Genomic DNA, 117,492 nt, shown 5'->3' on the forward strand with positions numbered 1-117,492 from the left:
GCGAAGACATAAGATATACGTTAGCTGGAAAATCGATTCACAGCGAGATTAGAAAAAGACGGAATGTTATGCGGTCGGTTCTTCAACAGTATAACGGCTAGGTTTCGCGACTAGGTTAATCCACTTGCATATCGGTCATTGCGATCTCGCTCTTGTACATACTTGACTCATCGTCATGAGACTAGCTCCATTGTTCGCGAAGATACTTTTCTCTTGTTCTCTCTTCTGCTACCCTAAGGCGCGCGCGCGCGTGTGTGTGTGTGTGTGTGTGTGTGTGTGTGTGTGTGTGTGTGTGTGTGTGTGTGTGTGTGTGTGTGTCAAATGTTTTACCTATTATTAACAACACATTTTACCTATTATTCAGACACATTACATTTTTATTTTTAAGTAGTAATTTTTTTCTGTGGTATACATATGTATAGCATTAACAAGGTGTACAACTAAAAAGGTTACAGATTATTATTTTAAAAAAACTAAGCAAAATATTAAATTGTTGTTTTCTTTAGAAATAATAGTCCGTAACACCTTTAGCTTCACACCTTGTACATACTGTTTATAAGATTATAAGATATATTGTTTATAAGATTAAGATGCGTAACACTACAAAAAGGCGTGATATCCGTACAAAATTACCTTTTTTATAAAAAAGGTAAAAAAAGGCGCCAAGTACACGCATAGTAGTGTATATGTATTATGTTGTTACCTCGAAAAAAACAAAGTGGTAGTATAATACCTCCAAATAGCTTTACCCTGTACATACTGTTTATAAAATGCGTAATACTACAAAAAGGCGTGATATCCGTACAAAATTACCTTTCTTAAAAAAAAGGTAAAGAAAGGCGCCAAGTACACGTATAGTAGTGTATATGTTGTTACCTCGAAAAAAAAGAAAGTGGTAGTATTATACCTCGAAAAAACCTAAGTAACAAGTGGTAGACGTACTCTTTGTATCTCGAAAAATCTCGAAAAAATCTAAGCAGTAGTATCTTTATTTCCAAAAAATTATAACCCAAGTGATACACATCACAAAATTATGTTACCTTATCAAAGAAGAGTCGTGCTTCAAGTGATCTATTACAATTACAAAAAAGAAATGATATCTCTTTAAATTACAACGCCAATTACAGAGAGAACATATATATTGCCTCAAAAAATAATTGTTGCATTACTTTGAAAAATCTTTACATGGTGTCAATTAGAAAAAGAATGTATGATAACAATTTTATAAGATTAAAAAATTGTATTTAAATTTAACAAGGGAATACAAGATATTTAAATACAAAGTTTACATGTGTATTTTTTAGTGGTCACAAAGAATTACAGAGGAACAGTACAAAATAAAAATATTTTATTAAAATATTTAATCCAACGAGGGAATACAAGGTATTTAAATACAAAGTTTATATATGTATTTTTCAATAGAATAAAAGATTTAATCACAAAGAATTACAGAGATAGTACAAAATAAAAATATTTTATTAAAATACATAAATTTTTTTTGTAAAAAAACTTGGCGCTGCTAGACCTCGAAATTTTAAATAAAAAAGGATAACAATAAATAAAAATAATTCATAGAAGAATGCGACGGGAGTAACAAAATGATTATCAGCGTGGTGTGTATGTGCGAGCGAGTGATATGGGTGTGCGTGACGACGGCGAATAATGCGGCTTATAATTAAGTATAGGATAAGTTTATTTATTTATTTAAAATTTCCAGGTCTAGCAGCGCCAAGTTTTTTTACAAGAAAAATTTAGGTATTTTAATAAAATATTTTTATTTTGTACTATCTCTGTAATTCTTTGTGATTAAATCTTTTATTCTATTGAAAAATACATATATAAACTTTGTATTTAAATACCTTGTATTCCCTCGTTGGATTAAATATTTTAATAAAATATTTTTATTTTGTACTGTTCCTCTGTAATTCTTTGTGACTACTAAGAAATACACATGTAAACTTTGTATTTAAATATCTTGTATTCCCTTGTTAAATTTAAATAAAATTTTTTAATCTTATAAAATTGTTATCATACATTCTTTTTCTAATTGACACCATGTAAAGATTTTTCAAAGTAGTGCAACAATTATTTTTTGAGGCAATATATATGTTCTCTCTGTAATTGGCGTTGTAATTTAAAGAGATATCATTTCTTTTTTGTAATTGTAATTGTCGGGATTTGTGATGTATGTTGCGCTCCTGACCTACGCTATAGACAATCGTCGCCAGATGGTAGCGGCCCGGGAACAGCGGTTGTCTTTTGTCTCGTCGCGAGTCGAGAGTCGCGCCTCGCCTATCCTGTTTAGTTTACGTTCGGCTTCGCATGCGTGCAAGCACGAGTCATTTTTGCTAGATTCAATTAACCACGAATTTCACTTGCGTTACGAATTCTGCCACAGGTTATGGGCCCAGGCCGTTCGTGCGTGATTGTGTCGAGCAAGTCTTAATTTCGTGTGGCGTTCGCGAAGTGTGATCACGCGGTGTTCGCATTACGAAATAGTACGTGACTATTTTTCGTCGTTGTGTCGCGTCGCGAATAGATCGAAATAATGGAAAAGACTGTGCTACCGAAGTTCGGTGGTGATGATTTCGCCGTGTGGCGATGTCAGATCGAAGCGTATCTAGCGTATCACGATCTGGTGGAGATCGTGGACGGAACGTTGAAGTGTCCCGAGGAAGACGCGAAGAAGATCGCCGATTGGACGAAATTGGATCGCAAGGCTCGGCTCTTCATCATCAGTGCTCTTGAAACGAATATTGTTCGTCAAGTCATGAGTTTTAAGACCTCACACGAGGTGTGGTCTCGGTTGTCGGCGCTATACGAGCTCAAGGACGCCACCACGAGGCAGTTAGCGTTACAGCGATTTTTCGACTACAGAATGCCGGAGGGTTTGACCATCGGTCAGCACGTCGCGCGAATCGAAGAAATGGCAAGGCAGCTCAAAGATCTCGGTGAAAAACAGAGCGACGCGTCGTTAGTTACGAAGACGTTGCACAGTCTGCCGCCGCAGTACTTGCACGTCATAGCGGCATGGGACTCGATGGCTGCCGAAAGCCAGACGATGGCAAACCTCATCCCGCGTTTGCTCAAGTTCGAGGCATTGTCGGCTTCAATGTCAGGATTGTCGATCGACAACAATGCGGCGCCGGCGGCGCTGTATCATAAGAAGACCGGAAGTCAGCAAGCGAAGACGACAGCAAAGAAGGGCGACGGGAAGCAGAAGTCGAAGAAACCAAAATTGAAGAACGAGAAGAAGCCGTTTAGTGGCGAGTGCTTCAATTGTGGCAAGACCGGCCATCGCAAGGCCGAGTGTCCAACGCTCAAGTCGGATGGCGCGAGTGCAGAAGCATCGTCGATGGCTTCCACGAGTGGCGACCTGTTGATGGTGTCGCAAGACGACAAAAATTTGGCTAATGTGTGGTTCGCGGATACCGGCGCGTCGCATCACATGACGCCTCGGCGTGAGTTGATCAAAGATTTCGTGGCGATTAACGATGACTCAGTACCAATCACGGTCGGTAACAAAGAGGTAGTGTACGCGCGCGGACGCGGAGTGATCGTCGCTGATTTCGATGTCGGTAACGAGACGATAACACACACACTCGCTAACGTGTTGTACGTCCCTGACCTGGGGAAGAACTTGTTCGGTATCGGCTCGTCGACGGATCGCGGGGCGGTTGCGACATTCGGCAAATTCGAAATGACGCTCAAGAAAGGACATCGGGTTCTCGCAACGGGTCATCGACCGGGAAGTGGCCTTTATCGAATGAGAATGCGAGCGCTCTGGAGTGCGGAAGCCAACATCGCAAGCTCGAAAACGGTTCCGGCCAACGTATGGCACGAGCGGTTCGGGCACACTAATTACCGAATGATAAACAAATTGATTCGAGGTGACGCTGTCACCGGTATGGAAGTTCCGTCGAATTCAAAGAGTGGAAGCGACTCAGTGTGCGAAGGTTGCGTGTTGGGCAAGATGTCGCGGAAGCCATTCAAGGAGTCGACTAACCGAGCGAAGGAACCTGCCGAGCTCATTCATTATGACATCTGCGGCCCAATGTCGGTTGAAGGAATCGACAAGTCGAGGATTATGGCGGTCTTCGTCGACGACTATAGTGGTACTGTTATCGTGTTCCCGATTCGACACAAGTCGGAAATCGTAGAAAAGGTCGAAGAAGTCATCGCGTATGCGAAGTCGCATGGTCACGTGGTAAAACGCCTACGGTCCGACAACGCAAAAGAGTTCCTGTCAGCGGAAATGAAGAAGGTATGCCAGAAGGACCGGATTCACCACGAGCACTCGACAGCGTATTGCCCGGAACAGAACGGTCGCGTGGAACGACAAAATCGAACCATAATCGAGATGGCTCGATCAATGCTTGCAGCGGCGGAAGTGCCGCGTTCTCTGTGGCCGGAAGCTGTACGCACAGCCGCGCATATTCGGAATCGAGTACCGCTCGAGCGTCTAAACGGCAAAACGCCTTATGAGGCCTTTACCGGTAGGAAGCCAGACGTGTCACATCTGCGAATTTTCGGGAGTCAAGCGTTCATGCACATCGACAAGTCACAGCGACAGAAGCTCGACAACAAGAGCCGTGAGGTTGTCTTGGTCGGTTACGCAATTGAGCAGAAGGCCTACCGCGTTTGGGAACGCGGCACGAACAGAGTTCACGTATCAAGAGATGTCATTATCGCCGAGTCGAAGCCTAAACTTATTGAAGCAATTTCGAGTGATATAGAGGAATTGGACGAGGACATCGAGGAGACGCCAACCAAGGTCGACGATAGCAGGAAACCTGCAGCAAGCCCGCGGACAAACGCAGTTCACGACCAGTGGGAGCGCACGAGCGCGTTCAAACTCGACAAATGACGCAAGATTTAGTTGCAAGTCGGACAAGAAGCAAGCTTTCGTTGTGCGCAATGATCGCATCGGCTCAGACAATGATGGTCGAGAAGATACCTGAGACAGTCAACGAGGCAAAGAAGTCGCCTAATGCGGAGCAGTGGAAGATGGCAATGGCCGAAGAGATCGCGTCACTCAAGAAGAATAAAACATGGGAGCTGGTCGAGCTTCCGAGAGATCGACGTGCGATCAGGAACAAATGGATTTTCCGAGTGAAGACGAAGCCGGATGGGAGCGCTGACAGATTCAAGGCGCGCTTAGTCGTAAAAGGCTGCTCGCAGAAACCGGGCATCGACTATGAGGAAACATTCGCGCCTGTCGCACGATTCGAGTCAATTCGGGTTCTGTTCTCGGTGTCAGCGGTGAAGAATTTTATCATCCGTCAGTTCGACGTCAAAACGGCTTTCCTTTATGGAGACCTAGACGAAGTTATTTACATGACGCAGCCAGAGGACTTTGATGACGGAAGTGGTCGCGTGTGTCTTCTATGTAAGAGCCTGTATGGCCTGAAGCAAGCGCCGAGGCAGTGGCATGAGAAGCTCGACGACAGGCTGAAATCTTTCGGTTTGACACCAACGGACTACGACCCTTGTGTGTACACCAACGAAGATGGTTCGCTGCTGCTCGCTCTGTGCGTGGATGATGGCCTGGCGGCCGGTCAGTCCGAGGATGACGTCATGGAATTGCTCGCAAAATTAAAAAGCGAGTTTGAGATAACGGATAGTGAGGCAAGGTGTTATCTAGGATTGGAGATTGAGCGCGATCTAAAATTGAAAACAATCCGCATTCATCAGTCAGCATACGCGCGCAGCGTGTTACGGAAGTTCGGATTGGACGAGTCAAATCCAATCTCGACTCCATCGGACATTCACACCGTCTTGCAGCGAAATGAAGATGAAGATGGAAATTTGCTCGAACCGGCAGATGTACCATACCGTGAGATAATTGGCTCTCTTATGTACTTGGCTGTTGGAACGCGCCCCGATATCGCCTTTGCTGTGAGCAACCTCTCACAGTTCCTGTCGAACCCATCGGAGGCGCACTGGAAAGCAGCAAAGCGCGTGCTTCGCTATCTGCGAGGAACGGTTGAACTCGGAATTGAGTTCGCCGGCGGAGGTTTAAATGCGAATCAGCTGATAGCATACTCAGATGCTGATTTGGCAACATGTATCGACACGCGCAAATCAATTAGCGGTGTCGTGTTGATCCTGAATGGTGGACCTGTGATCTGGATGGCGCGGAAGCAGAGTATTGTGGCTACGTCGACTGCAGAGGCTGAGTACGTGGCTGCTCATGATGCAATGAAGGAGATCGTTTGGATACGCGGATTACTCGAGACGATCGGTGTTAAGCAAGAGTCACCGACGACGCTCTTCTGTGATAATTCGGCGGCTGAAAGACTGATTACAAACCGCGTGTTTCATCGTCGAACGAAACATATAGAAATTAAGTTCCATTATGTTCGGCACGCGTTCGAGAACGGTCAGATCGATATTCGTCATGTCGCGAGCAAAGACCAACTCGCGGACATCTTCACGAAGGCGCTGCCTCGTGAGCGGTTTGTCGCTAATCGGAATGCACTCAGAATAGAGTAGAGGTCACTCGCGAGTGGGAGTGTCGGGATTTTTTATGTATGTTGCGCTCCTGACCTACGCTATAGACAATCGTCGCCAGATGGTAGCGGCCCGGGAACAGCGGTTGTCTTTTGTCTCGTCGCGAGTCGCGAGTCGCGCCTCGCCTACCGTGTTTAGTTTACGTTCGGCTTCGCATGCGTGCAAGCACGAGTCATTTTTGCTAGATTCAATTAACCACGAATTTTACTTGCGTTACGAATTCTGCCACAGTAATAGATCACTTGAAGCACGACTCTTCTTTGATAAGGTAACATAATTTTGTGATGTGTATCACTTGGGTTATAATTTTTTGGAAATAAAGATACTACTGCTTAGATTTTTTCGAGATTTTTCGAGATACAAAGAGTACGTCTACCACTTGTTACTTAGGTTTTTTCGAGGTATAATACTACCACTTTCTTTTTTTTCGAGGTAACAACATATACACTACTATACGTGTACTTGGCGCCTTTCTTTACCTTTTTTTTAAGAAAGGTAATTTTGTACGGTTTATTTAACGTTTATTTGACGTTTATTTAATATTTCTTTTACATTAATAATTTATTTGCAATAATAATTTTAAAAAACATTTGTTTAACATTTATTTGACATTAATTTAATATTTATTTTACATTAATTATTTATTTGCAATAACAATATAAAAAAATATTTATTTAATATTTATTTAATATTTATATTTAATATTTACTTCAAATATTATTTTATATTAATTATTTAATTGTAAGAGATGTTTCAATCAAATTTTTCTGTTGTCGTTTTGCTTTATAAATTATGTGCCGTTCCGTAAAAAATTTCCGCGGCATAGGACCCATAAGATTTTTTAACACTTTAAAGATATGTTGTAGACAATTACAGGTAAGAAGGAAGTGTCAGAGTCAGAGGATCGTCACTTGTCCATTCGATCATCAAAGTCAAGCAACGTGGGCGCGGTACCATACTCGGATGGGTGACCGGTTTGAGAGAGCAGTTTTTTCAGATGGGCGCGCGGTTGTACGCACACCCAATATATAAAAAAACAGTTAAGAAAGCGGTTTTTAGATAAAGAAAAAGAACTTTCTTCAAACGTTTCTTTGTCGAAAAAGTTGTTAAAATAAGCGTTCTTAATAAAAAAATTTTTAATGTTAATAGAACATTTATTTAATGTTAAAAAAACATTTTTTAAGGTTAACAAACGTTTATTTAATATTACAAACACATTTTTTTAATGTTAAAAAAACGTTTTTTACAATATTAAAATAAATATTTTTTTAATAAGAAAAAAAGGATCTATCCCATTAATTTAAACGTTTTTTAAATATTTTTTTTCATTACTAAAAATGTTTTTAAAAACGTTTAAAAAATATTTTTTTGCTACTTGGGTGGGCTCCCTTATTGAGCCACGGGGTCCAATGTGACAGTGCGAGTTTTCTGTATTAACGTTCTGCAAAATAGTGACGTTGGGTATGAAAACTTTCGTTTTCAAAACATATAACTTCCATCAAAAAATTATGCCGAAATAAGCATCCCATACAGCACAAAATGTTTTCAAAAAATATTTTTGAATATTTCTATAAAAATATTGCAAGAAATATTTTAAAATGGTTTTAGGAATATTTTAAAAAAGTTAAAAAACCTTTTGTGATAACATTTTTAAGAATATTTTGAGAATCTTTTAAAAATATTTATAAAAATGTTCTTCTTTATCACCCAGGAAATATTTTCTTAAATATTTGAAATATATTTTTGAAATATTAATTTAAATCAACATATTTATTGTTTTATAATCTTGTTCCAAAATATTTAAAAATATTTTAAATCTATTATTGGTTCTAAAATCTTTTTTCAAATATTTTTGAAATATTATGAAATATTCTTAATTAAAAGATGCATGATAGCGCATCTTTCCGTGCTAGTTTGGAACGACGCTGCTAGGCGGAGCATAATGGTAAGACTTACTCGTAAGTAAATTTCAGTTGAGGGCTAATATAAGCAGAGGTCTCTGGCGAAGCAAAATCATGACATTCACAAGATAGATATGTATATTTTTCAAATATATTAAAAAAAAAATGTACCTATACTTTACAGATATTAAAAAAATCTTTCAAACATGAAACACAATTATTACTTATTGGGTTAAACATATTTTATTTTTTGAAGTAATATTTCTAAAAGATTTTACAAATATTATTAAATATATTTATTTGCAATCTTATAAAAATATTTTTGAAAATATTTTTCTGACATGATCTGGCGGACATAGAAACATTCAAAAAATATTTTTGTGAATTGTTTTAATCTTCCTAAAAAATATTTAAAAAATATTTTAAAAACATTTTGTGCTCTATGGGATATATACTTTAGTTAAAGGCAGATATGTAATTGGAGCCTTGCAAAGTAAATTTTTACTTGTTATAACTTTTTGATATGTATGGATTTCTAGGGATTCTAGAAAAAAAAATTCATAAGACGTTCGTCGGGATCTAGGTTCAATACCAACGTGCGCACAAAAACGTTTAATTGTTCTGTATCTGAAATATTTACGATAAATAATATCGATGTTCAGTGGGGTCCAATGTGACGCAGGTTGATGGGGTCCTCTGTGCCACGCTTACAGAACTATCTAACCTACCTACGTGACAGCGCGAGTTTCCGTAGTGTGTTTCGATCGCGGAATAGTAAATGTTAGTGCCTAAATTTTCCTATAAAATGAAATAATTTCCATCGATAATCATATCCACACCTTCATTTTCTCTTTTTTTCACCCTTTAGTTACAGATCACATGTAATCGAGTCGCTGTGAGGCAATATTCGTTGATCTCTGCTAGGTTACGACAAAAAGTGAGGTTATAGGACTTTGTTTTCAGTTTTCAATTTCTTAGGTCATCTGATGAAACAAATATGACACGATTATTGATAAATTGATTCTCTAGCACAGTCTTGGTTTTTCAATTGACCAAAAATTTGTAATAAACAGGATTTAAACAGATCTCTTCTACGTGTCACAGGGTACCCTACCTTTCACATTACATGTCACAGTGTATCCTACGCTATGGCTCAATCGACCCCACTCGTGGGGTCCACTGTGACAAACGCAGCATTTCGAAATATCATTATTTTTGCAAAATATTTCTGAAAATTTACTTCTTAAATCATTTACAAACAAAGTTTATTATATTAAACATCGAATAGTCTCATTTATATTATAACGAAGTTATTAAAATTTTTAAATTCACATTTTTAATGTAATTTGAAAAAACGTGGTTCAAGGGTGCCGACTCTCCCCTACTGCGCCTGTACCACACGTTAGTATCCCACAATTATTCGATAAGTACTAAAAGAGTACTGGAGGGAGTACTGGAGGGAGTACTGGTGGGAGTACTGGAAGGAGTACTGGGGGAAGTACTGGAGGGAGTACTGGGGGGAGTACTGGGGGGAGTACTGGGGGGAATACTGGAGAAAGTACTGGAGGAAGTACTGAATGAGTATTGGATGAGTACTGGGAAGGAGTACTGACGAAGTCAGTATGGTCGAATTTAGTAGTACTTTGAGTACTTATGTCTCCAGTACTTTCACCAATACTTTTTCCAGTATTAAAACCAGTACTACTTTTTCATAAGGGTTAAGCAGGGTCTCAGCAAACTCTTGTATATTGCATTAAACTTATATAAAATCAAGTTATAATTGATTATTATGTTTAATTATAAGAAAAAAGTGAAAATATTATGTGTATTTAGAAATTTTTCATTTTTCGGTAAATTTTACTGTCAGAACAATATGGCAACGCTGCGCTTTTCAGGGCGCAATCAATTTCATCTTTAGAATCGTTAAACGGAATTTCGTCGAGCATGAAAATGAAAATTGCCAAAAATGGGATTAATTTAAAAATACTGAAAGAGGCGTACATGCAAGGTGGTGACGAAGGAGTACGGTTGTTGCTTGGAGAAGATATACGGGGTAAACCTCGAGTAACAAAAAACATAAAAATTTTGAAATCTACCCATACAGCATGAAATATTCCACGAATGTTCTATAAATATTCTTTAGAATATTCATGAATTTTCTATGAATGATCTATAAATGTGCAAAGAACGTGTAATGTCCCGCTTTGAATGTCCTTAGAAATTTCTGTAAATATTTTCGAATAATCTACAAATGTTTTATAAATATTTCCGCATAATCCATAATTTTTTTATATATGCAAAATATATTTATGGAACATTTATAGATTATTTTAGGAACATTAAAAATGGGGTATCGCATATTTTGTATACATTTATAAAACAATTATAGGATATTTGTGAATATTTGTGAATTTATTAAAACAACTTGGAATACAGACATTTTTCTTAATATATTTGGGAATATTTACAAACATTTGTAGATTATTCGAGAATATTTTTAGAAATATTACTTCAAAAAATAAAATATGTTTAACTCAATCAGCAATAATTATGTGTTTCATGTTTGAAAGATTTTTTTAATATTTGTAAAATAATATAGGTACATCTTGATATTTGAAAAATATACATATCTTGCGAATGTCATACTCTTGCTTCGCCAGAGACCTGCTTATATTAGCCCTCAACTGAAATTTACTTACAAGTTAGTCTTACCATCATGCGCCGCCTAGCGGCGCACAGTGCGGCCGAAGCCCGCATTGTGCGGCCAAAAGTCGAAAAGTTAAAGGAACGATCTACAATTTCGTATTAGGGGGTTTTTGGGGTCGCTGATTACGAATCCGTTATCAGAATTAAAAAATTCAAAATGGCGGATCCAATATGGCGTCGTGTTATACGAAAAAACTTGTCAAAAATGAAAAAAATTTAGCAATTGGTCTAAAACTTATTGTTTTGTGGTTATTAGGGTCTGTGATTACGAGTTTATCAAAAATGAAAAAATTCAAAATGGCGGAATGCAATATGGCGATACAAAAATTTTTATTAAAATTAAACATAGTAATATACAAATTAAGAGTTTTGAACTGTAATGTAATATGCATAAATAAACTTTATATAAGATACACTTAAATTCTACGTTTACAAAATATTCCCTACGCGTAGCTACGTAAAAAAATTTATGGCTCTGAAAAAAATGATATTACAAGAAAAAGTTTTCATTGTCGTAAGAGTCGTAAGCCTCTACATCTGTACCTGACTCAGAGGCCGAGCTACTTTCAACCATTTCTTGTTCATATTCTTCTTGAATATTTACAGATGGAGGTGATAATAAATTAATAGTTTCTGTGGACAAAGATTTGAGCGGTTTAACAGGCAACTTTCGGCAACTGGAAATGTACGGATCAGATGCAACTAAAAATCTTTTCTGATATTGTCCCTTTCTCGTCATCTGATAAAAAGTATTCTGAATCTTGTTTTTCGGACAAAAATTTTTCAGTTCTTGCATAAATATTTGTCATGTCATCTTTTAAAATATTTTTTATGAAATTAAAAAATTGCAGTCTCGTAAAGCCACCTTGAGTCGAAGTACTGAAACCTAAAAAACAAATAGCACTGTTATATGATAGTTATGGGAAATATGTTAATACATCATATAAAATTTGTAACTTAAAAAAATTAAACAACAAATCTCTCTCTTTCTCTCTTCTTTTTGCTTTCTGTATTATATTATACATGTATATTTCTGTCTTTCTTTTTCGATGCTCCTTTTTTTCTTTCTTTTTCTCTTAATTTTTTGATTTGTATGCTTTATTTCTTTCATTTATTATTATAACTCTTGAAACAAATATCCTACTTCATTTTTGAAAAAAATTCATAAAAATTCAATAGGCCGATATAGGCAGCTGAATTTTGTTTTATTCAATAGATAATACTTTTATGTATAACCTCCAAAAAATTTTAAAACAGCATTTTACGGCAATCTATTACTTTTTTATCTAACAATTCAAATTTTCTATTTCTAACAATTTTCTATTTAACAATTAATTCCCAGAAATTTTTTCACATATTTTACTAACCTTCAGATGTTAATTCCATTTTGTTCCGCTTGATTTTCTTTACTTCAAAAACTTTCACACGTTCGTAACGAAAGCGTCCACCGTCCGCTCTGTATCTACAATAGTGTAGCGCTCGACGAAGGCCACATTCCGACTGAGATTGAGGAGAGAATTTAGGGAAAGGGACGTTACTGTGAACGGTTTTCGTTTCTTAGGGGATCCCTTTAACCAACCCAATGATGAAAAAACCCTAACTAGAAACTTTTTTTTTCGACTTTTGGCCGCACAATGCGGGCTTCGGCCGCACTGTGCGGCGTCGTTCCAAACTAGCACGGAAAGATGCGCTACTATGCATCTTTTAATTAAAAATATTTTATAATATTTTAAAAATATTTAAAAAAAGATTATGGAACCAATAATAAATTTAAAATATTTTTAAATATTTTGGAACGAAATTATAAAACAATAAATATGTAGATTTAAATTAATATTTCAAAAATATATTTCAAATATTTAAGAAAATATTGTTTGGGTGATAAAAAAGAACATTTTTATAAATATTTTTAAAAGATTCTTAAAATATTCTTAAAAATGTTATCACAAAAAGTTTTTTAACTTTTTTAAAATATTCCTAAAACCATTTTAAAATATTCTTGCAATATTTTTATAGAAATATTCAAAAATATTTTTAAAAAACATTTTGTGCTGTATGGGTAGGTCCGAAGTTAGAGGGGAGACTGTGGTAAATCGCTTACAGTAATCACGACGATTAACGTAGATACTAAATTTTTATCAAATTTTACGGGAGACCAGTGGCAACTTTCTACCTGTATAGATACATACCTGCTTGTGCAGATACTCCATTGAAATAATTATATTTATTTCAAAAAATTTTTATTAATGTTGATTTCTACGATTGACAGATACTTATCATATTTGTTTTCTTATTATCTCGATCGTTATGGAGGTTCTAGGATTGAATATGCGCAAAACGTTTGCAGAATATTTATAAAATATTCTTGAAATATGCATAACATATTGGCTGTGTTCCGGGTGCGCGCTATTAGCGCTATTGCATCATTCTATCTTTATCGCTCATCAGGTGTAAAACAAGGATAGAATAAGCAAATAGCGCTAATAGCGCGCTCCCCGAATCCAGCCATTGTAGATACTTCAAGAAAATCACGAAATATTCTATAAATATTGCAGAAAAAATTCTAAAAAGTTTTTATTAATGTTTTCCAGAATATTTATATAATGTTCCAAAATATTCTTTAAATATTCCTAGATTAGTTAGAATGTTTTCAATATTTTTCCTAAAATGTTTATAGATTATTTTAAAAATATTCTACTAATATGTAAAAAATATTCTATTAATATTCTGATTATTTCATGTTCATCGCAATGTTTACAGATTATTATCGAAATATTCATAGCAATTCTAGAAAAGTTTCTTAGAATATTCATAGCACATGCTATAAATGTTTAAGAATATTAACAAAATGTTCTGTAAATATTTCAAATATTCTATATTTGTCAAAATATTTATAGAACATTCTATGCATTTTTTAAATGTACTACATTTATTAGAATATTTGTAGAATATTCTATGCATATTCCGAATAGACAAAATTTCATGGAATATTTATAGAACTTCTACAGAATATTCTGAATGACCCGTGGAATATTAAAATATTTATAGATTGTTTATAGCACATTTCTTGCATATTCCATGCTGTATGGGTATCACGCACCAACTTGCAATGTAACAATTCCCGCGGAAAACAGTTAAATATGAACTTTATATGGACCTTAATAAAATCTCCATTTAAATTTTATTTGATTTAAATTAATGCTGAATAACTGCATTAATATGGCTCATATTTGTTCTATATATAAAACTTAATTAAGAATATAAGAAGAAATGCCGATATACATTTCGATTAAAAATCTCGAACATATGAATACATGTCGTATATTCTTAATCGACGTGTATACTCGTACGTATGTTTCGTAGTATACAAAGTATATATACGTACTTCTTACAGTATCATTTCATCATCAAAATATTCGTATTTAATTTGGCTTAATAAGGATTTAATTAGCTAATATATTCAATTTAAATATTAATCTTATTGAAACCATATATGAAATTAATAAGTTGTACATTTTATTCAAATTTCATTAAATTCAAATAAAACTTTTATATGTTCTTAATATGTTGAATTCAAATAAGACCTTTATATGTTCTTAATAAGTTCTAAATCTAATTTAAATTTAATTAAATTCAAATAAGACCTTTATACGTTCTTAATGAGGCTTTTAAGGCACAGCGCGCGCGCACCTGGGGCTGGATCCTTGAATTTATTCGCAAGAAAAACGTATGCGAAAATTCTGCTCTTATAAAAAAATTGCAAGTTGATTAACTAAAAGCCATGCGATCAACTTGCAACTTTTCTGTAAGAGTAGAATTTGCGCATACTTTTCTCTTGCGAATAAATTCAAAAATCCAGCCCCTGTTGTAGCTTGCCGAAATTTTGCAGTTTCAATCAACAGGCAATGTTTTTCAAACGTTTTGTAATATGTGTTTAAAACTGATTTTCAAATATTTTTCAAACGTTTAAAAAACATTGTCTGCTAATTAGGATAATAATGGGATTAGAGAATATGATATCAACAGAGAATGAGTTATAAGATTAAAAAAACGTTTATAAATTACAATTATTGTGTTTATATTGGTTTGCTTTAAATCCAGTGGTACAAAAAGAAGATAAGTAAACTTCTGATAAAATTAACGAAATGCGCAACACTTGCGCAGTAATCGAATACATAAAAACAAATATTAATCGCTAGCAACAAAAAGATTGATGCAGTTGCACAAAATATTAATTACCATAAAAACCAAGAATACAATTTGCTAGCTCAAAAGAATAAAAATAGAGACATTTTTTATATACTTAATCAAACTGAACCCTTATGGAAAAATACACTCAACTTTTGGTGTTAACCGTTAAAAAAACACCATAGAAAAACTCTTAAAGTTGGGTGTGATTTCGGACCAATTGAAGGTTAACCATTATTTGAAGGTTAATCTTCAATTGGCGGTCCGAAATCACACCCAACTTTAAGAGTTTTTCTTCGGATGATGATGGTTAACCTTCAAGTGATAGTTAACCTTCAATTAATGATTAATCCTTAAAAAATGACGGTATAAACCCTAAAAATATGAACCCTCAAATGAAAGTAACAAATATGGCGTCCCAATGAGAATCTCTTAAGGAGGGTGGTTAGTCAAATCAATTTGATAAGAATTAGTTCAATGGAGAATATTCGTCTATGGGAATCTGTCGTCCATATATGCCAAAGTTGAAGATAATCGTCTGCATGGTTGTCGAGTAATTAATTATTGAAGTTATACTCTTGTCTCTCTCTTATACACGGGCGACACAGCAAAAATGTTACCTAACCTGTAATGTAACTCTCGAAAGCATATTAAAAATGATAAGAATTTAGTGAAAATAGGTGCAAATAACTCTTTACATATTTAGGAAAAACTTTCTCGAAGACTGAAATGATTCGTCTTTATAGTTATCAAGAAATTGTAAAAATAAAATAGGATCACATTTATTATTTCCACATTTCAATGTGGATAATAACGTATTTGGGTTTCAATTGTACAAACAACTCTTTTTAAACCTTAAGAAACAGCAATTAAATGCATTCCACATATTTATTTGCTAAAATTCGTTTATTTCACGCGACGAAAATCTAACCTATATGCTTTCCCTCTGCCGCGCCGCCTGCCTCGCACCGAGAACTAACCAACCTCCTTAAGGACTCCGCTCGCTGAACCGGATTCCTCGCCTCGATCCTCCCTCTCGGACGCTAGCTGCCGCAGCTCTCCCTTTCCTGGCGGTGAGCTCTCCCTGGTGATCCGACTCTCGCTCGGTTAGTCTCCAGAACACGCGCCGCAACGATCAATCCGTCAAGAAAGAAATAACGGACTCGACACGTTCGAAGAAACGCAAGCAAGTGCGGCCATGACACCTAACGAGTGAGGAAGGAGGCGGGGGCTCTTTGAGAGTGGCGACTCGCGCGTCGCGCCATCTAATGTGAAACGATCGGGCGTTGTAAAACGCGAAAAGGATTCGAGCGCAATATCTGAACAAATTATTTAATTTTTAATAAGTCCAATTATTAATATTTATTTTCATAATTGAACTTATTTTTTATTTTGATAAATGTAAATACAAATATCTTATTGTATTAATATTTAATATTAATAATTTAATTAGTTGCTTAATTTAACTTCTTGTTTAATAAATGAGCGGATGTAGTACTGAAAATGTACCTATTATATAATATTTTAATTTTCAAAATTGTCAAATTACAAACAGGAATTTTGTTGTGACTTTTACAGTTATAAAGTAACTATTTAATGGAAATTGAAGCCTAAAAAAATTAATATTGTAACGCAATTATTATAATGCTCAAATTATAAAATATTTACATTATCCATGTCTGCCAATACAATATAATTTTTTATTCATATTGCATTCTATATAATGGCAATGTTATTATATATTTGACAGGCAAATCAAAATAGCTTTGAATCGATATCAAAATGATGAAGTATCCATGTCTTAACAGAAAATACATAATTTGCCTGTTTTTCGATACATATATATTTAAAATGATTAAAAACCCACATAGCATGCATATCAAAAAGACGTCCCGAAGATATCCCGAGAAGATATCCTATCTCCTAAATATATCTTCGGGATATCTTCTGGACGTCTTTTTGATATGCATGCTATGTGGGAAGCCAATGACCTACATAACTAAAACTGAAATTATAAAATATATGTACGATGTAGACAGTATAAAATAATTAACATAATTAAACATGCAGATTTGTGGTTGATAATGACAAAATTCAATAATAAACCTATAACCTAACAGACTACAACGCAAGACTAACATAACTCGCAGGTTTATTAAAATCTTATGAATCACAATTTTTGATTAAATATGAATATATGATGGGTCAATGGGAACACTTTCAATTAAATAAAAATTTAATTTGGGTGTTAATTAAAATTTTATTTGTTTCAAATACAAATAAAATTTGAACTCAGGATGGTTAGATGCTTATTAAATATTAATATGATCCATATATGCGCCTGGAAAAGTTAAATCCAATAGCAAGATCTTATTTAAATTTAATTTCGATCCAAATTTGGAACATATTTAAATTTAATTACTTTTATATTCAATATTTGGTTTTTATTTGAGTTTAATTTCGTTCATATAAATGACTAATATAAACCATATTTAAAACATATTTAACTCTTTTCCGCGGGAAATATATACAATATGTATAAGCTCGATAATAATATATGCAGAAAATATAAACTATAACCTGTTATGTAAAATAAATTATTTATGCGTATCTATGTTTTACCTAACTGTTAATTTTTTTTAAATTAAAATTTTGATTTATATTTTTATATTTATCTTTATCTTTATATTTATATTTTTATATTTATATTTATATTTATCTTTCTATATTTTATTTATATTTTTTATGCGATATATATTTTTGGATTATTTTTCTTATTTTAAAACATAATAAATAGCTGATAGTAAACCGTATATACATAAATTTATATATATTAATATTTATATATTTTTATATTTATATTTTTGTTTATATTTATATATTTTATTTATATTTTTTATGCGATATATATTTTTGGATTATTTTTTTTTTAAAACATAATAAATAATTGATAATAAACCGTACGTGATGAACTGAAGTGTGACATGAGCGCACAGCTTGCAGCGTTGCCAAATAATTCCTTGAAAGTCGCCATTAAAAATATTCATCTATAAACCACATTTCAAGTCAACTTTTAACATAAATATTTTGTTTAAATATTCGGTGACTCTGTATTTTTATCGGCACTATCGAAAGTATAGAGTTTAGCGAATATGTAACGTAGTTAAAATTTAATATCTTAAGATATTTGATAAACAAATTATTACATTGAAATGTGGAAAATAGACTTTTTCGATAACGTCACATATAAATATCGAATTTTCAAAGTTCATAATTCTTCATATGTTCGGTAATGTGGTTTAATTTTTTTCTAGCGTAAAGATATGCATTTTAACTTTTTTGTACCAAAAAATCAGTTAATTCTTAAAACTTTGGTGTCATGAAAGGAATACCTTAAGTTATATATAAACAAAAAAACCACGTATTAGAACATTTTGAACACATTGTGTTCGAGAGCACGCGGTAGCGCGAGATAGCGCGAGGTAAAGACAACCACAAGAGAAGACACAGCAAGTACAGAAAAAATAGCGTTTAATGTCAAATATGTACAGTGAACAAAGGTTTCTTTTAGGCAAGTGCCGTGAGCGCGCACAGAGTTTAGCACGGCGAGAGCAGCGAGAAGCAGTTAAGCAAGCGAGTGCGAAACGGCGGCGGTATAGCAAAGCGGTATAGAAAGGCGGTGTACTAGCGGTGATCTGCGAGCGAAATCGATTCCGCGGCGCAGCGGCGATCCCTTTATCACCTCCGAGGCGAAACTCCCTCCAGGCTGGGTACCACCAGTTTCGGGAGGGTGATTGGCCATCGGAGCCCTACGTCATAGAACAGACGTCACCGTTTTCACGTGACGCCGCGGCGGGGTCGTTACATGTTTTCGACTGTTTTGTTTATAGCAGGGATCTTTCTTTTGTGAGAGCGTCGTCGTTCGACTTTGTTTATGCGACCGGTCGACCGTGGCTGTGTTGTTGCTAACAATTAGCGAACTTTCGGAATGCAACGAAAGATCCATGCTATAACGTACCGATAGTTATTCCCTTAAAGCGAAATTATTTAGGCGGTTTTTTAGAAAGCGTGACATGCGCTGACATGCAACCGAATTATCACGATCTCACACATTCCCGCCCGCCTCGTCATATGGTGACGAAACGAGACGGTGCGCTCGTCGAGGCGATCGCAGTCGCGGCACGAAGTATCGATTAGCGATCGATTAGTGATGATCGCATTCCCGGCGCGAGTGCGAGCGGCCATGTTGCGAAGTGCGCGGCTGCGCATTGTCATAACACGCGAGGATCTCGAGCGAGAAACATATTTCGCACGATATGTTTCCATGTATATTTTTCGGTATATACATGGTGCCGTGAAACAGCGAGGTGATGTGACGCGAGTTTGTGTTAAGTTAAGGCGGAAGGCCGAAATCACCGATTAAGTGAAGTGCACGGAGTACATTGGCGGAAGGCCGACAGGGACAATTACGCGAAGTGACAATAATAACCGACGGACATAAGTAGCGCGAAGCGCGAAAACTAACGAAACGGATGGTTTTGTAGCTCACGCATCCGCAACGGTTGTGGTGGAGCCAGCGGCCCCAGGAAGCAGCACAAGTTTGACGAGTGGCCGGACAAATTCGGAGGCGGCCGTGCGGACGGTCACTACGCGGACGACGCCGTCGTCTCCAGGATGCAGCTTGATGATCCTTGCGAGGGGCCATCGATTCGGCGGAGCGATCTCGGACCGCATCAAGCAGAGTGAGCCGACATCCGGGGTGGTCTCAGCAGATAGCCACTTTGGTCTGGAAGCGAGATGCTGGATGCATTCGCGCGACCACCGTTGCCAAAAATGATCGCGCATCTTTTGCACCAGCTGCCATCGAGTTAAGGTGTTGTCCGGCCTCTCTCCCAGTGACGGCTCAGGAGCAGCCAGCAAGGGAGCCCCGATGAGGAAGTGCCCCGGGGTCAGTGCCGTGACGTCGTCTGGGTCATCGGACAGGGCCTGAAGCGGCCGAGAATTCAGACAGGCCTCAACCTGAGCGAGGAAGGTGGCCATTTCCTCGAAGGTGAGGGTCGTTTCGCCGATGACTCGTCTCAGGTGGAACTTGGTGGATTTCACCGCCGCCTCCCAGAGTCCGCCGAAATGCGGTGCGGCTGGGGGATTGAAATGCCACCGGATTCCGTGGGTGGAGACGTCGTGGGCGATGCGCCGGCCGTCGGATGACGACGCGCGTAAGAGGTCCTGCAATGCCCGGTCAGCCCCGATGAAGTTGGTGCCACAGTCGGAATAGATGTCCGTGCAGAGTCCCCGGCGGGCCGTGAAACGACGGAGGGCGGCCAAGAATGCCTCCGTCGTGTAGTCGGAGACTACTTCGAGGTGCACGGCTTTGGAGACGAGGCACACAAAGACGGCGATGAATGCCTTGTGCGCTCGATGTCCTCTCCCTTTAGTCGTGCGTATGAGAATCGGGCCGGCATAATCCACGCCGGTCCGCTGGAAGGGCCGCGACGGGATGACCCGGGCCCGTGGAAGGCTGCCCATCGGTGGTTGCGGAGGCGCGGCTCGCCATCGGGTGCAAATTACGCACCGATGCAACAGCTGTTTCACCACGGCTCTGCCTCGTGGAATCCAGTGGCGGAGGCGGAGGGTGCCGAGCGTGAGTTGCACTCCGCCGTGGAGGGTTCGTCGGTGGCAGGACTCCACGAGCAGACGAGTGAGCCATGAAGACGTGGGAGCGATCAATGGATGTCGCGCGTCATGTGGAAGCAGTGCGTGCTTGAGTCGCCCTCCGACTCGGAGCACGCCGTTGTCGTCGAGGAAGGGACTCAGCTTGGCGAGTGGACTGCGACGCGACACAGTGCGGCCGTCCCTGACGGCCTTGATTTCCTCCGGGTAGTGAAGTGATTGCACCAAGCCATCGGAACAGTGCCGTGTCGAGTTCTTCCGGAGTGAGCGTTCTCGCCCGATCGTCCGGACGGGGATCGTCGGTGCGGGAGGTGGTGCGTCGCCATCGCAGACACCACGCCGTGACGCGTAGAAGCCGGTGTAGCGAAGAGAATCGACGGAGAGTGTCGGGCTCCGTTTCGATCCTCCCGACGGCGGACACGACGGCCTTCCGCTCAGGCATCTCTGCCTCGGGAATCTCGTCGTTCTCGTCGGGCCACTGGGTTCGGTCCTCCCGCAGCCACGCCGGGCCCGTCCACCACAACGGATGGCCGATCAGTTCGCCGGGCGCAATCCCCCGGGAAGCGCAGTCGGCCGGGTTGTCGCGTCCGGGAACGTGCCGCCACCGAGCCTCGGGAAGAGTCCGCTGAATGAGCGATACCCGGTTGGCCACGAACGTCTTCCAACGGGATGCGTGGCCCTTGATCCAGTGAAGTGTTACTCGGGCGTCGGACCAGAGGAAGATCGGTGCTGCGGGCAAGTGTAAAGTGTCGCGAGCGTGTCGCGTTAATTTAGTGAGCAGTGCGGCCGCGGACAATTCGAGTCGAGCGAGGGACACCTGCTGAATCGGGGCAACCTTGCTCTTGGCCAAGAGCAAGTGCAGCGTGGTGGAGCCGCCTCTCGTGACGCGGAGGTAGACGGCAGCGGCGTAACCTCGCTTGGAAGCGTCGGCGAAGCCATGGATCTCGACCTGAGACTCCGTGGCTCCGCAGTTGAGCCAGCGGCTCACGCGAAGGCCCTCGAGAAGCGGGAGCTCCCCCAGGAAGCGCGCCCAAAGCTGAGCGTTCGCCGACGGAAGGGGGGAGTCCCATTCCAGTCGCTTCAACCAAGCGGACTGGATAAAAATCTTGGCTCTGATCACGACGGGGGTGAGCCATCCGAGCGGATCAAACAATCGCGCGGTCTCCGAGAGGACACGCCTCTTCGTGAATTCGGTGATCGCGCGCTTACGAATCGCGAAGGAAAATTCATCGTCTGTTGGGTGCCATCGGAGGCCGAGAGTGGAGTGAGTGTCGTTCTCCCACACGTGCAGTGCGCGTTGAAGGCGATGTTCCCGCGGAATGCCGACGAGAATGTCCTCGGAGTTCGCGGCCCACTTACGTAACGGAAACCCGCCCGCCGTGCAGAGCTCGCGTAGTTCGGTTTGCACCGCGATCGCGTCGTCGATTGTGTCCTCTCCGGTTACGACATCGTCCACGTATTTGTCCTCTTCGAGGGCGATCGCGCCGCGCGGATACCGAGACCTTTCGTCCGCGGCGAGTTGCAAGAGCGTTCGAATCGCGACCCACGGCGAACACTTGAGGCCGTACGTGACCGTCGTCAGGCGGAGAACGCGCACGAGCAAGTCGACGGCACTTCTCCACAGGATCCGTTGGTGGTCGCGATCTTCCGGGTGGACCGAGATCTGACGATACATCTTCTCGATGTCGGTGATCATCACGTAGCGGTGCCGACGCCAACGCAAGAGCACGTCAGCGAGTGCCGGCAAGAGGTTAGCGCCTGCGAAGAGGTGGTCGTTCAGCGATTCGCCGGAGCTGGTGCGTTGTAAGCCGTTGAACACCACTCGAAGTTTGGTGGTGGTGCTGGCCTCCTTCAACACTCCGTGGTGCGGCAGGTAGCACGCTCCGCGAGGTAGGTTCTCGTCAGACGGAGCAACGGCTTCCATGTGCCCGAGGTCCTCGTACTCCCGCATGAACGCGTGATAGAGCTCTCCGAACCGGGGATCTCGGGCGCACTTGCGTTCCATGGCGGTGAGCAGGCGCTCCGCGGGCTTGCGGGTCTCGACGAGATTCTTCGGCGGCGAGGCGAACGGCAGTCGGACGACGTACCGGCCAGAGGGGGTGCGCTCGTGGGTGCGCACAAAGTGTTGCTCGCACTCCTCTTCTTCGGGAGTGAGCGTGACGGAAGCGGGAGGTTCGCTCTCCTGCTCCCAGAAGCGGCGTACCAGCTCGGCCAAGTCATGGTCGGCGGTACCTTGGAATGAGCTGAGGTGACCAACGAGGGAGGTCGCACCGCAGCCTCCTGACAAGATCCATCCCAGGATGGTCTTCTGAGCTATTGGCGTTTGCGGTTCGCCTCGGCGAACCTCCAGGATGGTCGAGCACACTTCAGCGCCCAACAGCAACTCGACGGGGTCGTTGGCGGTGAAGCGCGGATCGGCCAACGGGAGTCCTTGTAGATGAGGCCACGTGGTGCTGCACTTGTTCGTGGAGCCTTGGTAGAGCGAGAGACGCGGAAGCACGAACGCGACGGCGGTGAACGAGTCCCCGGTGGTCCTCGACGTGACGTTCAGTGACACCTTGCCCCGAGTGGACCCCGAGTGTGAGCCGCCGATGCCGAAGATAGACACTCGCGTGCGCGATCGCGGCAGGCGTAGCCGCTGCACCAGGGACTCCGACACGATCGACACTTCGGAGCCCTGGTCTATGAGAGCCCGAACCTCATGGGGATCTCCGTGCCGGTCGGCAATGGTCACGCGCGCGGTCGCGAGGAGAATCGCCTTACGGTCTTCGGCCTTTCCGGCGGCGGAAAGCGTGCTGACTTCCGCGGCAGGTTTCGGCGTGGAAACGTACGCGTCGTGCAACATCGAGTGATGACGCAAGTTGCATGTGAAGCAGTTTCGCGTAGACTGACACTTCACCACCAGATGATTGCCGAGACAGTTGTAGCAGAGTTTATTGGTCTCGACCACAGTCTTCCTCTCACTGGCTGTCTTGGCCTTGAAGTCGGGGCACCCCATGACCGAGTGCTTCCCTTTGCATAGCGGGCACTGAGAAGGCTCGGAACGCTTCGCGACGTGGGTTTTCGCGGACCGTGTCGGTTCACTCGAGGGTTTGGTAGTGTTCTTCGGATTCGCGGCGTTTAACGTGAGAATCCGTTTGGAGATGAAGCTCATCAGCGTATCGTGAGACGGCGGTTCGAAGGAGTCTCCCGAGGAGGATTCCCATTCCAGACGCGTTCGCGAGTCGAACAGTTCTGTTACGTCCAACCCCGGGATTAGGATAAGAAAATCTGGGAAGCGAAGGAAAGGCTAACCAGTGGGGTCGGGGTAAGGAAGGACGTAACTCGAAGCTTAACAATACTGCTCGCAGGTACGCGCTCTGCGGCGCGTGGCGCGAGCCCGAACGCACTTTTATGACTCAGGAAGGGTCAACGTTTGTAGGGACGCTAAGACGCCTTCCGTGAGCGGTGCGATCGTCGGTCCTCTTTCGAGTCAAGGAATTTAATCCCTTTAACTCGGGATCGGACCTCGTGCAATTTCGAGAGGGAGATGAGTAGTGAGTTAGGTCTTAGATTATAAATAAATGGAAATTTGTATTTAACATAAATAAAATATTTATTATAAATTTAAGTTAAGTAATCTGTCGATATTACAATAGGTGAGAACTAGGCAAATTAAACGGTAGATTGAAAGCATTTTACAATGGAAGTGTATGTTTAAGGTACATGTGTGTACTTCTCGCGGGTGTTACATAAGTGCGGGGGTGATCGGGCAGAACCTTTTGAGGGGGAATCTATTTGGAAGTGGAGATCCTGCCCGCTATTATTACATCGAGATCGAGATTGAATAGCATAATGATTTGATTAAGTGTGTGTGTGGTGTATATGAGTACTTGAAATTTAAGTCGACATTAAGAACTAAATATAAAGAAAAGTTTGGGGAGTGAAAACAGAGGGACAAGAATTTTATGGATTAAAAAAAAGAAATGATTGTTAATCTAGGGTGACTATTTCGGGAGGGTTAGGTTCATCGATGTCGATGGTGGAGGCGGTCGAGGGGGTCGGGGATGGTACCCTGTGTTCGACCGGAGGAGGGGGATTGGGTCTAACGGGGAGTATGCGGAAAGGGCGGACGCGGCAAACGGGGCGATAAGGTGCGGGAACGAGGCGAGAGGGTAGGACAACGCGACGGGGTGCGGCAACGGGGCGATTCTCTCGTGATGAACAACAGGGCTCCTCCGTAAACGCTGGTGGAAGCGGTGGAATGGCGAGATGCGGAGGACCGGAGTTATCTTGTTCCTGGGGAAATTCCGATCCTTGGGTTTCGACCTCCTTTCGCGCCCGCTTATGTTGACGACGTCTTTCGTGTCTCGCGGCGTTTCGCGACTTCTCATGGGTGGGACCGGCCGAATCCACTACAAGTTAGCGGATTGTTAATTATTAAAATCCGCCAACTGGGGGGAAGTCACCTCAGGTTTTGGAGATCCAAGGAGTGGCTCGAGTCTACCAACGAGTCAACTAACTCAAACCAATATACCTCGGTCCACCGACGAGTCAGCTAACTCAAAGCAATATACCTCGGTCCACCGACGAGTCAGCTAACTCAAAGCAACATACCTTGGTCCACCAACGGGTCAGCTAACTCAAAGCAACATACCTTGGTCCACCGACGAGTCAGCTAACTTAAAGCAATATACCTCGGTCCACCGACGAGTCAGCTAACTCAAAGCAACATACCTTGGTCCACCGACGGGTCAGCTAACTCAAAGCAATAGAGAAAGACTATGGCGGATCTACCGATAGATCGGCTAATTCGGAAGTAATAGGGTTAAAAATAGTTGAAGGTTTTAACTGAGAGACTTCCCTAACCCGTGAATATATAAACGAAGGGGAGCCGATATATATACGTGTGTGTGTGTACAGGACTTACTTTTTGATGAAACAGGTGTATGGGTATATATGGATCTCTGTCGGGGCTGGTGCTGACCGCAGGTCTCGCCTAGTCGCTAGTGAGGGTGGTTCGTGACACTTAGCGCGCACAGAATTTACTCGCAATTCTTTTAGGATGCCGAACAACAAAATCGTCTTTAATATTTAACGAAAACTGGGATGAGTATATGAACTCAGAAGTGAATTGTCTCGTGCCGGATCGGAAGTGCCAGTAAGTGCTTAAAGTCGCGATTTTTATAGAAAAGTTCCAAGGGTGGAAAGGGTGGATTTCCTTGTGGGAGGTGTCTGGTCTTCGTTTTGGGACTTTTGGTTGGTGGGATTCTTCTAATTTTTATCTAGAGGGTTTTCTATTGGGCGAGACGTTTCTCACCCAAGACCCAGATCTTAAGTTTTCGCCTATCCTAGAAAGCTAGAGACGGTTATCGATTTTTTCGGTTTTCCATTGGTGAGTCCCCTCGTAAGACCTCCACCGTCCTATCGGGGGTGCAACTCATCGCTTCTCCCAGTGTCGCATGACGCATTTGTTTTCGACTATTGCCGATTTTCCTTTTATTAGGGGTCCTTATTTATCTCGCGACCCTGTTCCTATGTTAACAGACGATCCATACCTCTCGATCTTAAGTCCAAACAGAAACTTCCACCATGTGTATTTTAGAACACGTGTTAGGCTTTGTTTCTGTTTGTCGGAAACATCGTACGAACAAACCTCGCTCGATGCAATAAAGATTTTTACCAATTTTATCTGCGACTAAGGCTCTTTTCGCGCGTCATGTCGCCGGGTGGGCCAGACAACTGATAGAATTCGTCTGGGAGGTCGCTTTTAGTTTCTCAAGCAAATAGGCAGTTTGATCGTTAAAAAAAGGAATGCGAGGGGATCAAACCTCGCTTGCCGATCGATAACCGTCCGCGCTTAGTTTACTTATCTTAAAGTCTTAAACCTAGGGCTATCTTAGGTACCTAAGAATTCTCGCGAAAAAGGGGAATCGTGGAGTCTGCAGGACGTAACAGTTCGATGACGAGGTGATTAAAAAGGTCCATGCCGTGCGAAGCTATGGGCCTCCCAATGCTCTCTTGAGCATTCACGGCGGACGTGGCGGCGTTATGGACGCGGCTGAGCTCGTCGGCGGTAGCGGCTTTCATCTTTGCCACGGCGGTAAACGTGGCGAAGTTGGAGCGTATCAGCTCCCTCTTGTTCTCGTAATGCTGGCAGAGTAGCGCCCACGCGCGATCGTAATTTTCGCCCGTAATGGTTAACGATCTTATTAATTTTTCAGCCGGCCCTTTGAGACACGAGCGGAGGTAGTGCAGCCGTTCGACTGGCGGAATCGCCGGCTTGTCGCCGATGACCGACCGAAAGAGATCGCGGAAAGATGGCCAGTCCTCGTAGGCGCCCGAAAATTGCGGCAAGTTGATACGGGGCAGCGAGACGCGAGGCGCGTGTTCGCCCCCCTGCTCTGGCGCCGTGACGGACGCGGAAGCCGACGCGGCTTTGAAGAGCTTCGCCTGTTCGGACAGGATGCTACGCTGGAGCACGTAAGCGCTCTCGGCTTGGTCGAGTAAGTCTAATTTTGCGTACTCACTCTCAGCGTAGCGGTCCTTGTAGCAGGCCCGAACAAGGTCATGCTGGCTCTCGAACTTCGCCCAGTGGTCGTCGAGGAGGCGAATGCGAGTCTCGACGGCAGAGAGGGTGATATTCGCCTGACCCATCTTCTTCAGGTTGTCGACTGCTTTGGAGATGCGTACGAAGAGTTCGTGTTGGCTGTTCAGCATGGCGCTATGGTCAAGACTCATGGTGTCTTCTGTTTTAGGCACTCCCGATCGCGGTTGCCGGCGATGATCCGGCTCGAAGGACCAGAATGTTCGAGAACACGCGGTAGCGCGAGATAGCGCAAGGTAAAGACAACCACAAGAGAAGACACAGCAAGTACAGAAAAAATAGCGTTTAATGTCAAATATGTACAGTGAACAAAGGTTTCTTTTAGGCAAGTGCCGTGAGCGCGCACAGAGTTTAGCACGGCGAGAGCAGCGAGAAGCAGTTAAGCAAGCGAGTGCGAAACGGCGGCGGTATAGCAAAGCGGTATAGAAAGGCGGTGTACTAGCGGTGATCTGCGAGCGAAATCGATTCCGCGGCGCAGCGGCGATCCCTTTATCACCTCCGAGGCGAAACTCCCTCCAGGCTGGGTACCACCAGTTTCGGGAGGGTGATTGACCATCGGAGCCCTACGTCATAGAACAGACGTCACCGTTTTCACGTGACGCCGCGGCGGGGTCGTTACATGTTTTCGACTGTTTTGTTTATAGCAGGGATCTTTCTTTTGTGAGAGCGTCGTCGTTCGACTTTGTTTATGCGACCGGTCGACCGTGGCTGTGTTGTTGCTAACAATTAGCGAACTTTCGGAATGCAACGAAAGATCCATGCTATAACGTGCCGATAGTTATTCCCTTAAAGCGAAATTATTTAGGCGGTTTTTTAGAAAGCGTGACATGCGCTGACATGCAACCGAATTATCACGATCTCACACACATTGCCATATCAAGAAAATCGGTTATAAAAAATTTCAGTACCGGTTTCCAAAAAATCGGTAACGAAAAATTATACACATCATGGCAATCCCCGGGAAATTCTCCTTTCTATATAATTCTTTAAGATTTGGTCCGTCCCTGAAAAATTAGACAAATTTTTGCACCGGTTTCAAGAAAATCGATCCGTTAATGAATAAATACCTCGCTGTCGGACATTAGATACTTATTATTTCCCCAAAAATTACGTATTATTTCTCAAAAAATTAGACAAATTTCGGTACCGGTTTCCAAAAAATCGGAAACGAAAAATTATACACATCATGGCAATCTTCGGAAAATTTTACCCCTGCTTTCTATATAATTCTTTAAAATTTGATCCGTTCCCGAAAAATTCGAAACCGGTTTTCAAAAAATCGATAACGAAAAATTATCCATAAAAAAATTTAGCTTGATATTTCAAAATTTACGGAAATTAAAGCAATCACGTACATTTTTTTAAACAGAAATCGAAAACCCCTTTATTATTAGCAATTTTTCTAATTCTATTACATTCTTTAGTTCTTTCTACCCCTATTTCATATATAATTCTTTAAGATTCGGTTAATTAATTCCCGAAAAATTGGAAAAATTACGCAACCGGTTTAAAAAAAATCAGTAACGAAAAATTAACTCCACCACCGTCATTCCCTAAAATTCTACCCCTGTTTCATATATAATTCTTTAAAATTTGGTCTATTAACGAATGAGTAGTTCGCGGTCAGACAGACAGACAGACAGACATACAGACAGACGTCAAGTTCTTATAATAATTGGCATATCAAGAAAATCGGTTATAAAAACCACCAAAATAAATTGCAGGAACATTTAGCTCACATCGAGAGCTTTCAAAAACACTATCATAAAGTATATTTTCCTTTAATACTTTTCGAGAAATATTAGTGTGGCATGTTTTCGTTGCAAAAAATCATGGAGATTTGTTAAGATAGAAATTGGTAACCCCTTTTGGAGACTTTATAGACTTTAGAGAGAAAATGGGACTATATAAGCTATCGAATGACACCTTATTTATTACTCTACGATTATTAGTTTCGAAGATATAAACGTTCAAAGTGTGACATATTTTCGTTGCAGGCTGTGCCTGGATTTACCCCCCCCCCTTACTGTCGACAAAGACGTAGTTCTACGTCAAAAGTAGCATTTGACGACATCGAAAAAAATCAGGCAAATCAGTTAGGAAAAATGGGCGGTATAATGAACATTCCTAGAGGGCGAAATTAGGAACATCACAAGGAAGAAACATAACCGATTAAAGCATCACAATAATCCCAAGTAGAACAAGTTAATCACAGAAACGTCAAGATGACATTAAAATGATGAATTTTATGTCATCATATGGTCAACGTCAAGAATCAGTTTGAAATGACTGACTTGTGACATGCTGTTTTACGAGACTCGTGATATATGTAACAGTATATATTGTTACAAATTGCATGATTAGTCATAATTTTCTTCAGTTTTCATAACATATTTCGAGTATATTCTTAAATAGAACGAAAAGATCAAATAAAAGTCAAGGAGAAGTAGTAATTAATCAAGATTAAATGCTTCTAATGGGCCATTTTGACGTCATGATGACGCGTAAAAAATGATTACAGAATGATGTCATTTTGATATTTTCATGACTGATTTGTTCTACTTGGGATGGTTAGCAACGAATATCTCTAATTTAGGAATAAAATTAGACATAATATCACATGTTTTCATGACAGAAATTCGTTCTTGGTACATATCTTTTTTGCTGTATTAATAACGGAAGACACCTTTTACGAAATTATGAATTGCCACGCTACTTTTTATATCACAGTTCTGATTAAAATAAAATAAAAGATCGTCCAAAGTAGCGTTGTTCTAAAGCTTTCACTGCTCACTGACAGAATGCAACACGTAACAGTCTCAATATCGTAGGGTGCAGAATTAGGAATAAGGGCGATGTTAGGCATAGCTCCCCTACTTTACATCCTCATTGCATACTCTTTTAGAAATTCTTGACTTTATATTCATATCACTTATGTTAGTAAAGGTATACTCTATATTCAGTACAAGTAACGATTACTTTTTCATTTTGCTTTAAAATAAATATTTAAACTTAAGATCTGATGTTCTCTCAAAATAATTTTTAACAACAATATTTTACCTATATTGCCAGAATTTGGGATCGTATGTCGTCATATTCACATGCGATCTGCGGTAACTATTTCCTTTCACATTTCCAATCCATACAACATATCCTTGATCTGCCAATAAAAATGCTGCAACATAAGATAAGATAATAATAAGCTAATACACTATTAGTAGGATATATAAACTCTACGAAATGTATATGAAAATGTATTTTTTCTAAAATTTAAAATCAGTTTTTCAAAAATATCATTATATTTCGCAATTTTCAAAACTTTAATATTTGATTAAACTTCAAATTCTATTTAATTCCACTTCAAATTGGAGAATAACTAATGTTCCATTGTGTCTTTGTAATCTTCTTTGAAATCTGATTCAAGAAGAATCTATTTATTTTCAGTAACTTTAAACATGATATTAAAATAATATTAAATATTATTGCCTCGACATTTTTGTATATAAAAAAGATTCTACTAAATTTTAAAATAATTAACATATTTACAAAAACATCACAGCATTAATAATATAATTTTCAAGTTATAAGATTTAAAGGTAAAATCTTTTTCACAAAAACACTATACGGTGAAATTTTACACGATGCTTTGAATTGATTCGCATATTACGTTAACAACTACATGTCATCAATAAATACGTACCAAGATCTTTACCAGGACCGTACAGTACCCAGGAATCAGATGAAATCAAAAGACCGTACTGTATAAATACAATTTCCTTCTTTTTCTTGTTATCCAACAATATGGACTTCCAGGTATCCTGTGTATCTTCAAATTGTAACCATCCTCCGTTGTGACGTTATGCTCCTCAGCAGGATAATCATATCGTTCTACCGGGCCAATCTATGTAAAGCATAATATGTAACCAGACCAATCTATGTAAATACCCATACAGCACAAAATGTTTTTTAAATATTTTTAAAATATTTTTTAGGAAGATTAAAATAATTTAAAATAATTTACAAAAATATTTTTAGAATGTTTCTATGTCCGTCAGATCAAGTCAGAAAAATATTTTCAAAAATATTTTTAAAAGATTGCAAATAAATATATTCAATAATATTTGTAAAGTCTTTTAGAAATATTGTTTTAAAAAATAAAATATGTTCATAATAATTTTAAAAATGCTTTAAAAATGACATAAATATGAGTCATTTAAAGGTATGTATATGCCGTTATGCTGTTGTGAATTAAGAATTTTAGAAAAAAAAATACATTTATTATATATATGTCGTGTGTGCATACAGCCGCGCGGTCACCCATCCGAGTCAGTACCGCACCTAACGTCGCTTGACATCGATGATCGAACGGACTAGTGGTGATCCTTTGATTCTGACGCTTCCTTGTTGCTTATACTTCTATATAACATTTCTTTATAGTGTTCAAAAATCGTGTAATGATAATAACCGGTAAATATTAAAAATAATAACGCAATTACAATTAATGTACAATATTAATATGAAATTCGTATATTTAACATAATATAATATTAATATAATAACGTTAACAACATGCATGATAACGCCTAAAGACACTACCTGGCAAAATAAAGAATTTATTTAATGAATTGAATCAAAGTTGAAAAATAATTAGGAATTAAATTTAAAGAAACATAAATCTAAAAAAAATATATTCTTTATGTATGTGTGTGCATATATGTTCACGGAGTAAGTTATAGTACTATATTTTCAATTATTCTTATAATATTTCTGCAATGTTGTTCTAATATTTCAACGAAATGTTGCAATTGTCTTTACAACATTACATTGCAACTTGTAACGTTCCTGCAATGTCTTGCAAGCTTCTATGCTGTATGGGTCTGTTTTAATTAAGAAAAACTCAAAAAATGAAAATAAAATTGTCGTGTACCAAATTTGGTCTTAAAATGACGTCTAATTCATGTCCTTTTCATGACGCCATACTTTCATATCCACAATAGGACGCCAAATACACGTCATATAAAGGACATATGACGTCGTGGACGAAATATGACCTTAAATTGACGTCAATAAGACCATGTGTGCTACCTGGGATATTTACATGGGAAGTATATATATATATATATATATATATATATACACAATTTCTGTAACTTTTAAAGTAAATATCTCAGAAACGGGTCGGACAATCGATCGCAAATTTAACACAGGTTTTTGGGATATATAAGTGCACAATCTCTGTAAATTTCAGCTTTATCTCTTTATTTTGACATAAGCGACATACATATTTAATTAAGAATATTTCATATTTCAAAAATATTTTTGAAAATATTTGAAAAAAGATTATAAAACCAATAAGAAATAAAAATATTTTTTTAATATTTTGAAACAAGATTATGATACAATAAATATGTAGATTCTAATTAATATTTTAAAAATACATTTCAAATATTTAAGAAAATTTTATCTGGGTGATAAAAAAGAACGTTTTTAAAAATATTTTTAAAAGATTCTCAAAATATTCTTAAAAATGTTACCACAAAAGGTTTTTAAACCATTTTAAAATATTCCTAAAACCATTTTAAAATGTTTCTCGCAATATTTTTATAGAAATATTTAGAAATATTTTTTGAAAACATTTTGTGCTGTATGGGTAGCATAATATCCCACATAGCACATAATATTTCAGTAATATTGCAGCAATATTATTTTTCCATTGCAATATTACAATGAAATATAACAGAAATATTGCAGTAATATTACTGAGATATCTCGGTAATATTAAAATGTCCGCGCAAATGAATATCAGTAATATTACTGTAATATATATCAGTAATATTACGGTAATATTACTGTAATATTTGCGTGATATTTATACAATATTGCTAGGAATTAAACCATTTTAATAATTTTTATTAAATTTTATTAAATTATTTTTAATAGTATTGTTACATACAATATTAAAATAATATTGATATTGTTAACGCAATAATATTATTTGTGTAATATTAGACAATATTTATTTATTTTTTTTTTTTTTTTTTGTTTCGGTGGGAGAAGGAAAAATGCCTCGGCGCATCCCTGACCCCGGCTGTCAGGGTATGTGGGGCTTGCACCCACTAAAAAACCTCTCCCAAAACCCAGGACAAAGGACTAGGATTACGACACACGGGACACACGAGGTATTTCATCACATGCCGCAATAGAGCCCCTCGCACGAAGCGACAGAAAGCACCGTAAGCCTCATACAAAGACACACGGAGGTCGAAATGGGGTGCTCATTCCAAGGGGAAAGAGACAGTCCCCCAGCTTAGTATTTGGCAAGCCAAGCTACGCAGCCGTCTTGGAAATCCCCATGATAGTATCTGTCAGACACATCATTTGAGGAGTTCTTCATTGACCGCGGGGACCGCCTCCCCAAGGAATTCACACCCCCAGGAGTCGTACATGGTCCCAGGACTTGCACGGATTTGACAAACAGAGACCTCCTACCCGGGTAGAGAGGTCTCACGCGAAAACAAGACACGGACTCGCTAAGTCAATAGCGAGCCCGTTAACATTCGGGGAAAAAACACACATCCCATCACCAAAGCAAAAAAGGACCCGGCACAACGGATCCAACAGACTCTAGCCGAGGCAGAAGGCACACGGCAGGAGTACAACCGCGCCCTTCCCCCAGACTCCCCCCCGAAGGAGAGAGTCTAGGGGGGAGAGCGCGGAAAACATAAATAGGGAGAAGAGCCGCCAAACCACGGAGATCCGCCAGGGGACGACCCACCGAGGTCCGCCGCCACAAAAGGCTTCCAGCACCCACTGTTTCCAGTGGGGCAAGAGCCCGAAAAAGTAGCGAGCGGCAAGCCACGGCCGGCCAACCCCCGGAGGACCCCGCGGCAGAAAGACGACCGCCTCCCCAATAAACAAAAGGGCAGGAAAGCAAGCACATTGCCAACAAGATAGCGAATAAGTCCCCGACGGCCCCCAAGGAGGAAGAGGGACAGGCACCGACCGCCCCCAAGCCACCACCCCCCAGGGATCCGGGAACGTCGCCAACGTATCCCAGAGCCGGCGCGAAGCGGTGGCGGGACGCACTTCCGCTTCTCCCACGATGCATGGTAGACTCCGACTCCAGTCACGCACACAGCGACGCACCGGACCCCAGGGGAGGAAAGCCCGCGACCGACCAGCGCCCGCCCTCCCCAAGAAGAGGGACATCCAGAACAACCAACCAAAATCGCAGATTCACCATATGGTGACGCACACCGCAACTTAAACTCTACTAAAAGTCGCAGAAGAAGATGTCTAACAGAGAGAAGCCTTAAACGTAAATCCACCATAACGGTGACGCAAACCGCAAATTAAACCTAATCGGAAAATACGCAAATCATCCTCACGCCCCACCCGCGTCCGCACCGCGGTCAGGGACGTCCATCTGCCTCCTCCGTCCGTCCTCCTCTTTCTTTGTCATCACGCGCTCCGCGAAAACAGCGAATGCCTTCCAGGCCTCCTTCGCATCGCAAATCTTGGCTATGACCGCAGATAGGGTCAAATCCGGTCCAAGAGCCGCCACCAGCTCGCCCCTCTCAACACCCCAAAAGGGGCATACCGCGAGCGTGTGTTCAGCAGAATCCTCCGCACAGCAGCAGTACCTACAAGCCGGGCTATCCTCCTTCTCGATACGATAAAGAAAGGTGGAGAAACACCCATGGCCTGTTAGCAGTTGAGTCATTCTGTAAGTTAAGAATCCGGTACGTCTATTGAGCCATCTGCCAAAATTAGGTGCAATGGCGTCCCTCGTTCGCCTTCCCGGTAAACGAGGATCCTGAATATGCTCGGCCCACTGTCTATGCATCTCCAGACGCTCGGTAGCACGCTCCTCCTTCGGGGAATCATCGGTATAGGTGCCCAACTCCTTCATCTCGCAAAGGCGTAGATAGACCCGTCGAAGAAAAGCTGCATATAAGTGTAAGGGCGGAATCCTGGCTAAAAGCGTCGCCGCCTCGTAGGACACTGTACGGTACGACATAACCGTTCTGGAGGCGACGACGCGCAGAACGCGGTGCAGTAATCTCTGTTGTGTATGAGAAGCCTGAAGTTCCTCGCTCCAAACCGGAGCCGCGTACAGCATCACGGAAAGCACGACGGTATAATATAGACGACGCTTACTCTCAATCGGTCCGCGCAGATTGGGAAGGATGCCACATAGCGCTCTACAAATCTTCGTGGCTTTAGCTGCCACGTATCTAAAATGCGCGCAGAAATTAAATCTGCTGTCGATTATGACACCCAGATATTTCATCTGATTGCTGATGTTGATGGTGTTTCCATCAAATTCAAAGTTGGCATTCCTCGGGCGTCCACCGAAGAAAACGGCCTCCGTCTTCCCCCAAGAGATTTCCAGGCCCAGATATTCGATGTTTATGATTAGTCGCTCGAGACACTCGATGGCAAGAGCGCACGCAGAGTCGTAGTCGTCATCTTCCACGATAAGGAGGGTGTCGTCCGCATAACAAATCAGACTACATCCATCAAAAAGCCGGGTTCTTAAAACATAGTCAAATGCCAAATTCCACAACAGGGGGCCCAACACAGAGCCCTGTGGGACACCCCTGTTGACCCTCCTGGTACGACGCGTGCCATCAGGCGCAACGTACCTGATTTTTCGATCTGTAAGGTAAGCCTCAATAATACGGCACAGATACGGAGGAAAACCTTTTACACGAAGGGCACGTCTGATTACCTTAAGCTTAATGGAATTAAATGCGTTCTTGATGTCCAGAGAAATGGCAAGGACCACCCTACCATCGGCGCGAGCCCCCAGTACAGTCCTTTTAAATAACGAAAGGGCGTCGATTGTTGACCTCCTCTTCCTAAAACCAAATTGATTAGGCGACAGATCCGAAGCCGGGTTCTCCTCCATGTATCGCAAGAGACGCTCGGCAATAACCCGCTCGAAAGTCTTGCCGATCTCATTTAGAAGGCAGATGGGACGTGCCTTAGGAGGTTCCCCAGGAACGGTATTCCCCTTGGGGATTAAAACAAGATCGGCAGTCTTCCACGCGGTCGGGAAGATACCATTTTTTAAAAAAAGATCAAAAACCCGCACTAGTCTGTACTGCATCGAGGGAGGAAACCGTTTAATGGTCATCGACTTGAATCCATCCGGACCAGGCGCCGTGCTTGTGTTTTTCTTAGCCTTAATAGCATACATAACTTCTCCAATTGTTACGGGAGTGCGACCGGCTTCGCAGTCCCCCAGATCGACAGGGACCAGGTCCCTACCAGGGGGGAACAGACTGTCGAGAAGTTTTCCTAGTGCATGCGGCTCCAATGACATGCTAAGACTGGGAGCAGGTTTACGCAGTCTTCCCATAACCACCTTATATGGGAGACCCCAGGGATCGTCGTCCAGGGTTTTGACAAGCTCGGACCAGGCTCCAGACTTGGCTCTTCTTATCTCTGACTTTAACTCCCGCTTAGCAAGGAAGTATGCCGATCTTTTACAATCGGAGACCACAAGCGGGTCTCTGCCACGTCCGCGGGTCCAGTCACGCCTGGTTCTTATAGCCGCAGCTCGTAAGGCCGCGATTTGGTCGTTCCACCAGTAGGCATTAGGACCTCGACCGCGTATCCTCGATCGCGGAACAGAAGCCTCACATGCATTCCGCGTGCATTCATGGATCCACCTATCCGGAGGAACCGCAAGCAAGTAGTCATCTTCGTCAGGGGTGACCGCACAGGTCCACTCCACGGCGGCGGTATACAGTTCCCCGTCCATCTTCTTAAAATTCCACCTAGGTGGATTCAAAGGCATCGGAGTGTGATTATCGTAGCCAAACATGTCGAAGGTTATATATAAGTGGTCGGACAGAGACGCAATGTCCTCCCGGACAACCCAATTTCGCATTCTCTTCAAAGTACGCGGAGAGACCCAAGTTAAGTCTATAACAGACTCACCCTGATGACCAACAAAAGTGGGTCTTCTACCAAGATTCAACAATCTCAGGTCCATCTGGGCGGACCATTCTTCCAGCAGATCACCACGTAAGTTGGTGTTTGACCCCCACGCATAGCTATGCGCATTGAAATCTCCGCATACAATAAGGTCCTTGTTACTGGGGATGCCAGAACATAAGGCGGTGAGCTCGTCCAGAAAATCCGAGTATTGGTCAACCCGGCAATTGGGTGAAATATAACACGAAATTATGAACAGATCCTTGATGCTAATCAGTACGGAATTGACACCCCGATGGCACAATTTGACGGGGTGACAGACTATACGATGATTTATGTATATTGCGGCAAGCCCGTTGCGACTACTGAACCAAAGCTGAGTGTCAGGCATGCGTGCAGGTTCAGTCACGAGGCATACCCCGGCCCCCAGCTCCGCGGACTGCTGAATAAGGAGTTCGCCGGCCTCCCTACATTTATTAAGATTCACTTGTACGAATTTAAGCATTTCTTGCTGCAGCTGTTCTAGCTGGTGGTAATTCCCTGGTCAAGCACGACCTAGTAGAGCCGAGGCGATGGTCGCTCGTTCTACCGGCGCCAGCACACACAACGCAGTATGGGTTCGATTTACAATCCCCGATGTGATGATCCTGGGCTCCGCATCTGAAGCAATTTCCCGCTCGATTCTCGGGAAAAGGACAATTGTTGCTCACGTGCCCAAAGCGCCAGCACTTAAAGCACTGTACAGGCTTTGCCGCGAGCATCTCTATTCGGGCCATAGTCCATCCGAGTTTAAGCTTGTTTGATGAGGTAATCCTCCCAGCCGCAGTGAGTGGACATTTCGCCCATACGGAGTTGAGCCCATTATTCATTTTCCTGATGTTACCCAGCTTAATTAAATTTTCGTCACAATCGCCCAGGACGGAGATCTCGCTGACTATCTCCGCAGGAGCAATCGAGTCATCAAAGTTCCAGATGCGGACCTCTCCCATAGTTGTAGGCCTGGTGACCCGAGCCTCGCCCGCACCGAGAACCTCCCTCAACTTACCCGCGAGACTGTCCGCCTTGGTGGCTCCATCCTCACCAGGGATTTCAATGATTATCCCACCACTGACACCCTTCCTGATTTTGGATCTCTCTATTCCGAGCTTATCCAGAGAAATATTTTCCCTAGCCTTCCTCAGCATGTCGGCATAGCTGAGTTTACTAGGGTTCAAGCTAGTAATCGATACGGCAGCCGTCCTAGGAGGTCTACGCGGACGGGTCCTCTCACGCGTATCTCTCCTGTCGGTACTAATTCCAGTATTCCGGTTCAAATCATTTTGGTTTAGACGATCCTCAGATGTAGCAGTAGGTGTAATCGGGACTACAGTCTCCACCTCTGATGCTCCAGAGGGTGCAGAGAAATCACTCCTAGTGGAAGTAAGTCGGGATTTCTTGCCTCCTCTGCGATTAGGAACATCAGGCGGCTCATCTGAGTGAGCCGCAAGCATTTGTTGCAGCTCGTTCATGCGTTGTGTGAGCTGAATCACCTGCTCACTAATTTTCCCGAGGTCCGGGGCGGAGCCTGAACCACCACCGGCATCCTCCGTTCGGACAGGAGCGAATCTAAACACGCTTTTAGGTGAATTTCCTTTCCTATTGGATTCGCTGGTAAGGGCGTTGTCATCTCTTCCAAATCGGAAAACATCCATGGAGTCCTCGACTGCCTTCGTAACTCTGATCGACAATTTTTTAGTGTCCACAATTTGTGGCTTCCGTTTCCTCTGAGGAAGAGGAGAAGGAAGCGTAGGAAATCCCTCCGATCGAATCACCCCAGATGCGACGTCAGGCACCCGAAAGCCAGCCCCCAAATCCATCGCATCCGATTTCGGAGCCACTTCCGCAGCTCCCGAAACGGAAGGAGTGCCACTCCTCGCCGCGTCTCTACGTCTCAACTTATCTTGGAGATTCGCAATCTCCTGCTTCAGATTTTTATTCTCCTCGTTCGCAAGCGAGAGCTCCCGGGAGTTGGTCTCTATTTCTCGTTTCATATTTAGTAGTTTTGCAGTGAGGATTGTGTTCTGGGTCTTAGTAGAAGCAACGTCCCCAGATTCCTGGAGTCTGTCACGTAGGATATTAACTATCCTTTCCATGTTATGAATGCCAACTTTGTAGCGTCCCTTAAGCTTGCCCTGAATACTTGAAGTTTTATTTATAACAAACGTCATCTTATCCAGACATTCCAACGCATAATCGGTCAGCTTGTCTGTGTCGAATTCGGCGAGAGTATTGACTTCCATCAACACTATAGATGTATCATCGGTCGATGAGTCGATCGAGCGGCCTCTCCTCTTACTGATCCTTCTGATTTTCTCAGAATTCCTCATACTAGACTTTTTAATAATCCTTCTATTAGCTGCGAGGTTGTGCGCAACCAAAGAAGATTGTGAGGATTCTCCGGATAGGGATCTATCCGCTCGCCTTTTTCCAGCACTTCTGTTATCCATTTTACTACCTTCCATCTCGAAATTGTCAGAGTCATCGATAACAACAGGATCTTCCAACTGTTCTTCCTGGGTACCCATGTCATCAACAGCGTAGGTAGGTGTTTCGTAGCAACCATAGACCTCTTCGGGTTCTCTTTGTGATTCGACAGGATCCGGGGTAATGGACACCCGTCTGTCCAGACGATCCGAATATAAGATATCTCTCGCGAGCCCTATACCGGCATTAATAGACACATCAGCCTCGGTCATATCAGTTTCAGGTACTCCCCGCGCAGAGGAGTCCGATTTACTGATTGTCCATTCTGGACGCAGACTTGTTGCCTCTGCGACAGTCTCAGATAACAGTTTTTTGTTTACATTATGTCCGTCGCATGGTTCTGGTCCTCCCGGAGGAAGTCCCAACGACCCGGGGAGAGCCGGACAGTGCATTTCTGCACCCTCCCCGTGCCTACCCCTGGAGATCCGAGCATCCTGGGGTGGTAAACTCATTTCTTTATCCGTGTCTTCTGCCATATTTTGGTTTTATTATTTTTCAGGGGGGGGGTCCTTCCCCCTTAGGACGAGTTAGTTCGAGTGCACCCCGCCCATGATGCACCCGAGGACGACTCGCAAGTAGCTGCGCCTTGTCCAAGAGCGCACTGTAGGAAATGTTGGTAAAGTCAATCAATGCGTAAGCGAGAGAAAACGCAGGATTGGCTAATTTGCTTGCGACAGAAGCAAGCCCGAACTCAAGTACCATCAAAGATGGAGATACCGTGTGTTATTATATTTAAAGTTAGTTCAGATTTAATAATAAAGAGGGATTTTAATATATATTTATTTGTTCTCCATCTTTCCTTCATATAAATAACTATAGGAGAGTATCCTAATTGCAAAAATGTCTCGACACAAATAAGAGACTTAGGCTAAAGCTAAAGCTAAAACTAAAACTAAAAATAAAAGGGGGGGGATGAACCGCAGCAATACAGTGCGACAGGAGACAAAGCACGTGCAGCAATAGAAGGTTATTATTATATATATCGTTATTTATCCTTTCTTTATAAATCTATTTAAGTATCTACATAGATTGAACCGAAAAGACCATCAAAAGATGGGGATATCACATATTATTAAGCTTTCCAAAGTTATCCAAAGTTATAGTACGCGTATATACAAAAAAGGGGGGGCATCTCGGAAAATTGTTAATCGACCTGTAAATTGAGCCGAGAGAACCATCAAAGGTAAGAATATCGTATAATATAATATTATGTTTTCCACGATTATATTACGCATATTTAGAAAGAGTATCTTGGAAAATTGTTCCAAATTTAGTAGCAGAATGATACTATATATAATCGACATGTCAATAGCTACATAGATTGAGTCGAAAGAGCCATCAAAAGGTGGGAATATTATGTCATATTATATTTTCCAAGATTATAATACGCATATCTACAAAGGGTATCTTGGAAGATTTGTTCAAATTTTGATAACAATGATAACAATGAAAGTCATTATATATCGGTGTTCATTATTTATCCTTATTTTATATATCTATCTATTTTATTCTTCAAGTGTATCAGGTATATTGCAAAGAAAAACGCATCATCACGTGCGATACTCGTAAATTGTTATGTATAGATGCATAGTGCATCAGTAAGGGTCTATCCAGACATACCCGCACAGGCGCACAACCACATGCACAAAGAAACGGACCGGTCTATTTCTCTATGCACATGCATACGGGCCAATCAATTCCCCCACGCCTACGCCCGTGGGCCCACGCGAGCCTGTGTGGATATAGCTTAAGTATTAATGTATTACACAAGCATCGCTCAAAGTGAACGAAAACTAAAGTCGTTTCCTAAAGGCAGTTCGTACATGCGGATCAACCCTAATGATCTAAATACCCTATATTCAGGCAGGCAAGTTAATTTCTTACTCCCGGTCTGTATATAATTCGTACGTGTCAACAAACCGTAATATAGTTCGATTAATTTACGAAAAGTAAACACTTACAATATTTCGCAATTAGGATTAGGATAGATGTGTGTTACAATATATAATGAGATTCAGAATGTAGCATAATAAACATTAAACATTGACAAAGAGGTCTAGGCATCGTTGCATACAATGTGTTCAAGAATATAGTGATAAACAATAAACAAGGATCAGTTTTATGTATTTTAATTATTTTCATTTTCCTTCCATATCCAGATTCCTGAAATAACCGTAATACACATAAAAAAAAAAAAAAAAAAAAAAGGTATACATCTCAACGCATATAAGCGAACATAACCTAAGATGGCATTGGTCATGATAATCATTTTATGATATTATTGAGTGCCGCAACAACGCTGAGCACATACATCAGACCTCTTCGTGCATACACAAAGACACACATATAAACAATATTCACTGTAAATATTATCATGTTTAATAGTGATGGCAAGAATAGTTTCTACATCATTAGTATTTATTAACTTATATAAATAGTAGCTATTGTTGTAATCGATCAAAATAAAGTAAAGTAGAGAGTTGCTATATTTGCAATGGATACTGCAGACATTTACAAAGACATACATGTAAGTAAAAACATAAGACACACCCAACATACGACCACTTAGGACATAGGGATTATCAATTACAATTGCCGTACAAGATCAAAACGCATGTATGACATCCATACGATGTAAGCTCGCAATATAAACGCGGGTATAATCCATTTAGGCAAAAAAGCGACACGACACGTGTCCTCGCAGATGAAATCTAGGTTGTAGGTTATGTAGATCGCAGTACATAACACACATCATCCTCGCGCTGAAGATAAGCATGAAATGCCCCGAGCGGTATAGTTAGACCATGCATGGCGGTATACATAACCCCCGCGAAAAGCACTTCAGGAAGTCGGTCCGAGGAACCGATCCCCATATGCAAGTCAGCGATCGCGCTAGTCTATAATATCCATCATACGCGCCCCGGGACAACGGCCCGACGGTGCCGATCCCCGAGCTCGAACAAAAAAAAAAAAAAAAAAAAAAAAACCCATCCATGTTAAATACCGATATCAAGTCGGGCACACATATCCACGAAGGCATGACGCCATAGAGCGCAAATCCAGCCACTCGGGGTGAATCCGATGTAGCATCGAGCACGTATAGCCACAATCATCAACGATTATCCACGCGAGGTATCGGCAAACGCGAAAATGGTCGCGCAACGGCACATAGAAAGACGAAGTTATTAACACACTCTTTCGACATTTAACTCACCGAAATATACACTATTATTTAGAGTCATCGATAGAAATAGATAAATAGATGGGTAAATTGGAGCCTGTGGGAGCCACAAGCATCTTAACATCATTAAATCGTCCTCGTTGTCCACTCATCGTCCACCTATAGTTCCTCATCGCGTGCTCCACGCGGCGAAATAAGAAATACAAGTCCCGAGAAAATAGACAGAGTGTAATTTACGTCCTTCCAAAAATATAATTTGGAGCCTGTAGGGGCCAGTAACTCTCCAATCATAGTCATATATAACATCCTTCCATATTCTTTCGCCACGTGCGCAGCATGCGTGGCACAAGATTCTTGCCGATCCTGTCAATAATTATGTAAAATTAATAAAAATATACATATTGCAGTGTGCACATACGCTCCCAGAATCGGTTTGTCATCTAATTCTCTAAGATATGAGAAGGATTAAGAGTATATTGTAGAATGTTGAATGTTTCAACGTGGCACGATCACTCCATGATCACGTGCACGGGCGTGCCCGTACACGACATGAAAATATTAATGTTAATAAAAGTCTTAATTTTAAGTGTATCCAGTCACTAAAGTACATCATCCGGCGTAGATTCACACCGCGAATCACCACATATCGATTATTGTCCAAGAATCACGACTTTAAGACACTTGTGGAAAAATACTTTGCGGAGCACACGCAGGCACGTCCGTCCTGCGTCATGTCTCCTACCGGACTAGACAATATTTATTTAATATTGCTAAAAATTAAACCATTTTAATAAATTTTATTAAATTTTATCAAATTGTTATTTTTAATAATAGTATTATATATAATATTAAGAAAATAATATTGATATTATCTTTCTATCTCTTTCTTCTTCAAAACTGCTCCATGCTCTGCACTGCTCTGCTCTGCACTGTATGAATTTCCACTGATAAAGAGTTACGTAACACTATAACATAATACAATAACTGTAATTATTATTTATATCTGATTATACAAGGTGAGTTTTATTTTGTGTGCCAATTATCTCCTAAAGTATTGGTTTATTGGAAAAATGTTTCAGATAAAAGTTGGAGGGTTCATAGAGGAATAATGGATGATCTTAGATTTTGAGTCTGGAACCCATGTTGAGCCCAGTAGGGTCCAAGTCAAATTTTTTAAATAAAAACTCCCATTTTTTATTACATCATCTTTTTCTACTAATTAATATAAACAACTTTTGTCTGAAACATTTTTTATTTGCCTTATACTTTTTGAGATATTCAAGAAAAATTTGGTAATTTTTTTAATATTTAGCTTATGATATCTTGATAAATGCTTGTCGGAGGGAAAAATGATACAAGACTTTTTGACTTAATATGGTCTCAAGAATATGCTATTGCAATAATACCCCAATTTCTTTAAATATTTGTGTATACATTTCCTTGAAGCTTTCATGTGTACACAATTATTTAAAGAAATTAGAATACTATTGCAACAGTATATTCTTGAAACCAAGTTTTCCTTGAATATCTCAAAAAGTATAAGGCAAATAAAAAAATGTTTCAGACAAAAGTTGTTCATATTAATTAGTAGAAAAAGATGATACAATAAAAAAGGGATTTATATTTAAATAATTTGACTTGGATCCTATTAGGCTTAACACAGGTCCCGGACTCAAAATCTAATAAAATTGTCTATTGGTCCTCCTTGAACCCTCCAACTTTTATCCAAAACATTTTTCCAATAAATCAATACTTTCTGAGATAATTAGAGCGGAGATGATTGGCACACGAAATAAATCACCCTGTTTATTTCATACATAATTACATATTCAAACATAAGAGTACGGGGTTAAGTATGACGTGTTCCAATATTCACTGTCTATACTGAAAATCTATGGTTAATGTTATACATACACTTTAGATTTTCAGTACTGGATATTAAAATATTGGAACGCAGTTTATACCAAGTTTAAATTTTTCTTACTTATGTATCTAATAAATAAAGCTGTCGCTCAGAAGAGTTTGATAGAAATCAAACTGCTTGGTGCTGCTCTGCGTGAACTTCTACTGATGGAAAGCAACGTAACACTGCAACATAATACAAAAACAGTAATTATTATTTACATCTAATTATATATTTTAAACATAAAAGTAGGTTAAGTATGAATCTGTATTCCGATATTCACTATCTATGTATACTGAAAATCTGTAGTTATAAATGTTACACGTATACTTTGGATTTTCAGTATTGACGATTTTAATATTGGAAAGCATGGTTTATATCAAATTTAACTTTTTCTTACTTATGTTACGTCCTGCAGACTCCACGATTTCCCTTTTTCGCGGGAATTCTTGTGCGGCTAAGAGTGGCCCTTAAGATTAGGATACACAAACCGAGCACGGACGGTTGTCGAACGGGGAGTGAGTTTAGATCTCCTCACATTCCTTTTTTTTTATGATCAAATAAAACCAACCCCCCAGATTACGAATTGGTAACAGACGGGGCGTATGGTGACCAGATTCTCAGCAACCTTATCGGGCCCATAACTATAAACCCGGCGACACGACGCGTAAAAGGGGCCTTAATTCCAGACAGGGGTTGATGGGGATCTGTACTGTATCGTGCGACTAGCTCAGATTTTCCGCGCAATGTTCCGACAAACAGAAACGAGATCTAAAACGTGCTTTTGGAAATCTTGTAAGAGCACGTGGCGGAAGTTTCTGTTTGCACTTAGCAATAAAACTGCAATAAAACTGCACTTGAGATTGGAGGCATATGCGTCGTCTGTCGGTAATTCGAGCAGGGTCGCGAGATAAATAAGGGACCCTAATAAAAGAGAAATCGGCGATAGTCGAAAAACAGATGAGTCACTGGAGGAAACGATGGGTTGCACCCCCAGCAAGACAGTGGGGGCCTTACGAGGGGACTCACCAATGAACACCCGGAAAAATCGACAACCGTCTCTAGCTTTCTAGGATAGGCGAAAACTTAAGAATCCAGCTCTTGGGTGAAGACCATCCCACCCAATAAGAAATCCTTCAGACAAAAATTAGAAACATCCCGCCAACCAGAAGTTCCCAAACTGAAAACCTGACACATCCCACACGCAATTCACCCTTCCCATCCTTAGAACTTTCCTATATAAATCGCGACATCGCAGGACTTGCTCTCTTGCGCAGCTCCTCTTCAGCCAGATCATCTCGTCGCCTCCTTTCAATTTACTGCGCCAGATTCAAATCTCATCTTGAGTTCAAGTTAAATTCTGTGCGTGAACTTAAACCCATCGAGTGCCAACTAGAGCCTATCCACAGCACCCAAGGAGAGCCAGCGATTTCAAAGAACCAGCTATTCGATCACCGACAAGTAGTAAGTCCTACACACACCATATATATATATATATATGTGTATGGGTAGGACGGTGTGTAGGAAGGGGAGCATATATATATATATATATGCTCCCCTTCTTCTTCATATATCCACGCGTTAGGGAAGTCTCCCAGTATAGCCCTTCCATCCCTCTTGCTACCCCTGTTCCGAATTAGCCGATTTATCGGTCGATTCCGAACAATCTCCTTTGCTTTGAGTTAACTGGCTCGGTGGACTCGGGGTATGTTGCTTTGAGTTAACTGGCTCGGCGGATCCGAGGTATGTTGCTCTGAGTTAACTGACTCGTCGGTGGACTCGGGGTACACTGCTTTGGGTTAGCTGGGTAAGCGGACTCGGGGTATATTGCTTAGGGTTAGCTGACTCGTTGGTGGACTCGAAGTACTCTTTAGATTTATTCTCCAAAGCATGAGGAGACTTCCCCGCACGTGACGGACTTAAATTTTAACAATCCGCTAATTCGTAGTGGATTCGGCCGGTCCCACCAATAAGAAGTCGCGAAACGCCGCGAAACACGGGAGACGTCGCCACAAACGGGCCCGCAGGGAACCGGAAGAACCTTGTCCCACACAGCCCGGTGCTTCGCGTCTCGCCACTCCACCGCCCCTACCAGCCTTCTCAGAGGAACCCTGTTCCTCACAACAGCGTCGCCCCGTCATACAATCTCGCCCCATTATCCTCCCATCTCGGTTTTCCCCCGCACCTTATCGTCCGGTTTGTCGGGTGGCCCCATTTCGCGTGGTCCCCGTCAACCGCGATCCGGTCGCCCTCCTCGAACCTCCCGACTCCCCCTCCTCTTCCCGAACTCCGTCTCCGGCCCCGTCCACCGCCTCGACTCTCGACCTTGAGCAAGTAGGCGATCCTGAGATCGTAACCTTAGATTGATAGCTATATAATTAGGTTTTACTTATTATAATTTTCATATGCTTTACTTCATCGATTAACATACACACGCACACACACAGTAGATTCATGTAACTTCAATCCTAAAACTAACTGTAATAATAGCGGGCAGGATGTGTATTTCAAGTAGGTATCCCCTTAGAAATCTTGCCCGATCACCCCCGCACTTATGTAACACCCGCGAGAAGTACACACATATACCTTAAACATACACTTCCATTGTAAAATGCTTTCAATCTACCGTTTTTGCCTAGTTCTCATCAATTGTAATTTCGACAGTTACTTAACTTAAATTTATAATAAATGTTTTACTTATATTAAATATAAATTTCCATTTATTTATCACTTAAGACCTCACCCACCACTATCTCCCTCTCGGAAATTGCACGAGGTCCGATCCCGAGTTAAAGGGATTAAATTCCTTGACTCGAAAGAGGACCGACGATCGCACCGCTCACGGAAGGCGTCCTAGCGTCCCTACGAACGTTGACCCTTCCTGAGTCATAAAAGTGTGTTCGGGCTCGCGCCACGCGCCGCAGAGCGCGTACCTGCGAGCAGTATTCTTAAGCTTCGAGTTGCGTCCTTCCTTACCCCGACCCCCCTGGTTAGCTTTTCCTTCGCTTCCCAGATTTTCTTATCCTAATCCCGGGGTTGGACGTAACACTTACGTATCTAATAAATAAATCTTTTGCTCTTCTATCAAACTACTTGATGCTGCTCTGGACTGCATGAACATCCACTGATGGAAAGCAATACTGTAATATATAGTATAAGAACAATAATTATTATAAAATCACGTAAATGGTTAAATAATCATGGTTAAATTACTTAATTAATGATTAAACTGCTTTTTAGAAGATTTGGGATCGGCATATTTCTATCACGTATCTGCAACTGAGGGCTCCAGTTGGATTAAACTGTTAAAAATTTTGAGGTTAAGTTAGCATCAAGATTTAAGAATAAAGCCGTTAATAAATAATTTCATTAGAGACTCGTTCAATAAGGTTACAAAGGCAAATATATGTATTTTAAGATGGTCATTGAAATGATTTTTATGATATAAACGTGGTTTTTGGTTTTTGCAGACCATGCCACGTAATCTCTATTTTTGGATTTAACGACAAATCGCCAAATATATACCATGTACAATGTACATATTAGTAATAATTATACGAAAATACTTTTAAAAATATTTGTGTGAACAATATTTATTAAATAAAGAAAAATTACCTAAAATTAAAACGATTGTTTCTGTGCGGTGTCGTACTACGTGATTGCGTGGTCCCACGGAGCCATGCAAGAGACAGCTTCTTCTTCCTATGTAATGATGGCCTTCAAGCAGTAGTGCTGCTCTAAAAACGGCCAGGGCGAACCACTAGTCTTATAAGCCGCAAGCGGCGTAATTACAAAGGTTGTAGGCCTCGAAAGGCGCCGATACAAGGTACTGATAGTTAAACAATGCAGACAGTAACAGTCGCAATACTTTGAAAAAAATTTGCTTTCGGACAAAACACGTCTGAACACGATCGAGCTCGCCAACCGACTCCTGCAAGAGACAGCGAGAGAAGACCGGGAATGGTGGGGGTCGGTGCTGCGACCAAGCGCATAGCCACACACACTAGCGTTCTTCCCTCCACTTACGCACACAGAAACGTTCTGTTTATCCGTGTGACAAACTCGTAATTTGAAAAGTTTAATATTGATTATATAAGAAATATGAATTTTAAATTTTATCCATTTATTTTATTATCAATTTACTTACTGGCTCTTAATTAAAAATTAATTGTATATATAATTACCTTTTATTATTACAAAACAAATAACAAGTTATAAAATTAAATACCACTTATAAAATTTGTCTTAATCACTTTTATTCCCCGAAAGTACAAGTCAGTCTTTTGATTCCATCACATTTTTTGATTCAGATTTTTCTTTCTTTTAGTCCAAAATTCTTTAACTGGTATATATTATCTGTGCAATACGTACGTATGATTGTGTGATACCTTAATAACGTCTTAATGACGTCAATAAGATGTCATTAAAATGTCATTTGACATTATTTTGCTACTTAAAGTATTATATTTCAACAATATATTGCAGCAATATTACTGTAATATTTCAATATTATTTAAAAACGTATAATACATCAGTAATATTTCTGAAATATTTCATTGTAATACGTAATATTTCTACTATATTGCAATATTACTGCAATATTTCTGTAATATTACGTGCTATGTGGGATATAACATCCACGAGATATCATCGTTCCATCTCTATTTCGATTTCGATTTATTCTAAATGTCACAAAATATTTACACAACACTTCTGACTTAACAAATTAAGACGACGAAATTGTATATGGTATGGTTTAATCTACAGGTTGAGGAAAAAGTATGGAAACTCTGAAAAATTTCGAAAAATGTAAGTTTTACAGAAAATTGTTTCGGATAAAAGTTGTGGAGTTTAAAAAGATTTATTTACTAATCTTATCAGTTTGGGTTTGAATGGCGTCGCCAAGGTCATCCCTAATTTTTTAAATGGCTTTAATTTTTTAAATAGCCCTCTAGATTGTGGTAGGGGAGACCGGGGCTAAAAGGTCAACGGGGTTGAAGCGTCAAATCAAATATCTCGGAACCTGTATATTGTGTGAACTCGCTATTAACATTGTAAACGCTGCTTATGGTACCCATGTGACCAACGGAGTTTCGGCAGGTTACCTGCCGTATTATGATTTTTACGAGGACAAACGTGTTTTCGGAAGGTGAAAGTTACATTTTCTGCGCGTGGAAATTTTGTAATATCTGCAATAATATTTGCTCTCCAAATCTCGAGGTACGTGATTATAAAGAGTAATGCATGCTGAACACGAATCCAGTGTAGTTTTTTCATTATCGTTGATGTCTAATATTTCGTGGGCGATCAAACCTGAAACTTGTGTTTGGGGCTAATCGGTCAGTAAGCAGTCCAGATGCATTTCCAAGGCATTTCCAGGCTCATTGCATATGGAATATGGATGAGACGGGAATTACAACCGTTCAGACACCGAATAGAGTCATCGGACGTCGAGGAGTGAAACAAGTCGGGCGAGTGACTTCTGCGGAAAGAGGAACCCTCGTAACTATTTTTTAATAATGTTTCGCATAAAAATTTTAAATAAATTTTTATATTTTTCTCTTAAAAAACAATTATTAATGTATCCTATCATTTTTCAGGATTAGATGTACGTATATGTATTGAAAATGCAGTGTGACGTTTAAACCCCGGCATTTTTGAGATTTCAATTTTTCCACCGTTGTCGTTTTTGCTCTATACCGGTTAAACAAAGCGACGTAGACAAAAATTTCCTATATAAATTTTGTAGCTAAAGGTTCACTCTTTACAGTGGTATACCACATTTAACTAAAATTATTTATTTTGTTGTTAAAAATCGGCACCGAAAAAAAACTGACCTTTTAGCCCCGGTCTCCCCTATATCGTTTGAAATGGCATGAAATAAGAAAAATTTTGGCGCAAACCAGAAGTCGATATGTTGACCCGTTGGGGAATTATTTAGGATCACAGTTTGAAAAAGCCAATTTTTAACCTAAAATAACTCCCGAACAGGTCAACATATCGCCCTCTGGTTTGCGCCCAAATTTTTCTTATTTTATGTCCTTTCAAACGATATACTACTATTTGGGGGGGGGGTACTTCGAAGTTTTTCAGAGTTTCCATCGAGGTTTCCATACTTTTTCCTGATCCTGTATATTCATAATAGAACTATACAAGAATAAATTGAATTTATTACAAAATACATGTAAATTCAGGACTTAAACTGAAAACAATTTTTACTCACAAAATCCAATATTTTTCCACTATTTATTTCTTCGGCTCGATCCATTCTTTTTACTCTCACTAAACCAGGGTCCTTAGGGAAGAGAATATTTAGAAATTCGTTTTGAAGGAACAATGGTATGCCCTGCAATCTTCCTTCTGAGAACGTCGTAATAATTAAAAATGCAAGAAACATGGATTTCATATCTGACGTATTCATATCAACTTATGACAAAGTAGATTGTAAGAAAAGTCTTATAACTGTGTCGGCACAATGTCACTTAAAATATTTTTCGCATTTTGGGCAAACTCGAGGCAACTTATTCCTGCAATGCGGTCTGCAATGAGAAACAAACGCGAGTGCTGAGTTGACAATAATTTAAAAACGTTATTTTAGTTTAGTTAATATTAAAAATTCCTACAAACAGGTTTTGAAGAATAATGGATTTGAAAATAATAATCTTGGAAATGCATATGCACAAGCACATTTAAACTTTTATAAATTTTCCAATAGGAACTATTAATGTCACATTTTATATAAATATAATTCAAAGTAGAGTCAAGTATATGAAATAAATAAAATATGAGACTCAAAGATTTAATATATAATGTATTATATAATATATGCTTACTAGCGAAAAAGAAAACTAGAATAGAGAGAAGAGTAGATGAGTTGAGTAAACTTCCAAAAACCATTCTTGTCGTATTAAGAGAAATTTTTCATATCCGAGATATTTTATACCAATATATATTTTTACATAGATATTTTATACCAATATCAAGAGACACGGTAGTGTCTCGCGCCAAGTACACGCGGAGCGAGACCGACTTTTTTACGCGACGCGACGGGTTGCGAATACTCGAGATGTTGAGATCTCGATAACGAGTGAACGGATCAAGTTCTAAGTAGGCTTGATCGATAGCTTGGGGTCGAATTGGGGGGGGGGGGTATCTCCTATAATACTTTCCGCTACGTGCCCTACGAGCGGAGATATTGCGACGCAAAGTCCAAATGTGAAAAATTTTATTTAAGATACTCCTCCTAACGCCCCGCGACGTCTTATGACATATATATATCAGAGAAATGTCACTTTCACTTTTTCGACGCTGGCGGCGCTTTCGCGCAGTGCAGATAGTGCGTTCGTGGTTCATCAGTTAATACGTGTATGTACTGCGCGCAGTGCAGATAGTGCGTTTAGCGCGCTATCAGTCAGTTCAATTAACCTAACCTATCGAAAGACATACGGTAGTGTCGGAGCGAGACCGACTGTGAAGGTGCGATTTCACGATGACGCACAGTGCGGCCGAAGCCCGCATTGTGCGGCCAAAAGTCGAAAAAAAAAGTTTCTAGTTAGGGTTTTTTCATCATTGGGTTGGTTAAAGGGATCCCCTAAGAAACGAAAACCGTTCACAGTAACGTCCCTTTCCCTAAATTCTCTCCTCAATCTCAGTCGGAATGTGGCCTTCGTCGAGCGCTACACTATTGTAGATACAGAGCGGACGGTGGACGCTTTCGTTACGAACGTGTGAAAGTTTTTGAAGTAAAGAAAATCAAGCGGAACAAAATGGAATTAACATCTGAAGGTTAGTAAAATATGTGAAAAAATTTCTGGGAATTAATTGTTAAATAGAAAATTGTTAGAAATAGAAAATTTGAATTGTTAGATAAAAAAGTAATAGATTGCCGTAAAATGCTGTTTTAAAATTTTTTGGAGGTTATACATAAAAGTATTATCTATTGAATAAAACAAAATTCAGCTGCCTATATCTGCCTATTGAATTTTTATGAATTTTTTTCAAAAATGAAGTAGGATATTCGTTTCAAGAGTTATAATAATAAATGAAAGAAATAAAGCATACAAATCAAAAAATTAAGAGAAAAAGAAAGAAAAAAAGGAGCATCGAAAAAGAAAGACAGAAATATACATGTATAATATAATACAGAAAGCAAAAAGAAGAGAGAAAGAGAGAGATTTGTTGTTTAATTTTTTTAAGTTACAAATTTTATATGATGTATTAACATATTTCCCATAACTATCATATAACAGTGCTATTTGTTTTTTAGGTTTCAGTACTTCGACTCAAGGTGGCTTTACGAGACTGCAATTTTTTAATTTCATAAAAAATATTTTAAAAGATGACATGACAAATATTTATGCAAGAACTGAAAAATTTTTGTCCGAAAAACAAGATTCAGAATACTTTTTATCAGATGACGAGAAAGGGACAATATCAGAAAAGATTTTTAGTTGCATCTGATCCGTACATTTCCAGTTGCCGAAAGTTGCCTGTTAAACCGCTCAAATCTTTGTCCACAGAAACTATTAATTTATTATCACCTCCATCTGTAAATATTCAAGAAGAATATGAACAAGAAATGGTTGAAAGTAGCTCGGCCTCTGAGTCAGGTACAGATGTAGAGGCTTACGACTCTTACGACAATGAAAACTTTTTCTTGTAATATCATTTTTTTCAGAGCCATAAATTTTTTTACGTAGCTACGCGTAGGGAATATTTTGTAAACGTAGAATTTAAGTGTATCTTATATAAAGTTTATTTATGCATATTACATTACAGTTCAAAACTCTTAATTTGTATATTACTATGTTTAATTTTAATAAAAATTTTTGTATCGCCATATTGCATTCCGCCATTTTGAATTTTTTCATTTTTGATAAATTCGTAATCACAGACCCTAATAACCACAAAACAATAAGTTTTAGACCAATTGCTAAATTTTTTTCATTTTTGACAAGTTTTTTCGTATAACACGACGCCATATTGGATCCGCCATTTTGAATTTTTTAATTCTGATAACGGATTCGTAATCAGCGACCCCAAAAACCCCCTAATACGAAATTGTAGATCGTTCCTTTAACTTTTCGACTTTTGGCCGCACAATGCGGGCTTCGGCCGCACTGTGTGACGCTCGACGCTGGATTCGAGCGTCAAATCTGGTCACGTGATAGATTCAGAGGGACGCGAAATATAACCTAACCACTGGATTGGCTGAATTCGAGCGTCGAGTGTCAAAGCTAAACACAGTTTAGCTTTTTGGCGCTGTTTGACGCTCGAATCCAGCGTCGAGCGTCATCGTGAAATCGCACCTTGACTCTTTACGCGACGCGACGATTAATTCATGGTAATTGTTTTATTTTATAATGTAATTATCCTATATATCTATTTTCTATTCTATATGGTAATTATTCAGTTTACACCCCTCACCTCCGATTTTGATGAACTTAGGCTTAATCGACGTGTTTTTGTACGAAACGAAAGAATCTGGCAGAAAAAAGTGTCGCTCTGCCCCGCGACGCGAGATATTAAACGTTAAAGTTGACAGGAATCAGGTTATGATTCCTGTCATACCGACGCCATGTAGCAACACTGAACATGCCCTGCGGCCACATACGCATGCTCAGTGGCCGCACGCAAAAGTGCGCCAATTTTAAATATGATGACTATTGACTGGTCAATCGTGCGGAATAACCAAGCGTCTTGATTCAAGCAGTTAGGTATCACGCTGGGAGTTTGTTTAGTTTTATTATGCGGGGGAAGAGGTTCCGCCGCAGGCTACTTCTATGTAAAAATCACAACTTCTATAAAGCAGGGCATATACACACGTGTGTGTGTGCCCTGCTTTAACGAAAATCACAATTTCTATAAAGCAGGGCATACACACGTGTGTGTGTGCCCTGCTTTAACGGAAATCACAACTTCTATAAAGCAGGGCATACACACGTGTGTGTGTGCCCTGCTTTAACGAAAATTACAACTTCTATAAAGCAGGGCATACACGTGTGTGTGTGTGTGTGTGCCCAGTACATGCGTGGGCGGGGAAATTTTGCTCCCCTGCACCCCCCCTCTCCATGCATGTACTTTATAATTTCGCTTTACAACTTAGCATGTACTTTAAGTTGTAAAGCGAGTTCCACGCTTTCAACCACGGGGGGGTGCGGGGGGCCGAAGGCCCCCCCTCGCACCGACTCGTCTGTGTGTGTGTGTGTGTGTGTCCACGCGAAACGAGGTGCCACATGGGTTCATGACGCGCTTTACAACTTAAAGTACATGCTAAGTTGTAAAGCGAAATTATAAAGTACATGCATGGAAAGGGGGGTGCAGGGGAGCAAAATCCCTTCGCCCACGCATGTACTTAAACGAGCTTGTAAAGCGCGTCATGAACCCATGTGGCACCTCGTTTCGCGTGGACACACACACACACAGACGAGGCGGTGCGAGGGGGGGCCTTTGGCCCCCCCGCACCACCCCGTGGTTGAAAGCGTGGAACTCGCTTTACAACTTAAAGTACATGCTAAGTTGTAAAGCGAAATATAAAGTACATGCATGGAAAGGGGGGTGCAGGGGAGCAAAATTTCCCCGCCCACGCATGTACTGGGCACACACACACACACACACACACACACACACACACACACACGTGTGTATGCCCTGTTTTATAGAAGTTGTGATTTTCGTTAAAGCAGGGCACACACACGTGTGTATATGCCCTGCTTTATAGAAGTTGTGATTTTTACATAGAAGTAGCCTGCGACGGAACTCCTTCCCCCGCATAATAAAACTAAACAAACTCCCAGCGTGATACCTAACTGCTTGAATTAAGACGCTTGATTATTCCGCATGATTGACCAGTCATCATATTTAAAATTGGCGCAGTTTTGCATGCGCGTGCGGCCACTGAGCATGCGTATGTGGCCGCAGGGCATGTTCAGTGTTGCTACATGGCGTCGGTATGACAGGAATCATAACCTGATTCCTGTCAACTTTAACGTTTAATATCTCGCGTCGCGGGGCAGAGCGACACTTTTTTCTGCCAGATTCTTTCGTTTCGTACAAAAACGCGTCGATTAAGCCTAAGTTTATCAAAATCGGAGGTGAGGGGTGTAAACTGAATTTACTGTTACTTACTATACTATATATACTTATACTTACTATGTTTACGCGAGTGTTTACACAGGTTAACCTAGATTGTGCATAACATGGATAATCCGGATAATCCGGCCTCTCCCCTATTTTCTCAATGTGCATTTCTAACTTTTGGAGGTACGCTGTCAGCCGCAATCTGAAGCGATCTGTATCTCCCTATATATATCAAGATATATTGACGGCAGGGAGCTGATGCCGAAGAGATATTTTCCCGTTTACGCGAAGGAATTATCGTAAGTTATCGTATCGTTTTCGTAAGTAGGTTAGATTACCAGTTTCTTACAAAATTTTGCATAAAACGCGAGATTCATTTATGGGAGCTTTCCAGCAAGCGACACAAGTCGACACAGGTATCGTTTTGTCTTTGTTACTCATTGCCAAAAAAGAAAGATAGAACGACGTTTGTGTCGGCTTGTATCACTTGCTGGAAAGCTCCCTATGTATGCAAGTTTAACGCCTATTGAGTTAATATGAAATAATTTTCCTAAATTTTGGCTATCGTCGGAGTGTTATAATGAAGAAAGGTGAATGTCTCAGTGATTTAGAGAATTTTTAAGTTATTAAAATACTCCAGTGTCACTTTTGGAGTAACATTGGCGTGACATAAATGTTCTACTGCATAAATTAAATTTTCACATACAGGTAATTCTATCTATCAGCTTCTTCAGAGATGTTTAGAAGTTCTGAAGCGTGAATTCAGCGAGCTTAAAACAGTAATGGTAGATCAGTTAATGTATGTCAAGGAGGATCTTTCTTATATTACCGCACCATTATACGTTTTACGATTTTATTGTAACTAAGGTAAAGATACTAAGTGATAAAACTTATGAAGCAATATCACAATGTTGGCATGTTATTTTAATGTATGTAATATTGCGATTAGGCACGAGGAAAAAGCGAACCTCTGTTCACATTTGACGTTCACGATGATATTCGTGTTATGCACGATGCTTCTGTCGAAACCGAGGAATCACATGCCGGAAAAATTTTACTTAGGTATTTATCATTAAAAGAATCATAAAACATTGAAGATGTTTTAAATACTGAAGTATTCAATATCGATAATGGAGAAAACAAAAATCTAACATCACTATCATTTAATGATATAATCAATATAGTTGATAATAAACATTTACATATACCGCCACAATGGACATACATGAAACACTTTAATAATAACATGAAATTATTGATATTTTATTTACCAATGGTTAGTACAATCAAGAATTATGAAGATAAATGCATTATCTATCTGCAAAAAGAAGTTATACTCAAAGAAAATATGCTGTTAGAAATAAACATCTTAAAACAGCCTATTATAGACATTATAGATATTCCATTTGATTTACAAATACATAACATTATTGAAAGTGTGGAACAATTGAAAGAAACATTATTTTCGGTGAATAATCTTAACGTGTGCTTGGGTGCTGTTAATGTATCTAATGAAATTGAAGAAATAGGATATGATCTGGCTTACAAAGACATCTCTGGCATGTGGAGACACAAGAAATGTAGATTAATTATATCATATTTATTAAAGATATGTAAGTTTTGTTCCAATATAAAAAATTCGTTGAGACGAAAGCACCGTCGAACAAAAATGGTCAAGTCACTTAACCCTTAAATGCCACACCTCTCAAGAATCTCGTAAATGACACATGGGGTCTAAAAGACCCCAGCATGAAAAATGTCTCCTTACTTATTGATTTTTTGATATTTAGTTATGAAAATTATTTTCAATGTTGTTCAAGGCTTAGAAAAGAGAATAAAATGCTTATATTGTTAAAATTTCAATTTCAACATAGTATAAAAAATTAAGATCTCCAACAGTTAAAATGTTGGCTCCAAAATCAAAAAAATAAAAAATAATAAATAAATAAATATGAGCTCCATATTTGGCGGGAACATTTGAAAATATATCATTCTAAAGGGTCTGGAGTCCGCTGGACCCCGGGTGGCATTTAAGGGTTAAAAGAATTAGATTGTCAGCGACCTCAGCGACTACTACACAAAATGAAAAGAAATTGTTATTGTTACGGAAGAAATATTACAAGGCAGAAAAAGCGAAGAAAAGAAACAAATATGTAGCAGACAAGTTGAAAAAAGAGCTTATGAATTGTATGATGAAAGTTGGAGAAACATCTGCGAAAACTATAGAAGATCAATTAAAGAATAAAGAAATTCTTAACAATCAACTTATTGTAATACATGAAATAATACAAGCTACAAAATATTCAAATCCAAAATCTCGCAAATATAATGAGGAGTGGATTTTATTATGTACGTTAATGCGTATGAAGTCACCTACTACACATAATTTTTTACGAGATAATCAGATATTACCTCTTCCATGTGTGAGAACTATACAAAGGCAAGTATAAAACACGTTAAAATAGTGTTTTGTAATATAAAATTTTTAGTCAATAAGCTATACAATTGTTTTTAAATACAGTTTTTTATAATTCGTACTCGTGGAAATAAATGCTCATTTAATGTCGTATAATTACTATGTTATCTAATACAAAATATTTATTTTTGGCAATGATTACAATAATTAACAAAAAATATTTACTTTTTATGAATGCAGCAATTGAAACAAATTGAATCAAGTATCATATTAATATACATATACATATTCTATATTTAATAAAAAAATTTTCAGGTACCTTTCTCTAATAGATACTCCGTGTGGTTTTGATAAAAAATTTTTTGAAATGTTCAAATTGGTATTGGAAAAAAAAGAAGATAAGCAAAAACATGGTGTAATATTGCTTGATGAGATACACCTCAGGGAGAGTATTTATGTTAATTCGAGAAAACTTACATACACTGGATTAATTGATTTTGGCATTGATGGACCACAACCATCAAATCTTGATGAAAAAGCTAATCATGGATTAGTGATAATGTTTCACCCAATAGCGGATTTTTACTCTCAACCGATCGCAGTATTGGCCTCTAGAGGACCAGTATCAGGAGTAATGATTGCACAGCTTGTAATTAAAGTATGCGTTTAATCCAACAAAAGTTGTACGGACTACAGTAGGCGTATGCGGTAAAAAAGATAACTTGAAAAATAGTTTTGATCATCCAACAGTTAACGGACGTTTTGTATATGTTTTCTCCAATACGCCACACTTAATTAAGACGATAAGAAATCGTTTACATAAAACACCATTACAGGTAAAATAACTAATTAAATTATTATATATAATTATGTCTGTTACACTGTTTAGATTATAATTTTCAAACTTGAAAAAAAAATTCGAAGAATTGTAATAATTTTGTATAAATTAAGATTATTATTATTAGTGCATTATTTCTATTATTAGCTCAGTCCGGAGGAAAAATTAATAAAATGGGATTATTTCCGAATCTTACATAACAAAGACAGAACATTACCTGCTGAAATGCGAGTATGTCCAAGAATAACAACAAATCATCTAGAACTCAGTAACGTTGCTAAAATGAGAGTGTTACTAGCAGTTCAAGTAAGAATCTCTCTCTCTCTCTCTCTATATATATATATATATATATATATATATATATATATATATATATATATGGGACATTCCATGTCAACCGGAACAGCGCCACGCCCAAAATTTGAGAGGGTTTAAAAATTTGTTTTGGGGTGCAAAATTTATGTAAACATATTAGCTTTCGAATACCAAGTGCGCATTTTAAAAAATTCAAAATGGCGGACTCAGTATGGCGCCTAGAATAAAGAGTCACACAATAAAAAGTTATAACTTGAAAAAAAAATTATAAAACCACAGAGTAAAATTTTGTTTTGCATCTAAATTGTGTGTTCATTCGTGTACTTTACGTTGGGTATATTGGATTTAAAAAAATTCAAAATGGCGGATCCAATATAACGGACGAAAAATCGAAACTTAAAATTTGTAATTGAAAAAAATATGGTCATATTCTGCGTCAAATTTGAAGTATAAATGCCCTCTTGCGATTTTTCGATATAACGCATCCTTTTCGAGATAAAAATTCATTAATATCGAAGTGCTGATTAAACTTGGAAGACACGTAACTTGTGCACGTGATAGTAGGTTTTGGGGTCACTGAAAACAAATCTGATATGATGAATAATATGAAAATTCAAAACGGCGGAGTCAGAATGTGTGTGTGTGTGTGTGTGTGTGTGTGTGTGTGTGTGTGTGTGTGTGTGTGCGTGCGTGCGTGCGTGCGTGCGTGCGTGTGTGTGTGTGTGTGTGTGTGTGTGTGTGTGTGTGTGCGTGTGCGTGTGCGCGTTTACGCACACACAAAAGAGAGGGTTTGGAGTCGCTAAATACCGTGGAAGTGACGAACCATGGGGTCCTGATCTCTGCTGTGACACACACACACACACACACGCACACACGCACACACACACGCACGCGCGCGCGCGCACACACACACACACGCACGCACACACACACACACACACACACACACACGCACGTGAGAGGCAAGGGGATTACTCACTTTAAACCAACACCCCGAAGGGATCAGCTTCCTGCTACGTCCACGTCGTTGATCCTGGGTGATGTCGAGAGCAGGACACGCGCACATGGAAAAGTTATGCTACATGAAAATTTATGATTGATTCAGGGTCTTTTCGATTTGATTCTTTTAGCTGAAGGTTCAAGCTTCAATTTAAGCCTAGTTAGAGACTTCTAGCACCTCAGCTTCACTTTCTACATGTCATCAAAAACGGGCAAAAACAGGGTTTTTTGAGTCTTTGAGTCCGTTTTCCTCAAAATCTAGACGTAATGGGCAATTTTCGAGGCCAGATTCGTGTTCAACGATGAAAAATCTATAAGATAAGCTTATTCCGATGCTTGAATCATTTTGCGTGTCGACTTGTGTTACTTACGCACATAGTACGGATGAGCATGGATAGCGTATATACGGAGGCGTTTGTAATTAATTCTTGAAAATGGTTTATCGTAACATAACTTTATCATATATGGTTGAATTCGTAAAAAAATAACCTCTTATTTGGTGATAAAAAATTTTTAAAATTTTGAAAAAAATGTATTGGTGGCGGGGGTATATTTAAAAATAAAAGAAATAAAAAAATTATTTTGTCATTATTTTAAAGTACTTTTGAAGCCATTTAATTTCCATTTTGGAAAAGTTTTCTATCTCGTATAGTTTCGGAGATATTCGGCCCGAAAGAGAAAAAACGATTTTTTCGAAGGGGTGTTTCACCCCCTAAAGATGAATTAGGGCCCTTATAAAAAAATACGTGTCTGTTGGATTTTTGTGTTTAACAACATAAGTACTTAAAGGAAATTCAAATCGGAGCCGGACAGTTGTGGTAGTTCCCTTGTTAGTACAGTATTTGAATCTAAATGCTGGTTTTGATTATGTTCCGACAGGACGTTTGAATCAGGACTCACTTGAGGTTGGCTAACATTGTACTTAGTAAAGATTACAATTTTTGATAAACGTGTGGAAATAATCTATATTTATTTTTTTAGCATAAAAATTTAAACTCACTATAACTATAATATTTTAAGTCTTTTATTTACAGTATTTACACTGTTTTCTTTACACTATTTTTATATCCATTTTTTCTGCATCTAATATATATTTAGAGATTCTTTGGAACCGTGAGATATACGGCAGGATCGAATGATCATCCAGGCACACCTACTTTCCTTCAAATTTATAAAATTTTAAGTACTTTCAGTATAATCAAACCACCTAAATATGGAAATTGCAGATTTGTGGATACAAAATGTAAACCTCCAATTTCAATTTCAGATATAAAAAATTTATATCGTGATTCTCGTCAAGAAGTATCATCTATAATAAAAGTAAAAGAAAAATTAGACAATGTTATTAATAATAACAAATTTGATCAGAATTTAGACCAGTTTATGGATAATGATTACAGTCAACCAGAGATCATTGACTGCGTTATCTATTACGTAACTGGGTATTTATCGAATCACATACTAAAATCAATAGATTGTGACATATGCAAGAACGCATTTACTAGTTCTGTTACATATTGTCCTTTACCAGCAGCTTTACTAGTTAATATGAAAGAAGAAGGACGGATAATGCATCCTAATTTAAAATTATATAATTTTATCAAATATTTAGAAAATTTATTTGCAAAATACTGTCATCGGTCTGATGTATTTGAATTAATAATTGAAGACATTTATACACCTGCCTTGTCATTTCTTTGTAAAAATCATGGTGATAAAGTACTAGCGCAAATTATTGAATTTTATATAGCTTTGCGTATGCGACAGTATGCAAGTAAAATAAATAACGAAAACAAAAAAGTAAATCAACGAATTAAAAAAAATGCAAATGTTTATCAAACTTAAATAAAGAAAATGTATTATTTATAACATGTGTACTTTATTTTTATTATATTTATGGTATTTATACAATAGTCTATCCTATATTTTCTCCTATTTTATATAAATTTAGTGAAAAATTATATATTACTAGCTGGTTACCCGGGCTTCGCCCGGGAGTCGTTTTTCTTCAAACGACTTTATTTGTGTTTCAATATTATAATCGAAAAAAATTCCTTTATCAGTTCGGATACCGATTCCCAAAAAGATCGGTAACGAAAAACTATACAGTTTATAGCACTCCCCGGGAAATTCTACCCCTGTTTTATATACAATTCTTTAAGATTCGGTCAATTATTTTCCGAAAAATTGGAAAAATTTCGGATACCGGTTCCCAAAAAGATCGGTAGCGAAAAACTATACACTCTATAACACTCCCCGGAAAATTCTACCCCTATTTTATATACTTTTGGTAAAAATTCGGTCGAATAGTTTAAGAGTGTATAAAGAACATACATACATACATACATACATACATACATACATATACAGACATTCTATTTTATATAGATAGATTCTTTGGGATTCGGTCAATTATTTCCCGAAAAATTAGAAGAATTAGAAAAACCGGTTTCCAGAAAATCGGTAACGAAAAATTATACACATCATGGCACTTCCCGGGAAATTCTATCCCTATTTCATATATTTTTGGTAAAAATTCGGTCCACTAACGAATGAGTAATTCACGGACAGACGGACATATGTCTCTGGACATCTCTTTCTAAACGTTGTGTCCTCTCCTCATCAGTTTCTAACATCTTTTGCTATGCATGTCTCTCTGCATCATTTTCTAATCTCTCCCTCCTTTCCTCCGTACTCTCACTTTCTCGCTGTCGTTGTCTTTGCTGTGTATGTCTCTCTGCATCATTTTCTAATCTCTCCCTCCTTTCCTCCGTGCTCTCACTTTCTCGCTGTCGTCGTCTTTGCTGTGTATGTCTCTCTGCATCATTTTCTAATCTCTCCCTCCTTTCCTCCGTACTCTCACTTTCTCGCTGTCGTCGTCTTTGCTGTGTATGTCTCTCTGCATTATTTTCTAATCTCTCCCTCCTTTCCTCCGTACTCTCACTTTCTCGCTGTCGTCGTCTTTGCTGTGTATGTCTCTCTGCATCATTTTCTAATCTCTCCTTTCTTTCCTCCGTACTCTCACTTTCTCGCTGTTGTCGTTTACGCATGCCCTCCGAACTCACTCTAGACAAATTTCCTTTTCTTCTCTTTCTTGGCATTTTTCTCAAATCCACCAAATAACACAATGTATATTAATAATTAAGTTTATCCGTCTTATTAATTATATTTTGGTCTTTTATAATCATTTTACAATTCCTTTCTTACATATGTTTTTTTTTAATGTACACATCCGGATGTCTATACATCTATCCAAATCGATTTATCGATTTCCGACAACTCAGTAAATGAAACACACGATATCGGACGGACGGACGGACAGACAAACAGTCGGGTTTTATATAATAGTATGATATTTTAATAACTTCTCAACATCTATCTTTTTATCTTTTTTTTAAATAATTTTAATTATATTTTGGTCTTTTATAATAATTTTACAATTCCTTTCTTACATATGTTTTTTTTAAATGTACACATCCGGATGTCTATACATCTATCCAAATCGATTTATCAATTTCCGACAACTCGGTAAATGAAACACACGATATATATATATTTTAATAACTTCCCAACGTCTATCTTTTTATCTTTTTTATTTTAATAACTTCCCAACATCTATCTTTTTATCTTTTTTTTAAAATAATATTTTGAATATATTTATTTTATCATTTAATTTAAAATCCTAATTTTTTATTTACCAAATTAATTTTTCGAAAAGATTCCCAAATTTGACAAAATTCCAAAAATGAAAGTAAATTAATTGCTATGAACTTACGTTTTATATTATAGTACGATTAATAAAAAATTGTCTTCTTTTGTGAATAGACTCACCCTATGTTAGAAACTCACTTACCTCACTTGCCTTAGTTATACCATTATTCCGTAAGTTACCTTCTCAAGTCAAGAAAACGGACAAATCTTTTTATTCAGAACAGAATAAAATAATGTTTTATTCTTTCTTATAATGTGCAAATATCTTTCTTTTTCTTAAGAAACAGAAAGACAGAAAGTCAATAAGGTATAATGAAATAAATATACCTTCTTTTTTGTCTCTAAATTCAACTTGATATCTCAAAATTTGCGAAAATTAGGGCAATTACATACATTTTTTTAAACAAAAATCGAAAACTCTCTCTCTCTCTCTCTTCTCTTTCTTATAATGTGTGAATATCCTTCTTTTTCTTAAGATATGTGTTGCAATAAAATTTATAATAGCAATATTTCTAATTCTATTCTCTTTATTTCTTTCTTATAATGTGCGAATATCCTTCTTTTTCATGAGAAACGAAACAAAATTTGCGAAAATTAGGGCAACTCTCTCTTTCTTTTTCTTAAGAAATGGAAAAACAGGTAACGTACATTTTTTTTCAATGTATATATTGCGCAATATATGTGTTGTTTTAAACAAAAATCGAAAACACTCTCTCTTTCTTTCTCTTTTCTCTTTCTTATAATGTGTGAATATCCTTATTTTTTTCTTTTCTCTTTCTTATAATGTGTGAATATCCTTCTTTTTCTTAAGAAATGGAAAGACAGGTCACGTACATTTTTTTTCAATGTATATATTGCGTAATATACGTGTTGCAATAAAATTTATAATAGCAATATTTCTAATTCTAAATTCTATTCTCTTTATTTCTTTCTTATAATGTGCGAATATCCTTCTTTTTCATGAGAAATGAAACAAAATTTGCGAAAATTAGGGCAATTACGTACATTTTCATTTTTTTAAACCAAAATCGAAAACTCTCTCTCTCTCTCTTTTCTCTTTCTTATAATGTGTGAATATCCTTCTTTTTCTTAAGAAATGGAAAGACAGGTAACGTACTTTTTTTTCCAATGTATATATTGCGCAATATATGTGTTGTTTTAAACAAAAATCGAAAACTCTCTCTCTCTCTCTCTCTTTTCTCTTTCTTATAATGTGTGAATATCCTTCTTTTTCATAAGAAACGATAATCAATAGTATAATATCATAATGAAATAAAAAGGAAATTAATATTTAAGATACATACCTTTCTTCTTTGTCTCTTTTCTCTCTCTCTCTCTCTCTCTCTCTCTCTCTCTCTCTCTCTCTCTCTCTCTCTCTCTCTCTCTCTCTCTCTCTCTCTCTCTCTCTCTCTCTCTCTCCTCTCTCTCTCTCTCTCTCTCTCTCTCTCTCTCTCTCTCTCTTTCTCTCTCTCTCTTTCTCTCTCTTTCTCTCTCTCTCTCTCTCTCCCCCTCTCTCCCTCCCTCTCCTCTCCCCCTCTCTCTCACATTATTTTAATTCTGTTTTCTTCCCAATTCAACAAATACTTTGCTCTCGTAGCTCTCTCCTTCATCTCCTCCTAGCATGCCTTTGCTAGTCCATTTTCCTTACCTTGTTCTAATTTCTCTTCATATCTCCATGCTCTTTTCAAGCTTCGTAATCTTAAACCTTCTCTCTTGAATTCTTCCTTTATTGTATAATCAAGTGTCGTCCAATCTGCTCCTATGTTTTAAAAATATTTTCCTACATACTCTTTATTTTCTCTCAGTTGTTCCAGCCACATATCTCCACACCATATCCCATTACCGTCCAAACCAGAGTGTCGAACATCCACATCCTTTTTCTTCAATCCCTTCCAAATCTTATCAATTCCCCATTCATTAAACGTTTTAACTTCTACTATCACTTTCATTATTTGCATGAATATTCTCCTTACTACTTTGAATAATTTCAAAACGTTTGAAATTTTCCATTTCACATTATTATTGAATTCGAATTTAATAACGTCAAAAATAGACTGATTTGTGATTTCACACAAGATTAGATATATTCTGATTAAAAAATGAGGTACAAGGTATATACATTTAATATATGTAGGTACAATCTATAAAATATATCGTTTAATCATTTACGATTACAGTAACGTAATACTGAGCTAGCCCAAATACAGCACAAAATATTTTTTAAATATTTTTTAAATATTTTTTTAGGAAGATTAAAATAATTCACAAAAATATTTTTAGAATGTTTCTATGTCCGCCAGATCATGTCAGAAAAATATTTTTAAAAATATCTTTAAGGAGGTTGGTTCGCTCTTCGTGCGGGGAAGGGGCGCGCGGCAGGGGAAAAGCAATAGGTTAGATTTTCGTCGCGTGAAATAAACGAATTTTAGCAAATAAATATGTGGAATGCATTTAATTGCTGTTTCTTAAGGTTTAAAAAGAGTTGTTTGTACAATTGAAACCCAAATACGTTATTATCCACATTGAAATGTGGAAATAATAAATGTGGTCCTATTTTATTTTTACAATTTCTTGATAACTATAAAGACGAATCATTTCAGTCTTCGAGAAAGTTCTTCCTAAATATGTAAAGAGTTATTTGCACCTATTTTCACTAAATTCTTATCATTTTTAATATGCTTTCGAGAGTTACATTACAGGTTAGGTAACATTTCTGCTGTGTCGCCCGTGTATAAGAGAGAGACAAGAGTATAACTTCAATAATTAATTACTCGACAACCATGCAGACGATTGTCTTCAACTTTGGCATGGACGACAGATTCCCATAGACGAATATTCTCCGTAAATTTGAACTAATTCTTATCAAAGTGATTTTACTAACCACCCTCCTTAAAAGATTGCAAATAAATATATTCAATAACATTTGTAAAATCTTTTAGAAATATTGCTTCAAAAAAAATATGTTTGACCCAATCAGCAATAATTGTTGCAAACCATCACGTTTGAAAGATTTTTTTAATATTTAAAAAATATACATCTTTACATCTTAGAGGTACTTTGAAAAATATTATTTTGTATATCTATATCATCGCAGCAGTGTTGGGTGAGCCTTGCGTTGTATTGCTGGCAAAGACATGTCTTGCGAATGTCATGATTTTGCTTCGCCGAAGGTTTACTCATATTAGCCCCTAACTAAAATTTACTTACGAGTTGGTTTTACCATTATGCGCCGCTTAGCGGCGTCGTTGCGAACTAGCACGGAAAAATGCGCTACCATGCATCTTTCTTAATTAAGAATATTTTATAATACTTATTTTAAAAATATTTGAAAAAAAGTTTATAGAACCAATAATAAATTTAAAATATTTTTTTAATATTTTGGAACGAGATTATAAAACAATAAATATGTAGATTTGAATTAATATTTCAAAAATACATTTCAAATATTTAAGAAAATATTGTCTGGGTGATAAATAATCTTTTAAAAATATTTTTAAAAGATTCTTAAAATATTCTTAAAAATGTTATCACAAAAGGTTTTTAAGGGGATCCTGCAGCCGTATGATTTACCGACATTATCGTTCTTAGATGGATCTTTTAATTGGCTTTATAGAATTGCAAAAATCTTTTATAGAATTAAAGTCCGCACAAAAATCTAGGGAGACAAACGCGATTTTGTATCAAAAACGCCAAAAAATTAAAAATGTTACTTATTTGGGCACATACATCAGCTGTCACCTGACGACAATATTTGCTTAAAACAAAAATTCTGCAGTTTATACATACATAATGTTTATCATCCTCCCTTGGGAAAACATGTAGGAATAATATCGTGTAAGTAGAAGTAAGATTCAATGCGTACAAAAAAAGATCCATCTAAGAATTATTTTAGTAATGCAAATACGGATGCAGAATGACAAGAAGAGCAGCAACAGTAGTTGTCGGATCTTGCGAGAGATGGCGAGCAATCGAAACAAGGACAGATGTAATTTCGTTAGACAAAGACAGATATAGGGAAAACAAAATTAGAAAGGTTGACATTATCGACATCGAGGAAGTTCGCCTGTCGCTGCAGGATCCCCTTAAACCATTTTAAAATGTTTCTCACAATGTTTTTATAGAAATATGTAGAAATATTTTTTGAAAATATTAGTAAAACTCCACAATTAGGGCCTATACGAGAAATCAATTAGGAGGGGGTAAATCTTATGTATTCTTGCCCTCTGAATCCGAAACTGTTGATAAAACTTGGAGGTCGCTTGTATTTTCTAAGATAAGATGTATACTTTAGGGCCTATACGAAAAATCAAGTAAACACAATTCTCGTGTTGTCACGATACGAAAATCATAACAAACACATAACAGCCCCAAATTTTATCAGACTCGTTCAAGGAAGGTATAAGCAATTCTTCTTCCGGTTATGTTCTAAGATATTGACAGTAGGGTAAAGTGCATATTTCGGATCAGATCTTAATTCGGATCAGCAAATTTGTAATGCCTCTCTAGCCGACTGTACCTATCATATGTGGATTTTTTTCACTAGTTGTCTATAAGGGATAGCTATAGACGATAGCAAAAAAATCCACATATGATAAATACAGTCGGCTAGAGAAGCATTACAAATTTGCTGATCCGAATTTATAGGATCTGATCCGAAATGTGCACTTTACCCTACAGATGTAGGCGGGAGAGGGACGGTAGCCCCTCTCCCGCAAGCAGGGGTTGGTGGGGGTGGACCTCGCTTTGCGTGGAAAGTATAATGCTGTCCAGAAAACCATTCACGCGAAGCGAGGTCCACTCCATCCCACCCCATATCTGCTTATAGGGCAAAACGAGATTTATCATTAAACGGTTCGCGTTTTCAACTTTCTAGGCGAAACAAGGTCCACTCCCACCCTTCCCTGCTTGCGGGGGAGGGGCTACCGCTGCCCCCCCCCCCCTTTTAGTGTGTACTGTCTATACACACATATCAGTAAATTACTTCCCTTAGCATTGACAGAAACTATTATATTTCTCAAACTATTTTTGTTCATAACTTTTAAATAAGCAATAACCGCCGATTAAGTTACAAGGAAAAGTGTTACTCAGGGTCATGTCCTTGACAATATATTTCAAAATTATGGAAATTGGGGGTGGCTCCTTAATACTAAATATTTACCGCATTTTTTATCATTTTCATGACGATATCTTAGAAAATACAAGCGACCCCCAAGTTTTATCAAACAGTTTCGGATACAGGGGGCAAGAATACATAAGATTTACTTCCAATTGATTTCTCGTATAGGCCCTAATTGTGGAGTTTTACCAAAATATTTTGTGCTGTATGGGTAGTGTATCTCATAGTGTTCTCTTTTTAATCTTATCACAACATAGCCTAATTAACATAATAATTGATAATTTTATATTGACAAATCTTATGTGAATTTAAAGAAATACACACACACACACACACACACACACACACACGCGCGCGCGCGCGCGCATATAGTTATTTACTCAATTTTTAGCGATTCTACGTTTACTACCATTTCAAATTATATGTACGGAGAGTTTAGGATTTCTCTCCATTTAATTTACATTTATCGATTAGATTTATTTCATAGACTTATTTTGGTCAGTATCAAACCTTTGTATTAGTTCTAACACACGATCGTATAAAAGAGTTTTCGCGTTGATTGCCCACACGAAATCTGCATGATTGAAAAGTTTAAATGGAACTTTCTCAGTTAGAAGAACATTTGGTAAGTGTTTGCCAAGTTCCAACACATTCTGAAAATCAAAAACCCAATAATGAAATAACAATATTAATAACGAGATGATTTAAATATATGAAAAGAACATATAGAAAATCGATCCAATTGATATAAATCAATTGTTTTTCTTTTTATACTTTGCATTACATTCAATCGGATCCTTTCGTATTGTTAACAATTTACATGATCACCATTTCATCATGTTTGTGTAAACATTTCTTTCTTTTGTTTTATTTGTGAGTAAAAATTAGACAATGAAAAACTTAACGGAGAACTGTTACCTCTTCTGTAGCAATCATATCATTTGTTGAGTAAAATAAAATTATTGGAGCAATTATCTTTTTGAGATCATAACTTGGGGGTGTTTTCTGTTTGTATCGCTTATAGTTTTCAGCTATTCCATAATCATAGTTTCGAAAGTCATCTGCAACAAGCAACAATCGATATTAAATTAATCGTACATCTAGCGAAATACGTGCCTATAACTTGAAAATATATTTGAAAAAAAAATTAAATAATTACATGCATATAATTATAAATTAACCTGCAGTAGAAAATTATGTAAATTAATTTACATCCTTCAGTAATATCTTATCTTAAACGACAAGAAATGTTTATTGTAACATTACATCAACTAGAATATTGCTTTATAAAAGGGAATTCTGTTTTATAAAAGAGGGAATACTCACTTATACGTATATTTTGGTAAAAATGCTCTAATGTTTGTGTAGAAGTACCAGCTGGAAGATAGGAGAATAAATCTGGCAGGATTGTCTATAACAGAAATAATTTATATAAATAAAAAGGCATAAAGCGACTTAAATTAGAAAAGGAGATTAGGTAGTGGCTAGAACCGTCACAGTAAGTTTATTTCATTATAAAAAATTAGAAAAATCATAAAATATAAGTATTTACACACATTATAAACATCGTATTACGTTTGACTTTTCCCGGGAAAAAAAATGATTATGTATAATTATAAACATATATATGATTATATGTGATTATATATGAAATTTGGTACTTTATATAAAATTATATATGGGTCCATATATCATTATATATGGGCTTATATAATGCCAAATATAACTAGATATGAACACTAGATCATATATGCACTCATGTATGGATTAGGGCTGGTGATTTGCTTCGAAAGTTTCGATATTCGAAGCTTCAAAGTTTCGAAAAATATATTTGTGTGAATGGCGAATTCATTTAGAGGACGCTAAAAATATTCTAAATACAAAGAATTAATTAATATATGTGCTTAAAAAATTTGTAATTATTCCTAAATTACAATTTTGAAGTAGTATAACTAGAGCTCGGAAAAAGAAACAGATACCCACAGATACCCGAGTACCCGCCCGTTCATCGTTACCCGTGTATACGGATCTGGATCGGTTCCGCGAGTACCTGGATTATTCGAATACCCGTACAATGTGGGTACCCGTATCGATGCGAGTACCAGCTACCCGTGTCAATACGGGTACCCGTTATACCTGCGTGAATATGGGTACCCGTATTGACGCGCATATAACAGCGTATGCTACAATGCTACAGATTCTGTATATTACACGGAGACGCGTATTGGGATCTGACATTCGTCGCCATGACATCTAGTGGTCGAAAGTGAAAGCACTGAGGGCTCACCCCATACAGCACAAAATGTTTTCAAAAAATATTTTTGAATATTTCTATAAAAATATTGCAAGAAATATTTTAAAATGGTTTTAGGAATATTTTAAAAAAGTTAAAAAACCTTTTGTGATAACATTTTTAAGAATATTTTGAGAATCTTTTAAAAATATTTATAAAAATGTTCTTCTTTATCACCCAGGAAATATTTTTTTAAATATTTGAAATATATTTTTGAAATATTAATTTAAATCAACATATTTATTGTTTTATAATCTTGTTCCAAAATATTTAAAAATATTTTAAATCTATTATTGGTTCTAAAATCTTTTTTCAAATATTTTTGAAATATTATGAAATATTCTTAATTAAAAGATGCATGATAGCGCATCTTTCCGTGCTAGTTTGGAACGACGCTGCTAGGCGGCGCATAATGGTAAGACTAACTCGTAAGTAAATTTCAGTTGAGGGCTAATATAAGCAGGTCTCTGGCGAAGCAAAATCATGACATTCACAAGATAGATATGTATATTTTTCAAATATATTAAAAAAAAGATGTACCTATACTTTACAGATATTAAAAAAATCTTTCAAACATGAAACACAATTATTACTTATTGGGTTAAACATATTTTATTTTTTGAAGTAATATTTCTAAAAGATTTTACAAATATTATTAAATATATTTATTTGCAATCTTATAAAAATATTTTTGAAAATATTTTTCTGACATGATCTGGCGGACATAGAAACATTCAAAAAATATTTTTGTGAATTATTTTTATCTTCCTAAAAAATATTTAAAAAATATTTTAAAAACATTTTGTGCTCTATGGGACAGATCTCGTGGCATTATACATATGTACAGGCTTGGCGTGCGATCGTACCGGCTTTGCGTTGTATTTGTATTATATGGATGTTAAATTTTATTCTCCGCGTTAAAAATCTACGAGCAGAATTAATTATTCAGTTCGCGGTTGTGAAAATAAGGCTCCAAAAACTTTAAATGTTCGATTTTATTGCTTTTCTAACCCCAAAATGAGTGCTTCATACATGTTAAACATTTATTTGGCAATTTAGAGAAAATTGATCGTTTTAAAGTCTGGAAAAATGCATTAAAAATGAAGAAAGTGACCCTTTATATGAGAAAGTGTTAGCCGTTCTGCGCCATATATGGTTAAGCCCCGCCACCATGTCAGATCCCAATACTTGCTCGGTATTCGGTGATATATTGATCTTTCGGACGCCGAGCCAAAATAATATCGACTCGTAACTGTAAAACTGACAAGCCTGCCGGTCTGGCTCCCCTTCTTAAAAAAGTAGGTGGGAGAAGGGACTCAAGAGGGACCCAGAGCTGTTACGAAAAATTAATATATCTCCGAATACCGAGCAAGTCAAATCTCGCACGGACGTCTCAGACCCAAGTATGCACTAGATGTCATCTTTTTTGTAAGTAATAATTTTGCTAATTTTATTCAAAGTTCATTAAAGATAAAATATTAAATAAACTATGTTCTTCAAAAGACTAAAATCGTCAACTACAATGTAAATAGATGTTTTGTGAATTTTTTCAGATTTTTTAAAATACTTTAAGGGGTCATGCCACCATGCAACTTTATTTTTTTCAATTTGTTTTTTTTTAATTTTCTTTAAGTTTGAAGTCTCTTAAGAACATTTTGAGCTAAGGCCAATGAGCTAAGAAATGCAATTTTATCACATAAGAAACTTGAATCTTTTTTCTTTTGTGTTTTTCTCGAAACTACATTTTTCAAGTCGGGCGACGTTGTACAGCCGAAACTAATGGTCCGATTGATTTGAAATTTGGTAGGAATATGTCTAAATAGATTTTCTCCGACCTAGCATAGGATTTTTTGGATATGTTGCTCCGTTTTTTAATAACAATTTTTTTTAATTCGTTATTTTGAGGCAAAAACGATGTTTGATTTTAGAATCGAGCACATTTTCACAATTTTCGAGAAAATTGAAAACCGCTATGCTAAGTTTTAGCTATTTTCTTTATTTACAAGAAAATTCTTCATTTAATGGTTTCAAACTATCCGTGTGGGCGTCAGAATGTCGCCGGTCCGTACAGAGGCAGCGCCGCTTCACAAGAATTGCTGTACTGGTCACAATTATCAATAAAATCGAATTAATTTTGCTTCCTCATAGAGAAAGCTTTGTGATGGTGAAAAAAAATTTTTTCGAGATTTTGATGGAAATAGGTTTAGAATGTTCCAAAATGTCGAGAAATCATATTAGTAAAAAATGTTCGGAAGTATGTATGTATGTGTGTGTGTGTGCGTGCGTGCGTGCGTGTGTGTGTGTGTGTGTGTGTGTGTGTGTGTGTGTGTGTGTGTGTGTGTGTGTGTGTGTGTGTGTGTGTGCGCGCGCGCGCGGATTTTTTGTACATGCATCTACTTCTACAACTTTTTAGATACCGGGTTTGGTACACAAATAGAGTATCATAGAAAGTATGTTCTCCTCTAATTTTATTAAAATCTGTCGACCGGTATGGATTTTAAGGAGATTTTCATTTTTTCGAAAAGTGTGTTTTACGCTGTAGCTTTCAATATTTGAGATATCGATCTATTTCTAATACTATTATATTTTTCAGTTTTTTCTACCCCTATTTCATATATAATTCTTTAAAATTTGATTAATCAGTTCTTGAGTTATAGAAATTTCAGTAAACTTGACTGTTTTTTTAACAAAAATTTTAAAGAATTATTGATTGATTAACCAAATTTTAAAGAATTATATATGAAATAGGGGTAGAAAAGACTGAAGAATATAATAGAATTAATAAAAATTGTTAATAATAAAGGGGTTACCGATTTCTGTTAAAAAAAAAACAGTCAAATTTACTGAAATTTCTATAACTCAAAAACTGATCATTTACCAAATTTTAAAGAATTGTATATGAAATAGGGGTAGAAAAAATTGAAGAATATAATAGAATTAATACAAATTGCTAATAATAAAGGGGTTACCGATTTCTGTTTAAAAAAATCAACGTGATTGCTCTATTTTCCGCAAATTTTGAGATATCAAGCTTAATTTTTTTTTTATAGATAGAGTATCATTAAAGGTAGGTTGGTGTTGAATTTAGCAAGGATCGGTGAAGGGATTACCGATTTCTGGCTATTTTTATAAATGTCCGTGGTTGCTCTAATTTTCGTAAATTTTGAGATATCCACTAATATAACAGATATTAGTCGCAATAAAGCTTATCATAATAAAAAAAGTATGCAAGTAGAAACTTGCACATTGCTTCCTCATAGTTTTTAAGTGTGCAAGTAGAAACTTGCACATTGCTTCCTCATAGTTTTTAAGTGTGCAAGTAAAAACTTGCACATTGCTTTCTCATAGTTTTTAAGTGTGCAAGTAGAAACCTGCACATTGCTTCCTTATAGTTTTTAAGTGTGCAAGTAGAAACCTTCGCTCATAAAGCTTCCTCTATGAGGAAGCTAAAACAAATAAATACTAATAATTACATATACAATAAAATACAAGCTTCCTCATAGAGGAGCTTTGTGAGCGAAGGTTTCTACTTGCCAAAATACAGCCCTAGTATGGATTATACATGTAAGATTTATATGGAAGTACATATAATCCTATATGATTATATCCCAAGTAGCAAGATGACGTCTAAAGACATCTTATTGACGTTAGAGGATGTCATTAAGACGTTATTAACACGTCATTTGACGTTACTCTGCTACCTGGGATATAATATTATACAGCCTACACAGCAAAATATATAATCTTTTTTTCCCGGGTTGTGTGTCTTATGTATGATAAAACTTACAGTGTTAAGTTGTGCTGGATCAGAACCGACGATTAAAAATAATGCAGTGACGCAAATAATTTGAGTCATCGTATTATCTTTACATAACATTCTTCCTACCGTAACAGTCGCTAAAGATTGTGGGAAAAAATCGTATATTTCACGCTCTCGTAGAACTTCCTGGCACGTGTAAAACAAACAAATCAAGTATTAGTATTTTTAGCATGCACATTAAATAATAAAAATTATGATTCGTGTATTTTAAACACTATATTGCTTGCAATAAGGGGTCACAGATTATGGCAGTTACCATCAATATTGGATAAATGTTAGCAATTTCGTTAATTATAGGTGTCATTTTTATCCAAAAACAAGCAGGAGCCAGACCAATAGCCATTTTTATTTTTATATTATATTCTGGTTTTGTTGACAGAAGAGTGAGCAGCGTAGTACCTCCCATTGAATGACCGATATAGTATAAATCTTTTCGCTTTGTATAATTGAGAATGTAATCGAACATGGCCGGCAGATCTTTTGTTCCAATCTCGTGAAAGCTGAAAAGAGTAAGAATTATGATATTATTTTACAAAACATTTTCTCGCTCTCTTCTCTATTTGATAAATGTACGCAATCAATTTACAGTGAGAAAACGAGTAAGAAATAAAAGACTTACAATCTTGGGAATAAAGAGAATACTGTGCAAACTTTAACGTTTATAAAACGTGTTATAAGTTTCCTTTTTTCATTTTCATACATGCTTTACGTCTTTATTGCATATACTCTTTTAGAAATTCCTGACTTTATATTTATATCACTTGGTAAGTATACTCTATTCAGTACAAGTAACGATTATTTTATCATTTTGCTTCATAAATATCTCATTTTTAGGCAGATCGTACTTTTGATTTAAAATTTATAAGCTTGAGATCTGATATTCGCTCAAAATAATTTTTAATAAAAATATTTTACCTATATTGCCAGAATTTGGGATCGTATGTCGTCATATTTACATGCGATCTGCAGTAACTATTTCCTCTTACATTTCCAATCCATACGTCATATCCTTGATCTGTCAATAAAAATGCTGCAACATAAGATAATAATAAGCTAATTGACTATTAGTACGATGTATAAAATCGATGAAATGTATATGAAAATGTGTTTTCTTTTCTAAAATTTAAAATCAGTTTTTCAAAAACATTATATTTCGCAATTTTCAAAACTTTAATAATTTGATTAAGCTTCAAATTTTATTTAATTCCACTTCAAATTGGAGAATAACTAATGTTCCATTATGTCTTTGTAATCTTTTTTGACATCTATATATCATGAAAAAACTCTTTATTTCCAATAGCTTGATATTAAAATATTAATATTTTTCGCAATTTCTTTACAGTTATTTAGATGCATATAGCATCAAAAATTAAATCGAATCGATTTAATTAGGTGTAGGGGGGGATTTTACTACTCCAACCGGAGCCGTGTTTCAAGTCTGACAAATCTAGTCGGCACGCAGTCAAAGGTTGGAAAATATGTAAAATAAAAATATAAATAAAACTTTCGCGCATCATTTACCGCGCTGGTTCTTAGTTAGCCTGGTTTATTCGTACGGATTTTCCATTGGAACCTATACTTCGAATTTTAAAATATTAAATAGTATTGCCTTAACATTTTTATATATAAAAAAGGCATTTCGACTAAATTTTAAAATAGCACACTTGCAAAAACGTTACAGCATTAATAATTTTCAAGTTATAAGATTTCAAGGTAAAATCTTTTTTCCACAAAAACGCTATATGGTAAAATTTTACACGATGCTTTGAATTGATTCGCACGTTACATTAACAACTACATGTAATCAGTAAATATACGTACCAAGATCTTTACCAGGACCGTACATTACCCAGGAATCAGATGAAGCCAAAAGACCGTGTTGCATAAATATAATTTCCTTCTTTTTCTTATTATCCGATAATGGACTTCCAGGTATCCTGTGTATTTTCAAATTGTAACCATCCTCCGTTGTGACGTTATGCTCCTCAGCGGGATAATTATATCGTTCTATCAAGCCAATCTATGTAAAAGAATAGCATAATATGTAACATCAGCGAGATATCATCGTTTTATCTCTATTTCGATTTCGATTAATTTTAAATGTCAAAAAATATTTACACAACGTTTAGACACTTTTGGCTTAACAATTTAAGACGACGAAATTGTATATGGTATAGTTTAATCTATATTCATCATAGAACTACAAAGATAAATTTAATTTACTACAAAATACACGTAAATTCAAGACTAAAACTGAAAAGAATTTTTACTCACAAAATCCAATATTTTTCCACTCATCATTTCTTCGACTTGATCCATTCTTCTTACTCTCATTAAACCAGGGTCCTTAGGGAAGAACAAATTTAAGAATTCGTTTTGAAGAAACGACGATATGCTCTGCAATCTTCCTTCTGAGAACGTCATAATAATTAAAAATGCAAGAAACATGGATTTCATATCTGATGTAATCATATCACTTATTGCAAAGTAGATTGTAAGAAAAGTCCTATATGTCGGCACAATCTTACTTAAAATACTTTTTGGCAAACTCGAGGCAACTTTATTCCTGCAATACGGTCTGCAATGAGAAACAAACGCGATAAGTGCTGAGTCGACAATAATTTAAAAACATTTATTTTAGTTTAGTTATAGTTAATATTAAAAATTCCTATAAGTAGGTTTTGAAAAATAATAAATTTGAAGATAATATTGGAAATACATATGCACAAGCACATTTAAACTTTTATAAATTTTCCAATAGGAACTATTAATGTCATATCTTGTATAAATATAATTCAAAGTAAAGTCAGATATGCAATAAATAAAATATGAGACTCAAAGATTTAATGTATAATATCTATATATATAAAATAGAATGTCTGTATGTATGTATGTATGTATGTATGTATGTTCTTTATACACTCTTGAACTATTCGACCGAATTTTTACCAAAAGTATATAAAATAGGGGTAGAATTTCCCGAGGAGTGTTATAGAGTGTATAGTTTTTTGTTACCGATTTTTTTGGGAATCGGTATCGGAAATTTTTCCAATTTTTCGGTAAATAATTGACCGAATTTTAAAGAATTGTATATAAAACAGGGGTAGAATTTCCTGGGGAGTGCCATAAAGTGTATAATTTTTCGTTACCGATCTTTTAGGAAACCGGTACTCAATTTTTTTTCTATTTTTCGGGAAATAATTGACTGAATCTTAAAGAATTGTATATAAAACAGGAGTAGAATTTCCCGGGGAGTGCCATAAAGTGTATAATATTTCGTTATCGATCTTTTTGGAAACCGGTATCAGAAATTTTTCCAATTTTTTTGGAAATAATTGATCGAGTAGAAAAAGATTGGTTACGACATGTTTAATCCATGAACACTCCTTATGTTTGTCTACAATAAGGATATTGAAACATAAATCTAAATGAAGTCGTTTTAAGAAAAACGACTCCCGGGCGAAGCCCGGGTAACCAGCTAGTAATCTATATATATAAAATCGAATGTCTGTATGTATGTATGTTCTTTATACGCTCTTAAACTATTCGACCGAATTTTTACCAAAAGTATATAAAATAGGGGTAGAATTTTCCGGGGAGTGTTATAGAGTGTATAGTTTTTCGTTACCGATCTTTTTGGGAACCGGTATCCGAAATTTTTCCAATTTTTTGGGAAATAATTGACCGAATCTTAAAGAATTGTATATAAAACAGGGGTACAATTTTCCGGGAAGTGCCATAAAGTGTATAATTTTTCGTTACCGATCTTTTTGGAAACCGGTATCCGAAATTTTTCCAATTTTTCGGGAAATAATTGACCGAATCTTAAAGAATTGTATGTAAAACAGGGGTAGAATTTCCCGGGAAGTGCTATAAACTGTATAATTTTTCGTTACCGATCTTTTTGGAAATCGGTTACGAAATTTTTCCAATTTTTTAGGAAATAATTGAGCAAATCTTAAAAAATTGTATACGACGGAATTAAACTTTAGTCCAAAAAAAGTGATATTTTTTAATTTATAGCATTTTTGTGGATTGGTGTGTATGTTTGCTTAAATTCTAATTTTTCTAATTTTTCGGGAAATAATTGACCGAATCTTAAAGAATTAAATATGACAGGGGTAGAATTTTTTCCGGGGAATGCTTTTACATTAATCTACCGATTTATCAATTTAGTTAAAACTGGTTCAAAAATTTTATTAATTTTTCGAATCGGTAAGTGAAATATCGAAGTTCTGTGTACATTGCGAGCGAGCAATCTCAAAATTCTCGAAAAAACGCCCGGGTAAACCAAGGGATGATGTCGCTGATCGGTAAGTAAAATATCGGAAAAGCGGAAATGACTCAATAGTGTGAAACTCGAGTAGAAAAAGACCGGTTACGACATGTTTAATCCATGAACACTCTTTATGTTTGTCTACAATAAGGATATTGAAACATAAATGAAGTCGTTTAAGAAAAACGACTCCCGGGCAAAGCCCGGGTAACCAGCTAGTATAATATATGCAGTATACAGTACAGTATATAGTACACTAGCGAAAATGGAAACTAGAATAGAGAGAAGAGTTATAAGAGAGAGATAAGTTATTGAGTAAACTTCCAAAAACCATTCTTGTCATATTAAGAGAAATTTTTCATATCCGAAATATTTTAGACCAATATATTCTTAGATATATATACATAGATATTATATCTTTATAATATAAAATTTCCCATAAACATTCGTCTTTCGATAAGCTTATCAACATTCTTTCGTATTTTATCTCTAAATATATTTTTTAAGTTAACGTGTGTCTGTATAAAAAAATGTTAAGTAACGTAAGTTGTCCTTTCAATAAAATCTTTAGAAATCTAGACAAGTTTTATATGAATAATAACAGATTAATGAATAATCTTCATAAATATATTTCAGATGTCCTAAAATTATGTTAAGTAAATTAAATCCTTTAAAAAGAAAAATTTATTCTACGCGTCCTCTCACTTAGTATATAATTCTTTAATAAAAAGTTAATACAAATTATATGTTTGTAACAGTGTCTATATTCGCTATTTACAAACTTAAAGTTAATATCAAAATATTCTTTCTATGTGTAATACACTTATCAAAATATACATCACATACTTGTTCAGTAAATTGAAGAAGATTAAAAGAAACGTCTTCAGTCGTGTATGACAAAAAATCCTTAAGTATTACGATAGCGATTTACATATGCTTATCGCAGCCCACGTATATTCCATGAAGATGCAGAGTATGCGCCTAGTATACGAGATAATATAAAACTACAAAGAATCGCCAGTTGCGTTCCTTGAAATATAAATACTCAGGCTGCGTTTCGATATTCACTGCACTAGTATTGAAAATCTATAGTGTATGTGATGCAAAGTATAGATTTTCAGTACTGGCAGTGAATATCGAAACTCAGCCTCAGTAACGTGTTCAGTGACGAAACTTGAAATTTTCGCCCTTCCGTACAACTTTCTTTTAATCTTCTCATTATTTCAAGTAGTAAAAATATTACATTTACGTAAATTTGGAAAGAAGTATACAAAAGGTAGACCCAAATGGGACACTCATCGCAGCTCGACGAAATTTGGCAGGAACATTTATATCGGCTTCAGAATGATGCCGGAGAAAGAATTTTTGTTGACACTTGTCTGGAACGGAAGTGATGAAACGCGCAAAAAGAATCGCGAGAAAGACGATAGAGGTGTGATTGTGAACAGCATCAGCGTGAAAAGGTAAAAAAATCAACTTTCCTGCTATTCGGCAACAATAATAAAGTGGGGGGCATTTGCCATATACCGGGTGTCTGAGACCACCCGTACACCCTTTTCTTTCAAAAACTAAGCATTTTAGAGAAAAACGTTTTAGACAAAAATTGTATGGTTTTGAGGGGAACATAAGATGGTGTCATTGGTTTGACCTTGGGTGGCATCGTTAAGGTCAGGTCAAGGACACCTTCAGTTTCTTAAACGGAAACCCCAATTTTTCATGGTATAATCATTTTCTATTAATTAAATTTGAATAATTTTTGTTTGAAATATTTTTTTATATACCTAATATTCTTTTAGATATTCAAGGAAAACTTTGATAACTTTTTCAATATTTATAGCTTACAATATCTCGATAATTGTTTGTTGGAGGAAGAAGTGGTACAGGACTTCTTAACTTGATTTGATCTGAAGAATACTCTGTTACAATAGTCCATTTCCTTTACCTTCTTCTAATTTCTCTTCATCTCTCTATATGCTCTTCAAACCTCGTAATCTTGAAGTTTCTCTCTTGAATTCCTCCTTTATTATATAATCAAGTATCATCCAATCTACTCCTACTAACCATTTAAAAAATCTTTTCTGCATACTCTCCATTTTCTCCCAGTTGTTCCAGTCCCATATCTTCACACCATATTCCATTGCTGTTTAAACCAGAGTGTCGAACATTCATATCCTTTCCCTCTTCCAAAACTTCTCTTACTGATTCCTCATACTTCTCTAATCGCCATGCTTGCTTTCCTAATTCTTTCCTGCATTTGCCTTTCTTGACTACCGTTCCTTTATTGGTAGTCAGACTCTTAGATATTTAAATGTTTTAACTTCTATCACTTTCCCTCCCCATTTCCAATTCTACTTTTTCTTTCCACCCCCCCCCTTTCCTGAACCTCATAACTTTCAATTTTTCAGTATTTATAACTCTAAATCTTTTTCTTCTAAATATTTCTTAAATTTTATCATTAATCTCATTTCATTTTCTTCTTCCGCAATCAAAACTACGTCGTCTGCATGCATACGCGCAAAATGTGTTCGTTCTGAGTACATATTGTACTCACGTTTATTAAAAACATGATGGCAAGAATAGACATAGATGCGGGCTCATATGTTGCTCAGAATGCAGACATGTTATGAAATCTATAAAAGTTTACAAAATAGTGACATAATAAACACATAAATGTTCAATGAAATACTGCATATTGTGTGCATATAAAGCTCAAGAAATGACAACAATTTTAAATATTTTATGCTTAATAAATTATTTAAAAACATGTAAATAAATAAGTAAGACGTATCCAACAATTTATCAAAAATTGCTTCGCAGACCTCTGCACTATGTGATACCAGAGGTATCACAAGCTGATCTGGGTAAATGTTTAGTATAACGCTCTCCCCTCCGATTTTCTTAAAACTTTGTAAAATTGTTTATTTCTATGTGTAAAAAACATTCTGAGAAGGAAAATCGTCGCTCAGGTCTCGTTTTTTTAATATTTAATTTCAAAGTTTTGATGTCGGTAAGGTAGGAAAATGATAATTTTAAAATACTGCGCAACTTCATTTGTTACTATATTCACAAATTAAGTTGTCCGCATACTCGTTAACGGTGCCATTTAGGTTAAAATAAATGAAGTTACACGAATTTTTAGCGTTAACAAGTAAAAAACAAAGTTTAATTGATTTTTTAATTCAAGTTAATGTTATAAACGAAAATATTTGGCCACAAATTAGCATCACCAACTACGTCTTGAACACCAAGCCAGGGATTATTATTAATTTGCTCAACTGAATAATTGAACATCATTAACGGTGCAGCGGTGTACCCTGCTTTAACGAAAATCACAACTTTTATAAAGCAGGGCATACACACGTGTGTATGTGTGTGTGTGTGTGTGTGTGTGTGTGTGTGTGTGTGTGTGTGCGCGCGCGCGTGCGTGTGCGTGTGCGTGTGTGTGCCCTGCTTTAACGAAAATCACAATTAGGAATGTTTGGTGTAAAACTCGGGGCAGATGGCCCCATGGCGTCTAGTCCTGTCATGGCGGCGTCACTAACACTAACTCAATATACATGTGTGTGTTGGTGTATCTGTGAGCACATCCGTGAGATATAAGGTCTGTTTTTTGTTGCTGCACTGCTGAACTAGTGCACTCTAGTGCACTTTAGTGCACTAGTTCAGCAGTGCAGCAACAGAAAACAGACCTTATATCTCACGGATGTGCTCACAGATACACCAACACACACATGTATATTGAGTTAGTGTTAGTGACGCCGCCATGACAGGACTAGACGCCATGGCGCCATCTGCCCCGAGTTTTACACCAAACATTCCTAATTTATCAATTTTGACCACTTACAGTATTTCACAACCTTTACCTAAATGGCACCGTTAATGAGTAATAGTAACAAATTGTCATAGGTAGCGACTGTGTTTATACACGACTTAAAGAGTTCTGTTCGGGGCCGCTAGGGATGCGCAACAGTCGCTAGTCCCATGACGAAATGAAGTTCCTACCTTACCGACATCAAAACTTTGAAATTAAATATTTAAAAAACGAGACCTGAGCGACGATTTTCCTTCTCAGAATGTTTTTTACACATAGAAATAAACAATTTTACAAAGTTTTAAGAAAATCGGAGAGGAGAGCGTTATACTAAACATTTACCCTGATCTGCAGCAAAGAACATTGTATATAATTAGGCTTCTCACAAGCTCGCCTCTTATACTAGCGCGTGATGATTTTTGATTACGAGAAAGTGACGCGTGGTATAGCCGCGTCGCGGCAGCGTGCAGTACTAGCGCTCGCGGTAATTGTTGTAAAATTATTTCCACCAGGGTCAGCATGTGATTATCATGAGTTGGCTAAGTAACGTCAATATCTGAGCTTATATATTTCCTCATATACATGTTAACTACTCATGATGTGTATCATCACAATATGATCACAAGACATACATCATATTTCGATCAATATCAGAAGATCATGACGTGATGAAATCTGATCATCAGGCATTGCTATCTGGGCGTTAGAGAATATACTATTTTTCCTCTTAATTTAACTTCTTCTCTCCCTCTTTTTTTCATTACCTAAACATTATATAGGGTGTATCTGAATGGTCTGTACAAACTTTGGGAATAAGTTCCAGGGACTTAAACAAGCAGAAAATGTCCCATGAACATGAGGTCGGAAACGCTTGCTTCTGGAGTTATGACGGTTCGAAGTTTTTCTGCAATTGCTGGAAAAATTATCACGTCAAATCGCATAAGAGTTACAAATTGTGTTTATTTATTTCCTCGGTTTTGCCACGGATATAACAGGACAGTACATACACTTAATTGCTACAGCAAATTAAATGCTCGAAATGGCCTCCGTTAGATTCCTGCGCACGTGTTTACTTATTTTCTCGCCTAGATAGCTTAATTTTTTTATTTCTGAATTCCTCGCCAGTTAGTGCGGCGACGTGCGCCCCATACAGCAAAAAATATTTTTAAAATATTTTTAAAATATTTTTTAGGAAGATTTAAAATAATTCACAAAAATATTTTTTGAATGTTTCTATGTCAGCCAGATCATGTAAGAAAATTTTTTTTTAAATATTTTTAAAAGATTGCAAATAAATATATTTAATAATATTTGTAAAATCTTTTAGAAATACTGCTTCCAAAAATAAAATATGTTTAACCCAATTAGCAATAATTGTTTCACGTTTGAAAGATTTTTTTAATATTTGAAAAATATACATCTTTACATTTTACTTTGGAAAATATTATTTTGTATATCTATATTCTATATCATCGAATGAACGAATGTCATGATTTTGCTTCGCCGAAGGCCTACTTATATTAACCCCAACAGAAATTTACTTACGAGTTAGTCTTACCGTTATGCATCGCCTAGCGGTGTCGTTGCAAACTAGCATGGAAAGATGCGTTACCATGCATCTTTCTTAATTAAGAATATTTTATAAGATTTCACAAATATTTGAAAAAAGATTATAAATAAGCCAATAATAAATTTTAAAATATTTTTTAAATATTTTGGACCGAGATTATAAAACAATAAATATGTAGATTTGAATTAATATTTTAAAAATATATTTCAAATATTTAAGAAAATATTGTCTGGGTGATAAAGAACATTTTTATAAATATTTTTAAAAAAATCTTAAAATATTCTTAAAAATGTTACCACAAAAGGTTTTTAAACTTTTTTAAAATATTCCTAAAACCATTTTAAAATGTTTCTTGCAATATTTTTATAGAAATATTCAGAAATATTTTTTGAAAACATTTTGTGCTGTATGGGGCAGGCTTCCTTGGAATCGAGCTATATAAATAAACACAGAGTTTGTAACTCTTATGCAATTTGATGTGAAAATTTCTCCAGCCATTGCAGGAAAACTTCGAACCGTCGAACAGTGTTGCGTAGCGCCCAATTTCATGGACAAAAGCCGTTTTATGAAACGTAAAATAGAAAGGTTTTCTTTGTGTAAATCAAAAGCGTAATGTTTAAAGTATAGGAAAACGCATAAATAATAAGAATTTCTGCTCAGATAATAATCTTACAGATCAAGAAATATGAGCGAATGAAAAAAACTGTTATATGAGTACAATCATACCTACCCGGGAAAAAAAGATTATATATAATTATATATAATTATATATAAATATATATAATTATATGTGATTATATATGAAATTTGGTGCTTTATATAAAATTATATATGGGTCCATATATCATTATATATGGGCATATATAATTCCAAATATAACTAGATATATGAACAATAGATCATATATGCACTCATGTATGGATACATATAAGATTCATATGGAAGTATATATAACCCTATATGATTATATATAATTATATATAATTTTACAGGCGATTAAAATATATTTAAATATATATAAATGTTTGATATACAATTTGACATGATTATATATGAGTTCATATAATTTATATATAAATTATATATAAGAAGCATTTATCTATGTAGATTATATATGATTATATATAATATATAAACTTTAAATTCGGATTATCATATAGATGGCATTCGATAGGATTCGTTTCTCGTATTTAAAATTTGACGAACAGTGGTATAAAAACGGTATCAAGAGACACGGCACTGTCTCACGTCAAGCAGTGCCAAGTTATAATATATTGAATAAATCATTTCACTTTTGATTCTCCAGCTTTTGAAAAAATATATATCTTAATTTATTAATGCTTTATTATCGAAGTTAACAGTTCTTTTTTAATATATATTGACTATATATGGTCATATATAATTATATATATTTACATATATATTAATGTTATATGTGTTCATATATGATTATATATGATTATATATAATTATATATATTTATATATCATATATGATCATATAGAGACAAAATTCATATATAATTGCATTATATATAATCATATATATTTATATATAATTATATATAATCTTTTTTTCCCGGGATAGTTATGTTCTTCACGGTAAAATTAGTACTGGAGAATTGTATTCATAATTTAAAAATAATCTATGCATTAATCTTTTAATAAGCTGACTAATATTGGTTCTCATATGTCTTGATAATTTTCATATATATACCATAATCCAAATTATTTACAAATCTTATAATAATTGCTTATAATAATTTTTCAGTTTTTTAAACTGCGTGCCAATATGAACTTTGTCGGACTTAAAACGCAATTATGTAAACTGAAACTAGAAATAATATCTCATATTAATTTGATTGTCAAGTAAAGTAATATATACTAGAAGGAAAAGTCAAGGCTATCAGGGTCAACCGCAGATCGTCGTGCGTAATATCAGTAAACTGATTTATTAGTCGTCTTATCCGCAAACAGAACGAACTTCCACCTACGATTGAAGAGGAACGACGTACTTGGTTCACGGTCCCATATGTTTCGGGTATCTCTGAGGAATTTAAAAGGGTTGTTAAAGACCAAAATGTCAACTTGTCTTTTTACAGTTTGAACAAACTCAAGAAATTCATTAAAGTACAGAAAGATATTCTCCCAATTCAATCTAACAAAAATGTCGTATATAAGATATCTTGCAAAAACTGCGACGCTTTATACGTGGGTCAGAAGATGAGACAGCTTAAAACTAGAATTTCAGAACATCGCAATCACATCCCACTCGGCATGTTATGTTGCTGAAATATTGAAATATTCGGAAATGGTGCAGAAATATTTCGTTAACATTTCATTTGTAACTATGCATCTGAAATATTTCAGAAATGTACCTGCATCATGTTTTTTATAATATTGCATTAACAATATTTCTGAAATCTTTCAGAAAGTTGTTTACAATATTTGTAAGTTTCTGTAATATTCCAAAAAAATGTAGCAGATGCAATATTTCAGAAATATTTCTGAAACATTATAAAAGTAATATTTTGTTTGCAGTGCACGAATAATATTTCTGTAACATATCAAACGCAACATTGCATTTAAAATATTTCTGAAAAATTTCTGAAAGATTGCGTAGGTAATGAAAAATTGAATTGCAGGCAGTGAATTTCTACAATATTGCAGAAGAAATATTGCAGATGTAATGGTTTAGAAACATTTCTGATACATGATAAAACTATTATTACGTTTACATTGAACGCGTTATATTTTTGAATGTTTCACATACAACATTGCATTTGTAATATTTCCGAAAAATTGCTGACAGACTTTAGAACTTATAAAAAATTAAATTTATTATTATTTAATATTGCATTTTATTGCATTTTTTCTCTTTTATTAAGAATTTTCTAATATTCCAAATTTTGTCATATGGCATTTTTAATATAAAATATAAAATATTTAATAATATTTAATATAAAATAATATTCGACGCTGACTGGCAAAAAAGATTTATTCGTATATCTGTATTGTTAATATTGTTATGCGATAGCTTTATGCTCACCAAAATAAGCAAGTATAAGAAAGAAAGAAGCGTCAGAGTCAGAGAATCACCACTACCCTGTTCGATCATCGATGTCAAGCAACACGGAGCCGGTATACTAATTGGATGGGTGACCGGCTGAGAGAGCGGATTTCTTCGGACAAATGCGCGGCGGCTATACGCACATAGCTTAATATATTTTTTTTGTTCCGGTAACAAATTATTTCATTTTTCACATATCAACAAATAGTTTTTGCGTCAGTAACAAAATTTTGTTTGCTAATACAAAACATTTTTCTCAGTGTAAAATGTATTTGAAATATTTCTGAAGTGTTTCTGCAATATTTCGTAGATATATTTCAGAAATATTTCAGAAATATTGCCGAAATCTTTCAGCAAAGTTGCATTTGAAATAATTATGCCGATTAAAACATTGCAGAAATGTTGCAGAAACGGTCGTGAAATATTTCTGAAATATTGATGAAAGGTGTAATATTTCAAATGGAATTTTGCAGAAATGTTTCTGAAATATTACATGCCGAGTGGGATTCATAGAAATACAACTACTCAATCTGTTATCACCGAACATAGATTGAATTTTGATCACGAGTTTGATTGGGAGAATGTCGAAATCTTAGATAACGAAAGATATTTATCCAGGAGATTAGTTTCTGAGATGATCCATATCAAGCTGCAAAAGAATGGTATTAATTCTCAAAATGCATATGCATATTGCATCATGCATATGTCACGGTTTTGAGTAAATTGTAATCCATGCTCATGAACGCCTATGTCGTTGGCAAATTGTATTTTCACTATTGGTACATTAAATATTGTGACATTTGTCAAATCGTGCTTTGCTATTGGTACATCAAATATCTGTTATTTTATGTTATTGGCTTGACTCACTATTTATATTCCGCGTCGGTGTTTTGACTTACGACATGCTTCTCCTTTGCAATATCTTCATATCTTCATATCATTGCTGTGTAACGTGTCGATGAGATCATTAAGTCTCTTCGCAGATTATTCATTCTGTACACGGCTCTGTATTCCACGTTTTTCAGACCGATTGGTGAGTTTCCTAGGGTTTCTTTTTAATATCTCAACATTAATTTAATAAATTTACAGATATGGATCAACTGGTCTATGTTTCTGGATATTTTGAATCAGTAAACTCACCATATGGTACGGAGAACGTTTAACAAACTTTTGTAACTACCGCTGAAGATGGCTCAAAGCTGAGCTGAAACGTACGGATTTATGTATTAAGACGACTAATAAATCAGTTTACTGATATTACGCACGACGATCTGCGGTTGACCCTGATAGCCTTGACTTCTCCTATTTTAATCTCCCTCATATTACTTTATTTATACTAGAAGAATATTTATAACAGTTATACAAACTTATGGATAGATCCGACATAGTTCATATATGATTGATCGTTATGTGCTTTGCGCAGCATTTCTGTGGTATATTATATCTGCGCAAAGCACGTAACGATGTCGTTAACCGTTTACAGAATAGGGGCCTAAATTTTCGAAGTTTGTACAGACCATTCAGATACACCTGTATATATACAGTAGCTTATTCTTCTGTTGTTCATATAAATATGATATTATGCAGGATATTAACTTTATTTAAGTTAGGATTTTTAAGGGGATATATTATGATGATTTCACATGGATTATGTTCATCTGGTTTATTTTATATAGTTAATTTATATTATGAGCGAACATCTAGTCGATTATTAGTTATAAATAAAGGAATGATAAGGGGGATACCTACCCAGATAACAATGCCTGATGATCAGATTTCATCACGTCATGATCTTCTGATATTGATCGAAATGTGATGTATGTCTTGTGATCATATTGTGATGATACACATCATGAGTACAAGTTAACATGTATATGAGGAAATATATGAGCTCAGATATTTACGTTACTTAGCCAACTCATGATAATCACATGCTGACCCTGGTGGAAATAATTTTACAACAATTACCGCGAGCGCTAGTACCACACGCTGCCGCGCCGCGGCTATACCACGCGTCACTTTCTCGTAATCAAAAACCATCACGCGCTAGTATAAGAGGCGAGCTTGTGAGAAGCCTAATTATACAATGTTCTTTGCTGCAGATCAGCTTAAGTGATACCTCTGGTATCACATAGTGCAGAGGTCTGCGAAGCAATTTTTGATAAATTGTTGGATACGTCTTACTTATTTATTTACATGTTTTTAAATAATTTTATTAAGTATGAAATATTTAAAATTGTTGTCATTTCTTGAGCTTTATATGCACACAATATGCAGTATTTCATTGAACATTTATGTGTTCATTATGTCACTATTTTGTAAACTTTTATAAATTTCATAACATGTCTGCATTCTGAGCAACATATGAGCCCGCATCTGTGTCTATTCTTGCCATCATGTTTTTAATAAACGTGAGTACAATATGTACTCAGAACGAACACATTTTGCTATCTGGGTAGAATAAGAATATTGTGATTTTTATTATGTGTAATTAATTTTTCATTGTCTTTTTCTTTAGGATTTTTTAGAGAAATATTAATGTTAGGAGTAGTTTTAAATTGATTTAATAATTAAATTGAGATTTAATGATATTTTTTTTAGTTTTAGTTTGTTTTTTTAGAAGAGCTTATTCTTTATATTTATTTTCTTATGTTCAACATGGGAGAAATATATATTTATAGAAACTAAATTTAATTTAGGTGTATTAAAAGAATATTTGGTGTATTAAAGGTTTTTTCCACAATAACGTTTTTTACAATATTAAAATAAATATTTTTTTAATAAGAAAAAAAGGATCTATCCCATTAATTTAAACGTTTTTTAAATATTTTTTTTTCATTACTAAAAATGTTTTTAAAAACGTTTAAAAAATATTTTTTTGCTACTTGGGAAGATGGGGTGATGTGGTCAGCATTCCGCCTAGCTGATTTAGGGGAGACCGGGGCTAAAACGTCAGTTTTTTTTCGGTGCCGATTTTTAACAACAAAATAAATAATTTTAGTTAAATGTGGTATACCACTGTAAAGAGTGAACCTTTAGTTACAAAATTTATATAGGAAATTTTTATCTACGTCGCTTTGTTTAACCGGTATAGAGCAAAAACGACAACGGTGGAAAAATTGAAATCTCAAAAATGCCGGGGTTTAAGCGTCACCCCCCCCCCCCCCGGGGCTAATCAGTCACACTGCATTTTCAATATATATACGTACATCTAATCCGGAAAAATGATAGGATACATTTTAATAATTGTTTTTTAAGAAAAAAATATAAAAATTTATTTAAAATTTTTATGCGAAACATTATTAAAAAATAATTGTTTTACCTATTCCATAAAACAATTTAGACACGTGAATACAGAGGTTAACCAAATCGTAAACTCCCCAACGGCACGTCATATTGTCAACGCGGGCAACCACGAGGAACACGCGTGACGGCGTTCCGGTGCCATAGGATCAGCGCGGACCCTCGAGCAACCTAACCAAGCCGCGTTTCTCGCGGGGGAGCGATAAATAGCGACAGGGGGGTTAGAAAAGCTCGCGGTGGAGCGCGACCATTTTACCGACTCGACGGCGTCCTCGCGCCGATTCCTCGACGCGCCGACGACGACGAAGACGACGACGGCCACGACCACCACGACGACGACGATGACGACGACGACGACGACGATGACCACCACCGACACCACCATCACTACAACGGCGGCGACAATGACGCCGAGACGATGCGGCGAACGCTGGACGATGCGGTCGCACGCGCGACTGTCACTGACACAACGACCAACAACGACGATCTACCGCGCGCGCGGCATGTCAACTCTCAGAGCCGTGCCGTGCCTCGCCGTACCTCGCCGACGTGCCGTGAGCGCGAGCGATCTCAAAAACAACGGTCCGCCATCTTTTCGGTCGGCCAAAACACCCGTTTTGCGACGATACGTGCGTACCATTTCCCTCCTATACAAACTGACGCACGTGCAAGGGAAGACAGAATCACGCTCGAGGGAAACCTAACCTGAAATCGCCGTGAGCTGAAGTCGTGCGCCCGGCGCGCCACAGTGACTGACCAGCCCCGGGTGCTTACTGACTGATTAGCCCCAAACACAAGTTTTAGGTTTGATCGCCCACGAAATATTAGACATCAACGATAATGAAAAAACTACACTGGATTCGTGTTCAGCATGCATTACTCTTTATAATCACGTACCTCGAGATTTGGAGAGCAAATATTATTGCAGATATTACAAAATTTCCACGCGCAGAAAATTTCACTTTCACCTTCCGAAAACACGTTTGCCTTCGTAAAAATCATAACACGGCAGGTAACCTGCCGAAACTCCGTTAGTCACATGGGTACCATAAGCAGCGTTTACAATGTTAATAGCGAGTTCGCACAATATACAGGTTCCGAGATATTTGATTTGACGCTTCAACCCCGTTGACGTTTTAGCCCCGGTCTCCCCTACTCTCCGAAAAAGATCTTGTTACTCATTGCACAAGAGGCTGAGGGAGCTTCAGAGGTATTCTACAGGCAGACCAAGTTAGGAAAAATGGGCAGTACTTATAACGAACATTTCTAGAGGGCGGAATTAGGAATAGCCCAAGGAAGAAGCATATATAACCGATTAAAGCATCATAATAATGGTTAGCAACGAATATCTCTAATTTAGGAATAAAATTAGACACAATATGTTTTCATGACAGAAATTCATTTTTGTTACATATTTTTTTTGCTGTACTAATAAGTACAATAAGGAAGACACCTCTTGCGAAATTTCGAAACCTCGTTTAAGCTATGAACTGCTACGTTACTTTTTATATCACAGTTCTGACTTCTGACTGAAATAAAACAAAAGATCGTCCAAAGCACCGTTGTTCAATAGCTTCCACTGCTCACTGACAGAATTAATGCAACACATAACAGTCTCAATAGTAGGGTGCGAAATTAGGAACAATTAAGAACGTACAATATTAGGCATAGTTCTCTTAATATATAAAGATGTCAGAATCAAATCGGGGCTACACCGATGCATTATTTGCATGAATGTTCTCTTTACTATGTTGAATAATCTCAAAAAGTTTGAGATCTTTTATTTCACATTATTGAATTCGAATTTAATAATGTCAAAAGTAGCACTGATTTGGGATTTCATACAAGATTAGGTATATTCTGATTTAAAAATAGGGTATGCAAGGTATACATCTTTAATATGTACAATCTATATATTGTTTAATCATTTACGATTAATAGTAACTCAATATTGAGTGTCTCACAGTGTTCTCATTATAATTAATCTTATCACAACACAGCCTAACATAATAACTGATAATTTTATATATACAAATTTTATGTAAATGAAAAGAAAAACACACACACATATATATATAATTTTCTAATATTTTAGCAATTCTACGTTTACATTTCATATTATATAGAGAGATTAGGGTTTCTCTCCTGCTTTTAATTTACATTCATCGATTAGATTTATTTCATAGACTTAATTTGGCCAGCATCAAACTTTTGTAATAATTCTAACACACGATCGTACAAAAGAGTTTTCGCGTCGATTGCCCACAGGTAATCTACGTGATTGAAAAGTTTAAATGGAACTTCCTCAGTTAGAAGAACATTTGGTAAGCGTTTGCCAAGTTCCAACACATTCTGAAAATTAAAAACCCAATAATGAAAGAACGATATTAATAACGAGATGATTTAAATATATGAAGAGTAGAAAATAGATCCGATTGATATAAATCAACTGTTTTTCCTTTTGCATTACACTTTGCATTACATTCAAACAGATTCTTTCATATTGTTAACATATTACATAATCACCATTTCATTATGTTTGCTTTTGCTTTTATTTGTGAATAAAAGTTAGACAGTGAAAAACTTAACGGAGAACTGTTACCTCTTTTGTAACAATCATATCATTTGCTGAGTAAAATAAAATCATTGGAGCAGTAATCTTTTTGAGATCATAACTTGGGGGTATTTTCTGTTTGTATCGCTTATAGTTTTCAGCTATTCCATAATCATAGTTTCGAAAGTCCTCTGCAACAATTGATATTAATCGTACATTTATAAATACGTTCAAAACTTAAAAGTATATTTGGAAAAAAATTAATGCACGTGCATACAATTATAAATTAATTTGTAGAAAATTATCAACCGGAATATTGTTTTATAAAAGGGAATAATACTGTTTTATGAAAGGGGAAATACTCACTTATACGTATATATTGGTAAAAATGCTCTAATGTTTGTACAGAAGTACCGGCTGGAAAATAGGATAATAAATCCGGCAGGGTTGTCTATAACAGAAAAAAATTATATAAATGAAAGCGACTAATTAGAAGAATTAAGAGCCCTGGCGGAAAAAATTCTCCAACTTTTTATGCAACAACTGCGCCAAACTACAACTAATTACGAAAAAAAATACGTGGAAACTATAAGTAAAGTAAAGATATTACATGGAAAGAAGAAGTTTTAATGCTAAACAATGCTAAAATTACAACTAATCACAAGAAAATGCGCGATTTCGAAAACTTTCTTAATTGTTTGTAGATGAGCGTAAAAAATTCTCAAACATTTTTAACAACTCCGCCAAACTACAACTAACTACGACAAAAAATCCGCGAAAACTACAACTAAATTAGAGATGCAATTAACTTAAGGAGGTTCGATCGTTACTTGTGAGTCAAAAATGCGATTGAAATAAATGTCATTACAGCGATCCCGAATTATATGCAATATTAGTATAATGAATTGTGGATGCTACTTCCCATAGAGCACAAAATGTTTTTAAAATATTTTTTAAATATTTTTTAGGAAGATAAAAATAATTCACAAAAATATTTTTTGAATGTTTCTATGTCCGCCAGATCATGTCAGAAAAATATTTTCAAAAATATTTTTATAAGATTGCAAATAAATATATTTAATAATATTTGTAAAATCTTTTAGAAATATTACTTCAAAAAATAAAATATGTTTAACCCAATAAGTAATAATTGTGTTTCATGTTTGAAAGATTTTTTTAATATCTGTAAAGTATAGGTACATCTTTTTTTTTAATATATTTGAAAAATATACATATCTATCTTGTGAATGTCATGATTTTGCTTCGCCAGAGACCTGCTTATATTAGCCCTCAACTGAAATTTACTTACGAGTTAGTCTTACCATTATGCGCCGCCTAGCAGCGTCGTTCCAAACTAGCACGGAAAGATGCGCTATCATGCATCTTTTAATTAAGAATATTTCATAATATTTCAAAAATATTTGAAAAAAGATTTTAGAACCAATAATAGATTTAAAATATTTTTAAATATTTTGGAACAAGATTATAAAACAATAAATATGTTGATTTAAATTAATATTTCAAAAATATATTTCAAATATTTAAGAAAATATTTCCTGGGTGATAAAGAAGAACATTTTTATAAATATTTTTAAAAGATTCTCAAAATATTCTTAAAAATGTTATCACAAAAGGTTTTTTAACTTTTTTAAAATATTCCTAAAACCATTTTAAAATATTTCTTGCAATATTTTTATAGAAATATTCAAAAATATTTTTTGAAAACATTTTGTGCTGTATGGGTAGACACTATATACCCATACAGCACAAAATATTTTTAAAATATTTTTTAGGAAGATTAAAATAATTCACAAAAATATTTTTAGAACGTTTCTATGTCCGCCAGATCATGTCAGAAAAATATTTTTTTAAATATTTTTAAAAAATTGCGAATAAATATATTCAATAATATTTGTAAAATTTTTTAGAAATATTGCTTCAAAAAATAAAATTAAGAGACACGGTAGTGTCTCGCGCCAATAGTCCTGTCGCCAGGTCGATTGAGCATTTTTTTCGAGGTTGATGGCTTTTGTTAATGTTTTTTTATGTTTTTTGGGTCGTAGAACAAGAATCTGTAAATAGTTTTTTCGTAAGTCGATGCAATAAAAAGTTATTAACAATTTATTTGTTTAAATTACCCTAGCGATCAAACTATACATCCTATAAAAAAATGAACTGGAGAAAATTTGTTTCTCTTTTCACGACAAACAAAATGGCGTTTAAATTTTTCCAAAATCTTCATTATTGACGGAAATATGTCAATTTTTAGGTAATTACTGCCTACGCGTCGCGGCGTGCGCGCTCGCGCTCAATTGTACCACATGAGTTTTGCTCCTTTAATTTTAATTTAATTTATTTTTTTTGCTCCTTTTATTTTTTAAGTCCGAATTGGTTAAAGTTTATTTATTTTTATTATTTGGGATAACACTAAATTCAAAACTGAATTCGATAATGAATAAAAAAATAAAAAAAATAATAAAATATAAAAAATAAAAAATAATAAAAAAATAAATTAAATTAAAATTAAAGGAGCAAAACTCGTGTGGTACAATTGAGCGCGAGCGCGCACGCCTAGGGTACGCCGCGACGCGTAGGCAGTAATTACCTAAAAATTGAAATATTTCCGTCAATAATCAAGATTTTGGAAAAATTCAAACGCCATTTTGTTCGTCGTGAAAAGAGGAACAAATTTTATCCAGTTTATTTTTTTATAGGATGTATAGTTTGATCGCTAGGGCAATTTAAACAAATAAATTGTTAATAACTTTTTATTGCATCGACTTACGAAAAAACTATTTACAGATTCTTGTTCTGCGACCCAAAAAAACATTAACAAAAGCCATCAACCTCGAAAAAAATGCTCAATCGACCTGGCGACAGGACTACAAGTACGCGCGGAGCGAGACGCACCATGGCTCTTTTACGCGAACGCACGAGTTGCGAGTACCCGAGATTTTGAGATCTTAATAACGAGTGAACGGATCAAGTTCTAAGTAGGCTTGATCGATAGCTTGGGTCGATTTACAAATAAGAGTGTTTTTATTTTTCCGCTACATGCCCTACGAGCGGAGATATTACGATGCAAAGTCTGAAATGGTAAATTTTGCAATTAAGAAACGTCGTCGTCGTCGTCGTACGGTTGCTTTTTTCCTCGATAGATGGCATTTGAGAACATGTCGAGCGTCCCCCCGGGTCCCCTCCATGACAGTGTTGCTACACTGAAAAGAGACAGCATATACGCGTACGTGCGCGCTTGTCGCTCAGTGCGTTTGCGCGGACAGCACCCTGTGAGTCTGTCATATAACCTAGAAATACGTATCGCGTTCGCGCGTAACACCGTGGTCTCTCATCGTTAAATATTACTAATACTACGTTTACGCAAGCGTTACTTCTGTAGTAACTTACGATATATCACTCGTTTACGCGGAGTAAATTATCGCAAGTTACTACAAAATCCCGTTTACGCGAAGGAAAATCCCGTTTACGCGAAGGAATTATCGTAAGTTACTACAAAAGTAACGCTCGCGTAAACGTAGTATAAGTACGATCGTTTAATTTCGAATTTCGGTCGCGTCGCGCAAGGATCGAAGTGCCACGAAATTAGGATGTGGGTGTCACAAGAGGCAAAATATCAGCGGGTCGGAGATATGTAGTGATAGTCGTGACCGTTTACTATGTTTACGGGAGCGTTATTTCTGTAGTAACTTACAATAGTTGCTTTCCATTTACACTCAAGTGATCTGAGTCACTCAGATATGTATTTTATACTCAGGTAAGATATGTCATTTTGTATTTACCTGCTTATTTTGGTGACAAAGCTATCGCATAATAATACAGATCCATAGCCTCACTTTTGATGTGAGTTTATTAAATTCATTAAAGCACATAGTCTCGATTGTGGATAAAAACTCAGTTGAATCTCACTTGCCAGCATGCAAAAAAAACGTGCATTTAATTGAGTAGTTATGACGTCACAAGTGAGAATTATCTGAGTTTTGATGTAAATGGAAAGCAACTATTAATTCACTCATTTAGAGCCAAAGCACATAACATGACGTAGCGATATACGATGGTCGTAGTCCTCGACCTGACAAATCAGGATACGCCAAAGCTTGTGCGTTACTTACATCCACGACTACGACTGTCATGTGTGCTTTTTTTGCTTTCTCATAGAAGAAGCTTTGTTTTCATAAACTTCGTATATGGACTTTTGATCGTATATAAAGCTAGGTCTAATCAACCAAATTTTAAAGAATTATATATAAAATAGGGGTAGAAAAGACCAAAGAAAAAATTGTTTTTTTAGTTTTTGATGCCAATGTGTTCAGAATGTTCTAAAACGTCGAAAAATTGTAATTTTAAAAAATGTCCGTATGTGTGTGTGTATGTGTGTGTGTGTGTGCCAAATTTACCGAAATTTCTATAACTCAAGAACTGATTAACCAAATCTTAAAGACGTTCTCCGGAAAATCGATTTTCTCTAGATTTTTTTGAAACTGTGAATATACGTTAATTTAGGTGTGCTTTATGCGATGGTATAAATTTCAATACCTCTTGCGGTATTAAGGTGGTTCATGCATTTAAGTCATATGTACTTAACCCGGAAAATGTGATATGAAATGAAAGGTTAACGTTCCTCGAGTGTGTCTGTAAAATTTCAGATTTTTTAACCGATTGGTTCCGGAGATATATGTCCGTAAACTTTGCCAATTTAACGCGGTGGGGGGACCCCTTATCCGAAAAACGAGACTAAAGCGCTTATGCTGCAAAAATTGCAATACTTCAAAAATAGATGAACGAACCAAAAACTGACGAAACGATGCAATAAACATTTTGCAAGATACTGACGAAAGCCCGAGTTCATTGACCGAACCATATAATAATAAAACGTAATTTTCGATTGACTAAATCGACAACACGGAACTGATGGCTGGGCTCGAGCGGCACTAGCGGCAGCTTGGCAACGTCGCACGTGTCAGCTGATGAGTATAGCGCACGGAGAAATAGATTCTATCAATTTTTCGTTTCGTCTCGAAACGTCCCTTACGTCGAGGCTGCTCGCTCCAGCTCATATTTCACACTTGTATCGCTTGTACGTACAGGTTATGTAGATCGCGACGACGAAGACTGCTGACTCAGCTGACCGCAACGTTGCCGCGCTGCTGTTGTACATATATTCACAGGGCTCACAACTCTAGTAAAAGATGTGACTTTCGTCTCAATATTTTATTACGTAGAGGTCGTATAGCATTAAAGATGTCATAAATAATAAATCTAATTATATGCTAATTTTTACGGACAAAAATCACACTTATTTATCACTAATAAGAATAGTTGCCTATTTGACTTGCAAGTACTGCATGAACCACCTTAAAGGCTATAATACACAAAATGCATAGCGTAGCATAAGCATAGCACAAGACCGCTGGACCAATGAGCATCCAGCATAATGTCGCCATATTAATTTACGTAAGATGCTCATTGGTCCAGCGGTCTTATGCTATGCTTATGCGACGTTATGCATTTTGTGTGTGACGGCCTTAAAAATCGAGATACTGAGTTTCAAAGTTTCAACTTTTAACATGTAATTCCTATTCCGAGCTATTGTAAAAGAGACATTATAATGAATTGTGAAAAAAGTTTTCTCTAAATGTTTTTGAAAAATTAGTATATGATGCTCCATAAAAATAGAAATAATATGCAATTAAGTGTCAATACCCTTGCGGTACTCGTTTTCGAGAAATACTTGTGTAAAGTACGCGATTTGATAAATTTTTCGCTCGGTTCAGAGTGACAGAAGAGGAGAGGCGTCAGTTACTTGGCAACGCCGCATGAGTTCTCACGCGTGAAGTTAACTTCTTATTTTTTAGATGTTATTATATGTAATATTTTGTATATAAATATCTTTTTAAGCACGAATACAAGTTGAGGACGACTGGAGCCGGAGAACGACCTTAAAGAATTATATATGAAATAGGGGTAGAAAAAACTGAAGAATATAATAGAATTAATAAAAATTGCTAACAATAAAGGGGTTACCGATTTCTATCTAAAAAAATCTACATGATTACTCTAATTTCCGCAAATTTTGAGATATCGACCTTAATTTTTTTTATGGATAGAGTATCATTAAAAGTGAAGGAGTTACCGATTTTTGCCTAAAAAGTGTACAAGTTATACATGTAATCTTACATATAAAGTATCATTAAAGGAAGGTTGTTTTGAATTTGGTGAAGATTGGTGAAAGGGTTTCTGCCTAAAAAATATATAGGGTAGACCGAGACGAATCGGATTACTAATTAGCACGACAAAACAGCTCGTTTGAAACAAAGCATTGACGAAAACTGTCTTGAAACTTATATTGATCCGATTCGCCTCGGTCTACCCTAAGTTATTTGAAGGATAGAGTATCATTAAAGGAAGATTGTTATTGAATTTGGCGAGGATCGGTGAAGGGATTACCGATTTCTGCTTAAAAAGTGATAAGATATACATGTAATTTTATATAGAGTATCATTAAAGGAAGGTTGTTTTGAATTTTGCGAGGAACGGTGAAAGGGTTACCAATTTCTGCTTAAAAACATGTAAGTTATTTGATGGATAGAATATCATTTAAGGAAAGTATTGAATTTGGTGAGGATCGGTAAGAAGTTACCGATTTTTGCTTAAAAAGTTACATGTATAAGTTATACATGTAATTTTATATAGAGCATCATTAAAAGAAGGTTGGTATTGAATTTGGCGATAATCGGTAAAAAGGTTCTTTCTTTATAAAATTTTGAATTTTTTGAGACATGTTCGTGGTTGCTCTAACTTCCGCCAATTTTGAGATATCGGACTATTTATAATTCTATTATATTCTTTAGTCTTTTCTACTCCTATTTTATATATAATTCTTTAAGATTTGGCTGATTAGATCCAGCTTTATACGAGATTAAAGGTCCATATGCAAAGTCCATTTATGGACCATGTAGCCTGAACTCCCAAAGTCAACATCGATTTGACATTACGTCAATTGTAAAACCCCACTTGTGCTACTAAGCTGACCCTTTTTTAATTCATAAAAAGGTTAAATTTAAAATTTAAAAAAGTGTGCAAATTAGAAACTTGCACATTGCTTCCTCATCATTACAGATCGCTACCATTGCTCCTATTTTATTTTGCTCATAAAACTTCCTCTATGAGGAAGCCAAACTAATAAATACTAATAATTATGCATCAAATAAAATACACAATACTCATAGAGGAGCTTTGTGAGCAAAATATTTCATTTGTTGTAGATAAGTATACTAAGACATAGAAATCATTAATTATGCGTAGAAACTTGTTACGCATAATTTCTACGTTTTTCTACGTATAATTACAACTTATAAAGATGACATATTTCATGGGCAGTGGAGCAGCAGCAGCAGATCGTACTGATTGGCTACAAAATAGTAGAAGTTCTCGAGTTTCTAGAAATTCTCTGTCTTGTAGCCAATCGTTACGATCAGCTGCTGCTGCTCCACTGCCCATGAAATGTCATCAAAAAAATTACCTTTTTCAAAAAAGGTAAAAAAGGCGCCAAGTACACGCAATGTATTTTGTAAATCAAAAAATCCAACCTAAGTGGTAGTAGCTTTATTTCTCCTTAACAAAATTGTATCACAAAATTGCGTTACCTAACTCAACTTAAGTGATATGTATAAATCCAAAAATCCAACTTAAGTGGTAGTAGCTTTACTTCTCCTTAACAACCCACATAGCATGCATATCAAAAAGACGTCCAGAAGATATCCCGAAGATATATTTAGGAGATAGGATATCTTCGGGATATCTTCTGGACGTCTTTTTGATATGTATGCTATGTGGGAAAATTATTATATCACAATATTGCGTTATTTAACTCAACCCAAGTGATATGTGTTTCAAAAAAATATATGAAATTTTTAAATTGCGCCAATTACAAAGAGAATATATAGGGGAGACCGGGGCTAAGCCGACACTATTTTTTCAAAGGCAATTTTTAATATTTAATTAAAATTTTTAGGCAAATTCAATGGTACATATTTAAAGAGTGTTTCTTCAGGTACAAAATTGATTCAGGAAGTTTTGCTGTACGTCGCTTTGTTTTGCCGCCAGGAAAGGAAAAGTGACGCGAAGACAAATTTTCGAATTGAAAAATGCCGGGGCAAACTCGACACCCCGCCGGGGCAAACTCAACACTTTGTCTGATCGACACAATTTGATCTGGAACTTATTTTTTACTGTCTGAAAATGAAAATACATTGTTTATTGTGTATTTAAAAAGTACAAAAATTCGGAATAAAGTAGCTAGAACAATCATTTAAAATAATGAAAACAAAAATTGTTGAACTTTCAATTATCTTCATCTAAACTCATGTCTGAAAAACAATTAATGCAGGTAAACTCGCGATCGGACGTGCGCATACATTTGTCATGAGCCATACGGCTGCATGACAAGCATCGTTTGTTACTGGAAGCCGACGAAACGGCGTGGTGTTGACTTTGCCCCGGACGTCGTTTTTCACTTTTGTCACTTCAAAAACATGAAAATTTTGAAAATATGCAAAAACGATTATCGGATTCATATAGAGCATCAAATTTCCCATCAAAATCACTTACCGGTAGATTCGCAAGAGTAAAGCTCGATGAAAGAGTAGACATTTTCGAGAGATCAGAAAAATTACTTTTCACTATCAAAAACGCTTATGTCGCGTTAAAAATTACACTATAACTCAGAATGTTACCAAATTCCGTTGATAATACTGGCACATAAAGACGCATTTACAGTAGGAAAGGCAAGTTTCTACGATAGATTTAAATTGGCAAAAAGCCTAGTGTCAAGTTTGCCCCGTTGTCGGCTTAGCCCCGGTCTCCCCTATATATATATATTGCTTTAAAAAATAAATGTTGTGCAACTACTTTTAAAAAATAAAACCCAAGTGGTACATATCTTTGTGCTCCCATTCAAGGGTCTTTCTATTTCAATCCAAGTAGTAGCTTTAATTCTTCTTAACAAAATTATAATATTACAGAGAATTATTTTAATCACAAAGAATTAAAAAGGTAACAGTAAAAAATAAAAATATTTAATTAAAATGAAATTAATAAATTTTTCTTGTAAAAAAACTTGGCGCTGCTTTTTTACTCCCGTCGCATTCTTCCCTAAATTATGTTTATTGTATTTTTATTCAATCAAAAGTTTAGTACTAATGTTTAGTACTAATGTTTAAATTTTAATGTTTAAATTTCGAAATTTAGCAGCACCAAGTTTTTTTACAAGAAAAATTTATTTATTTTATTTTAATTAAATAGTTTTATTTCCTATTGTTACCTCTTAAATTCTTTGTGATTAAAATGATTTTTTGTAATATTATAATTTTTTGTTAAGGAGAATTAAGAAGCTATTACCACTTAAGTTGGAATAGGAAGACCCTCAGAAAGAAAATTGTCGCTCATATTTTCCGTTTGTTTATAATTAATACTTAAAACATCACGATGTCGGAATTTTATTATAAACATTGTATTACGTTTGTCTTTTATATGTTATGTATGATGAAACTTACAGTGTTAAGTTGTGCTGGATCAGGACCGGCGATTAAGAATAATACAGTGACGCAAATAATTTGAGTCATCGCATTATCATTACACAACGTTCTTGCTACCGTAACAGTCGCTAAAGATTGTGGGAAAACATCATATGTTTCACGCTCTCGTAGAATTTCCTGGAACGTATAAAACAAGCAATACAAGTATTAGCTCGTAATAGCTAAGAATATTTTTAGCGCATTAAATAATAAAAATTATGAAATTATTTAATCTTGTATTTTAAACGCTATTGCTTGCAATAAAAAATCACAGATTTTGGCAGTTACCTTTATTGTTGGAAGTATGGTAATTAATTCATTAAGTGCGGGTGATACTTTCATCCAAAAAGAACCTGGAGCTAGACAAATAGCCATTTTTATTTTCATATTGTATTCCGGTCTTGATGACAGAAAAGTGAATAGCGCAGTACCCCCCATTGAATAACCGATATAGTATAAATCTTTTTGCTTTGTATAATTGAGAATGTAATCGAACATGGCCGGCAGATCTTTTGTTCCAATCTCGTGAAAGCTAAAAAATAAGAATTATGATGATATATTTAACAAAACATATTTTCTCGCTCCCCCCCCCCCCCCCCCCGTTTGACAAATGCACGCAATCAATTTACAGTGAGAAAAAGATTAAAAAATAAAAGATTTACAATCGGGCTAATAAAGAGAATACTGTGCAAACTTTAACGTTTACAAACGTGTTATAAATTTTCTTCTTTCATTTAATCATGTATGCTCTACACGTCTTCATTGCATATTCTTTTAGAAATTTTTAACTTTATATTCATATCACTTGGTAAGTATACCTACACTCTATTCAGTACAAGTAACAATTACTTTATCATTTTGCTTCATAAATATCTCATTTTTCAGGTAGGTCTTACACTTTCGGTTTAAAATAGATTTTTAAACTTGAGATCTGATGTTCCCCCAAAATAATTTTTAAATTTTAATATTAACGTTTTACCTATACTGCCAGAATTTGGGATCGTATGTCGTCATATTTACGTGTGATCTGCAGTAACTATTTCCTCTTACATTTCCAATCCATACGTCATATCCTTGATCTGTCAATAAAAATGCTGCAACATAAGATAATAATAAGCTAATTGACTATTATATTTCACAACTTTCAAAACTTCAATATTTGATTGAGCTTCAGATTCTATTTAATTCCACTTTAAATTGAAAAATAACTATAACGTCCCATTATTTCTTTGTAATCCTCTTTGAAATCTAACTCATGAAAAATCTCCTCTTTATTTTCAGTAGCTTGAAAGTTTATATTAGAATAATATTAAATATTATTACCTGGACATTTTTGTATATAAAAAGAAAGATTTGACTAAAATTTATAAAAGGACATATTTACAAAAACATCAATGCATTAATAATTTTCAAGTTATAAGATTTGAAGGTGGAATATCTTCGGTTCTTCACAAAAATGCTATATGGTGAAATTTTACACGATGTTTTGAATTGATTCGCACGTTACATTAACAACTACATGTTATCAGTAAATATACGTACCAAGATCTTTACCAGGACCGTACATTACCCAGGAATCAGATGAAGCAAAAAGACCGTGTTGTATGAATACAATTTCCTTCTTTTTCTTGCTATCCAACAATGGACTACCAGGTATCCTGTGTATTTTCAAATTGTAACCATCCTCCGTTGTCACGTTATGCTCCTCAGCGGGATAATCATATTGTTCTACCAGACCAATCTATGTAAAAGAATAGCATAATATGTAACATCCACGAAATATCGTTTCATCTCTATTTCGATTTCGATTTATTCTAAATTAAGTAAAAAAATATTTATACAACATTTAGAGACTTTTGGCTTAACAATTTAAGACGCGGTGAAATTGTATAGTTTAATCTATATTCTATATTAAATTGAATATATAATCTATATTAAATTGTGAAAACAATTAATTTTCACTCACAAAATCCAATACTTTTCCACTGTCCATTCTTTCGGCTCGATCTATTTTTCTTACTCTCACTAAACCAGGGTCCTTAGGAAAGAGAAAATTTAGAAATTCGTTTTGAAGAAACAATGGTATGCCCTGCGATTTTTCTTCTGAGATCGTCGTAATAATTAAAAAAGCAAGCAACATGGATTTCATACCTGATGTCATCATATCAACTGCAAGGTAGATTGTAATAAAATTCTTAACTGTCGGCAATGTTACTTGAAATACTTTTCGTGACGCAACTGCAATGAGAAACAAACACGCTGCGATAAGTACTGAGTCGACAATAATTTAAAGACGTTATTTTAACAGTTTTAATTTTTTTTTGTAGAAATGATAAAGGTAGTTAATTATATTAAAAATTTCTACAAACATGGATTTGTGAAGAAAATAATTGAAATGCATATGCACAAGCACATTTAAATTTTTATAAATTTTCCAATAGAAACTATTAATGTCAAATTTTATATAAATATAATTCAAAGTGGAGTCAGGTATGAAATAAATAAAATATGGAAAATTTAATGTATAATGTTATAATATATAATATACATATATATACAAAGTACACTAGCGAAAATGGAAACTAGAATAGAGAGAAGAATAGATGAGATGAATAAACTTCCAAAAAACCATCCTTGTCGTATTAAGAGAAATTTTTCATATCCGAGATATTTTATACCAATATATTCTCAGAAATCTTTAAAATATAAAATTTCCCATAAATATTTGTCTTTCGATGAGCTTATATTAACACTCTTTTGTATTTTATCTCTAAATATATTTTTTAAAGTAACGTCTGTTACAAAAAATTTCAAGTAAGTTGTCCTTTCAATAAAATTTTTACAAATCTAGACACGTTTTATATAAGAATAATAACAGATTCATAAATAATCTTCATAAATATTTCGGACTTCTAAAATTATATATGTTAAGTAAATCCTTTGAAAAGAAAAGTTAATTCTACCGTTCTCTCGCTTAAGGGGGGAGACTCGTGTAACACGCTAAAAAGTAAGGTAACTTTTTGAATTTTTTTTTGAAGAATCAATGCGACGGATCTTTTTCAAACTTTTAGGGTATTTTATTATACATTTTAAGAGATAAAAAAATTTTTTTTGTTAAAAAATAATGATTGTGTTAGGAACTATGGAGGATACGAAGCCGCGGTCTCGTCGCCGGAGTTGTAAATCGGCGGGCGTTATAGCGCCTGTTGTACTCGTCTGAAACAAAAATAAAAAAAAATTTCTTATTCTCTATAAAATTACATCGTCGATAAACCTAAAAAAGAAGGTAAAAGTGCAAAATTAAGGAAACGGCGGGACTTAAAAAAAACGAAAATTTTTTTTTAAAATTGCAACTTTTCTTTTAAGTCCCGCCGTTTCCTTAATTTTGCACTTTTACCTTCTTTTTTAGGTTCATCGACGATGTAATTTTATAGAGAATAAGAAATTTTTTTTTATTTTTGTTTCAGACGAGTACAACAGGCGCTATAACGCCCGCCGATTTACAACTCCGGCGACGAGACCGCGGCCTCGTAACCTCCATAGTTCCTAACACAACCAATATTTTTTAACAAAAAAATTTTTTTTTATCTCTTGAAATGTATAATAAAATACCCTAACAGTTTGAAAAAGATCCGTCGCATTAATTCTTCAAAAAAAAATTCCAAAAGTTATCTTACTTTTTAGCGTGTTACACGAGTCTCCCCCCTTAATATAAAATTCTTTAATAAAAAGTTGGTACAAATTCTATATGTTTTTGTAATAATGTCTATGTTCGCTATTTACAAACATGTTAATATCAAAATATTCTTTCTATGTATGATACATCGAAATATATATTACATACTTGTTAAGAAAATTGAAGAAGATTATAAAAGGAAACGTCTTTTGTCGTGTATGACAAAGAATCCTTAAGTATTACGACAGCAATTTGCATGCTTATCGTAGCCCACGTATATATTCCACGAAGACACAGTATGCGCCTAGTATACGAGATAATATAAAACTACAAAGAATCACCAGTTGCGTTCTTTAAAATATATATACTCAGTACGTGTGCAGTGACGAAACTTGAGATTTTCACCCTTCCGTAGTTTCTTTTAGTTTCTTTTAGTCTTTCCACTATTTCAAATAGTAAAAAATAATACATATATTCATGTAAATTTTGAAAAGCTTTTTAAAAGCCCTTTTTCTGCACTCCCTATTTTCTCAATAAAGTTGAACAAACTTTTAAGGTTGCCGAAACTTTTTAATGGAATAATAAAAACAATAGTAAAAAATATTACGTGTTGCAAAATTAGGTTTTTTTAATTAAAAATTTGTATACAAATTTCTTGTTCTGCTCACAAGTTTATTCTTTGAATATATATATATTAAGTACTGTAATTTCTAGCTCCGTTACTGTATTAACTAACAATTACGAAATCATATAATGACCTTGGTTGTCAAGGTTGTTTATATTCTATAGTCTATAATCATTGACTTTTATCCTCTAAAAGAGAATAACACTTCCACATTAATAATCAACATTTAGAATAATAATAGCGACGCAAGTAACCATAACAATATTGGAATTTGAACTCATTATTGTCTGACTGAGACTGATTGATTATTTTGTTATGATGAACTATGCATAATGAACCGACCGGTATGTATGAAATGGTATATGCGTGAGCATCCAAAGAAATAAAAAATTTTAAAGTAAGTTAGTTTTAAGATAGTTTATGATAGATTCTGTGTTACATTATTCAATTAAAGATTCAAATTTTTTGAAAATTTTACAAGTTTTATTTTTTAATTTCATATTCAATTTCATATTCATTATCTCGTGATGAATATTTAAGAAACAATTGAACCGGATGTCGCCCGTACGTATAGTTAGTTTTAATTTCCTTTATATTCTTATATCTAAGCTTTTAAAATTGCTGCATTTTTTAAGTTCTTAACTGTCTACATTTAAAAATCTTAAAAAATTATTTAATTCACACTTTTATTTTAGAAATATTACACATGTATAATCAAATAAAAATGATAAATTATCAATGCAATACCACAGAGACACAAAGATCTCTGTAAGCACAAACGTATGCGCTTGTTGATGTCTGTAATATCGCGCAAATGTATAAACCTGAACATTATATATATGATTGTATGTACAAAGTATTTAAATATATATATTATATGCAATTTAATGATTATATATAATATATAATATTATATTTTATATATATATATATATATATATATATATATATACCTATATAATTTTTTTTATATTATATCATACATATATAATACACACACACATGTATAGTTTTTATATTGTATGAGTGTTTTAACTTCGCATTGCACTAGTCAAAAATACAAATCATCTTTGAGAACACCATTGTGTAACATTCAATTGTTATTTCGCATCTTGTCGGAATACTAGATGAATTAGGTGGACGTCAACCAAGCAGTTCAAAGTCTTCATCAGATGTGTCGTATTGACGTTCAATGTGCTCAAAGTCCACAACTGCACAAAGAATTATATTTGTATGATAATTGTTTGTATATATATATATATATATATATATATATATATATATATATCATCCATTTCTCTATTATAACAGAATTCATCTGTTCGGTCCTTTTCTATTCGATTCCATTTTACACCAAAATATGCGAGAATAAAATATAAAATATCTCAAATTAGTGATTTTTTACTTTATCTTAATACTTTTATATGCAGAAGTAAATTGTATTATATAAAGAGAAATCAGTTTTATTTTAAAATATATCAATAACATTCTTTTGTCATAAAAGACATATTATGTAATATTTCTCCCTTAAAAATATACTTTTATTTCAAATATTTTTAAATAAGAAACAACTGAAATATATTATTTATTAAATAATACATTAAAATCCTCTATTCTAATATACATTTTGTAATAAAACCTTTTTTTATTTATATATTTTTACTTTTTTAAAAGTTATGAGTTGCTATTTGTGATAACTTAGATACTTACAACTGGAAGCTGCTATCGCTTCCGAAACAGCATCTTCTGCTGGTGACCAATGTGCCAAACGCTCTGTGCATAGCTCAAATAATGGCTGCTTTTCTGGCAAAATTAATTCCTCTTGCATTGATTTACATAGAGACTTAAATTCCTTTTCTGTGGCACAAAAGAAGCACTGAAATATATATCATAGATTAGTTATCAATATATTAATAATATGTAATCTTAACAGTATCATATGTAATTTAATATACATATGTGTATTTATAAAATGTAACAAAAAAACAATAATTATATTTCAAATATTTAATAACTATTATTTTTAAGTTCTAATTCTATTGTATTTTATATATTAAATGTTAGACATTATATTGTACCAATTCTCTCCCTATCATCTTGTCTCTCCCTCTCCCTCTCCCTCCCTCTCTTTCTCCCTCTCTTTCTCCCTCTCTTTCTCCCTCTCCCTCTTCCTTTCCCTCCTCCTCCCCCTCCCCTCCCGCACCCCTGCCCCTCCCCTCCCCCCTTGTGCCCCTCCCCACCCCTCCCCCCTTCCCTCCCCCTCTCCCTCTCCCTCTTCCTCTCCCTCTCCCTCTCCCTCTCCCTCTCCCTCTCCCTCTCCTCTCCCTCTCCTCTCCCTCTCCTTCTCCCTCCCCCTTCCTCCCCCTCCCTCTCCCTCTCCTTCTCCTCCCCCTCCCCTCCCTCCCTTCCCCCTCCCCTCCCCCTCCTTCTCCCCCTCCTTCTCCCCCTCCCTCCCCCTCCCCCTCCCCCTCCCCCTCCCTCCTCCCCCTCCCCCTCCCCCTCCCCCTCCCCCTCCCTCTCCCTCTCCCTCTCCCTCTCCCTCTCCCTCTCCCTCTCCCTCTCCCTCTCCCTCTCCCTCTCCCTCTCCCTCTCCCTCTCCCTCTCCCTCTCCCTCTCCCTCTCCCTCTCCCTCTCCCTCTCCCTCTCCCTCTCCCTCTCCCTCTCCCTCTCCTCTCCCTCTCTCTCTCTCTCTCTCTCTCTCTCTCTCTCTCTCTCTCTCTCTCTCTCTCTCTCTCTCTCTCTCTCTCTCTCTCTCATAGAGCAACTCTTAAATTTTTTATCTCTTGCTGACTTTTATAATAAAAGCCAAATCATATACTAACAAGCGCCACAGAAGGATCCATGTCCGTAACAGGAATACGACTAGCTGATTTGCAGTGATATGTACTATCCATTTCAATTTCTTCTTCGCTCATCTTATCTTCAATGCTACCTGACCTCTGGGTGGTATGAGGATCTAAATAGATCACCTCATCTCCTAAAAAATATTCATTTTATGCATTTCTTTGGAGCAACTTTACATCTTCCTTTCTTTGTAAAATATGGCAATAAAAGTTACAAACCTACACAGCCTATAAAATATAAAGCAAGATTTGGTTTTCCTCCAATCACTCCGAGAGATTGTGAGATCTTAAATGATGTCTGAAAAAAATTTGTATACAAATCCACAATCTGTATTTTAAACTATTATATTGTAAATATGTATATATTTTAGTATATATGTCAACATATAATCAATATTTTGATGTACATGGTGTTTCTTAAAGCCTGCCCACTACATTCCCATACAGCACAAAATGTTTTCAAAAAATATTTTTGAATATTTCTATAAAAATATTGCAAGAAATATTTTAAAATGGTTTTAGGAATATTTTAAAAAAGTTAAAAAACCTTTTGTGATAACATTTTTAAGAATATTTTGAGAATCTTTTAAAAATATTTATAAAAATGTTCTTCTTTATCACCCAGGAAATATTTTCTTAAATATTTGAAATATATTTTTGAAATATTAATTTAAATCAACATATTTATTGTTTTATAATCTTGTTCCAAAATATTTAAAAATATTTTAAATCTATTATTGGTTCTAAAATCTTTTTTCAAATATTTTTGAAATATTATGAAATATTCTTAATTAAAAGATGCATGATAGCGCATCTTTCCGTGCTAGTTTGGAACGACGCTGCTAGGCGGCGCATAATGGTAAGACTAACTCGTAAGTAAAGTTCAGTTGAGGGCTAATATAAGCAGGTCTCTGGCGAAGCAAAATCATGACATTCACAAGATAGATATGTATATTTTTCAAATATATAAAAAAAAAAGATGTACCTATACTTTACAGATATTAAAAAAATCTTTCAAACATGAAACACAATTATTACTTATTGGGTTAAACATATTTTATTTTTTGAAGTAATATTTCTAAAAGATTTTACAAATATTATTAAATATATTTATTTGCAATCTTATAAAAATATTTTTGAAAATATTTTTCTGACATGATCTGGCGGACATAGAAACATTCAAAAAATATTTTTGTGAATTATTTTAATCTTCCTAAAAAATATTTAAAAAATATTTTAAAAACATTTTGTGCTCTATGGGTTAGCATTATTCCTTATAACAAATTGAGTCAAAAAGTCGTGAGCCATTTTCCTCTATAATACTTAATAAAGCTGTAACTATTGAGTAAAGTCAGTCTATTCAGTGTCGCCCTTTAGCTGGGCGTAGTATGCGCTCACGTATATTGCCAGGCACGTGACTCACTGACGTACGGCCAGCTAAAGGGCAACACTGAGTGGACTGACTTTACTCAATAATTACAGCTTTATTAAACATTATAGAGAAAAATGAGTCCGGACTTTTCAACTCAATTTTTGATAAGAAATAACATTATGTAGTTAGTGGACGTTCTTTAAGAAACATCCTGTATATAGTAACATATTTTTATACAACTACCTGAATCATTGAGATGTTTTTAAATTTTATATATGTTTAATATTTACATACACGGAAATAATATATACATATTACATGTATATATATTTCGTGTATGTAAAAATTGTTACCTTGAGTCCATTAATGTATACAGGATTAATTTCGCTAAGTCCAAGGCGTAGCGGGATTAATAATAACAAAGGCTTCCATTGGCTAGGTGCTCTTAGAGGAATTTCTCCATCTGCCTCTGCTGTCACACCACCTTCTACTCTACATTGCCTTACTGTATAAAATTAAATTGATTCAAATAATATGTAACATTTCATTATCATGATTGGTTAATTATAACATATTTAATTATCAGTTTTCCTCTACATAATAATAGTCAACAAACTTTTGTATTTAGCTTTTTTCTATTTGTAATTTTGAAAACAATTGAGAATATGCAGGGTGCGGAAAAACTAAAAGTACAAACTTCTAGAAATGGTAGAGAGCACTGTGGATGGTAAGAAGGATCCCTACCTAGAGCCTAAGCAAAAAGGAAGCATTTCCGACTACCACTTTATGAGCAAAAAACGTTTATTCCAGTCTCTTCTACCATCTCTAGCAGTTTGTACCTTTAGTTTTTCCGCATCCTGTATATACGTAATAGAATCAATGTTTTACATTGTAATCAATATGTAATGCATTGATATGTGTTTGATTCTTATTTATAATTAGTCTTATAATTAGTTGATTAAAGGTTTTTATTTTTAATTTCAATTTTAACATTTTTTTTAAATTATAAACAATTGTAATTATTACTTATTATTTTTAATTAACTTTAATATACTAACTATATACTTACAAATATCATTAACTATTAATGTATTGTCTAGTGCAACATGTATAGTAAGAGAGCTCCATTCATCATACACAACTAATTTTCTAAAAGAAGAAAAATTAGCTTTATTAAAAAGTAGATTTATTAAAATAGTTCATTAAACTGCATAAAATGTTCTCTCAAAATTTATTTCAACAATTTTTATTGAATATGTTATTGAGACGACTTCTCAAATCGTACATAGTGTACAGAATAATAGACTTGTTTTAAATTAAAATTTTATTGAAATTTCTTCAATAATATACATACTTTAATACTTGTGCAATAGTATTAGGACCAAACCATTGTCCAACTTCCTTTCCTTCGGATGCACCCATCAATGCAATTTGATGAATGGAGAAAGCAGCTGCCCTCTTGTCCTCAAAGCGCCTTAAAATTTTCAGGTATGTCTTATTTTTTGTTTCTGGCATCCACTGCCAATCTTTACCTGCATCATAAGTAAAAGGTTACATAATGATCTAGAAGTGATTTTATTTCCGTAACTAACAGAACTGGGAAGTTTTTTATGTGCAAAAATAAATCATAAAAATAAAGAATAAGATTTTCTTGCCAAGATCTTCTTGAGGGAGAAGAAACTTAAAAAATTATAAGATTAATGTTCATTTCTTCTTGAATGTTTGAATAATCAGTAATGGTCTTACAACATATAATTGTTGAACTTGTTTCGATAGTGACAAAGGAAGAAAGGAAATTTTGATTGTAATAAATTAAATTATTATCTATATAATTAAAGTATGCATGATTACCTAAGTGTAATGTAATTAAGGCTTGAGCCAGAACCATTTGCCCACATCTCAACATACAACCCCAACCCTTGTCAGACGTGAATGTTGAATTACAGCCACCAATGGGAATAAAGCCCTTACGATAGGTGAACCATAGTTTGGATCGAATATCCCTGCGTATTGCATCGAGCTCTAAAATTTAACACCTTACAATCTACTTCGTCAAAAATATCCGCATTTGGACCATTTTTTAGACCTTTTATAGCATTGTATTTTCTGCCAAGAATCCAGATTGGCTCGTCCGTTTGCGGTATATCTTCCGCTTCATCGGGAACATTTGGAGTAAACAGAGTATCCATTATTACTGTTTTCACAGTTAACACCTAGAAAACAAAGAAATGTAATGCTACAATGTAGGATTCAATTTAAAAAATATGATGATGTATATGACACATGCGCATAAATTTAAAAAAGTGATTTAATTATTGTTCTTGCATGAATTTATTTACAAATAACCGATACAATGGACAATATGTTAAACTGGCATTTAACTTATTGTTAGTTAAATTAGCATTTTAAGGTTAATTATTCATTGTTATTGGAGTACTTTGCAGATTTATACGCGAAGAAATGCTCCACATCGCTTGCAATTTTTATTACAACAAAATGCAATAATTAATCTAACAATTGGTTGATGATTAATCCTATTCGTGTCTATTAACAATAAGTGAAAAAGAATAGCTTCTCATACAGTTGCTTTGTAACGTGAAGGAAGGGTAGGAAGGTTAGGAATCAGACAATCCTGTTTGTATATACACCTTCAACACACCCAGTAACATTGGTCATCGCATTCGCGTCGTCCTTATGCGCGAGATTAGACGCGCCATTCAAAGTCAACAAAAGATATCGCGGATGACAACAAAACACGAATGTTTTTATGTTCAATTGTTCAATAGACAGACGAAAGTCGAATTCGATGATGGCGCTTCTTCGACATTTTTATGCTAAAGGCTCAGTCACAATGAGAAAAATAAGAAATAAGGCCGGTATTCATAGTCGGTTTTTATATTTAAGACCGTCTTAAGTACAATCTTAAGATGTCATTAACCAATCACAGAGCCGTATTAGCATCTTAAGATATCACTTAAGACGGTCTTGAAATAAGATCCGACTATGAATACCGGCCTAAGATAAAGGAATAAGGAATAAGGCATGTTGCATCTCACTTTAATGTACATGTACTAAAGTGAGATGCGACATTCCCTTATTCCTTATTCCTTTATCTTATTCCTTATTTTTCTCATTGTGACTGAGCCCTAAGACTCCATAGACGCGGCAACGCCGTGCGGCAGAGTGCGTTGACCAATCAACAAATTTTGATTTTGCCGCAGATTAATGACTACGTTTACATGACTCCGTTTACACGGCACCGTTAATCGGGTTTTATAACATCGGTAGTTCTTAGGCCGGTCAATCACAGCTATTCCATTCTTCTGAAGAATGATTACGATTGGTCTTCCTGACAACTACCGATGTTATAAAACCCGATTAACGGTGCCGTGTAAACGGAGTCACTGACTAAGTTTACACGGCGCCGTTAATCGGGTTTAATAACATCGGTAGTTCTTAGACTAGCCAATCACACTCATTCTTCAGAAGAAGGGAATAGCTGTGATTTGCCAGCCTAAGAACTACCGATGTTATTAAACCCGATTAAGGGTGGCGTGTAACAGCGGTCAATGACTACGTTTAGGCTGAGTTTCCACTGAGCGCGTCACGCGTCGCGTCGTCTGTCGTTAACCAATCCAAACATCCCATCACAAATAATGTGATAAAATTGGATGTTTTGATTGGTCGCGACGGATGACGCGACGCGTGACGCGCTCAGTGGAAACGGCTGCGTTCCCACTATACGCGTCGCGCGTCGCGTCGTCTGTCGTTAACCAATCAAAACATCCCATTTTATTACATTACTTGTGACGGGATGTTTAGATTGGTTAAGGGTCGGCAGGAGACCCAGGCAAACTCAAGTGCACTCAGGTGCACTTTATGCACTAAGTGCACGTTAAACTGCACTTTAACTCCGTATTTTATTTATTATAAATTTTTAAGAGCAAAAATGCAAAATCGGGCTCTGTAGCGGACTGCATTATTATATAAAGAGTATATAAAAAAAAATTCACGAATTTATGTAACTTATTTTATGAGAAATCTTGTTATTACGAATTACGGATTCGTAATAACAAGATTTCTCATAAAATAAGTTACATAGATTCGTGAATTTTTTTTTATATACTCTTTATATAATAATGCAGTCCGCTACAGAGCCCGATTTTGCATTTTTGCTCTTAAAAATTTATAATAAATAAAATACGGACTCGCAGCCACTCGCAGCTAACCCAACCCGACAGAGGTCTCCACCGTGTCTCCTGCCGACCCTTAACGACAGACAACGCGACGCGCGAAGCGTATAGTAGGAACGCAGCCTTATGCTGGGTCTACAATGCGAGTCGCAAAGTCGTGAGTCGCAAGAATTGACCAATCACAGTCGATTATTCTCCTCAAATTCGACTGTGATTGGTCAATTCTTGCGACTCACGACTTTGCGACTCGCATTGTAGACCCAGCATTACACGGCTCGATTTACGCCGAAGTTATAACATCAATATCGATATTAAGGTGGAAGCACATAAAATTGCAGGAGCCATGAGCAGAATGCAGAAGTCATACGCGCATGCGCTATGGTATCTGTAGAGCTCTACAAATACCATAGCGCATGCGCATATAGCTTCTGCATTCTGCCCATGGCTCCTGCAATTTTATGTGCTTCCACCTTTATAAAGCCCGGTGTCCACGATGCTAGAACTGTGTCCAAGTTTCGGTTTAAAGCCCGGTGTCCACAATGCAAGAACTGTGTCCAAGTTTCGATTTAAGCCAATCAACTTGCAGCTCTTACAGAAAAGTAGCAGTTTCATTGGCTTAAACCGAAACTTGGACACAGTTCTTGCATCGTGGACACCGGGCTTAAAGCCTTGTGTACACGATACTAGAAATCGATCCGAGTTTTGGTTTAAACCAATGAAACTGCTGCTTTTCTGTAAGAGCTGCAAGTTGATTGGCTTAAACCGAAACTCGGAGCGATTTCTAGTATCGTGTACACAAGGCTTAAGCCAATAGCCTAGTTTACACCGATCTCTTGATACGCGTATCAAATAGTATATTTGAACTGATCAGCCAATAATCAGACTTATTTACTAGTTATTTACT

At 36.3% G+C, this 117,492-nt stretch overlaps 5 protein-coding genes and 1 long non-coding RNA gene across 8 annotated transcripts; 1 reads left to right on the forward strand and 5 right to left on the reverse strand.

Annotated features, from left to right (window-relative positions):
- Window positions 1–19,853: 19,853 nt before the first annotated feature.
- Window positions 19,854–20,834, reverse strand: LOC139768365 (uncharacterized). Its single transcript, XM_071698483.1, has one exon. The coding sequence runs from the start codon at window positions 20,832–20,834 to the stop codon at window positions 19,854–19,856; it is 981 nt and encodes a 326-aa protein (XP_071554584.1).
- Window positions 20,835–21,048: 214 nt separating this feature from the next.
- LOC139768366 (uncharacterized) lies at window positions 21,049–24,132 on the reverse strand. Its single transcript, XM_071698484.1, has one exon. It carries the CDS (start codon window positions 24,130–24,132, stop codon window positions 21,049–21,051), a length of 3,084 nt encoding a protein of 1,027 aa, XP_071554585.1.
- Window positions 24,133–42,391: 18,259 nt separating this feature from the next.
- LOC139768190 (uncharacterized) lies at window positions 42,392–48,300 on the reverse strand. Its single transcript, XR_011717296.1, has 3 exons — window positions 48,173–48,300; window positions 45,201–45,304; window positions 42,392–44,181 (listed from the first exon to the last, which is right to left on the reverse strand). It is a non-coding gene; the product is annotated as an uncharacterized lncRNA (long non-coding RNA).
- An 8,985-nt stretch (window positions 48,301–57,285) lies between these two features.
- On the forward strand, window positions 57,286–59,069 carry LOC139768367 (uncharacterized; the record flags this gene model as incomplete). Its single annotated transcript, XM_071698485.1, has 2 exons — window positions 57,286–58,638; window positions 58,930–59,069. A coding segment is annotated over one exon (606 nt), but the record flags the coding sequence as incomplete, so codon positions are not given.
- Window positions 59,070–67,473: 8,404 nt separating this feature from the next.
- On the reverse strand, window positions 67,474–89,674 carry LOC139768192 (lipase 3-like). 2 transcript variants are annotated; one of them, XM_071698136.1, is made up of 10 exons: window positions 89,573–89,674; window positions 89,332–89,483; window positions 77,981–78,117; window positions 77,528–77,726; window positions 76,622–76,736; window positions 75,963–76,206; window positions 75,674–75,832; window positions 70,920–71,004; window positions 70,512–70,654; window positions 67,474–70,246 (listed from the first exon to the last, which is right to left on the reverse strand). In XM_071698136.1, exons 3-10 carry the CDS (start codon window positions 78,038–78,040, stop codon window positions 70,070–70,072), a joined length of 1,182 nt encoding a protein of 393 aa, XP_071554237.1. In that variant the 5' UTR covers window positions 78,041–78,117; window positions 89,332–89,483; window positions 89,573–89,674; the 3' UTR covers window positions 67,474–70,069. The 2 variants fall into 2 exon arrangements, with proteins under 2 accessions (XP_071554237.1, XP_071554235.1); XM_071698134.1 differs by lacking the exons at window positions 89,332–89,483; window positions 89,573–89,674 and having other exon boundaries at window positions 77,981–78,420.
- Window positions 89,675–93,803: 4,129 nt separating this feature from the next.
- Window positions 93,804–115,208, reverse strand: Atg4a (Autophagy-related 4a). Of its 2 annotated transcripts, none has more exons than XM_071698133.1 (17): window positions 115,055–115,208; window positions 114,482–114,608; window positions 114,247–114,417; window positions 113,750–113,927; window positions 113,465–113,544; window positions 112,749–112,900; window positions 111,243–111,321; window positions 111,003–111,157; window positions 109,891–110,056; window positions 105,846–106,117; window positions 105,422–105,620; window positions 104,859–104,973; window positions 104,168–104,411; window positions 103,859–104,017; window positions 94,656–94,740; window positions 94,338–94,480; window positions 93,804–94,087 (listed from the first exon to the last, which is right to left on the reverse strand). In XM_071698133.1, exons 2-17 carry the CDS (start codon window positions 114,582–114,584, stop codon window positions 93,911–93,913), a joined length of 2,478 nt encoding a protein of 825 aa, XP_071554234.1. In that variant the 5' UTR covers window positions 114,585–114,608; window positions 115,055–115,208; the 3' UTR covers window positions 93,804–93,910. The 2 variants fall into 2 exon arrangements, with proteins under 2 accessions (XP_071554234.1, XP_071554233.1); XM_071698132.1 differs by having other exon boundaries at window positions 115,044–115,204.
- Window positions 115,209–117,492: the final 2,284 nt, after the last annotated feature.

Source organism: Temnothorax nylanderi, unplaced genomic scaffold (assembly GCF_030848795.1).
Source record: "Temnothorax nylanderi isolate EJ_2023f unplaced genomic scaffold, tnyl_v1.0 TNYL_tig0015_pilon, whole genome shotgun sequence".
NCBI lineage: Eukaryota > Metazoa > Arthropoda > Insecta > Hymenoptera > Formicidae > Temnothorax > Temnothorax nylanderi.

What these genes read in the sequence shown, in the direction of transcription:
- LOC139768365 (XM_071698483.1), bottom strand. Translation starts at nt 20,834, where the DNA reads ATGGGCAGCCTTCCACGGGCCCGGGTCATCCCGTCGCGGCCCTTCCAG.
- LOC139768366 (XM_071698484.1), bottom strand. Translation starts at nt 24,132, where the DNA reads ATGAGCTTCATCTCCAAACGGATTCTCACGTTAAACGCCGCGAATCCG.
- LOC139768192 (XM_071698134.1), bottom strand. Translation starts at nt 78,178, where the DNA reads ATGATTACATCAGATATGAAATCCATGTTTCTTGCATTTTTAATTATT. An exon ending in CGGTCCTGGTAAAGATCTTG is followed by an intron (nt 76,737 to 77,527) that starts GTACGTATATTT and finishes CTTATGTTGCAG; the next exon opens with CATTTTTATTGACAGATCAA. An exon ending in ATATGATTGCTACAGAAGAG is followed by an intron (nt 70,247 to 70,511) that starts GTAACAGTTCTC and finishes TTTGATTTTCAG; the next exon opens with AATGTGTTGGAACTTGGCAA.
- Atg4a (XM_071698132.1), bottom strand. Translation starts at nt 115,064, where the DNA reads ATGTTACTGGGTGTGTTGAAG. An exon ending in TATACATTAATGGACTCAAG is followed by an intron (nt 111,322 to 112,748) that starts GTAACAATTTTT and finishes AATTTTTTTCAG; the next exon opens with ACATCATTTAAGATCTCACA. An exon ending in AGCGATAGCAGCTTCCAGTT is followed by an intron (nt 106,118 to 109,890) that starts GTAAGTATCTAA and finishes TTCTCATTGCAG; the next exon opens with TTGCGTCACGAAAAGTATTT.